This window comes from Pteronotus mesoamericanus, unplaced genomic scaffold, assembly GCF_021234165.1.
Source record: "Pteronotus mesoamericanus isolate MK-2021 breed Mesoamerican mustached bat unplaced genomic scaffold, CSHL_Meso_final scaffold_125, whole genome shotgun sequence".
In the NCBI taxonomy this organism is placed as follows: Eukaryota; Metazoa; Chordata; class Mammalia; order Chiroptera; family Mormoopidae; genus Pteronotus; species Pteronotus mesoamericanus.
The window spans coordinates 10839635-10983813 of record NW_026555304.1 but is presented as its reverse complement, the minus strand read 5'-3'; the positions used below and the strand labels follow the sequence as shown (position 1 = coordinate 10983813).

Sequence of the window (144179 nt, the reverse complement as noted above, 5' to 3'; positions counted from 1 at the left end):
AACCTAAAGTCCACGGTCATCACCTCTGCCTACAGGGCCAGTGGAGAATGCCTGCCCAATCACAGCCTTACTGCAGGTTCGTGGCGCATGCATGGCCCTGCCAGGAGGCACACTAAGTGTTTTGTAACATGAGATTGAGCCCTCCCACCTCACCCCAGCTTTTTAAACCAGGGTCCTGTGTGGCCTGACTTGAAAAGATGAACTCGATAAATCAGATTCTTGTCCTGGGGTTTGGAACTGATAACCGGAGACCCAGAAGTTAGCAAAGTGAACTCGGGGCAGGATGGGGTGGAGTTACACACAAAGTGGACATTCCTTATTTTTTCCTTCCCAGTAGTCATCCCCCTTCTTCCGGTGTCCTCACTTCTTCCCTTCCTTTATTTTAAGAACTACCTTCTCCATTACATAATCTTGGTGTCAGTCAAGATGTCAAGATACCCTGTCATTTCTGGCCCAAGATGTCATTGACCCACACTTGGAGTCCAGTTATCTTGACTCTTGAGTGGAGTGGCTCTGGGTCATAAAACAGTTAAGAGCATTGCTCTGAGGTGACAGACTACTCTTTCTTGCCACCTAGGTCGTCAATACAGTGTCTTTTCTGAGGTCTGGACAGAAACTTTTTCTGATTCCCTGTGCTGTCGTGCAGCAATGCATTTGCTGTCCTGCCAACCCCTCTGGCACCCAGTACTCCCTTACTCACTATTCCAGTTATCTGGTGTTGTGTAACAACCACCCCAAAACTTAACAGAGTAAAACTGCAATTTATTATTATCTGTCATGGGTCCCCTTTAGGGTTATCTGTCATGGGGCTACATACAGGTGTAGCCAGTTCAGGCCTGAAGCTAAATTCATATGAAGTCTTCTTTGCTTACCTGTATGACACCTGGTCTAGGATGGCTGGAAGAGCCTGGGGTTGGCCAGCATCTCTAGCTCTATCCCTGTGGCCTCTTCATGTGGCAAGCTTGGGCTTCCTCACAGTATGGTAGCCTTAGAGTAGTTGGACTTCTTCCTTGGCTGCTGTTTTCCCCCAGAGTGTTCCAAGAGACTCAGGCACAAGCTGCCAGGCCTTACTTCCCTGTATTATTTTTCTCAAAAGTCACCAGCCCACCCAGATTCAAGGGAGCAGAGGAATACACCTTATATGTCAATGGAAGAATAGCATTTGTCAGCAGGGAAGGAAGGAGACAAACTACCACGTAGCCACTGGCTTTTTACTCCAAGCCCATGTAACTCTGCCTGAGGCCATTCTCTGACTGGATGTGTACTTTGCCTGCCAGTAGCAGTCACAATTCCAGAGAGTTAACACTCCCAGAAGTAGTTCTTAACTACAGATAAATGGAAGTCTAAATGCCCCAGCTTCCTCACACCTGTGTGCGTTAAATCAGAGGTGGAATACAGTTTCCCGGAGGTTCTCAAGAGTGTTTGGGCCCAATCGACTGTGCCTTACTCTTCCCTGATTCACATCTCCACTCCTGTACCCGGTCGCCTGAGAGTTCCTCTCAAAAAACAAAAACAACAACAAAAAACTTGCACCTATATCCTTTACTCAAAGTCTGCTTCTATGGCAAAGAATGGGACACATACCCCATATTCTCTCAAAATATTTCTTCCATTTGTAGGCTAACCGTATTTGGTTTCTTTTGCTTTGCTTACAGCCAAAGAACAGTAAGTGATAGAATGTAGGAAGGGGCTAGAGAGAAAGAAGGCATGGGAGCCATGGTGTCCAAGTGCCAGCCACCATTGTGGAGGAACATGACATTGAAGCCATGGAGGAGGCTGCTCTATGGAAAAGAATGGCACAAACCCACACAAGGAGAAGCGCCTCATCAGAGAAACCTTACTGCAGCTCTGTCCCAGTCCCCGCTTGTGATTCCCACTCTGAAATTTCTTGTCCTTGTGATGAGAACATGACTAAAACCCCTTCCATGTAAGCAAGCAATTCACAGATGTGAGGGGTCAAATAGAGCCATGGAGACAACTCCTCTCAGCAGTCAGAGGTTTCCACAGAAATCTCCCCCACCACTTTCTTTGTGTCCCATTCATTTCCCACAGAGATTGTCCTTACCTGTGAGCTCTGCAATGCAAATAGCATAGGAGTTGGCCTCTTGCTTCAAACATCTCCATTAACAAGGCTTAAGAGGATTAACAGAAATGAGGGCCTTAGGCTGCTTTTCTAAGGTGCATCTGAGAACAATAAAATTGAGAAAATTTGAACTTTGATGGGATATAGTGAGAGATTTAGTGAGGGCTGAGGCAAGACACTATGGGAACTCAGGAGACAATGTGGAAGGCATTGTCTTTGTGGGGACAATAAGAGACAATACCTATGGGGAGAGGAGGGACAGAGAAAGGGAAGTGCAAACATGCCCAAGACCCAGCATCCTTACTTGGGAATTTGGTGAGAGTCTTTCACCACCTTTCTCTGACATAGCTGGTAAAGCCATTTTAAACTTTGGAGGAAGTATAATTTGTAGGATTTCTAGTCAGAACTGAGTGGTAAAGATTTGCATGGGTATCAAACCAATGCTTTGATTCTGCAGTAGATATTCATATCCAGGGACCTGAAAATTCTGTAAATACCCAAGTGTTCAAACATTGATTTGAAAAGCATAGGAAGCATCTGATATGGAAAGTTCAATGACTTATCCAAATAAAACCAACACAAACTGATCATTTTAGACTGGGTTTGTAGTAGAGCAGTCAGATAATTTATCTTCTAGACTGGAACATTTTAGTGAAATGGGGCACTATTTTAATAAAGCCAAGATAACAGGCATAAACCAGGAAGTCTCAAGCAGACCGTGGTAAGAGTTCAGGACCCAGGATATGTTCTGCTTCCCCTATTGGAAGGCATGTGTGGCTGACAAGTGAAAGTCTGTGATCTGTACCTAAATAAAATTTGTAATTCCCATATTCTTCTTTTGTAATATGGACTAATGGGAAATGCCCGGTTTTAGAACTGAAAGACATGATTTAAGTCCAACTTTGTCCTTTCCTAACTGAGAGAACTCAAACAGATCTCTTAACCTCAATCAGCCTAGTCTGCTGTAAAATGGGGATGATTTCACTCCATTCCCAAAGTTGTCGTGAAGGTTAAAGATAGATATATGAAAAAGCACTTTGTAGACTCTTGTTCAGAAAATGTATGGTGATGTTATTTATCCATTCAGCAGTAAATCTGGGCAATCTCAACACATAAGAAAGCCTGATACATGATTTTTTGAAAAGCTATGAAAAGAACTGCCTCCATGTTTCCATTCTGGCTTCAGTATGAACCAATTCTGTTTATTTCATATTGTAGCATGTCCTATTTCAGCCCACCAGGCACCTCATGTCATTCAACTTGAAGGCAGCTTTTGACCCTTGAACTTTCAACACCTTTCTCATTGGGGAGAAAGAACAGCTCCACATTTAACTGAAAACGCATGTATGTTCCTTGACTTTTTGCCTGACACCATTCAGTTTCACCAAGACCAGGCAACAGGGATAGCTTGTGATCAGCACTTAGACGTCTCTGTGGCCAGTGCGAGGGTTAACATGGGAAAACTTGTAGGGGCATGAGAAGAATAATATGAGGGGTTTTGACTGTAATAGAGGACCACACACATGGGCCCGTGAGGACTATGCCCTGGACCATCTTCAAAAACATGGGAGCTGAGCTCTCTGCAGCCATGCACAGGCCTGGTTTAATTAAATGTAGGCCACAAATGGACTGGAAGCCACGACACCAAAATGCTGTCGATTTCTGTGGTAGAAATTTCCCACAGCTCTGTGTTCCCTGATAAGATAATGCATGTGGAGAGTATAACCTGAATGCTTGGCAGATGGTTCCATCTGTTTTTCTATCATTTTGAATTTAGCAGGAAAACTCCAAGATGTGTTTTGACACACACATGCTTTTTTCCTTCCCTGCATTTTGAAATGGCTAATTAAGTCCATATGCTTCTGATTCATTTACACTTAACTCATCAAAATGTTGTTTTGTAATAGCCATTTGAAGTCCAAGGCGCCTCTCTTGAGCCTTTTTTCTAAAAACCAGGAAGTTATGGTTTGCCAGCCAACAGCAGGGGTCTTATACCAAAAGGTTCAAATTTGGTTCAAGACAAGATCCCACACTTGGGAGATTCTAGTGGTTAGAAATTGTCCCAAAGTATCACTGTCAAGTGTGGGGTGTGACTTTGAATCTTGTGTTACTCTCCAAAGATACTCACTGTTCCGAATTGTAGAAAACAGTTTATGAGAGAGAAAAATTTATGCTAGAATCACTGAGCCCAATAGAAAAATTTAGTTTAAATGGAAGTTGGGTGGCTTTCCATTTTTAAAGGAAAGTTTTCATTGGGCATAACTAGGATTTATGACCAAAAGCTTCATGCCAATCCCAACCCAGAATGCAGTAGCCATTATGCCATAAATTTTTGCTACCAGATCTTACTTACACTATTAAAAATTTCATCCATAACTTGGATATTAAGCAAAAGGAAAACTCCCCTCTGTATCATGTCAGAGCATTGTCTAAGAAGCACATCTAAGAGTTACCTGATTTCTAGAGTTTATAGTCGTAAGTTATTTCTATCCAGAAGAATATATAACTCCAAACGTTTTAGTTTTATTGTCTTATAGGACATTAATCACTTCCTATCTAACTTAGCAAAATTAATTCAGCATTTTTATTTTGACTGACTATGTACACCAATTTTTCTATGCTCTCTCAAATCTGCTTTACCATTTACTTGGTTCTCTCATCAACACATTAACTAAACCTTTGATGCACAATCCCTAAATATGTGTTTGAAAAGGCACTTAACTTTTTTAAAATTACACTTTAAAATTGCATTATCTCAAGCCTGGCTTTTCTGATCTGTCTTCCTTCCTATTGCTCCTCATTTAAGTCTCATAACTATGAAGACTTATTAACTATGAAAAGCAAATGGGCATTCAGAAAGTTAAAAATTGAGTAGATGCAGCACTAGGAAAAAAATAAGCGAAGAATGGAGAAAAGGAAAGGCTTTCGAACACTGAATGAATTTACTTACATGTTCTTTTATTTATCATAACAACTGTGGCAAGGAGGCATCACTCCACTTTACAGGTAAGAAAAGTGAGGTGGAAAGTGGTTGAGAAACTGGCCCAGTCATACAGTTCTCAGACTTGAACTGTCAATTTAAAGCCACACATTCTTCTCACTCACTCCCACCTACCCTTCCCCTCCCGACCCCCATTCCCCACCCACAGTACTGTTAAAGGCTTGAAGGAGTGGAGCTGTAGAAAATCACAGAAGTGGGGAGAAGAAGCAGACATAGCAGGGCCAGGATGGAAAGCAAAGCAAGCAGACTTGTTTCACAGAGAAGTCAATCAACTCGTGTTCACACTGACATGAAGTAGGCCCAAAGCCCTATTCTGTGCCTCTAAGAAACAGTATCATCCACCTTGAGAATGCATGTTGATGTCCAATAGAAATATAATGCAAGCCACATATATAATTTTAAATATTCTAGTAGCCACATCAAAAAAGTAAACAGGCAAAATTAATTTTTATAGTTTTATTTCACTCAACATATCCTAAATGTTGCAGCATATAATGAATACAAGAAGTTATTGAGACATTGTATATGTGTATTTTTCTTACTAGGACTTCAAAATCCAGTGTGTGTTTTATGCTTAAAGCACAACTCAATTTCAGCTTGCCACATTTCAAATTATCAACAACCACATGCAGCCACTGTCTACAATGTTAATGCATGCCTCTCAGTGATCCCGAATGTAAATCATTTTAGCTTACCTAAAAGTCAGGCTTGTTCTCAGAAAGCTTGCAAACTGCAGAGAATATGTCTGTGGACCTCCGGAGATCTATAGGTTCCCGGTGGAAAAGCACTGAGTTAGGAATTTCCCACGTAATCAGGTTGCTTAGTCTGATGGGAGTTTACTGTAGGGATACACAAGGAAGTGAAGAAGAACTCACTTCATCAAACCTAATTAAGAAGTGGACTCTTGCTCCTTGCCAGTGAACATTCACAGCAGTTCTAATTGATACAGGGCCTCTCAAATCTTGTCACCCTAGCCCCTGAGTCACTGCTTCTACTTTCTACTCTGGTCTCTGTATCTGCATCTCATGGCTTCTGCTGCATTGTAGCTTGTCATTCTTGTTTTTTGTCCAGGTTTGTGTCCGTTTCTGCAACTCTCCACTAGCTGCTTTTTCTCCATGAGCTCCAATCGCAGGCCCAGAGTGGGTGGGATCTGATCAGGTGGTTGTCTCTCCAGTGATAGCACCTCTCTGAGGTGGAGCATTGATGAAGGTCCCTTCATCAGAACCCACTCTGGACAGGGAAGAGCTTGCCCGCTCTATACCCTCTTTCCTCAAGCACCATTCCAACCCTCCCTGGCTGTCCAGACCTGAAGGCTTCTCCAGAGCCTTAACTCACCAGCCACACTATTAGGAAAGAGAAGAAAACAGCAAAGAAACAGCCATTTCAATCTTTCTAAAGTTGTACCTCAAAACTCCACCACTTCCAAAGTGGTCCTGTTTTTTACAGTCTCAAGGATCCACTTTGTCTTTGACCTGTTTTTGGAGTGCCTCATCATTGAACATCGAGTTGGGTGGAAGGAGGGAAGGGAGACTTGAACTTGCCCTGGAAATAAGAAAATTTCCAACCATCTGGTTTTGGATTGCATTACAAAGCCCTTTTGGTGGCACCCCTCCCTCCTTGCACATACACATACACACCCACCACTCTTTGTGTCTGGAACATTAAAAGCCATTTGCATTCCTGGAGGACAGTGTCATTCAGCCACAAGTGATTCTGCTCCCCCTTTTATCTGCAATGTCTGCAGGCATTTTTGGTTGTCATAGCTGGGCTAAGCATGCTACTGGCATCAAGAGTGTGGAGGCCAGGCACACTGCTAAATATCCTACAAACCACAGGACAGAGAATTATCTGACCCAAAATGGTAATAGTGCCAAAGCTGAGAAACCATAAGCTTTAGGGAAAATATTCCTTTTCACTAGTGGCCTGAGGGCAGGAGAGATAGAAGTGAAAGAAGTGAAAGGGCAACCTAGAAGCATGTTGGACAATTGGGAGAAAGTAGTCTCTGATTGCAAATATAATCTCTACAATTTTATTAACCAATGTCACCCAAACAAATTCAATAAAAATTTAAAAGAATAAAAAGTAGCGATAACTTGATTTATGCATTTTAAAAAAGAAGAAATAGTAATCACTATTTGAGTGTTGGAGAGATCTTCAGATTGTGTTGTGGCAACAGGGTGAAGATATGGATGACTTCTGAATGTCTAGATACCAAGCCCAGACCAGAATCCACAACTTGTTGAAAGATGAGAGCTTGTCTCCAACCTCTGAGGTGCCATAGAAGAAATGTAAAAACTGGGGTGAAGGGGTAGTCATAGCACAAAAGAATACAGTAACTTTTGTTAAACTTCTGAGCCAGCCAGCCATGGACACAATGGGCCCTCCTCATCCCAGCATGGTTTGCACAAAACATGTGTGCAGAGCCTCGTGGAGCCAGAATTCACTGATTCCTGCTAGTTTTCCCATGTGTCCTATTAAGAGCCAAGTATTCTAAGATCTTTTTCAGTACATGATGGGGACAGTGTACTGTCATCCTCGTTTTCCAGGTAGGAAACCTAAGGCATAGAGAGGTTCAGTAAGTGTCCCACAACCTTATGGCTGTTAAGGTGCAGAGGCAGGATCAAACCAAGTCTGACTTGACCTGACCTGACTTCACACTTGACCACCAAGTAGGCCAGGATGCTGCTCAGCATGGAGGCCTCGGTTAATGGAGGCTGGCACCTTTGGTTTATTAAAGGGAACACATGCAGAAGTTTCAATCGGCCACATCTCCCCTAAACCATAGTGCTGAGCCTTCATTTGGCCCAGAGGGAGCATCTAAAGAGACCAGACTCTCACAGGCACTCTTTTTCATTCCTCCGTTTTCCTTCTCTTCACCCTGCCTCTTAATTGGAGAGCCCCATGCAGCACCACACTATATCTGTACGATAGGAAACAAATGTAAAGGCACAAGGAGGCAAATTTGTCTCAAAGACTCTCTCGGTAATTTTAAGGAGAAACTGAAACTCGCAGTTGACCCCAATCCTGCGGAGTTGGCACCAGGAGGAACACAGCATTTTATAAACGTTCTTCCAAGAGGGGAGGTGAGCTCACTTCCTGAGGGAATTACTGCAGGGGGTGTCTGCAGGGGCCAGCCAGGCCTGGCTTTCAAACATCTGAAACAGCCCTGGTGTAATCGGGCATGAATATTGATTCAAATAAATTATGCATGTTTATACACTTGTTTATTATTTTATTCACACGGTCACTCTAATGTAGTTAGCCTGGGCAACTGCCATGGGGCTAGTCAGCTCTTGGATGCTGTAAAAATCAGTTTCTTTGCAATATTTGGTGGCCAAAGGGAAATCCAAGTCGTTAGTGAAAATTATAACCAAAATGACAGCAAATCTCTGTCATCTGGAAGGGCTTGGCGAGTCCAAGTTATCGTGGTCAGACACTGCCCCACACCTGGGGCTTTCATAAGACTATAGAAGAGCAAATATGGAAGGCTCCAGAGCATTCTAGCAATTATCATTTTAACAAATAGGGCTTTTTTCTAATATTCACATTCCTTTCGCATGGCCTCATGAAAATACAAACATTCACTCCATCTTCAAAAAATGCAGGCGCTCGGGGAGGAAAGAGCGACCACTCAGTCCCATAGCCAGGCTGGAGGAAGTCGAGACTGACCTCAGGTACTGGGTTATAAAGTTGATGGCTTTTTAACTCAACTGATAAACTAGATCACAACTCTGGGCTCTTTGTCATACCCTGCTCCTGGTGTCATTCAGGACAAGGGACATCTCTTCCACAAGAGACCCTTGGACGCACCCATCCAGAAGACCTGGCCTACATGATCGGTGACAACAGTAGACAGTCAGCAGACTGGCCTGTCTGCCCCTAGGTGGGAAGAAGTTCACTAGGATGAGCCAAGACCTTGACAGCTCCCTGTGTCTAGATGTGATAGACTGGGAACTGGCAAGAACCCTCCAGGCAGGAAGCTAAGCCACAGTGGTCAAGGTCAACTTTGACCTTGGTTGGAGCTTCCTCCCCAAGAGCCACAATTTAGGGAGGAAAGAGATATTCCTGAAGTCCCATGTTTTGAGGATTAATACTGTCATCTTCATCCACTTTTTGATGTCAATGGTCACTAGTCACCAACCCAAAAGGAAGATAGAATAAAGAATTCATATTCCCTAAATACATTATAAAAGGAACCTTATGTACTTCTTTACTGAAAGGTCACTAAAATTAACCTCAGTACACTCCTTTTTCTCTTGATAATTGCTTAAAAAGATACTCACACCCTGGAAACTGGCATTACCTCTTATGAATGTTTAAATTAATACATGAATTTAGCTCTGTGCAGACTATTTTCAAATTTCATTGTCTAAGAGAAATAAAAGCAGGTGGAGACCCAAGACAACAATCTCAGGTATGAAAGAGATACACGGATTTTCACTTTCTAAGTGACATGTTTCTACAACTTAAGAAAATGAGGTGAATTACTTATGTAATATGAAAAAGTCATTTTTAAAGAAAGGGGAAAACAGCAATATGTAAAATTTAAATACTCAAATTCTCATGGGGGGGAAAAAGAACAGAATTCCAAAGTTAGGAGGGAAGAAAGGAAGGAAAGTTCAAAAATCGTGTGAATGTAGTCCCAAAGTTCAATTCTCAATAGTTTTTCCCTGGACTTCAAGATGGCAGAGGAGTGAGTGGAAGTCATGCTGACCTCCTCCCAGGACCAAACCCGAACTCCAACTAAACTGTGGAGAAATCACCTGGAAAACAACAAAACAGTAGCGAGAGAGGAGCCTTAAAACCTTGGACAGACAGAGGAATTGGCTTTAGCATAATCTATCTGGTAAGGAGTGTGGTAGAGGTTGGAGAGGGTAGACTGGGTGTCCATGGGTGGCAGCGCCAGAGGGATATTGAAATGGCCTGTTGGATCCCTCAGAGAAGAACGGGGTCTAAACCATAGGCAGGAATCTCCAGACTACAGCACCAGAGCCCAAAGAGCACACAGGAAACAGCCAGCTGCAAAAAGAAGCAGGGTTGCTCTCTGCAAGATAGGCAGCTGGAGACGTAAAGACACATTAAAAGGGGCAACGCAAAACTTTTTACTGACAGCCACTTACTCTGGGTTCCAGCAAAGGCGAGGGCACAGTGGGCTAGAGCACCTAAGGAGAGGCTGGGGAGAGAGGCTGTGGGGAAAGAACTGAGAAAGGGGCTGGCCAGGTCCCTGTGAGACTCACACCTCATTCCGCAGTTGCCATCTTGCTCAGGCAGACTACTCCCCTGAGCAGCAGCAGCATGAAAGGACACAATAGCCTGTGCCCCAGGAGTCTCTGCCCCAGCCCAGTATTGCACAGGCCTGGGTGCTCACTACAGCATGGCAGTCACAGGTAGTAGATTCCTGGCTAAAGGGGATGCAGAGTGGGTTGGAGTTGCCTGAGGAGAGTCTGGGAAAGGAGGCTTTGGGCAGAGAACTGAAGGAGTAGCCAGGGGGAACCGAGGCTGACTCCTCCCTGATACGGCAGCATTCATCTTCCTCAGGCAGACCACTCCCCTGAGCAGCAGCAGCATGAAAGGACACAATAGCCCCACCCACAGGAGGGACTCTGCCCTGCCCTACGGTGCCTAAGCCTGGCAGCTGAGGACACAGTGACTAGGTTAACAACTGGAGATAGCCACACGGAGTAGATTCCTGGAAGTCTCTTAAAGACTGCATAAGGTCAGATGGGGTCAACAGCTAACACCATCAGAGGCAGATCCAGAAAGAAAAAACAAAAGACAGTCTCCTACCATAGAAGTTCACACCACAAAGTCAGGAGATCAAGACAGATCAATTTAAGAAACAGAAGCAAAAAAGAAGAGTCTCACAAATAATGGGAAGAAAAAGAAACACCCACTAATCGAAGGGAAAGGAGGAATCCCCAGAAAGAGAACTAAATGAAATAGAGGCAAGTAAACTATCAGATATTGAGTTCAAAACTGTGGTTCTAAGGAAGCACAGTGAGCTCAAAGAGAATTACAAAAAACTGCAGGGAAACTATGAGGAACTTATTGCAAACAATATCAGCAAGAAAAAGGACATAGTAACTATCAATAGGAGGCAAGATGAAAAGAAGAATACAATTTGTGAATTGAAGAACACCATAGAAGGAATCAAAAGCAGGTAGATGAAGGAGAGGATCGAATCGCCTGTTTTGCAGGTGATTTCTCCCCAATTTAGTTGCAGTTCGGGTTTGGTCCTGGGAGGAGGTCAGCATGACTTCCACTCACTCCTCTGCCATCTTGAAGTCCAGGGAAAAACTATTGAGAATTGAACTTTGGGACTACATTCACACGATTTTTGAACTTTCCTTCCTTTCTTCCCTCCTAACTTTGGAATTCTGTTCTTTTTCCCCCCATGAGAATTTGAGTATTTAAATTTTACATATTGCTGTTTTCCCCTTTCTTTAAAAATGACTTTTTCATATTACATAAGTAATTCACCTCATTTTCTTAAGTTGTAGAAACATGTCACTTAGAAAGTGAAAATCCGTGTATCTCTTTCATACCTGAGATTGTTGTCTTGGGTCTCCACCTACTACTATTTCTCAGTGAACTGGAGGACAAGGTAGAAAAAAGCTATGGGAAAGAGCAAGTAAATTAAAAAAGACTCAGAAAAAATGAAGAGGCATTAAAAGAAATACAGGACAATCTGAAGTATACAAACATCTGTATAATGAAGATACCAAAAGGACAATAAGAGAAAGAAGGGATAGAGAACCTGTTTGAAAAGTAACGATGGAAAACTTCCCTAATTTGAGGAGAGAAAAAGACACACAAGTCCAGAAAGCACAGAGGGTCCCATTCCAGAGGAATCCAAACAGCCCCACTCCACACACATCATAATTAAAATGGCAAATATCAAAGACAGGGAATCCTAAAGGCAGCAAGGGAGAAAAAGGTAGTAACTAACCTCTTTATGTTTACAAGGGAGTATGTTTACAAGGGAGCCCCAACACGACTAGCAGCTGACTTCTCAACAGAAACACTACAAGCCAGAAGGGAATGGCAAGAAATATTCTAAGTCATGAAAAGCAAAGGCCTGCAACCAAGACTGCTCTACCCAGCAAGGCTCTCAATTAAAATGGAAGGGGAAGTAAGGAGTTTCCCAGACAAAAGAAGGCTAAAAGAATACACCTCCACCAAACAAGCACTGCAAGATATGCTAAAGGGACTGGTTTAAGAAGATGAAGAAAAAGAGTGAGAAAGAGAGGAGCACAGGTACAAAGAAAAAAAATGAATAAGTACCTAACAATAATAATTTTAAATGTAAATGGATTCGATGCCCCAATCAAAAGACATAGGATAGTAAAAAGGATAAGAAAACATGACCCACACTTATGCTGCCTATAGGAGACCTACCTCAGAACAAAGGACCTACACAGATTGAAACTAAATGGATGGAAAAAAATATTCCAAGCAAATGGTCAGGGAAAAAAAGCCAAGATAGCAGTACTTATATCAGACAAATAGACATCAAAACAAGGGCCATAAAAAAAGACCCAGAAGGATACTTTATAATACTTAAAGGAAGATTCCATCAAGAAGACATAAACATTGTAAACCAATATGAACCCAACATAGGAGCACCCAAATATATAAGGAAAATCTTTGAGGACTTCAAGAAATATGTAGACAGTAACACACTGATAGTAGGGGATTATAACACCACACTGTCAGAAATGGGTAGATCTTCCAAACAAAACATCAACAAGGATATTGTGGAACTAAATGACGCATTAGATCAAATAGATTTAACTGACATATAGAGAACTTTTCATCCCAAAGAAGCAAAATACGCATTCTTTTCAAATGCACATGGAACATTTTCAAAGACAGACCACATTACAGGACACAAAACAAGCCTCAACAAATTCAAGAAAGTTGAAATTATAACAAGCATTTTCTTGAACCACAAGGGCTTAAAATTAGAAACCAACCTCAAGGAAAAAACTTGAAAGCATTCAAACTCATGAAGACTGAATAGCATGCTATTAAACAACAAATTGGTTGATAATGAGATCAAAAAAGAAATCAAAAAGCTTCCAGAAACAAATGAAAATGAACACACAATAGTCCAAAACCTATGGGACACAGAGAAGGCAGTCCTGACAAGGAAGTTCATAGCAATACAGGCCTACCTAAAAAAGATAGAAACATTTCAAATAAATGACCTAACCCTACAGCTTCAAGAACTGGAGAAACAGCAACAAAGAAACCCAGGGTGAGTACAATGAAGGAAATAATAAAGATCAGAGCAGAACTGAATGACATAGAGATGAAAAGAACAATTCAAAGGATCAACCAAATCCAGTAACTGGTTATTTGAAAAGATAAACAAAATTGACAAGGCTTTAAGCAGACTCATCAAGAAAAAAAGGGAGAGGACCCAAAGAAATAATATCAGAAATGAAAGAGGAGAAATTACAACTGATACCACAGAAATCAGGATTGTAAGAAATTACAATGAACAATTACATGCCAAGAAATTTGAAAACCTGAGTGAAATGGACAAATTCCTAGAAAAACATAACCTTCCTCCACTGAATGAAGAAGAAGCAGAAAGCCTGGACAGACTGATAACAGCTTGAGAAATTGAAGCAATAATCAAAAAACTCCCAGCACACAAAAGCCCTGGACTGGACAGTTTCACGGGAGAATTTTACAAAACATTTAAGAAAGAGATAAGCCCTGTTCTTCTCAGACTATTCAAAAAAACCCAAGAAGAGGGAAGACTCACAAACTCTTTTTATGAGGCCAGCATCATCCTAATCCCAATATCAGATAAAGACACAACAAAGAAAGAAAACTACAGGCCAATATCGTTGATGAATATAGATGCTAAAATCCTCTACAAAATATTGGCAAACCTCATTCAGCAATACATTTAAAAGATCACCCACCATGATCAAGTGAGATTCATCCCAGGGATGCAAGGATGGTTCAATGTTCACAAATGAATAAATGTAATACAACACATAAACAAAAGTAAAGACAAAAACAACATGATCATATCAAGAGATGCGGGGAAATCATTTGATAAGGTACAGCATCCCTTTATGATAAAAAACAGTCAGCAAAGTGGGAATGAAAAAGGCACAGCTCAACATAATAAAGGCCATATATGAAAAACCTACAGCCAACCTCATATTCAATGGGAATAAACTAAAATCTTTCCCAGTGAGGTCGGGAACAAGACCAGGTTATCCACTTTCACTGCTTCTATTCAACATAGTATTGGAAGTCCTTCCACAGCAATCAGACAAGAAGAAGAAATAAAAGGTATCCAAACTGGAAAGGACAAAGTAAAACTGTCATTGTTTGCGGATGACAAGATAGTATACAAAGAAAACCTCATAGATTCCACCAAAAAACTACTTGACCTAATAAGAGAATTTGGCAAAATAGCAGGATACAAAGTCAATATACAGAAATCAAAGGCGTTTTTGTACACCAACCATTAAATTTCAGAATCAGAAATCTGGATAAAAATCCCATTTTCTAGAGCAACAAGAAACATAAAATACCTAGGAAAAAAGTTAACGAAGGAGGTAAAAGACCTGTATGCAGAAAACTATACAACACAGAAGAAAGAAGTTAAGGAAAACACAAATAAATGGAAGCATATACCATGTTCATGGACTGGAAGAATTACCATGATCAAAATGTCCATACTACCCAAAGCAATTGTTAGTTTCAACGCAATCCCTATTAAAATACCAATGACATATTTCACAGATATAGAGCAAACATTTCAAAAATTTATATGGAACCATCAACAACCCTGAATAGCTGCAGCAATTTTGAGAAAGAAGAACAGAGTAGGAGGGATCACAATACCGGACATCAAACTATATTACAAGGCCACTGTAATCAAAACAGTCTGGTACTGACATAAGAACAGACACATAGCTCAATGGAACAGAATAGAGAGCCCAGAAACAAACCCATGTCTCTATGGTCAATTAATATTTGACAAAGGAGGAAGGAGCATAAAATGGAGTAAAAATAGCCTCTTCAACAAATGGTGTTGGGAGAGCTGAACAGCTACATGCAAAAAAATGGAATTTGACCACCAACTTACACCATACACAAAGATAAACTCAAGATGGATAAAAGACTTAAATAAAAGTCACAACAACATAAAAGTCCAAGAGGATAACATAGGCAGGTAACTCTCAGATAGATATCCCATGCAGCAATATTTTCACTGTTATGTCCTCTAGAGCAAGGGACATAAAGGAAAGAATAAACAAGTGGGACTTCATCAAAATAAGAAGCTTCTGCACGGCTAAAGAAAACATCAGCAAATTGAAAAGGGAACCAAGCAAATGGGAAAATATATTTGCCAATGATACCTCAGACAGGGGTTTGATCTCCAAAATACCTAAAGAATGATTCACATGATCTCCAAAATACCTAAAGAATGATTCACATGATTCCACTCCAGGAAGACAAACAATCCAATTTAAAAATGGGTCAAGGACCTGAACAGACTCTTTTCCAAGGAGGACATAAACAGGGCCCAGAGACATGTGAAAGGATGCTCATCACCACTAGCCATCAGAGAAATGCAAATTAAAACCACAGTGAGATACCATTTCACACTGGTCAGAACAGCCCTCATAAACAGATCAACAAACAACGGGATCGGCAAGGTTACAAAGAAAAGAGAACCCTAGTCCACTGCTGGTGGGAATGCAGACTGGTGCCGCCACTGTGAAAAACAGTTTGGAATTTCCTCAAAAAGCTGAAAATGGAACTGCCTTTTGATCCAGTGATTCCCCTGCTGGGACTATACCCTAAGAATCCCAAAACGCCAATACAAAAGAACCTATGCACCCCAATGTTCATAGCAGCACAATTTACGATAGCCAAGTTCTGGAAGCAACCTATGTGCCCATCAATAAATGAGTAGATCAAGTAACTACGGTACACAATGGAATGCTACGCAGCAGAAAGAAAGAGCTACTACTCTTCACCACAGCATGGATGGAAGTGGAGAGCATTATGCTAAGTGAAAGACAAATACCATACAATCTCCCCTATAAGTGGAACCTAATCAACAAAACAAACAAGCAAGGAAAATATGACCAGCAACATTGAAAGAAAAAAGAAACGAACAGAAACGACAGGGAAGGAGGGAGGAGGTTAGCGGGGAAAGGAAGGGGAAGCATCAAATCAAGGAACGTATATGAAAGACTCATGGACAAAGCCAAAGTGGAGAAGGGTTGCGGGGGAGGGCAGCGACAGTGGAAAGTGGTGGTGGGTAAATGGAGACAAATGTATTTTAACAATAAAAAATTTTTAAAGCTAAAAAAAATAGTTCTTCCCTGAAAATTGATCATTCTGGTATCATGAGAGACCAGGTTTCAGAGTTAGTATCCAAAGACCTAACTTAAGTCCTCGCTCTGCAGCCCCCCAAAGGCTCGGCTCTAGCCTCCACACACTATTAATGTAACAAGAAACTGGACCTCCATGTGATAAGGGCAAGATGACTTAAGAGGAGCAGCCTAGCCAGAGACCCCTCCCAGGTTAACTGTTAATCATTGCTTATCTGTTCCTGTAGCCCGTTTTCACATCCCTTCCCCCACCTGGGTAGCACATCAATCTCATCAATCTCCCACCTGAATGCTAATCCCTTCCCCCACCTGGGAAGCCCATCTGTTTCCCACCGGAATGCTAGGGCTTATAAACCCCTATCTAACCCCGATTCGGGGCTCAGAATTTGGAGACTGCCTTCTCTGAGCCCGCGCGTGTGAATAAAGGCTTACTCCGTTCCCTGAATCGTGTCTTGAGTCTGGCTTTCCGTAACACATGGACCCTAGTGGAAAGGAAATTTTCTAGTGGAAAACACAAGGCGGTAGTGGGAGAGAAAGCTATAACTCCGTACCAAATTTTTTTTTAAAATATCAACATCGGGCTGGTGACATCAATAGAGGAGATCCCTCTGATGGCAGAAAACAGTGTGGCCAACAGGACTTTGAAGCCAAATATCTCAGCAATTAATTCACATAAAATTAATCACCAAAACTTATTTGCAAACTACATGTTAAGTAGTGTTTCCTCCAATGATACCTCCTAGCAAGATATTTTCCCCAAGCTTTCCTCACAGGGAGATTCTATATTTGCAGATTTGTCTGGAGGTATTCATTTTTCTTGTAGTAGGCTCTACACAGAAGAGGAAATACTTGTTCTTTAAGTTCTGTGTACATTCTAGACTTGGAAATAATTGTTACAAGAGTGATGAAATGGAGTGAGTCAGTGAGCAATGTCTCTCTACTGCTTCACTCCTATGTAAAACGCCTTCCCCCCCAGAACTCCTACAACCATGTGAGTGGGCCAGTGCAGAAGAGCAGGCCAGCATCTCCACCTGCACATACCATATCACATATATACCACATGTACACACACACACACCACACTCATGACACACACAACACATACCACAACACCATATAAACATACCACACATACAATACACATAGCACACATACCATACATACACAATACATGCAACACACACAGGCACAATACATATCCACACTACACACACCATATATATATATACACAACACATACAATACACATACACACATCATACATACACCACATATATACATACCACACATACATACCTCACACCACACGTACATACACCACACCACACACACACACACACACACCTGTGAGCCCTGATTGCACAGGTAGCAATCCCATTGTGCCAATTTATGGTCAGCATCTGAAGAGTGAACAAGGGCTTAACTAGTGCTGGGCCTAATTTCAGAGACCATTATGCAACTGGGAAGCCAAGTGTAACAACATCCTGTGCTCCTTCCAAGAGCACAATAGACTGGGCCCCTCTCAGCTGGGAAGGGAGGTGGAGGGGGAGAGACATTGTGAGTCACTAATTTTACCAAAACAAAGAGGACTGCATTCCACATTCTAGAAAGTGTGAGTAGCACTGATTGTGAGAGTGTGTGAAAAGGAGCAGCAAACCTCAACACAAATGAGCACTCTTCTTGAGCATTTTTAAAAATAAAATAAACCTTTTTCAAAAGGAAAAGCTAGCTGGGATTTGCAATTTTTCTGAAAACTCCCCACATTTCTATTAGGAAGGGAAATGTTAAAGGACAGTAAACACTATAAAGCTCTTATACTGAGATTGATCTTCAAGATACAGTGTATAAAAGGAAAATATCAAGTGATGAAAACACAAACAGAGTATGAAACCACATATGTGGAAAGAGAACTTCATTCTATGGCCACATATGTGTGGGTGAGTGCATAGAAAAAGGACTTGAAGGATCCACTCCAAACTGTTACCAATTGTTATGTCTGAGGAAGAAAATGGAATTGCCTAGTGAGAGGACAAGCGGTAAAGAGGCCTTTCATAGGTTACTCTCTGCATTCCTGATTCATTTGGATCTCCGAGAAAGAAAGATGCACTTTGGTATTAACTTGCATAACAAAAAAGGCAACAAAATTAAAGAAGAGGGGAAAAAGAAATTGGATTTACACATATAAATAAGAATTACACATTTTTTAAAATGCCATGCCTTTCTTGGCAGGACATCCTGGTTTTTTGGTTTTTTTGGTTTTTGTTTTTTTTTCAGTTGAAGACATTTCAAGATTACTAGTGGAAAGCAAAGAGGTTTGTAAGACACAAAGAGCTGTATTTGAAGTCTCTTGTGGGTCTCTAAGGCTAAGCGGAGCACAAGAGCTCCAGGGACTGATGGCAGCAGGTATCACTTAAGGCACAGAGTTTTGGGACCAGACTGTCCAGGTTCCAACTCTGCCTCAGCCACTTACCTGCTGGGTGGTCTCCTGCGATCCTCAACCGTTTTGGCACCAGGGACCGGTTTTGTGGAAGACAGTTTTTCCACAGACTGGTAGGGGGATGGGGAAGATTTCAGGATGATTCAGGTGCATTACATTCAAACTCACCTCTTGCTGTGCAGCCCAGTTCTTAACAGACCTGGACCAGTACCAGTACGCAGACTGGAGGTTGGCAACCCCAGGAGACCACTTCAGCTCCCTAAGCCTTGGTTTCCTAGCCTATGGAACAGAATTTAAGACAGTATCTGTATCACTAGTTGGAAAGAATGACAGATAAAAACCTGTGATGCACTTAGCACTTAATGGGGCACTGATACCTAATAGTTAAGAAATACTGGCTCATTGTTATTAATGAAGCACCATGAGGGAGTCTCACCAGAATTCATAACATCACCCCAAATCCAGAACAGATGAGAGGATTCTGCTAGCTAAAGTCAAGTTTCAAGTTCAAACATTCAACAAGTAGTTACTGAGCACTTTCCACTTGCCAAACACTGCAGGGACCGCACTCCTGAGTCCTCCCTTGAGGAAATTAGCAGAAATTACAACAAAGAGGAAAAGCATTGGGTACCCTGCCAGCACATGATGTGGGTGGCAGAGAAGACAGCCTGTCCTGGAGAAAGGGGAATCAGGTCAGGCTTCTCAGAGAAGTACCACCAAAAACTAGAAAAGGCAGGCAGAATAAGAATGCATCTCAGACAGAAGCCAGGAGCAGAAGCTTAGCAGTGAGAAGCACCATGCAGGGGCCAGCAGCGCAAGCATTAAATAGCTCAGATGGACTGGAGATGGGGAGAAGTTGGTGAGGGAAGCCGAAATAAAAGGCCATTTAAGCCTGGTAAATTTTCCTCCTTGTCATGTCACATGCTGCATGGTAGGTTCTCCCAGATAGACAGAACATAGTGGACTGGCTAACTGTGCCCTCAATGGAAAAATGGTGTGTCAGGTGGGTGGCCAGGGAATGGGGAGAGCCTTTTAGCAACAAAAGGGCAGGCCAGGGTTGGGAGAAACAGGAATAACAGTAACATGCACAGATGAGTGAGTATGCAATTGAGTGTTGATGACCCTCATCGCACAAGCCCCAGACTAGTGAAGGTAACTAAAACCTAAATGATATAAAACTGCCGCCACACTCTCCCTTTGCAGGCAGTTGCATGTCAAGATTTCCCAAGCCTGGCTCTCAGAGGGTTGTTAATGCAATGTCCTCAGCTGAGTAGGAAAGTATCAAGGTGACAAGCAGCAGGGGAAGATTTACGCTCACTTAAATGTGGATTCGTCGAGCTCCTCAGTGTGGAGGAAACAAACTTGGAGCTTGGCCAGTTGCACATGGAGGAAAGAGAATTCCGGGCACTACAATGAAACCTGGTAAAGTGAAGAGGCAGATAAACATGTAGGTCTTATCCCAAATTCTTTAATAATAGAGAATAAGGCAATCAATATTCAGAACTTACAATTTGTTTCCTTTTTGATTAGATCAGAAAACTATTGCTCACTATCTGGATTGCATTTCTGTCACAAACGATGATCCAGAGATTGTTATGGATTCAGCGCAAAAGAAATAATAGATGGAGGAATGCTAGTCCCCATTGTTCCCATAGACCCCACTGCCTTCGAAGACATAAGCAGCATGTGTCTTGACAAAGGACCCTGCCCCCAATCCAAGGGATTAAACCTCAGTGTAGCCACTCCATGGACTAGCCAAGTGGAAGAGCTTGGCCAGTGGGATTCACACTCCTGGGGGTTTGACTTGAGAAGAGAGAATCAGGCTGTGGGAACCCATGCTGCCGGAAAGTGGAGACAGGAGGCATGAAGTAAAGTGGAAACCACAAGAAGCCATAAGCAAGTGGATATTATAAGAAAGACACCTCTTAAAGTAAAGGATGACATCAGCAAGATAGAGAGGAGACGGATAATAAAGAAAAGAGAAACAGAAGACACAGAAAGAGAGGCCAAGCCAAGGTGAAGGTGGGCCCCTGGAAAGAAGATGTGGTGTTCTGAGAAGTGGTGCTGCACCAGGAGAGCAGCCCCAGTGTCCCTGCTTCCTATCTGCCACCCCAGAGTGACAGGTTCTTTTACTGACATGGTAGGCTCAACACACCTCACCTACTTGAGCCAGCCTGACGGCACCTCTGTTCCTGCCATTCAGGGAACCTCACAAACACAGATAAAAGACTATGAGTCACCTGGAAGGACAATATACACCCTGGGGACTGGAAGAACTTGGGTGCTTGTCACCAAGTCTCTGCTGCTGATTTCTGAATGACTCTGAATCATAGGAATGGCGTGGATATATGGATGTGGGAAAATCTTGTCAGTTTTATAAAAATGGGTAGATCATGGCTTCTATTACCTGGGATCTTTGACTCTATATTGTGCAGGATTGTAGGACAGAAACATCAGGCCAAAGGAGGTGGTCATAAGAGCCAGAAATGGCTTATGAAGAATCATTTGTGTCAGATTAAGCACATTTTCTAAAAGTGGCATGGAAATTCAGGTTCTGGTAGAATATATTTTTATGAGAGTTGATTTTCTTCACCTTTGCTTCAATGTGAAAGTCATTCTTCCATACACAGACTTCAAAATCAAACACATCCTTATAGATGTTGAAATAGGGACTATGAAATAAATCTTCTCAGTCCTTGAGCATTTCCTCCTTCGAGCTTGACTTTCTCCAATGTTAATATGTAATTTGTCTCCCTTTTTACAGTTATTTCTGCCAAATAACAACTACTTTTTGTTAGAAAGAAAATAAACCAAATATTTCTCCCAAATAGCCACAATTGTATTAGCCATTTGCTAAGGTTATTTTCTGCTTTCTCTGCTTCCTTCTACTCCTCTTTCTTCTTTCTCAACAGAAAGCAGCTTTTTTCAATAATTTCTTTCCAGAAGGCAAAAAAGGCTATATATCAACTTTCAACTGCCTTCTATCCTCAGAATTCTCCAGTCTCATGAGCAGGGAGAGGCTATATGTTGTCTTATTGTTTTCAAGAGGCCCAGTTCTGTCTCTGTCCTCCACGGACAACCCAAATGATGACACCCAGCAGCAATTCTGGTTTTTGCATCAATGCCTCCTGAAGCCCTGTAGTGAACGTGGTTTAGGGTGGGACCAGGTGTGTCAGAGCTCAGGCCTTATTAGAAGCTGAAGGGTGAGGAAGACACGGGAAAACAAGGACCGAGACTACCAAAGGTCTCTCTTCTCCTTCTCAGTAGCTTGGATCTTACCTGGTTTCATTGGTCTTTACTCTTCTAAATTAAATGTGGGACTTCACTGCCAGCCATGGCTCCACAACTGTGAGATGAACCAATAAACTTGAGCAGCTTCCTGGCTCAAAAGTTGAAGTGATTAGACATTTTCTATCATCCCATCTGTCCCAGGGACTGCAATTTCTGGTGTAGTATTGAGATATATGGTAAGATTGTCAAACTAGATGTCAAATTCATCCTTGAGGTCATGGAAGTATAGTTTTCAACCATCAGAGCCTTTCCTGGTTGGACTCCAATCAAAACCAGTCGCTGTCCATGTCACATTGTGTTCTCCATGTCAGATGACAGAACGGTGGTTCTCAAAGCCCTCTATCCACAGTTGCAGTGCTGGGATCTCTGAAACAATGGATGGTGCCCTCACCATCTTGAATCTAAGAATCTCTTTTTCATCTGTTATAATACTTTTGATTTCTAGAATCTCTTTTTGGTTCTTAAGATTTTCATCTCTTTCCTTACATTGCTCAACTGCTCTTGCATGTTGTCTACTTTATCCATTAGAGCCTTTAGCGGATTAATCATAGGTGTTTTAAATTTCTGGTCTGATAATTCCACCATCTCTGTTATCTCTTTCTCATTCTTCCCCAGTCTCTTCAAATTGTGGTTTTTGCCTTTTGGTATGCCTTGTAATTTTTTCCTGATAGCTGGACATAACATGCTGGGTGAAAGGAACTGTGTAAACAGGCCTTTAATAATGTGGTATGGGAAATGGGAAACATTCTATAGTTCTGTGATTAGTCTTTAGTTAGATTGTGCTCCTGGACTGTGACTGTCACATGAGTTTCTCAGGGGTTTTTTTCTTTCCCTGAGGTGGGACAGGATGCCTAGAGCTGGCTGGAGTTGGGCATTTCCCTTTTCCCTGGTCAGTTAGGCTCTGATAAGACCCCAGCAGGTTAGGCTGTAGTTAAATAGGTTTCCCTAAGGGCAGGCCTTGTTAAGAGTAGAGTGGTCCAGGCCTGGCCATGTAGCTTAGTTGGTCAGAACCTCATCCTGATAAGCCAAAGTCTCAGGTTCAATCCCCAGTCAAGGCACATACGAAAAGCCAATGAATGCATAAGTAAGTGGAACAACAAACTGATTTCTCTTTTTCTCTGCCCCCCCAATCAATCAATAAATTTTTTTTTAAAAAAGAGCAGAGTGCTCTGGTATATTTCAAAGTGATACTTTTTTCCCTCGTCCTGCCAGAAGCACCAGGGGATTTTTCTCCTTATTAACTTTGAGAACCTGATCAAGCCTCTGGAGGTAAATCTTACAATTGTGGGTCCCCCACCAGTGGCTGGGTCCCTCTGGAATGTTCCACTCTCAGAGTTGTCTGCACAGAGCCTCCAGAAATTCCATTGCAGTTTCAGTTTTCCTGCCCCACACTGGTTCCCACAGCAGTCTCTGCTCTGCTCTGCTCTGGTAAGCCGGGACTCCCCATAATCACCTGTCTCTCTAGTCTAGGGGGCAACCTTGCCCTGTGCCCTCACTTCTCTTACAGATCAAAGGAGAGTTGATTTTTTTCAGTCTGTTCAGCTTTTTATTGCTCTTAGAGTGGCAATTTCCAAGTTCTCTACATGCGGAACCAGAAACAGAAGGTCCTAAGAACTTTTTTTAAAACCACCTTTGTCCCTACCCCCATCCCATGAAACAAGACAATGGATGACATCACCATTATTGACATTTTATTTTATTTTATAGGATACTCTAAAAATAAGAAATACCCTCTGATCCATGATCTGTCCTAAATTGAAAAGAGGCCTCAAGAAATCAGGGAAAGCAAGGCCACTGACCTACAAGTGACTGCTTAACTGTTCAGCATCCAAGGGCCTTCCATGGGAAAGTAACAGTCCTCCAAGGCTACCGGCTTTAGACGGATGCTTACTTATGTGCTCTGTGCATAACGACATTGAATGTGTTCTGAAAGAGCAAGAACCTGAAAGGGCAATGTTTGAGAAATGTAGGCAAGATCCAGGTAAATGTTTTTTCTGAGTGGAATTAGCATTGGGAGGAAACAAGTGATTGGGGAAGATTTATTTATTTATTTATTTATTTTTTTTTTTTGGTGATTCTTGTTAATTGTTTGTGACAGGTACTGCAAATTATTTAAAAAATCATGTCCAATATTGTCTAGCATGTGTTCCTTATCTCGAAGGCTAAAAGGGAAAAACCACCCTGCCCAGGCTCCTCTAAGAAGCACTTGTTGGACTCCAGTTGGAACCAATCATAGTCTGCATTCTTATGGGAATAGGCAAGTGTTCTAGATTATACCAGACAGATGCATGCCTGAGAGACTTGGAAGACAGCAGTGAGCAATGGAAAGTGATACAAATGAGGGGAAGTGGGATCTTCTAATACATGTGGAGATGGAGGCATTTGCTCTGCGGCAGCTGTGGCCAAGGCTCTCCTCTCTGGTCCCAGCAGCATATGATCTGGGTACTTGGTAATGAGGGCAGTGAGGTTTCTGCTAGAAAAATCTCACTGTTTGGCTGGTGTTTCGCCTGGTTCCTAATTCCTGAGTGTGCAATATCAAGCTTAGTTCTTTGGTCATCCTGGAAATTCTGTACTAACTCTGCTTAAGTGAGCAGGGTGGATTCTGTTGACTACAGTTGAGAAACCTGGCCTCTTCATGGTTTCCAAGTGATGAAGTGGCAGGTGGACAGCCAAAGAGTTGGTTCACATTTTTCTTCCTGCTATGGTGCTCCCAAATGACCAGAAGAGACTCCAGGAAACTAAAAGATGATTCTGGTGAACCAGCTAAGAGGCTTGAATCTTATTTTTTAAATACACTAATTGGATCAACCTGAAAAGTTAGGAATTTCCTCAGAAACTCTGTCCTCAAAACACTTCTGATATTTTTATGTTCCAATGAGCATATGTTGAAGAAATTGATTAGGATCTCTATTTTATACAGGAAACTCACTTCAAATGACTTCACAATAGTTAAAATTTGAATTGAATATATTCTGTAATTAATTGATTAGTGAAAAGAATTTGAAGGAAGTTATTTTTTTCTGTCACTTCTTTTACATTTCTGACTTTAGAACTTTTTATTGGGTGTTAACATAATGTTTCAGAACTGTTTTCCTCAAAAGATCATTTTTAAGCAATTTCATTTGTTCTGAGAATCATCCCTATTTCTGTTATCTTCCATATCAGGGCAGCCTACTCTTATCTAGAATCTGGAGGTTGACCTGGCTCCATAGGTAAATGTAATAAGAAGAACTCATTCATTAATTCACACTTTAAAACCGTGACCAGAAGTTTTGGACACAAGGAGCATACAAATAGTCATTCAACAAATAAGTAATAATGGTGGAAGAGAGTAATAATGGTAAAAAGTTTATTAACAAAGACTAGATTTATTTTGAGGTCGAATGTTGAAAGATATCAAGACTACAGGAGGGTGAAAATGGAGTAGGTTTTAAGTGCTACAAAAGGAATTTGATGTCTAGAGAAAAGATTTCCCCATCTTGATAAATGACAACTCCTCTCATCCAGTTACACAAGCCAGAAACCTGGGACTCATTCTTCACACTCATCCCTCCCTCAGTCCTCATAGCTGATCCATCACCAGACTTCTCGGTTCCAGCTCCAGCATATTTCTTGAATTCATCCACATCTTTCCAAGTCTCCTGGCAGCATCCTAGTCCAGCTGAACATCATCTCTGGCCTGGATAACTGCAGTAGCCAGCTAACTGGCCTCTCTGCTTCCTTGCCTAGCCTCCTACCACCCAGGTCGTTACAGTAGCCAGAGCCATCCTTTAAAAAGGAGCAGCAGACCACACCTATGCCCGAGTCCTGCCTGGGTCCTGCCTGGCTGACCAACCTCACTATCCACCATGCTCTGCCTCCTTTCAGTTTGTCAATGCACCCAGCTCCAGTTTCCCTCAAAGCCCACACAAGAGAACCTTATCTACTTGGCATATCCTTTGCTGACTGTTCGCAAGATTCCCTTAGGTCTGAGCTGTCACTTTTCAAGCCAGGCTCTCTCCCACTCCTTCCTCTTAACTTCGTATCTGGAGGGTACCCCCCCTCCCACAGCCACTCTCTCCCAGTACCCTGTTCTTCTCTTGCAGAATGTCTCACAATTTGTAATTATGTATTTACTTGGGTCTTCCCTTACATATGTCTCTCCTCTACTAGATTTTAAGATTCGTGAAGGCCAAACTCTTCCCTCTGTTGTTCACTATTGTGTTCCTAGGACCTAGCACTGTGCCTGACACATAGCAGGTTGTTATACATGTGCATTTTAATTTCTGGACACATTAAGAAGTTGCCTAGAATATCAGTGCAGGAGATTTAGCAGTAACCAACAAAGTGGAAATTAAATTTAAAATTTCAGTTGAAAACAAATCTAGCCAGTATATCCTGAAGTTGTGAGGAGGGAATGACAAGTAATTACATATAAAGTTAACTCTGTGGCTATTCTACCTGCCAGTTTGCAAAAAACATAAATAAAGATTCTTAAAATTGGACTTGCAGTAACCAGTGTGTAAAACAGTTTCCATTATGTACTCAAGATCAAGATAAGAATACCAGCAACCCCATTCTTACGGTGTCACAACAGAAATGTGTTTAAGGATGTTTGGGGCATATAACTGTTATTCATAACTGTCCCAAACTGGAAACAACTTAGTGTCCACCAACAGTAGACTCGATGAACAAATTGTTGTTTAGTTATGCAATATAACAGAACTACAACTGCAGACAGCAACATGGGTAAATTTTACAAACAAAATGGTGAGGATCCCCCCCCAAAAAAATCAGATGCCAAAGCTACAAACTGTATGATTCCTTATATATAGAACCCAAAAATCAGGCAAAACTAATGTATTGCTAGAGTAAATGCATCCATCCTAAGGAAGAACAAGAAAGCAATTGCCATAAAATCAGGATAATAATTACCTTTGGAGAGAGGAGGGAGTGTGAAGGGGTCTCTGCATTGTGAGTAAAGTTCTAATTCTTGACCAAGGTGACAACTACATAAGCATTCATTCAGGTAAATGTTAAACTGTTTTTCAAAAAACTGTATATGCTTAAGAATTGAAAATACCAATTCTTGGGTTCATATCCCAAATAATCTGATCCAGTGGTGCCTCTCAGGCCCTCAGAGCTAAACTTTTAACAAAGAATTTGAGAGATTCTAATGTAGGCGGTCCTCAGGCTAGGCTTGGGGAGCTAAAAACTGACAACCTACCTCATCACTGGAAAGAGTTTTAAGGGAAAGTCAGAAAGATTACCCCGATTCCCAGTTTAATGCCCTGACATGATCAGCTCAAGAACTTCAGGTTGATTCATTCCTTCAAGCCCTCCTTTGATCCAGGCATGGAGCCCATTAGTTGGGGACAGAGATACAAAGACAGCTCAAAACTCAGAAACACTTTAAGTAAACCTAAACTTAAGCTGTGTGTCTGTCTCATGAGAAAATTGACCATCGTAAATTTCTTAAGTACATTTAATTACTTTTCTTAGTCTTTAAAAGAGATGCTGTAGAGTCATCATTGGGATCATTGCTGGTTATTTGTCACGTGCCAAGGCCCATTGTTCTGCAATGAGTGATTTGGAAAATCAGGCCCAGTCCTGACACAAACATTCCATTGTATCAATAAGCCCTCAAGTCCAGTACATCTGTGCCTGCTATAAAGGCTCCTGTTTTCTAGGAAGACACATCTGCAAAATGCAAAAGGATGGATAAGCAGCCCCAATATTTTCTTGCCTACCATAAACTTTGCGTAGTTTTCTGGGCAGCAGCTTCTGGGCCCCAAACACCTTCCAGGTGCCCTCCCCAGCCCCACTACCCCCAGGGCTCCATGCTTGGCTGTCTGGTGAAAAAGCTGCTGTGACACCAGGGGGCTGCAGCTCGCTTCGCAGCACTCTAGGCTGAAGTCGCCATTGAAAACCACTCAGCCGAAACTAGCCAAATATACCCATTCATCAGGATGACTTTCCTCTTCGAGTCAGGTCCTAATCCCCGATGCTACTTTCACCAAAGAAGCCTGTGTTTTGTTGTCTGTGTTCAAACCCCCTGAAGACTGCAGTGCCTGCATGCAATAGGGTCTTTTCTTTCTCTCTTTTCAGCCTGCTTTCCCCCTATGGGATTCTATGAATTTTTGAGAAACTACACTAAGGATTCCACCAATGGTTATCTGAAACCAGACATGTTTGGGGCACATCTGGAATCCCAATCTTATTGTTTTCCTGGACCCTGCAGGCAGCTTTCCTTGAAAACCTTTTACCCTGATGATCCCACCTGCCACCTGGATTTCACCCATGGCCACTCCCCAGCCCCAAGCAGCCCAAGCCCTCTAGTTTCCACCACTGTTTCTGCTATTGTTTTGACAAGCATCTCCTGTGTTATAACCTTCACCCTCCCATCTATAACCCCTTAAGCAACAGGGAAGCTTCTGGAACAAGCGTGTTGCTACACTTGAGCATTAAAATCAAGGTGGGCTTTGGGGAAAATGATCAGGGAGCGCTGTTCTTCCATTACTTTATTGAACTTGAAAAGTCTATGGAGGAAAAGGAATCATATATATGCAGACATAATCTCTTAACACATTTTCCAAAGATCTCAAATGAAACAGCTTTAGTACATAAAATAGGAAGAACCGTAACTTTGTGGGTGGTATTGTGGAAAAAGCTTTGGACCAGGAAGAAAGAAAAAAGGATTCTCACCTTGTTCTGCCAATATATAGTTTGTGGCCTTAAGCAAATTGCTTGGTGTTCAGTTTCTTCATTTTTACAAGGAAGTATTTGGATTTACCAACAATTTCTTCCCTCTCAAAAATGCTATAAACTTATCAATATCTTTTATTCATTTTATATTATGTGTAAGGACTATGTGAACAAAAACTTGACCTCAGGACTCAACTGTGTTACTTGTCTCAACCTATCCTTTTCCTATCTTTTCCAGGCAATATTAAATATTGGAAAAGCCCCACCCACTCATCCCAGTAGTGCTATCAGCCCAGGAGTCTCCCCTTCATCACATGTGTATATTTATTTGTGCCCTCAATAATTAGCTTACTTCTCTCCCTCCTCATCCCTGGGTAACAAAAAAGAACAAACTATACAATATACCATGACTAAAGCAAGCAATCAGGGTCAGGAACTACAAATGCATCTGGAAAATCCCAACCACAGCAAAAGATGTTCACATCCCACAAAGTCATTATAGTTCGCTCTCAAACTTTCTGGAAGCCTAAGAGAAAAAGAGAGCCATGCAGATACACAATTTACACCTTGGAACAGAAAGCTCACAAAGGTACAAACCAGTGAAGGATGCACAGCCTCCATAGGCCCAGTTTCCAAGAGACATGTACAATGGCGCTCTTCACATGGGAACAAAAACCACGGAGCAGAGCCCGCTCTCAGCAGCCATCTCACCGTGAAGTCAGTGAGAGAAAGCATCTGGCTTATCTTTGGACCATTTCTTGCAAAAACTTGCAATAGTCTAACTGTCTGTGGTCACAAATGCAGGTAATAATCAGTGTTATAGAGGAAAAGGAAGCCCTGTGAGGGGGACAGCCAGCGGTGGGATTGGCTGGGTATTGTTCGTGTAGACTAGATAAGGAAGTCCTGTCTGCGTAGGTGCCATCTGAGCTGAGATCTGGAGGAAGGAAGGGAGCAAGCATGCTGGATTCCTGGCAAAAGAGCATGGCAGGCAGATAAAACAACAGGTACAAGGGCCCTGAGATAAGCAAGGCTTGGTATGTTTACAGAGAAGGAAGGAGGCCAGTGTGACAGGAGTTGAGTAAGTGCAGGGAATTGAGAAGGGGAAATGGGATCAGATAGGAACAGCCTCTGGGGCAGGGTAGAAGGCTGGTGGCATGTGGCCTGCCAAGACTTTGGCTCTCACTGCAGGTAAAATGGGAAAGCAACAGAGGCTTCCGTGCAAAACTTAGCCAATACATGTAGCTGAGAATAACCTCTATGGTTTCTTCCTCCTCTAAAACACCCAGAAACCACAAAAAGAGAGAGCCAGGACCCCTCCTCTTCCATTATTGAGATGGTTACCACTAACCTGAAGGTTTCTTAATGCATGCATAGCTCCGAAAGTGAGCAGTGTTTAAATTTTTGCCACCCTTGCCTCCCCTTAGTCCTGGCCTTGGGAACCTTCTGGAAGGGCTCAGAGAGAGTGGGTTCCAATTTGCCTTTGTTCCTCACATCTTGTAGTTTCTTCAGAGAGATCCTAGGAAAAACAGTTGGTGAGCTCTCAGTATCCCACCCTGCTTGCTTCCAATGTAGGTCTGTTTCCACACGTGCCGTAGTTTATATTTCCTGAGTCCGTTAAGGGAGCTGTCTGGACAAAAGGATGGCAGGGCTCTTCGCCACACTCCTCTTTGCTATCAGGTGACCGTAGGTTAAAAAAAGTGGGATGGAGGAAGCCAACCCATGAGGGCAGAGCTTAGTCTTCCAAATTGTCTCAATTGTGTACAGTCACCAGGCACACAGTTTGTTCATTTTAAAAGGGTGATATGAAAAACTAAAACATGTACAATTATTGGGAGTTGCTGGGGTGTGACCATTCTCAGGTGGTTTTCGGTGGGTCCTATTTAGTCTGGATAGAAAGAAGAAGGCTGGAAGAGAGAAAAGAAAGGTTATTGTGCACCCCCAAACTTTCTAGATGTATTAATAAGAAAAGGCAAACCTTGGTGAGTTTATTAAGTGAGTCCAGAGGAAGCGTGTTGAACTGAATGGTTGTCTGCCATGGACAAAACCAAACAAAATCCAGGGTTTTTGAGACGGCATACCTGTTAGTTTCCGCAGGCCACCATAACAAATTGCTTCAAACTTAGTAGATTAAAGCAAACTTGGTGGATGTATTCTCTCACAGTCCTGGAGGCTAGAGGTCCGAAACCCAGGTATCTGTAGGGCCATGCTCCCTCCAAAGGCTTGAAGGGGAAATTCTTCCTTGCCTCGTCCAGCTTTTGGTAGCTCTGGGCATTCCTCGGTGTGTGGTTCCAGTGTCTGCGTCCATCTTGGCTCACCTTCTCCTCCTCCCTCTTGTGTCTCTCCTGTGTGTCTCTTCTAAGGATAATGTTGTTAAATTTAAGAATCACTCTAAATCTAGGATGATCTCCTCTGAAGAATCTTCATGAATTATTAGATCCACAAAGACTCTCTTTACAAATAATGTCATGTTCTGGGACATGACATTTTTGCAGGGGAAGCCATCATTCAACCCACCCAAGTGACACTTCTAGAAACAATGTGCCTCCACCACTGGAGAGAAGCAGGGAGGCAGCCATTCAGAAATAGGAAGGGGCACCAAGCCACAAAAGCAAGTAGCCAGGCTGGGGCTCATGAAGCCATGGAAGCAGACATGACATGACCAGCAGGTCAAGAACAAAGCAGACAGAGGAGAGGTGACAGTGCAGTACAGCAGAGAAGTTTGCAAACCTGACTGAGCATTAGAATCACTTGGGAGCTTTAAAAAAATATATTAACACTCAGGCTCTTCCCTCAGAGATTCTGATTTAATGGGACTGGGTCAATGCCAGGCCATTAGTATTTTTTTAAAGGTCCCTGAGGGATTCTAATATGCAGGTAAGGTGGAGAAACACCGGTAGCTGGAAGAGCACTGAGGGGAGGAGTCAGAGAGCTGGGTTCTCCTCCAGGCTCTAAAGCTTACATTGGACAAGTAAATTCCCATCTCTTGTAGAGATATGGGTGTGGGCTCAGAGACGAGAGCCAAGGTTTCCTTTCATTGAGCTAGTTAAGCACCTCCTTCACATGATCCTCTGGGCTTTGCTCCTGCTGCCAGCTGGTTGTGAGGCCTTCCACGAATGTACTGTTCTGATTTTTACTTTCCATCTCCTTCTGCACCACGTGAAGAATCAGAGGATCCTCAGCACTCAGGCATGACTAGTTGTTCAAATTATTACAAGGATAATAATTCAAGCAAATTGTGTTGGGTCTTCAGCAGAGCCATGGAGTCATTTGACGTACATATAAAAAGCAAAACATATTATTTCAGAGCATTCTCCAAATGCCCGCTGCAGTTTTTGAAGGACCACCATGGCTGGCGCTATGGTTTTCAACTTGATCCCTCTGCTCTGAGCACTCTCTCCCCTGTGGCCTGAACACTGCTGGAGTGAGAGAAGCTCTTTCATTCTCTCCTAGTTTTTTGAAAGGAGGAAGACACAAATGCAATCACACCTTTTGTCTTGCAGTAGTTACTCACCCCTAGGCCTTGGAGTTTTATTACCTACTTATAAGTGTTATGGATGGCTATATATAATATACTGAGATACTAAATTAAGTATATGCTTTTATCCTCTCACCCCCCTCAAGTTCATCATCACAGTCTTACCCTGGCTCCTCAGAGGGCAGCTCAAATAGAACACAGTCTCGAGCTTATCCTCCATTCCCCACAGGAAGCAAGCACAATGAGAGATGCCCATCACCTTCAGCTTCACGGTGACCCACTGAGTACAGCCAAGGGGGTCTTCTATTGTGAAGTGTCCCTACCTTCTTGTTTGGACATTTGAAATACCAAACTTGCACTGAAACACTGAGCTACTTTGAGACAAATAATCTGTCAGGGGTGGAGAATTGACTGAAGACTAAAACAAAGAACAAATGAACACTTCTTGGGATAGAGAAGTAGTAGAGGTAAGAGTTTCCTAGGATTGGTATTAGCAAAAGATTTGGGTGACATTTCATTTTTTTAAATGTCTTGACTCTCCACAGTGAAATCTTCAGGTTTAAAGATAATGATAAACCCTCCTGAGAAGGCTAGTAGCAGAGACCAAAAACAAACAAATCTCATAAGTTACTGTAATGTGGTACAAAAGCATTGAACCAGGAATTGAGCTAGCTGGCTTTCAGTGCTGACATTTTCACTAACTGGTTATGTGACCTTGAATAAGATACATACCATTTCCAGGGTTCAAGTTTTCTCACTTATAAATGAGGAAGTTATATTATATGGTTATTAAAATGGCTTTCCATATAAACCATAATACAAATATATGGAAGTGAGCTTAATATGAGAAGGAAACTAATATTTATTTTCATATACTAAGGGCCAGGCACTGAGCTGGGTATTGAATGAGATATATTATCTCAACAAAATTTTACCTCTTTTACAGCTGAGAAAACTGAAATTTCTTGGCTTAAATGATTTTGCCCAAAATTACACAACTAGCAGGGAATGAAGCTGAAATTGCCCATGTGCACTTATTTGACTCCACAATTCAATGAAAAGAATTCCTCTATATCTGCTATTATATGTTTCAGTTTTCATCTTTAGTTGAAAGCTATCATAATCCACAAAAAACAGTGGGTGCTCTATGCATGATTTTCAGATGAGCGAATTTTGAATCTAAACTTCATTATCAAACTAGTTCATCACAATCCTCAACACCCAGAATAGTACCTGGCACATTATAGGTACTCCACAAATATTTGTTATAGTATACTACTCCCTAAACATATTAGTCCAATATGCTGTTACAGCTCTGAGGACCAACTAGTTCACATGTTTGATCTAGAAGGATACAGAGCAAAAATACCATATTCCTAATATACCAACAGGCTATGAGTTATTCACCGCGCTATGTGGCTATCCCTGCAGGCTTTATCTACCTCTGTTCCATTTACCTACAAAGAGAGGTGAAGGAGCTGGAGAAAGTTCCAAGTTGAAAGTGCTTTTGTAAGTGAACAACCTTAAAACTAAGGACTCCTCAACCTCCGGTGCTCTCTTCTCATTCTTCATCTTCCCAGCCACTCAACTGAGTTGCCTCAATCCAAGTCTCCCAGGCAGAAACCTACCAGATGATCTCAAAGGCAATGTCTGTGTTCAAACATTATAAAAATCTAAGGTGGAAAAAGTAATTGTACTTGACATAACACTTAAATTGCTTCAAAGATACACAATGCAATTTTAGAACATTTTCAATGTTCCCCAAAGAAACCCTATACACATTAGCAGTCTTCATGGTTCCTGCTTATCCTCCCCTGTTCTGAGCATGTAGGGTGGATGGATGGATGGATGGATATTAGATATATCTCCATTCTATGGGTTCTGTTTCTCTGAAGCACTCTAATACACCAATCTTTCTTCTAAACTGATTCATTGTTGAACTCTTTAAGTCTTAGGTTGCAATCCCTAGGAAAGGATTTCTGGGACTCTGAAATATGGGCAAGAGGTTTATGGAGGAATACCCATAGGAGAAACACCCTAGTGAGTGAAACAGAAAGAGAAGCTGAACTGTGGAAGTTCTGGAGCTAAAATTGCCCTTCAGAGTTGGTCCAGATTCAGACTAGTAGGTCAGCTCCACCCCCTGCAATAGAACCTTGTGTTCGGCAGCTTTCTTGGACTGAGGTTGGTTCCCAAAGAGGGGCTTAGCTATAAATTCTCAGCCAACATTCCTGTCAGCTTGGAGAATGAGTGCTCCTGTCTTAAAGGAGAATCGGGGCAGCACTCTACACATCTGCTACACCTTGGATGTTTCAATTTTCTCCAAATCAATTTGAAATTAGGAAATTTTTTTTATTGAATCAATCAGGAGGCAAAATCATCCTTATTAGTCTGTGGGGAGATCTTCTTCAGCTGTTTAAGAGCTTTAGCAAACAAAGCTGAGTAAGAAACAAAAAAGAAAATTTGCCCTTGCAAAGTGATGAAAGACTTCTACAGCAACTGGCAAGAACACTGAGAAGCTAGTGTTGGGATATTAAAACAAAATCTCTAAGGTACTTAACACAAAACACTGGCGTTCATAATGGAGAGTCTCATACACATAGACAGGCAGGCTGACAGACTGACAAAAAGGCCAATAGTTCTCAAGGCAAACATCTTAAGTTACAGCAGCTCTTGGCTTATTTATTTTCCCCATTAGGTACTGCATTCAAAGGACCTACATGTGGTGCATTGAAGATCAAAGTACATTTTTTCAAAGGAGAAAAAAAAAACAGAAAGAACTAACTATTCCAAATATACATATGTTCTCAGTTGTGAATATTTTCCATCCTTTGTTGCAGGGAAATAAGTTGAAGACAGGAAAGAACTAGGTGATAGAATCAATTGTGTACATATCATTGTCAAGAGAGAATGCCAAATTCAACACAATGGAAGCCTGTCTGTAAGCCAAAGCTTTTAGAATTTAAACTAATCAATGTGGTTACTACATTTGAGATATTGTAAAAGAACAGTCTTCTTTTAAAGAAAAATTATAGTGGATTGAGATTTATAGATACCAAAGCATTTTCATGGTGAGTGTCACATTGTTTTCCTGACAACAAGAGAGCTCTTTTCTGCAGAAAGTCCTGTTTCCCACTCTATTTCAAGTACAGTTTAGATTAAACTGCTACGTCATCCTAGTGCCTGTAAAAAAAAAAATCACACTATGTTCTTGAAGTTTCACCAATAGAAAAATATTTTAAATAGTACATATTCAGCAACACCATCAACACGTATTGATTGTCTGTTGTCAGCTATTGTGGCAGGCCCTGAGGCTACACACATAGCCAAGGAAGCAATTCCTACTTTCAAAGTGTGAGGAAGAGAGGCAATTCCAGTGTTAGGCAGGAAATTTTAAGACAGCATGTAAAGGAGTGATCCCAGATACCTGGGAAACCACCTGCCTAGTTGTGGGGAGGGATTTAGAGGAATGAGGGAAGGTTTCATGGGAGAAATGGCTCATGAGCCTAGTCTTATAGGATGAGCAGGAGTTAGATGGGTAAAGAGTCCTGGGAAAGACCTTCCAGTCTTGGGGAATGGTAACAACAGGCCACTCTGTTTTGCAAATGAAAGAAAGGCAGGGCAGGAAGAGGTGACCTGGGGAGGTGGACAGAAGACAGTCAAGGAGTTGGGTGGCTTTAAAGAGCTTAGTTATTAAGGAGGAACATGGCCAGATTTGCTGTTAGACCAGTTGTTCTGGTAGCATCATGGAAAGGTGGTTTAAAGGAAACAAGATGAGCTAGATGAGGAAAGAAGTGTGAGAACTATTTTAAAAGCAATAGGACTGGATTACTGATAGGATTGAAGAGTGAGGGAGAGTGAGAAATTAAGTGTGGTTCCCAGGTCTCTGGATTGGATGATTGACTAAGATGGATGCACAGACTGTTATACAGACAGAGAATTCAGGAGAGCAAGTATAGAACAAAAGACTGAGTTTGAGTTTAGATATTTTGAGCTAGAGAGGCCCAAGGAATAGTTCAATGTAGATGTGTGGGTCTAAATCTCTGAAGAGAGGTCTGAGTTAAACATGGACTTAGGAGTCATTAGCACATTCAGGCATTATGAAGGTATGGATTTTTGTTTGTTTTTATGTATTTTATTCACTACTGTATATCCGGAACCTAGGACAGTACATATCATAAACATCTGTTATGTGAACAGTAGTTAAACTCATGGGAGTAAAGGAATTGTCCAGGTAGAAATGTTGAATAAAAAGTGTTCAGAGGACACACAATAGCATAGAAACAGATAACTTGTTGGACTTCTCCACTACCCTCAGTGCCAACACCAAATACCGAATCTGTATGTTTCAAGTTTAACAGAAATTACAAAAGAATTCAGTACTTACCTTCATGCTATTATCTCCAAAGTAATAGTAGATAAAAAGAGATTTTCTTAATCTCCTAGAGTGGGGATAAAAGTCTATTTTATGTATTTTCAACTGATTTTTATGAGATGATATGACTATTTTAAATGGTTGATAAATACACTCATGGAGTTGCAAACACAAACCCAGCATATTTTGTCTAATTTTTTAAAACTTGGAAAGAACAAATTATGTGATAATAAAAGAGAATATTCTGGTCTCCAGATGCATATACTAGTACTGACTCAACATCTCCATTTAAATGACCCAAAGGCACTTCAAAATTATGTTGAAGAGCAAACTTATGTTCTTCCCCCAATTCTTGGTTAATGGCAGAGAAAATGAGGAGTCACGTCTGACACCTCCCTCTCCCTTGTTTCCATAGCTACTCCAGTCCCAAATCCTGTCAATTTCACATCCTACTTATCTCTAGAACCTGGTCCTGTTCTCTCCCCATGACCCCACTTTACTCCAAGGAATTGCCATCAGTCCACTAGACGTCTGCTACGGCCTCCTAATTACCCATCCCTTCTGTTATCCTCTCTGGACCTCCCCCCAGGGTATTTATTTAATTCTAACTTGAGTGCTTTTGCTTTCTTAAAACGCAAACCTGATCACATTTCCCTCCTATGTGAAGCCCTTCATTGGCTTCCTGTCACTCATAGGATGAAGACAGACCTCTTTAAGTGACCTAAAAAGCCATCATGACATGGCCTAAACCTCTCTCTAGTCTCATCTGGCCCACTGTCCCCTGCTCTCTGTCTGCTCGCACCTTCCTCCAGATCCTCATATAAGCTGTCTCTTCCTCCCACCCCAGCACTTGCTAGTCCTTCCACCTGGATAAATATGCACTTATCATCAGCCCCTGACTCTCCAACCCAACCCATTTAGCTAAAGTAACCCCATTCATTCTTCCAGCTTAGATCAGACTCTACTATTGGCTGATTTCATGGTCCTCCACTGCTACCCCTCAGAGCATGTATCTCACTTTATAATTACACACATTCTTCACTGTATACTTATACATTCCTTTGTGTAATTAAGTAAATAATATCTGTTGGCTGAGCCATAAGTCCCATATCTATTTTTGATCACTATTATATCCCCAGAACCTAGATCTGTGGCCTGTCACATAGTAGGTACTCAATAAATATCTGCTGAAATAATTAATGCATTAATGAGTTTCTGTGTGTGTTTTTCTCTACTTAGGATATTTGGGAGACTTTGGAATTAACCAAAAAATATCACCCAAAACATTAGCTCCTATCTCTCAGTTATTATACAAGATTAAATAATATATGCCCACACATACTCCTTGACAAAATGTTTATTGCTGATTCACCTGACTTAACTTTTCAAATTGAACTGAAAAACTAGAACTATTATCATGTAAAAATTCAGAGTCCCTTCCCTTAGACATAATTCCACTAAAAGAAAAGAATCAACAAGAAATGGCAAATCAAAAGCTCTTTCAGTCTCTCCTTTACCATAACATGTAACACGGACACTTTTTGAAATGAAAATAAAACAACAATATTTTTTAAACTTTGAACAACCTGATAGTTTTATGGAAAGTTAATCAGGATTTTGCTGATTAAATAATATTATAGACTTTCAAAAGTGTTAGACAAGATTTGTAAATATATTTTAAATAACCCATACCTATATTTTAGTTAGTGTTTCTCAATCATGGCAGGAGCAGGACTTGACTGATTTTTTAATGCAGGACTAAGGCCTACAAACTTACCAACCTCCAGCAATAAATGCTCCTGAAATAAATAGCTGCCAGCTTCAACACTTTCATTAAACGTTTCCTCTTTTTTTTTCCCCTCCCCCAAAAACAACTAGAAGGCATCCAGTTCAATACTGTCCAGAGAGTGAGTCTCCAGTGTTTATGTTTGTGGGTATTATTGTTCCTTTTGCCTCAAAAAAAGATACTTATGTTCAGCCAGAAAGCAAATTTTGATATGTTTCCCAACCTTTTAAGATTGAATCTGCATGACAACAGATACCTCTGTTGAAAGGCGAAAAGAATGGCAAATCAAACATCAGGAATTACTGCCGCAAAAGAAATAAATCTGTGTGAAAGATGTCTTTCTACAGTGGCAGCTCCCGGAGAGTTGCCCTGTGGATAAATTGTGCTGATTAAGAGAAAAAAAAACGTTTATGACTCAATTGGTTAAAAACACCTCATATCTTGCAGAAAGATTCCTTGCAGAAATTTCAGGACCTGGACCCATATAAATAGGCATGATTGGGTCCAATATTCATAATGAAGATTGTCTTACTATATGTGTCCCAGAAGCAATCTTGAAGAAGGATTTGAGTCCAAGTAGTTTATTTGGGAGTGGCACAGTAGGAAAGGGAAGAAGGGAGGAAGGGAAGGCAGCCAGTAGAAGGTCCATTAACATGAAAGTCACCCCCGTGGATAACTGGAGCTCAATCCTACTGTGAAACTCTAGAGCCTGAGCGGTGTAAAGCACATGATCCAAAGTTATTCTGATCAAGAGGTGGGAGAACTGGGGTATTTTGTACAAGTTAGTACTTGCTTGAAGGCTGCTCCCAGAATTCTTTCCTCACCTCCTCAACCCTACTGTCTGAGGCCAGCAGAGGAGGTTTGGTGGCCAGAAAGTCCTGGGGCAAAGCAGTACAGCCACTAACAGTTGAAAGCTGGGCTGGCATGTGTTAGGGACAATAGCCAGGACACCAATAGCATCTGCCACAGTGATGAACTGTACAGAAATCATTTCCATTTATTGAGTGCTTGCTCTGTGCAGAGCCCTTTACACTGATGATTTCACTTTCCAACTCATAACAGGCCTGGGAGGTAGGCATTATTATTATATTTATACAACTAAAGAGAGACGGTAGTTAGCTTCTCCAAGGTCATGCTCTAATGCATAGCACAATGTATCTGGCTCCAAAGTCAAACCACTCACTACCCTATACTGTAAGGACTATCCGTCCACCTCCATAAATACCTACACACCACCCATTCCGTACACAATAGAGTTCACACCTGGCCAGAGTTCCTTCCTATCAAGCATCGCACTCTTTGCCTTTACTGGTTCTTTCACATTGGCATCAAGAGCTGTGCCAATTATTCAACAGTCAGTTAACCAAATACAGGACAACTTTGTGCAGGATAGCGGAGCTCTAAGGGCCTTTGAGTGAAACTTCCAAATGAACATTCCATGTGGCCAAGTTGTCAGTAAGAAAGAAGGTCTAATGAATCTCCATAGTGTATGTCTAAAAACAGAGCCTGAACCACCCAAGCTTGAATACAATTATAAGGGGGTTGTCCCAGTGCTCTGGGGTACAAAGTAACTGTTATCTGGAGTTGCAAAGGAATTTCCTGAAATAGCTGGTAATTGTACAATGAAGTACATCATAAAAGCTGGCTATCCCTCAGTGCCTGATCACAAGGACAAAATTGAACCTGCTAGGCATTGATCTACACCATCAAATTATTTTAAGAGAACTTCCCTCTGACAGAACAAAATCCACCTACCCAAAATAACCTCCCTTTAATAGACTGTTACCATAATAAAGGGGTTTATTTGATGGAACTTGCTGTATATACTCAAAGTGAATTTGAACCAACTTAATTCCCATCCTTCTCTCTAGTAATGACCTCCTGTGTATGCAAGCATTAAAATCACAGCATTTCTTCTTGAAAACCTTCCCTAAAGTTTACATTTCTAACTTCTCAGGGTCCTCATTTTTTCTTGTATAATCGTTCAAAGAATCTAAGTTCTTTGATTTTATGGAAACTCCACTGCTAAGAAAAGTAATTGTCCCATAACCTATTTTAAAACTATTAAAAGATATTCAAGAGACAAGTGTACCAAATAGAAGGTCAAATATTTAGGAGGAGAAGCAGAAGCTAATCTTGACACAAATCTTACAGGTTCTGCCAGTTAACTACCTCTATCATGCAAAGTTACCTTCCATGGTTTGCATTCTCTGGAGGCAAAAAAAAAAAAAAAAAAAAAAATGTGACCAGCCTCCACTGTCTGCAACGATTATTTTAAAGGAGAGTTGCTGCAGAAAGTCATCTGGAACAACTTGACAATCAAATGAGAGCATGAAACATTAGGGTATTTTCTATTCCAGCCAATAAGGAGTTCCTTGATATCACGTCTTCTAGAGAGAATTTGGTTTCTTGTTCCCATAACATAGACATTGTAAAAAGCCCAGTTTATATAGTAGAATGAAAGAAACTTGAAGGTACCCCTGAGAGGAAGTCACCAAAACGTGGCCCCGGGAATGCTGGTTTTGTAAACCCCGTTACAGGAACTCCTGAGGTTTCCACAGTGTCCTCCCCATTTAAACAACTGCCAACACCTTTTCTCCAGATCACAGTGGACTTCCCTTAGAGGCTTAACATTATGTAAAATAATCTTAAGAGATAAACAAAATTCCATAATGATGGTTGCCTCTGGAGAATTTGATGGAGGACCTGAAGTCAAGGGTAGAACAAGGACACTTACTCTTCATTCTATACTCTTTGAAATGCTAGGCTTTCTATCATGTACATGTATTTCTTCTTTTTAAATATCGAATATTTGGAAATATATAGTTTGTTTAGAAAGCAGGAGCAGAGAAACAGAAGATTCAAATGTGTAGTCATGGGTGGTGAGGAGTGACATTAATAGGAGAGTGAAGCTTAACTCTTCAGGAAAACTGTGGACACAAAGCACAAGGCTCAGAACAGTCCCAAGCAGGCCGAGGGAGCTGGGGTATCCATGCTCGAGCCTCTGAGAGTCCACAACATTTAGACTCTGCTGTGAGCTGCTGCCGCTGTTGGGGTAGGAAGCGGTGTTGATGTCTGGGCACTGCAGGGAATTGTGGATTTGGCCCTGAAGGGAGAAAAATCCTCCAGCAGTGTCATGGTCTCTTTCTACCCACAATACTTCTGACACCAGATGTGTGGGTTTCTACACCAAGCAATTCAATTCTGACACTAACTACCCAGAGTTAGCACAAACTTCACAGGTTAAGGGCTGAGACCCACAAGATTGTGCTGCCCCACTTCAGAGGTAAACCACTAGTTGTGATTCCACAGGTTATCTACACCTCTGTGCAACTAATTACAAACTGAGGGTCACCACAATCCCTCCTCAGGTGTAATAATTTGTTATAATGGCCCACAAGACTCAGGAAACTGTTTTACTTACTTGTTCCCATTTATTGTAAAGGATACAGGTGAACAGCCAGAAGAAACTGTACATAAGGAGAGGTCCGGGAGGGTCCCGAGTGCAAAACCTTAAAACCCATGGAGGTGGGGTACACCACACTCCTGGCACATGGATGTATTCAGCAGCACAGAAGCTCCCTAAACCCTGGCATTTAGGGATTTTATGAAGGTCCCATTATGCAGACATATTTGATTAAATTTTTGGCAATTGGTGATTGAACCCCATCCCCAGCCCTTCTTCCCTCCCTGGAAATGGTGGAAAGGGGTAAGAAACTTCCAGCTCTCTAATCACATGGTTAGTTCCTCTGGCACCAGCCCCCACCCTAAATCTTTCTAGCGGTCCACCAAGAGTCACCTCATTAGCATAAATTCAGGTATGATTGAAAGGGGCTAATTTTAAAATATTCTTCTTACCCCATCATTCAGGAAATTCCAAGGGTTTTAGAAGCTCTTATGTGAGGAACCAAGGACAAAGACCAAATATGTACTTCTTATTATATCACAGTATCACACACAGGGATACAGAGTCAAGCAGCTAGACATCCGAAGAGCACACTGATAAGTCTGCAACATGAGGTGGGGTGCTGACCGTACCCACCGTAAGCCCCATCTTTTGAGATCAAAGTAGTGACCTACCAACCATAACTGAGTGACTCCAGATAACATCCTTGGTACAGGTGCTGGGGCTTGAATCTGACCAGGTGGAGCTCTGGTTCTGTTTTTATTATATTATATTGATTATGCTATTATAGTTATCCCAATTTTCCCCACTTTGTCCACCTTCACCCAGCACCCCCAACTCCCTCAGGCAATTCCCACACCATTTTTCATGTCCATGGGTCATGTGTATAGGTTCCTTGGCTACTCCATTTCCTATACTGTACTTTACATTTCCTTGGCTATTCTGTAAGTACCTATTTATACTTCTTAATCCCCTCACTTCTTCACCCATTCCCCCATACCCCGCTTCCATCTGGCAACCCTCAAAACACTCTCCATATCCGTGATTCTATCTCTGTTCTTTACTTAGTTTGTAATTCAGCTTCAGTTGTTGACAGATATGTATTTATTGCCATTTTATTGTTCACAGTTTCGACCTTTTTCTTTTTATTAAATAAGTCCTTGCAACATTTTATATAATGATGATTTGGTAATGATAAACTCCTTTAGTGTTTTCTTGTCTTGGAAGATCTTTATCTATCCTTTGATTCTAAATGATATATTTGCCAGGTAGAACAATCTTGGCTCTAGGTCCCCCCTTTTCATAACTTTGAATATTTCTTTTTTTTCTCTCTTTGAGTATTCTGTTTTTTGTTGTTTTTTTAATTGTTCAAATACATTTGTCTCCATTTACCCGCCACCACTTTCTCTTGCCCCACCCACCCCCAAATATTTCTTGCCAATCCCTTCTAGCCTGCAAAGTTTCTTTTGAGAAATCAGCTGACAAGCTTATCAGAACTCCCCTATAGATAACTAACGGCTTTTTCTCTTGCTGCTTTTAAGATTCTCTCTTTACCTTTAACCTTTGGCATTTAAATTATGATGTGACTTGGTGTTGTCCTCTTTGCATCCATCTTGCTTGGGACTCTCTGTGCTTCCTGGACTTGCATGTCTATTTCCTTTACCAAATTAGGGAAGTTTTGTTTCATCATCTTTTCACATTGATTTCCAATTTCTTGCTCTTTCTCTTCTACTTCTGGCACCCCTAGGATGTGAGTGTTGGAACACTTGAAGTTATCCCAGAGGCTGCTTACACTATCCTCATTTTGCGGCGGGGCGGGGTGGGGGGTTCTCTTTTTCTTCTTGTTGTTCAGCTTGGTTGTTTTTTTCTTCCTTATGTCCCAAATCATTGATTTGATGTTTAGCTTCATCCACTCTACTGCTGTTTCCCTGTAAATCATTCTTCATTTTCATTCTGTATCCTTCATTTCTAACTTGATCTTTTTTATGATGCCGAGGTCCTTACTAAGTTCCTTAAGCATCCTATAACCAGCATTTTGAACTCTGCATCTGGTAGATCACTTATCTCCATTTTATTTAGCTCTTTTTCTGGAGTTTTGATCTGTTCTTTCATTTGGGCCACATTTCTTTATCTCCTCATTTTGGCAGTCCCCGTGTTTGTTTCTATGTATTAGGTAGGACTGTTATGACTCCCTGTCTTGGTAGTGTGGCCTAATGTAGTAGGTGTCCTATAGGATCTAGTAGCACAGCCTCTCCTGCCATCCAAGCTGAGTACCCTAGGTGTGCCCTTTGTGTGGGCTGAGTACACCCTCCCCTTGAGGTTGAGCCTTGATCGCTGTTGGCAGGTCAGTGGGTGGGATTTACCCAGGCCAGTCAGATGCAAGGACTGGCTGTGATCCCTGAGCACCAACCTCTGCCATCTCTGGAGGATCAGCTGTGCAGGGACAGAGTGGTGGTGCTCCAGTGTGGTCTTTAGCTGTCCACTGGGTGCACAGGCTCTGGGGTTTCCTGTGTGGTGCAGGTCAAAGTCTGTCCCACCTGTGTTCCACCCGGGGCCACCCTGCCTGAGCTATAAAGCAGTCTGAGATGGCTGCTACTTGTGCTGGGCTTGGAGAGTTCCCAGGTGAAGCCAAGCTATGAATCTAGGCCAGCTGCTCCCAATGCTGGGCCTGGGGCTACTTACAAAATGTACAGGGGCTACAGACTCCTTCGTTGTTGCTTGTTTGAGAGGATTTAGGAAGTTGTGAAGCATGAGCCAGAATGAGCCATTCATATGGAAAAGCCACTGGTAAAAGCTTGGGTGGGCTGGTAAGCTGGGTGGAACAGAGTCCCAGGGGATCTCCAGGATGGGTCAAACAGTGTTAACCAGGTTGATGGAGTCTCAAATATGGTACCTACTTGCCAGCTCTGTCACTCTGTTGGGAGAGGGTTCAGAAAAGGGACAACGGCCTCTGCCTGCCTTTATGTCTGGGAGAAAGCTGCTTCCCAGCTCTTGCCTTGTGCCAGACACCTCATTCCCTCCCTATATGCCACTGATGTTTTTCAAGCTGCTACCCCAGTGCTGGAGCTCAGAGGGAGTGAGTTTTAGTAAGCCATAGTGCGGGTTTTTTAAGAGGAACTGCTTGGGACTCTGGAAGTTTCTTTCATTAACTCAATCCTGGCTGGTTTTTGCAGCCAGAAGTTATGAGGACTTATCTTGCTGGCACAGGAACTTTGGGCTGGGGGCCTGTTGTGGGGCTGGGATATCCTCACTCCCAAGATAACCCTCCCAAAATTTTATCCCCCACATGTGGATGTGGGACCAGCCCATTCCTCATCTCTGCATCTCTGCCCCTCCTACCAGTCTGGAAGGGTGTGGTTTCTTTAATTCCATAGTCTCACACTTCCATTCAGCTAGATTTCTGACAGTTCTTAGTGATGGTTGTTCTATACTTTAGTTGTAATTTTGATATAGCTATATGAGGAGGTAAGCCATGTTTACCTATGCCATCATCCTGACCGGAAGTGGTTCTAATTTTACAAGTTGCTGCAGGGAACTCCATGGAAAGCAATGAAGGAAAAGGAGGGATTGAAAAAGAGGGGGAAGAATGAGGACAGAACAGAAATGGCAATCCAAGTTCCCTGTGCTGTCATCCTACCCACAGCAGACACTCCTAATCAGTCATGTCACTCCCTTCTTTGACCTGAACTGGCAAAATCCTCTTCAACATCAGATGACCGGCAGCCACTCTCAGGCTAACACAAGAACCTCTCGAAATGTCAACTATTTGTCGTGTTTTTACTCAGAATGATCAGAAATTACTTCTGCCAGGCCCTGTATTTATTAAGCATACTTCTGAGCAAAATATTTTTAAATCAGTTATATACAGATAAACAAGATGATCCATATCTTCAAGGAACTTATAAGCTAATAACACATTATTCAAGACTTTTAAGATTGAAAATATCAGAAATCCTACTAAGTGATTTAACAAAAATGGGAATGTACAGGGCTATGTAAAATCAAAGTTAGTGCCTAACACTAATCAGAAGAGAAACTGATTTCTCTTCATTTCTACTCTCTGTCACCTGTGATATTGGCCTTACTTTATCCTCACACTGCAGCTGGTATTTCAAGAAGCTCCAGATTTAGTCACTTTTACAGTTAGGGAACCTCAATAGGAAAAAAAGATTATCTCTTTCTCAGTCATCCCAGAGAATGCCTCTCTGTGTTCCATTACCTCTGATTGGCTCACATGCCCTTTACTGAACCAACCATTGTGCCAAGAGGAGTGAGGTGCTCCAGTTAGCCAGGCCAGTCTTAGAACCTGTGCAGGAGTGTGGGGTAAAGTCAGTTTATGCTGAAAGACTTCATTTGGGAGCAGGGATCCACCAGGAGGAAACTGAGGTGATGCAAGCAGAAGAGCAAAGGGAGACTCTATCAAAAATAGCAGCTGTCCACTATGGCCTGTGTAGAAGAGAATAGAGAGTTAGTAGGAAAGGTGAGTATTGTGAGAGGTAAGAGATAAAAAATTAAAAATTTTTAAAAACCTTATTTCAAACGGAGATCCAGGGATGTCATCTTGGGGCAAATGACACATGAACTGAGTGGCAGGGTGTAGAGGTGGGGCAACAGGATGTTCCACATAAAGGAACAGCATAGAGGAAAGGTGAGAAAGTAGGTCACTTGAGGAGACAGAGGGCACCTCAGCTTGGTACTTCACAATGAATGAAGAGGAGTCAAAAATAAAGGAGGCTGAGGACATTGATGGGAGAGTGCTGGTTGTCCAGCTGGGCATTCACCCTTCATTCAATAAATGATGAAGCAGCATCGAAATTTTCTGGGCCAGGAGTTTGTTGAAAAAAGTTGTACCTTAATAATGGGACTTTGTCATAAGTAGGGGATGGATTGGGATGGGTGAGGTAGAAAGCAGGAAACCAATTTGAAGACCCTTATAATAGCCAAAGTACTTGGGGCCTGGGCATGTGTGAGAATAAGAGGAGTGAATGAACATGGGAGAAATAACTGTGGAAGAAGAAGTGGAATGGAGACAGGTTGGTAACTTTTTGAATGGGGGTAGGGATAGAGCTGAGCATGAGAAAAGAATAAAAAGTATGCATATACATAAAGTATCATATTTGGGTGGATATTGATGTCAGAGAGAGAGTGTGTGTGTGTGTGAGAGAGAGAGAGAAATGATATTGTGGTAAAACAATGATAATTCCTATCTGACATTTTGAGTTTGGAATATCAGTAGACAGATCTGATAGAAATATAAAATTTCTGAGTTATGAGAAAATTTAAGGACCAGACATCTGGCCATACTGTACCCACAACCCTGCATAGCAACAATTCATCTGCTGGAGCTAAGTCATTGCTGTCCCCCTGGAGAGGACTCTGCAGTTTATCACACTGTCCACTGCTCCCAGTTTTCCAATAAGTGCTTAATAAGCTTGTATTTGTCTAGTAACATAATTTATTATATTTTTAATCATTCAAAAATGTTTAATTTTTTTTGGTTAAAATATATCTTTCCTTTCTCTTGTATACTATGAATTTCCTACCTCTGTTAAAAAAGGTTTCCCCAGTCCCTAGGTCATGTTTTATGTCTCCTAAATTACATGATTTTTATTGTTTTACTTTTTTCATGAAAATACTCCATTTAGAACTTATTTTTGCAAATGTTTGGGATAGGGGTCCAGCTATATTTTCTTCCAGGAGATATTCACTTGGGTCTGTGCCATCCCATTTCCCATTGGATTAAATTAACTCCTTTGTCCGATATGAAATTCCTATATTTACTGGGATCTATTCTTGTGTTCTCTGTTCCATTTTACTAAACAATTTGACTTTCCTTGTAATTAGGAGAAGCGAGGTAAAACTCTAAAAGCAGCCTCTTTTTAGAGAATCTGTCTTTCGATCCTTTTCAAGAAGATAAGTAGGATAAAGAAGGACCTAACAAATGTGAACAGTTTGGAGACAGGACAATACAGGCAGTTTTGGTGACACTGAGTTTTGTATCCTTGGGTAACAGTCATATGATGCTGGCCATTTGCCATTGGATGAGAGGTCACGAAAAGCAATGTATCAAATATTAGGCCAATAATTTGAAACAAGGAAAGCCCTGCCACTGAAATTTAAAAAACAAAAAAAAAGGCTGAGCCATAAACACCACCTCCCTGGTACTGAGACCAATTTCTGTCCCATTCAGAAAGTATTTTACAATCATTATGCTGGGTGAGAACCCAATCTCATTATATATATGAATCAGTTAGATGAATGACTCTACCTGGGAGAGAGACAGGAGGTGCAGGTCTTGGCCAGGGGAAGCCCCATTGGCTATCTACAGAGGCCAAACTCACAATGCAATTCCATCATTCTTTTCCCTTGAGGCCAGATCTAGACTCATGGCTCTCAAAATTGAGCAGGCACCAGCATCACCTGGAAGCCTTGTTAAAACACGGATTGCTGGGCCCCATTCCCACAGCTTCTGATTCAGAATGTGAGGTGGTCAGGGGAGAGGGCTAAGAATTGGCATTTCTAACAAATTCCCACCTCATGCTGATTCAGGGACCCCGCTTTGAGAACCACTTCTCTAGATTTTAATACCAAAGCGACTAATAATTATACAAATGACTAATAACATCAAAATGGCTAAAAATATTTGAGAGATTTAAATTGTGTAAGAGAAAACCTTATCTGTGAAATTCTCTCTGACCCCTGATACAAAGCCAATGCCATCTGTATGGACCAATGAAGTGACATTTGAGTTGCATCTTGGAGGATGTATGTACAGGTAGAAGGTATAGAAAGTAAACAGAGGAAAGTGTGAATGCACAGGCATACAGGAGTAAGAAAATCAGAAAGCTACACATACTTGTTATCAGCTAAGAGCGGCAGGAGGTGGAGATAGAGGTGGAAAGGAAGGAAATGTACAAGTTCACTAGAGTCCTTGAAAGCCACACCAAAGAATGTGGACATGGTGCCTGATGAACTCCTTTGGGTAACAAAAAGGGAGCGATCATAGGTGATATTTAATTTCTGGCTGGCCAATTTGTGAATGGAAGAGTCATTGATTGAGTAAGAAGAGCAGGTGTGGGAATTATAGAGCACAAGGAACTCAGCTGGAGGAGGTAGGCAGAAACATGTTCACTTTGGGGCAACTATGAAGCATCCATGCCCATGAAGGCACAGTTTGAAGCTCAGGGTAAATGGCTGAGGAGGAGATTTAGATGCCCATACGGCTCATGGTCCAACCTACACCAATAAAAGAGTAAGCCAACAAGAGGAACTGAAGTCAGCAATGGGCCCTAGGGAACACCAAACTTTCAGGAGTAGGTGGAAAAGCAGGAACCAGCAAAGGAAGTTAGGCAGGAACAGTCAGAGAAGTAGAAGCAGGAGAACAGAGCTTTGCTACTGGGTGCTGCGATATGGTTATGTGAGTATGCCGCAAAGGAGCATCAGAAGCCCATCAACGTAGCAGTCTGTCAGTTCTGGGGCAGCCCTGCTGGTTAAGGAGGCTGGAGACCCAGGGTAGTCTCTCCAGCCACGAAGCAGGTGTAGCAGGAACTCGGGCACTCGGGCACTCGGGCAATGGAGTGGAGGGGGGTCAGACCACTGTGCTCCCACAGGTCTCCAGCACCTGCTGCTCCACGGCGACAGTGCAGCGCAGCCTCAGGGTGCCCTACAGCAGTGGCCAGCTGCAGTGCATGTGGTGAATAAGGCTCATGAGTCAGCTGGGGGAGGTCATGTTTCAGGGACTCAAAGTGTAACTGGTTGATGTTGAAGGCGGGAGGCAGAAAACAGACTCCAAGAATCTCAAATCTCTGTCTTCACAGATATCAGATACGGAATGTGTCTCTCCTTTTTGCAACTGGTGCACTACTTTAATGGTGCCTAAGTGGGCTCAGGGTGACTTCTCTAACCATGTGTGCATACTCTGCAAATTAGAGCTTCCTTGTTATTCGAAGTGCTTGCTTTTGAAAAATAAATTCCATGATGTTATGGGTTGAATTGTGTTCCCCTCAAAAGATGTGTTTAAGTCCTAACCCTCAGTGTATCGGAATGTGACATTTGGAAATAGGGTCGTTGCTGATGCAGTTAGTTAAAACGAGGTCATACTGGAATAGTGTGGGTCCCTAGTCCCATATGGTGTCCTTATAAGAAGAGAGGAGACAGAGGCAGACAAAATGGGAGAGCCATGTGAAGATTGAGGCAGAGGTGGGAGTGATGCATCTACAAGCCAAGGGACACCAACGATTGCCAGCCACCACCTGAAGCTGGGAGAGAGGCCTGGAGCAGACTCTCCCTCAAAAGTCTCAGAAGGAACCAGCCCTACCACTACCCTGATTTTCGATTTCTAGCCTCTAGCACTGTGAGAGAATGCATTTTGGTTATTTTAAGCTACCTTCTGTGTGTACTTTGTTATAACAGCCTTAGAAAACAAATATACATGGAGAGCTAGAAATGCATGTGTATTATCATAAGACATTTCAATATGATATTTGTCAAATCAAGAAAGGGAAATTTATTTAACAAAGAATATATTAGATTCATTTAATATAATTTCAACAGGTGTAAATTTTGGTGTTTTTCAACTTCACTGAGGTATTACTGACAAAATTGTAAGATATTTAAAGTGTACAACATAATGATTTGATATACATATACATTGTAAATGTAACCCTTTTAATTACTGCTTCTCTCACTTCACATGTTTACTTTTTTCCCCCCTTTGGTGAGAACATTTAAATTCCACTCTCTTAGAAAATTTAAGTTATATAATACAGTGTTATCAACTATATTCACTATGTTAAACATCATATCCATAAACGTTATTCACTATGTTAAACATTACATCATTCATCTTATGTATACCTGAAACTTTTTACTCTTTTATCAATGTCTCCCTATTTTCCCCACCCCTCAGACCCTGGCAACCACTTTCCTACTCTCTTTTTCTAAGAGTTTGACTTTTTTTTTCTTAAATGTCACATGTAAATGATACTATGCAGTATCTGTCTTTCTCTGTCTGGTTTATTTCATTTAGCATAAAGCACTCGAGGTCCATCCATGTTGTCCCAAATGGTGGGATTTCCTTCTTTTTAAAGGCCAAATAATATTTCAATGTGTGTATATACACCACGTTTTTGTCATCCATTCATCCATTGGCAGACACCTGGGTTGTTTCCATATTTTGGCCATTGTGAATAATGCTGTAATAAACATGGCCTTGCAGGTGTCTCTTCAAGATAATGGTTTCATTTCCTTTCAATATATACCCCAAAATTGAATTGCTGGGTCATATCAGAGTTCTGTTTTTAATGTCCCGAGGAACCTATATCATCCTAACAGATGCAAAGTAATCTCTCATTATGGGTTTGATTTGCATTTCAACGGTGTAAGTTTTGAATGATTGGAAAATGGCTTTAAATGTTTATCACCCGCTCATGCAAAGTTTTAAATCATAGTAACCAGACAGAATTTTAAGAGAGAATCATTTAAACATTTTGAAGAGATCAGTATTGAAGTCTTACTCAGAGACTTTTTAATCAAAGTCACCTTAGGCGTAAGAGCTGACATAAAAAAAGTGATAATCATTGAAGGAAGTTCAGTCCTCCCAATCAAAAACTTGAAAGGGTTTTATTTGGAAGTTGCATACAAATTTTATACTTAATATTTTTCCTAATTTTTAAAAGTTTATTTTTCTTATAATTTTATACTAAAAAGATATAAAATTTCTATGAATTCCTCCACAGATAGATGCTTTTGAATTTCCTCCCATTTATTCCATTGTTTCATACAAATATTATCATTCTTTCTAGGTATACCATGACATAAAAAGTTGGAAAGAACTAGAAACACTAGAAGAGAGGGTATCAAAAAGAAGTTATTCGTGGAGCCAAGTAAAATTGTGCACCTACAGAGGGAGAGGGAATGGAAATAAGTGGACCATTCAGAAGGTGGGCTAATAGCTGCTTCAAATCCAGGGGTTAGAAAGAAGAGTTCACCTGTATGAGCAAATAATGGGCCACCATTTGTAAGCTGCCTTCTCCTTCAGTTCCATCAGGCCAATGCTTGTTTGTAACTATTTCTTAAGCGGTATGTCTGTTACTTTACCCATAGCTAAGTGACTTCAAAATAAAACATCCTAGCAACATGAAATTCACAGGGAAAGAGAGATAAGGTCACTATTTTCTGGGGTTTTACTATTACTCACATTTACAACTCCCAATAGTGTTTTTAGTAAATAAATAACGTCACCTTATACATCGGGAAGCACTGAAATGTCCTTATAAGATGACCCCACATATGGGTCGACTTACATAATACAGATTTTTTTAAAAACCCAGGTTTGGGCCAATAAAGTAACATTGCATTTACACATTTCCTGACTTTGTTTGCATAGCCTCATTCCTTTGGAAAAGACAATGCAGATTTCTAGTCTGTACCTAGGTTGTTGTGTTGATACAGAGAAAATATGAATGCAGTAGTAGCTCAGAGCTTGGACAGGCTGGGGTCGAGAAGTAGAAGCCTGGATTCTAAGAGCAGGATTTCCTCGTGCGTTCCTCTGGCTCTCTACTTCCCCCTCCCCCAGGAATGCCCTTCTCTCTCTCTCTTTGACTTGCTCTACAGTCCCTCTCCCTTTCCTCAGCATCCCTGATCCTGTACCCTCTCGGGAGACAAGGCTCAGGCACATACTCCCTGTGCTCCATGGCTCCTCCATCTGTCATATAAGCTGCAGTTATTTGTTCTTCACACCCCACTAAGCTACAAGAGTGTCTAGGACTAGGATGATGTCTTTTTAAAAAATATTTTTTACCATGAAGTAGATTATACATTCAAAAGTGTATTTATCACCTGTGTGAAAAATGATATAAACAGAGCCACTTTAAAATGGAGTCAGAGCTGCCATCTCAGAGGAATACCTTGCACCTCTTCCTCCTCAAAACTTTGGAATGCTGAAACTGGGCCAAACAACCTCTGGACTGGTCCTAAAGCAATACCGTATGAAGAATAACTGTTTGTTATTACTCCTGGATGGGAAATTAAATTGGCATTGCTACATGAGCTTATCTGCACCAATAGAAATGCCTTCTTCCTTTTATTGATGTCATTGTTCCCCTTTTCTTTCTCATAAATACCCTTTGTCTTCGCCTCCTAAGAGGAACAATATTTTGATTTCTGCCTGAATCAGTATTTCAAAAATAGCTATACTTTTGGATCTCAAATAAATACTTGTTGCCTCTCACTTTGGCCTATTATTTTTAGGTTAACACCTGTATGGACATAAAAAGAAAAAAAAACCTATAGTAAAATGAGTTATTTTTGAAGCTCCCCAATCCTTTTGCTTTCTGCACCCCTAGAGGTAACTGCTTACCTGAATGGGTTATTCATGCTCTTGCTTTTCTTTATAAGTACTACCTTTATATAAAGGTTTTGACCTTTATATGAGTGGAAGTTACATGTGCATTCTTATGAGTTCCTTCTGTTGTAGGTATTTCATCCAAGATAACCTTTGTAAGATTCATCCATGTTGCTGTAAGGTAGCTATGGCTCATTTATTTTCACCTCTTGGTAGAATTTTATAAAGTAAATTTTCCACTCTTTGATGACCTTTTCTTTGATTATCTTTTCTGCTTTGACAGACACTCTGGTCAGGTCCTGTTTTAGGCTATCACGAGCAATGCTGCTGTGAACGTCCTTGAACGCACCTCTTGGGCCTCATGTTTCTCTTAAAGATATATCTAGGCATAGCATTCAAACTTTTTAGGTAAAGTTGAATAATTTAGATAAATGCCAAGTTATTTTCCAGAAGTGATTAACATGACCTACACTCCAACCAGCAGTGCCCCAAAGTCCCCATTGTCTCATAGTCTTCCTCACACTCGCTAGGGTCAAACTTTTAAAGTTTGCCAATCTGATAGATATGAAATGTTATTTCACAGCATTTTTAAAGAAGATGGCTTTTTCATTCCTCAATACCCAGCATCTAACAGAGGACTATATGCATGTTGTAAAGCTCACAGATCTTTTATTTTATGAATGAAGAGCAATGATGCAATGTAACAAGTACCATTACAGAGGGGAATGTTAAGAACAGATTTGGAAATTAACCACATATTCCTTAGGTCTTCAAATCTAGTTGGACATCAGAATCACCAGGGTATCCTTTTTCTCATTTTATATAAAAAATTGAACACGAAAGTTGGAAGAATTTTACAGTGAATACCCTCACCCAGATCCTACCATTAGCATTTTACTGTACCTGTTTTGGGGGATTCTCTTGAAAAATCTCAATCCCCAGGCCTGAGATTCTGATTCTGTAGCTCTAGGATGTGAGCAGAAAATCTATTTTTGTTTCCTCCGTTTTTGTTTCTAAACTCCCCCAGGTGATTCTGATGAGCAGTCAGCCTTGGAAACCATTCCCTGAAGGAACGTGCTGCAATAAATAAAGAAGGCAGAATTATAATTAGCCTAGCTGTGCTCACTCGATGTAGGCAAAAAAAAGTTCTGCTCAGTGCCTACAACCACTTTCTTAGACCACCAGCATTCCTAGGAAATGTGTCACCCAGTGCCAGTTTTGTAGCAGTTTGGCAGGCAGGTTTCTGGGCATAGCAGGTCCTCTCAGCCTGAAAATCCAAGAAGAATCAGCTCCAGTCTGTCCTGACTTCTCCCTCTGAACATCACAGGCATAAAAAGGAACTTGCCCTTCCAACCCAACCCAGGTCCTTTGCACATTTGTGCGTCGTTATGGGATGAACTATATTCCCCCAAATTCAGACGTTGAAGCCCTAACCCTGAGTACCTCAGAATGTGACAACATTTGAAGATAAGGTCCTTAAAGAGGTATTAAGTAAAAATGAGGTCATATGGTGGGCTCTAATCCAATATGACTAGTGTCCTGACAAAAAAGGAAATTTGGCCCTGGGCAGGTAACTCAGTTGATTGGAGCATTGGCCCGTGCAACAAACGGTTGTAAGCTCAATCCCCAGCCAGGGTATAAACCTAGGTTGCAGGATCAATGCCCAGAGACAATGGGCAACCGATCAATGTCTGTCTGTCTGTCTCTCTCCCCCTCCCACCCTCCAACCCCCCGCCAAAGGGGGCTGCTGCTAGGAAACAAAAGCACACATCCTTTCCTGGCCCAATCTCTTCAGAGTTGTGTACCTCACGAACAGGAGTGGCACTGGATGCATACAGGTCTTCAGAGCCACCAACAGACATTGTCTGCTACTGTGTTCTGGTGGCACGGAACACAGGCTGCCTCAGTTTCCCTCTCACACCTCAAACCTTCCTCGCAAAATCTCACCCACACAGAGCCTTTGTTTCACAGCCTCTTTCACTGAGAGTGGACATGAAATTTGACTCCCTCCTCCAAATTTGTAATCACACAACTAAAGTAAGTGAAGTTCAGTTCTACACCTTTTCCACTGATCTTAACAAAGACAAATGATGCATTCTGAGCCAATGCCAATTGTGTACAACAGCACTTTGTGTCAGACAAGCTGCTTTTTTCTATTTACTACACTTAATAGTCTTTTCAGCCCTCTTAGGTACATTTAGGACTTTGTGATGATTTTTCTGACCTGCTTCATAGCAATAAGGTGTTTCTCCTGGTTGTGACCCCACCACATCACCATTACCACCAACCAGCCCGGCCACACCTGCATCCCACCTTTTTGGTCTCCTTCAGCATTTTATTACCATGTGCTTCATTGACAAGGCTGCCCTGCAGGTCTCCTACGTAAAGGGATCATCTCCTCTGAGGGGGTCCTATGGGAACACCAGCTACAAGAGCAAGCAACTGGGGTAAGTTTCACTTTTTTGAGATAGGGAGTTCCACAGGTCCTGCCCTCTCCCTGTTATCTTCTTGCTCTAAGATTAGCCTCCTGTCTTTGAATATTATAATGCATTTGTGGGCCTTCCTGCTTGGTATTGCGGTTCCCTGGAGCCTTTGGTTTATGACCTTCCAGGTTTTACCCTTTTGTTTTCCAAGCTTTTTGTTCACATTTTTCTGTTATGCAATCTTGTTTTGCTTCTTCTTTCTTAAACAATTCTCCTTTTATGGTTTCAGTGCATCTTACCATTGTAATTCACTTATTCACTCAGTCTCCTAATTCCAACCTACCACTTTTAAATATTTCTTACCCCTCTGGTCCTCCAAGCCCTTATTCTACAAGTTGCTTTGGCCTGTGGTTATTTTCCTGACAGGAAGGAGGCAGAGGGTGAGGGTGGGTTGTCATTTTAGAATTGGAGTACCTACATTGAGCAACATTGCTTTTTATGAAATCTTGATCTGTCTGATCTAGTATCAAAGAACCTTGTGCAAGAGTGGAGTTCATCTGGAGATGGAAAGCTTCTCAAATATGGACAAATGTTTCTTTTGAACCCTCAGTTATTCATTTGAAACATTCCTGTTGTTGGAGGAAAATGCTTAAGCACCTACCTTTAATGGAAGCCAGGGAAGAGGGAACCCTAGAATGAGGAATGGGTATGTAATGGGTTACAAATGTATTTCAAGTAACAACAGATACTCAGAAAGATGGAGCCAGGGGTGACCTTGCTGATCAACAGATTTGACCACGCTCAGGTGGTCTGTTTTCAGAGCTGTTTCAAAAGGTCCCTCTGTTGTCCCCTCTTCTAATGCCCCAAATGTTTCCATTTGGTCCTCCTTAGTGCCCTGAAATCTCCAGCTTTGGAATTATTCCTTTGAGGGTGGCTCTAAAAGTCTAAGTAAACTTGCAAATGTATGGTCAGGTAGTCTCCTCAGCCATTAACACCTTGATACCAATTGGCTTATTAGACTGGGCAGGCTAGAGCTGAGCTGTTGCCTGGAAGCCTTGTCAGTCACTGACAACTTCATGCCAAATGGGTTATCAGACTGGACAGAACTGGAGCTGGTTTTGTAATGGTACAGAGCCGGGGCTGTGTGGCGGAGGGCGGGGGGCAGGAGGGTCCCCCTGAAAATAGCGGAGTACATCCCCCACAACCCTTGATTATGGAAGAAGGGGGAGTGGATGGTACTGCTTTTAGGGTACTTTACATAACAATGGCAAGTTAATAGCCGTGTCTTTCCTGAAGGGAAGAGGATTGCTGCCCAGGGTGAAAGGTTTAAGAGCCTATTGTGACTCATGACATAGCCATGGGAGGCGGATGTCCTTGTGTCACTGGGAACTTTTACCCTGACCAAAAATGGCCACTAAAAGAAGGTAAAAATACCTGGGAACTGGCAAAACTGGTGGACACTAACATACTGTAGGAGGGGACAGATATGAAGTCACTTAGGACGTTCTGGGCCGAGCTTTTAAAGGAGGGTGGGCTGAAAGAGGAGGGAGTCTGCCATGAGGTCTGGTGTGTAAGGGGGAAGCCGCGTGGTTTGGAGTAAGAGCATGTCACAAGGTCTGGAGAAAGAAAGAGGAGGCCCGCTGGGAAGCCAGATGACAGAAGACCGTGCCAGAGCTGATGGAGCTGGCAGGGACCTGCCTAACCAAGCACGGTTTCATGGGATATGCTTGGAGCAGAACTGTGCCTGGGAAAGCTGAGTTGCATACTTCAGCTTCTCTGAAGGATATCCAGAGAAGCCACTCTCTTGGGATGTGTGCCTCCCAGGACTCTACCATGATCCAGTGTAACACGGCATGTTTTCTGGAACCACCGCATGGAGACTGAGGACAATGTACCCCAGATCCTAAAGTAGGGAGCTGTTATGAGAGGATGGCAACTCTAAAACTCACAAGGGCGTGTTCCAGAGAAGATGGAGATCTGCTTGCGCAGCCGACTTAGAAAGAAATAAGGATATGGGGGATTCCTGGGCATGGTTTTGGCTTGTAGCCTTTGGGGAGCAAGGGAAGTTCTGGTTCTCATGGGAAAGGAGGGCTCTGAGCAGGAGTGCTCTCAGCCGCCCCATCCCCACCCCCGAGATTAGAACCCCATTAATAAAAACCCTTTTCCTTCAACACTAACCGTTGGGTCATGTGTCAAGGTGTCACCAGGGCTGAGCCCCGGTTTGCTCAGTTATAGTTTTGCCAGAAGGGATGAGGCACACACACTTCTAGAAGGGTAGAGGCAGCTGTCTGATGAGAAAGAGCCCATCCTCGTGGGGAGTCTCATAAATACCAGAAGGTAACAACATATGGCACTCTGGAGAACATCTCCCACTTGACATTTCAACATTTCTAGCATCTAAGAGTGGAGGGAGAGAGGCACAGCACTATCATTTTCTAAGACTAATTTCAGAGGAAAGTAAAGAAGGATAGGTAGCTCTTGGAGAGACAATTTCCATCTTTGCTCCCAACTGTAAGGCATTTGACTGAAATATGATATAATGTGAACCCACTCAGTCTTAACCAATGGATGCAATACCTCAAATCTAAGTAGCCCTGTAATCTTCTTGTTCTGCACTATAGAGAGGCTGATGGAACAGGAGGCCTGTACAGCTTCAGGGCCCCTCACTGCACACTCCCTTCCAAGGCCCTATAATTTATTCTGTTTGTAATTTTGAGTTCCTAAAGAAGGCTCCCCCTCCTAAACTGCACTAAGCCACTGGTCCCACAAAACCTGGCCCACTGCTGACGATCAGCCTGGGCCACACTTCAGGAGCATGGAACCAAGTGTGCTTGCATGGGGACTTCGTTTTAATTAGGAAAAGCAAACACCCACAAAACTAGTGAAGGGGGATTTCCCACCACAAAATATGGTATTCGGAATAAGGATTATTTTAGGCTGTTAATTTCAAGAAACAGCATACCTGGGAGAAGCTCTGAAAACCAAGTAGAAGTTGTCCTTCGTAAAGGATGTTTACTTTTCTAAGGGAAATCTCTGTAAGGGCATCTCCCTCACTCTGCCTGGCCTGCTTTCACTCTCACTGGAGAAGGCCTAACTTAAATCTGCATAACACTCTTATCCTTGTTTGCTGGGCTTTTCCTGGTAACCTCCCTTAATTGACTCTCCATCCCCAATATCTTTTGTCTTTAGTTGAAGGAGTATTTAAGGCAATGGCTTCCACCATTTTGACAAGTTACTCAGTGTTCCTGGGTCTCTCCCATGTATACATGATAAACAAGTATTAAACTTCAATTTGTTTTCCTCCTACTAATTTTCCTCCTACTAATTAATTATTAATCCAGCCAGAAGAACCTTGAAGAGTAATAGATAATTTTCCCTTTCAGACACTAGCCACTTTATATTGTGGGCCATTTAAATGTTCTTTGCTAAGCTGTTTCTCTTTTTTCTTATCCCCCTTTCTCTTTCATATTCTAGACTACTCTATTCAGAGATGTATTTATACCTTCTTCCTCACTCCACCCAAGTTCATAGCAGAGTATGAATTGAGTCTTTAATATGACACCAAATGTAGTACTTCCGAGGGAAATATTGCTGGTTTTGTTTTTCCAATTATTATAACTCTTAGGATCCATGCTCAGCTAATATCCATTTGTGACTATTTTTTACTAAGGTAAATTGGTATGAAATGACTTTCTGGACCAGCCTAATTTACAGGGCTGCCCAGAATTCCAATGTTTAATTACTTAATTTGTCTCAACACAAACACTCTGGAAACTCAAATGACCCTATTAAAGGATGGCATATCATCTTCGGGGGAGGAAGATAAATTGTGATACCTAGGGTGGTTGTTGTTTTTAATAAAACGTGTACACATATATGCACAAATAATACGCGCGCGCGCGCACACACACACACACACACACACACACACCCCTAATCACACTGTAAGCCCTGAATTAGGTGAGACAAGGCTGGTTTCACTTGAAGACCAGCTAGTTAACTCTTGATAGTTTTAGTAAATTATCTTACCTCTCACTCGTGGAGGTAATTCATCTTTATTCATAATACGGTCCATATAAAACAGCACCTATCAGTGTGAAACAGTTTGTCCTTCAGGTTTGAGCAGATACAGTGCTAAACAGGGTCCTTTCCATTGAAGGCAAGAGGCTGAGTGATGGTGTGCACGAACCCACAGCGATTCCAACTAACCCAGGCACCCAGTTTTGCTTCGTCTGGGAAGGCAACGTGGGTGGGAGCATTTGGGTGGCATACCCCCCAAAGCCACAGTAATTGGAAGGGGGGAAAAAAGAGCAAATATCAATTAGTGACTCCTCGGCCAGCTACCAATCTTGGTTTCCAAGGGACTCCACCTTGGTCTTTTCAGAAGTAGCAGCTTCCTAGGAACCTCCTGCAGAAATGACACGAATCCACATACTTCCTGGTGCTTTGAACATTTCCAGGGGGAGGCTCTTGTTATCTGCCCGGCTTCCCTGGCTCTCTGCCTCCCCGTCATTCTGTGGGCCTGTCAACCAGAATGCTCCCAGCTTCTCAGGGCTTCCGTGGGAACGCGAGAAGGAAAGGACTTGAGAATTGACAGGAACGGTGGTATCCCCCTGCAGGGCTCTGAGCACCCCGCGTTTCCCAGAGAGCGGGGGACGCTGAAATGAGCCTCCCTGGTCCCCAACACCCCCACCCCCGGGGGTTGTGCAAACGGCTAAATGCTACCCAAGAAGGTGTGTGGGGTGGGGGACCACAAGAAGGGAAGGCGAGGTGGCAGGCGGAGACCCCAGGCCCAGAGGGCCCACCACAGACGCGGCCGCTGGGGGCGGGGAGGGGGCGTCGGGGCTCGCCAGAGCTCGCGGGGCTGGGCGCCTCCCAGGAAGGCGGGGAGGGGAGCGCCTGTTTACCCAGGAGGGCTGTGCTGATAGCACGTTCCTCGAGTTTACTTTGCTTTCCTTGAGTTTATTGTAAAGGGGTAAAGTTTTCGGATCTGTCACGTGACCCTGACAGGTCCTGCCTATGGCGCGGCAGACCACCCACGCCGAGGGCCATGGAACTGCTTAATAGAAACAGGCTTGTAATTGTGAGTCCGCGCCGCACTCCGCCGAAAGCCTCTGGCGGCCCAGCGCGCCGGGGTTTTTACCCTTTCCGTTCTTTTTGTAAAGACGGAGCAGGAGGAGAAGACGAAGACCAAGACGAAGAAAAGCACGACAAGGAAGACAAAGAGACCCACAGGGTCCAGGCTAGGGGGAGACGAAGGAAGACGGGGAGCAGACGGAGGAGCGGAAGACCAGCAAAGGGGGCACCAGGCAAAAAGGAATTGATGTGAAATCCAAGCCCCGAGTCCGCGCCATCGGCACCCGCGCTCCGGGCAGGGCTTGACGGCCGGCTATGGTGAGTGCAGCCGCCGCCGCCGCCACTACCTCGCCCTCGCGCGGCGCGCGCCCCGGGGACGCGGCGCTGCGGGACCCGGCGCCCCGCGACCCGGCGCCCCGCGTGGCGGAAGGAGGGCCGGGCGGGCGGCGCGCGGGGCCGCCGGGCTGGGTGGGCTACGCCGCCGGGGAGCGATAGTCGGCCCCGCGTCTTCACGCTCGCTCGCTGGCTCGCACGCTCCGGGCCCCCGCCCCCCGACGCGGCCCTGTAGGGCGGGGAGGGGGCTGCCGGCGGCGGGCCGGGGAACGGCTTCAGGGGGAATTCTCACGGAGGGGGTCGCCTGGGATCCCATTTGCACGCTTGAAAGGGTCGCCACCTTGGCTTCCGCTTCTTAGCCTGGTGGTGGCTACTGAGTCGCCAGTGAAGGCAGAGCTGGGATGGAAGGGCTGGTGCGGAGAGAGTGACAGCGCCCGGGGGAGGGTGCGGGCAGAGCGCGCGCGCGCACCCGAGCGAGTGCTCTGGTCTCAGGGGAGCTGGTGGAGACCGGCTAAAGACCTGCTAGAGATGGGCGCACGCTCTTGGCTCCTGGGCCTGGACCCCAGAGGTAGGAGAGAGAGGCGCCTTACCAAAACTGGATCTCAAGCATCTCTCTCCCCGACATCCTTCTCCCGGCCGCCATTGGTGGGAAAAAGGACAAGAGGAGCTTTTCAGAGTTCACGCAGGGGCCACGGGTAGGACATGGGTATGTGTTGACTTTTTCACCCATGTAATTGGGCGTTCTGGTGCCTGCCACCCATTAAAGAGAAGGACCGCTAAGTCCTGTGTTACGAGGGCTGAGGGAAGCCCTGAGGTGGCTGGACTGACCCAAACTCCTTTAGACCTTGTGCTACACTGGGTCCACAAGACCTTCAGAGACTATACCTATGGGGTGACATGTCCAGGTATTTAAGTTTATCTCTAAAATGACTCCTAGTGCGTGGGTGATCACACACAATGTTTTCAGAACTCAATTTCTGTCACCTAAGAAAAACCATATGGATTGTTGTCTATGCAAGACACCCAGAGACCTCTACTTTCCTAGACTTGGGAGAGAAAAGCATCTTTTTCCCTTTTTATCCTTCCTTCCTCCCTGGGGAGAGGGAATATATAAAAAATAAAGACCCACATGGGTGGTTCCGAATATTTAATAATTGGATAACTGAGGTCTTGAACTACTTACTACAATAGTCCCTTTTTTAGCATTCTGTGTGTTCTATTTCTTCTTCTTCTCCTCCTCCTTCTCCCCTCTCCTCTTCCTCTTCTTCATTTTTTTAGGGGCGGGGGGGCAGGGGTGGCTCCAGTAGTTCAACATGCAATTAATTGTCTCCACAAAGACAAGGTTTTTTGGTGTCATCCTTTGTTACTGAAACTATTTCTGGGTGGCACTTCAGGATAAATTGTTGCCTCAGGTGCATTGTGCACCCATGTTGTAAAACATGGGGCTTTCTGTTGTGAATTTGTGTGTTCTAGTTGTCATCCAGCTTCCTTCCACAAGGCTGTAAAACACCTTTAAGTCCACGATCTTTTTATATTAAAATGTTGATTCAAGGTGGACATCAATAGACCCATTCTCAATTTGAGTATTACATTTATTTCAAACTCACCTAAGAAGTGTATCTAATTTCTGGTTACTGCAGTCATAATGTAACAAGCTATTTGAATAGGAGTTAGCACCATTTGAAGCAACTTTGTGTGGGGGTGGGGGGAAGCTTTTTTTTTTTTTTAACCAATTGTCTTCAACTTTCTACAGATAGAAAAACTGACAATCCAAATCAATGTGGATTAAAATGTCTTCCCTTTTTATCCTTATTTCTCTCTCTTCTCTCTCCCCCACCCCACCCCCCACACACACCTTTTATTTTCTTCTGCCTCTGCCACAGTGTATAAAGCCCTATTGAGACATGTAGGCGTGATGTGTAAACCGGATTAGCAGTATGAATGAAAGACACACAATAAGCTGGAATTGTTTTACTTCCCTTTTATTTCTCATGCCTATATCTCTAATAAATTTGTTGCTCCAGCAGTGGGTCAAAGGGATCATGTTGCTCAGCTTCTTATTCATGCAAGACGCAATGGCAGAGATTACTGAAGTGAATGGTGTGCCTTCTGCCAAATGTAAAGCTTGATATAGATATATTATATCAGGAGATAGAGATGAGGCAGGAGAGAGATGGAGAAAGAAATGTTCAAAGCATGGGTCTTTCCAGAATACATCTCTATCCATTAGAGTAAAGTATGTGGCTAAGAAGACATTTAGACAAGAGAGGGTATCAATATAAGTGTCCATGCTATGTTTTCTTTCAAGTTTATTGTAAGCGCTGAACATTTTCTCTGCACTTGGTGACATTCCCAACAAGAGAATACCAATAGCTTTGGCATTGCATAAAGTCTAAATTCCCCTTTTCAAGTTAGTATTTGAACCTGGAGTAATAAATGTGGAAATTTCTGGGAGCTTCTCTGAACATTTCCCCTCTACCAGCACCCCTCCACCCCTAGCTCACTATAAGCTCAAAAAATGCCAGTGCTCCTGGGTTTATGCTGTAGACCCCTCATTTACTCCTTTGTGGAATTGGGAGCAGCTTCCCATTAAAGGAGATCAGGGGTAATTAGCAGCATTATTTTGACAAGTTGGCTAGAGCTATTCCCTTTCCTCCAGTTCTGGGGAGGAGGGTATAGGGGAGGGTATAGGGGAGGAAACAGAAGGTGAATGGGAAAAGGGGAGGGGAGTCATGCTTAGTGGTTTTAAATTTTGTGGCTGTTGAATCCCCCCTTTACCACAAACCTTTTAGACTCATTTTCTACCATCACCTTTTAAGTAAATACAAAAGCGGCCAATGAGAAAATAGTAAGACATTCTTAGGGAGCCACAAAATGTGGTGGATGGTGGCATACTGTCTTGAATTGGGTCAAGACTCAACTCTTACAAAGGTACCTGCTTTGAACTGTTCAGGCTCTGGCCCATCCTAGAGTCTCCATCCATAAATAGACTATTACATCAACCCAACCCCCAGTTCCATTCCCTCTCTCACTCTCTCAACATGAACACTGTGGGACTTAATGTAATGTTTGCAATTCTTTGCATTGTGGACAACAGTATTAAAATTGGGAGACAAAGTTATAACATCGCCCAATGGTCAAATTACTGGAATATAGTTACCCTTTTATCCATTCCTTTTATCCATTTGTACTTAGCAAAAATGAGTTAATTTACATTAGACTTTAAAGACCCATTTGGTTAGAAATGAGCAGCCAGTGAAAAGATAAATCTCACTGTGGTTTCTCATTACTCTACCAAGTCCAGCTCCCAAAATTGCTTATCATTGGAATGTCCAAACACAAAGGGCAGATGTTTTATTTCAGTGTCATCATTTGAATAATCGGATGTCATTTTTGAGATGTGTGTGGGGCAGCCATGGATATTTGAAGGATTGGAGCAGAAAAAGAAGATATGAGTGAATCATGTTTTAAGAGTTTAAGGAATCTGTTTTGAAAATGACAGGCTCCAATGAAGTCTTGGATGGTGACTGGGGAGACCAACATCACAATTGATGCTTTGGGAGGAACTTTACTTGGAAAGGGGAGCTAGAACACTCAACTGTTGCTCCAAAGAGAGCCAGCAGCTCCAGCGGGTTGAAAAGGCCCAGAGCTCTCACTTGTTTGGTAACTAACGAGAGGAGCCAGCAGACACCTTTGCAGGCCTGGCTCCTCCAGCTAGCCTTATTTCCGATCTGAAGAATCTTCGTGGTTAGTTGAAGTTAACAAACCCGGTGTGGCGCAGCAGTCCCCTGCACAGGGCATGCATATTAAAGGCGACAATGCTTACAAATGTAAATAAGGGCAGATTGGTTAGGAACAACATTATCGCTGGGAATGTCGCACTCGCATGCATCAGCAATGAGGCAAATTGGGGGCAGCCTCAATCCTGACCACCCAAGTCGACCAGGCTTTTACACTGGCTCCTCTTCCCTTTCTTAAAACGTTACAGAAACAAGGCCAATTAGATCCTCAAAGTAATTCATCTCTGTGTATGAAAAAAGCAGACCACAGGGGAAGCGGCGGGTGGGGGGTGGGGAGATTAAGATAGCGCTTGTTAGAGCCCGGGCTGGGGATTGCGTCCTGGAACTGATGGGTAGAATTTACAGGCCGGGACCATTGTTTGAGATGCTGAAAAGTTAACCTATCAAACAGCGGGTGAGGGGGCTCAGGGCGCTGAAAACCCCGGAGAACAGTGTTCAAAACGTTTAGGAATTAAGTCAAACTGAGGAAAATGAGACCGAATGCAAGAGGCTTTGCCACTGAAATGGTACACTGGTAGCCGCAGCGGGAAGGAGAGGATATGCAAGATGCGTGCCAAGAGTATTGGGAACCGTGATGTGTACATAGCCTAGAATTTCATTTTAGAATTCCACAATGCAAGTAGCTATACTGAAATTGCTGTAAATAAAAGATTGGTAGAAAAAAACAATATTTGGGTCTAAAACGTTGCAAAGAAATTTGAAAGTGAAGACATAGCAACCTGTCTGGCTACATGGTTCCCTTCCTACACAGCACACCTCAAATATAAAAACTGACATGGGAAACTAGGGGTACCACCCCCAAGTCTTTAAAGAAATAATTTTCAGCGATAAGCACGAAATGGTTTGACTTGAGACGTGGCAGAACCATTCAGTGAAAAAAAAGCTAGATTAAATCACCATTCCAGCTTTTTGCTATTTATCAAATATAATCAAGGTAAGAATTTTGCTCAAAGATTAAACTTCCTATGATCAAGCCCAATTCTCCTGCGATATTATTTATCAATGTGCATAGTATCATTTTCACTGGACAGTGCTCGTCTTCCCTTTTGGATTTTAGCAGCACACAAAATCACGTGCTCTCTCGGAGTTCTGAGATTTGAATTTCCGCGCTGGCCGGGTACTCCATTCCTCCTCCTGATCTCGTGAATACCCCCAGACACTTCCCTTTTTGTGTCTTTATTCTACAAGACACCTTACCCCGCCCAGGGTACCGCACACATTTTGCTGGTTCCAGATTCAAGAGGCAGGGTCTCCCAGTGAAATCAGGAAGCAGAAACAGCTAGAGGGAATGTGGCAAGGCTGGGCAGGGAGGAGAGAGATCAGGAGAGGAGAGAGGGGTGAAAAAGGAAGGAGAAAGGAAAGGGAGAGGGAAAGACGGGAGGGGAAACCGCTGAAGAGGAAGGAAGAGGGCGGGGAGGGCTGGCCGACAGGCCCCCCACGGGAGCCGCGTGGGCCGACCCAGTGGCCGGCCGGCAGCTCTGCAGTCCCCCTCCGGCCGCGGCCGCGGCCGCGGGGCGGGTGAATGGGAAGAGACCCGTAGACTCAGCCATTGGCCGGCCGCGGGGAGGCCGCGCAGGCATTGGGCAACGTAAGGGGGCCGGACCGCCTTCAGGAATGTACTACGGCGCGTCCGGCACGTCCGTCCGCGCCGGCGGGGCGCGCGCCGCGCCGAGGTTCTTGGGAGCCAGCTCTGAAGATGTGGAGCCCGCTGGGCGCGAGCAGAGCGCACCGACTTCCCTACCTGCTAGACCCGGGCCGCGCCGGCGCGGGGAGTCCCGGAGCTCGAGCGCGCGCGTACCCGGACACGCGCGCACCCAATAGGCCTCCCAGCCGCCGAGCGCGCGCCGGCCCGGCCCTGGGTCACGTGGACGCGTGGGCTCCACCCCCCCGCTCCTCCTCCTTTCTCTCCATCTGGGTTTCTTTCTTTTCTTTCTTCTTCTTCTGCTGCTGCTTCTTTTTTTTCAATGAACACACACCGTGTGCATCTTAAAGCCACACGACCCTATTTCAAGGCTTCAGTCTGCTCTTTACTGCCATGGGTCCCTCTGCAGTTCAACGTTTTTTAAAAAAGAAAAAGCAAATACTAAAATGAGGCAGAATCGAGGGTTTGTGGGTCTGGACCCTATCACAGGCAGGAACTTAAGTTATAAACGTTAGAAAAATAAATTCCACTTTTCAAAAAATTATCTTTAAATAAAAGGGGGAGGTATGTGTACAGTTCAATTTGACTCGGGCCCCATGATCCCCCCTCAAAGAGTTGCGTGTTTTCTTCTTCAATGGGAAGCAAAGCCCCGGGATGTCTCGGTGACACTGGCCGCAGCGTCCGGACAAGTCCTCGCAATCAGCCCGCAATTTGTTTCGAATGAATCCAACATCAAAGCCTTTATTCTCCCCTACGTCACGCTATTATTAAGTATAACAGGATGTGTACCAGTTTTGGGGAAGTTTATAACAGACTTTAAATAAATAAGGACGTGATTAATTTTTTAAAAAGTCCAAATCCAAAATAGTTAAGGAAAACTTCTTTCTCAAGAAAACAATTTCTTTTCTCCGAGTTGTTAAAAGGTTTCTGTTGTTCCTCTGTTATATGTGTCACATGAAAGATTCAAATAAAAACGCCTCTGCCTCCATGAGAATGCTTCGGTGTCTGGATTCCACGTTTATAATACACGGCCTCCTTCAAACCAGGACTCTGTTGCCGTGGGGTTTTTTTGGCGGGGGGTGGGGGAGGAAGGGGAGGGGGAGAGGGAGAGGGAGGAATGGATTTTAAGAGAGGGTTTCTTTTTCCAACGTCCTTACTTTCCTCTTTAACTTTCCATTTTGTTTATCTTAATGCTAGGCGTTGTTCGCTGCGAGAGCCTAAGTCTTCTCTTTAGTTATAAAAGAAAAGAGGAGGGAAAAAAAAATCTGGCACATACTGGCGCACTATCCACCACCCTGTCATTATTGGTGCAGGCCTGGGAATTCAAGCCGGACCTCCCAGTATTCGCTGTAGCTTGAGGCCAAGGTGCCTCTGAAAGGGTTTTCTTTGAGGAATTTCAGAAATTGTTTAAGCGCTTAAAAAAAATATTACATTTTCCCCCGTGTCTATCGCGAGGCAAATGTTCGTGGGTGTTTGTGTGTGTGCGCGCGCTCAAAAGGCGTCTACAAAAAGAAGATACTGTTGAAAAGAAAAGGAATAAAAAAGAAAGGGAGGGGGAACATTCCTTAATGGAAGTATTGCATGCGAGAAGGTTGGCGCTCTCGGAGGCTCCCCCCGAAGCCGGGGATGCACACACTGGGGTTGCCTACCTGGGTGGTCTCTCTACTTTGGTGAGCTGTTGCTAAGCAGCTAATAATAGTCATGTTTGCTGAGTAATTTCTGCCCTCCGTGAGCCAATCGCGTCGCAGAAACCCAAGCCATCTGACAGCCCCAGGGGCGGGAGCTCCAGCCTTTTTCTCTTTCGCTCGCTCTCTCCCCCTCTACCCCCTCCCCTCCTCCTCCTCTTTCTCCAAATGGAGAGAGTTCTTTTTTTTCTTCTTCCATCTCATCTATTGAATCAAGGAGCTGCTGCGGCCGCTGCCCGCTGCACACACACAGAGCGGAGTCCCCAGGTCCCGGGAGCAAGAGAGGCGCGCTGCACGGGGACAGAATGGTCCAGCGGGTCGGCGAGGAGCACAAGAAAGCAGAGTCCGGGATCGAGCAGCCACCGCGAACCCAGCAGCCAGAGCCCGAGCAGCAGCTTCAGGAGCCGCCACCGCCAGCAGCAGCCGCTGCGGGAGCATCGGCGGCGGTGGCTGCCCCGGCCCGGCAGCGCTGAGACCCGCCGGGCACCCACGGACCCTGCGGCGGCGACTCTGGGCTTGCCCTCCGCGGCCGCTCGGGCGACCCGGGAGGCGCCGAGGGAGCCAGAGAGGCCAGCGAGAGCGGCGGGGATTTGCTGGCGTTTTCTGCAGTGAAGGGGTCGCGGCGCGGGGCGGGGGGCAGGTAGGGGGAGTTGGGGACCGCGAGAAGCGCCGCGCGAGCGCCCGAAGGACAGGCTGGCTCCGCGCGCCGGCTCTCGCCCGCCCGAGAACTGGATGTGGGCAGCGGCGGCCGCAGAGACCTCGGGACTCCCGCGCAATGTGGCAATGGAAGGCGCAGGGTCTGACTCCCCGGCAGCGGCCGTGGCCGCAGCGGCAGCAGCGCCCGCCGTGTGAGCAGCACAAGCGGCAGCAGCAGCACCAGGTCTGTCAACCGGAGCCCCAACCCGAACAGCCGGCGGCGAGCAGCGTCCTCGCGAGCTCAGCGCCGGGGCGCGCCGGGAGCCTGCAGCAGCAGCGGCGGCGGCGGCGGCGGCAGCGCGCCGGGCGGCCCGGGAAGCCTCGGTTCCCGCGGCGGCGGCGGCAACATGGCTTCGGCTGGTAACGCCGCGGAGCCCCAAGATCGCGGCGGCGGCGGCAGCTGCGGCGGAGCTCCGGGCCGTCCAGCCGGAGGCGGGAGGCGCAGACGGACCGGGGGTCTGCGCCGCCACGCCGCGCCGGACCGGGACTATCTGCACCGGCCCAGCTACTGCGATGCCGCCTTTGCTCTGGAGCAGATTTCCAAGGTGCATTTCAGACTCTCCTCCCCTCCTACTCTCTCTTCCCTCCTCTTCCTCTTTGGGATCGCCCGGCCACACACACACACACACACACACACACACACACCCCACACGCGCGCGCGCGCGCACACACACACACACACACACACACCCCTCCAGGAAAAGAAGCAGACAAGCGGGGATTGAAAAATTCAAACCCTCCCTCCGGTCCTGGGAGGAAAGGGCTGTCTGAGGTCCGCAGGGGGTGGAGGGTGTGTGTGTGTGTGTGTGTGTGTGTGTGTGTGTGTGTGTGCGCGCGCGCGGGTGCGCGTGCGCGCGCGCACACGCGCCCTCCCGGCTTGCCTTTTCCGGAGGATTGGAAAGCGGTCCACAGTGGACCACCTTGAGGGCAAGCCTCTTCGCGGCACTGCTGGGCGCCCCCTGCCTTGGAGCCCCTTCCTCCCGTGCTCCTGCCCCTATTTCCAGCCCAAACCCCTGTAATGCTGCCACATTTCTTCACCTCTTTGAGGGGGGAGGCGGAGTACAGAGAGGCGGAGAGAAGGGGGGGAGGGAGGCGAAATAAAGGTGGTTTCCTTTTTTGGCAGCCGGTTTTGCTTTTGTTGAGCATGAAATCTCTGCTCCCTTAAAAATTATCCTCGGAAGAGGGCATCTCCCCTCTTCTCTTCCAGTTTTTGATACACCTCTTCTCAGAACCTGGGGGGAAAGGAAAAGTTGTAAACAAATTGCCACCTTAAATCCGCGGTCCGGGTCTGCGGAGCGGCCGGATTCATTGTGTTTACGAGGCTCGCTGAAATGTGTGGAATCCGGGGAAGGCGAGCACCCAGACAGGGCCTATCGGGGATGCGGCCAGTGCCGGGAACACACCGCCGCCGGGAGCAACCAGCGCCTAGTCGGGACACCCGCCCGCGCCGGCCTGGGCCCTTCCTCTGTGCACTCCGCAGCTTTTTACGTTTAACCAGAAGGGAAGGGAGAGGAGGGGAAAAATCCATGTGGCTGCCCTCTTCCGATCACAAATATTGTCGTAAGTTGCAGATGGCTGCCCCACTTCCTAATTCAGCTCACACAGCATCTCCCAACGCTTGGAAATGCGTCCCGAGTAAGCTTCGGCGGCCGCGCTCACCACGTGGATTCCCTTACTACCACGCCGGGCGGGGATCAGAATGGGGAATCTTGCACTACACTGTTACCCAACCGCGCTAGCCCCCCAGCCCGCGTCCCCGTGTGGGTACCCCAAGAAAGGTGAAGTGTGGGGCAGGATTCGCGCAGAAAGGAACCGAGCTTTGCTGGTTCTTCAATGTTGGGCTTTTTCGCAGAGATTACGCAGCCCCTTCCCTATCAGGTCCGGCGTGACTGTTGCCTGTGTTGAGTGATTCTCCCCTCTCTGCCTCAGCTTCCTTTCCTCTTGTAGTCCCCTCGCCCCCCGCACGCCCCGCCAGCGCCTCGAGTTGAACTCGGGGATGCTATGCAGGCCACGCGTGGGGGCGCGCCTGCTGTAGTGAGGTTCAACTTACTTGCGGCAGCCCGACTTTGATTTATACCCAGCCCCCCCCCCCCCCCCCCCCGCCGCTCGCGTTCTCCCGTGCAGGCTGGGGTTCCAGCCTCTAGGGCATCCCCCACGGCTTTCGCGGGATCCGCTGGCGGGTGCGCGCAAGCGGGCGTGGGCGCGCGTGCCGCGACTCCCCGGCGCTCACCACTCCTTCTTTCTGCTTCGTCCTCAGGGGAAAGCTACTGGCCGGAAAGCGCCGCTGTGGCTGAGAGCGAAGTTTCAGAGACTCTTATTTAAACTGGGTTGTTACATTCAAAAAAACTGCGGCAAATTCTTGGTTGTGGGCCTCCTCATATTTGGGGCCTTCGCTGTGGGATTAAAGGCAGCTAATCTGGAGACCAACGTGGAGGAGCTGTGGGTGGAAGGTAAGAGACCCAGCGCCCGGCCTGCGCCCTCCCGACCCCCCGCCCCAGGCCACTTCTTTTCCTTCCAATTGATAAAGATATTTGCCAGCATACACCTAGAGCGTTTCGGTGGCGAGCGAAAGAAACCCTTTGCCCGCACCAGGGGGAATTGTTTATTGTTTGGGCGTCTGGCCGAGAGCCAGGCCCTCCCGACAAAGGCCGCGCTGTAATCTACTCCGGGCGCTGCGCAGTGCTAGGTGTTGTGGGAGAGAGCGGCGGGGGCGGACCGGCGGGGGCGCGGGGGGCCCCTCCGCGGGATGGACCACTGCGCTGCCGGGGGCCGCGGGGCCTGCAGCCGCCGCTGCTGCCCACCTCCGCCGCGCCCCAAGAGGCGGCTAGAGGCAGGCCTCTCCGCTCCTGGCTCTGGTCCTCGGCTTCCGTCCTCCCCCACCCCACCCACCAAGTCCAAAGAGAAAAGGAGGGGGGCGCCGAGAAAGGCCACCCCTCCGGCTCGAGGGAGTGTGCGCGCCCCCGGCGGCCGCAGCCGCAGCCGCCGTGCTGGGGAGGGTGGGGGCGGGAGCAGCGCGGGCCTGCGGAGGCGGCGGCGTGTGTGGTCCTGTTTTTGGACAGCTTTCAGCTCTGGGGGAAAAAAACATTTGTCTCAAGGTACCAAAAAAAAAAAAAAAAAAAGGGCGAGGAGGTTGGGGGAAGGAGTTGGGGGGGGGGAGAAAAACCTGTAAAGCACGGAGTGGAACGCATGTTCACAAAGTAGATTAATGTTTCCTCGGGGGTGGGGGCTTTTAAAATGGAATTATTCTAAGGGGAAGGCTGCGTTTTACAGGCTGAAAGAAGAAATGTGTTTTAAGAACGCGTGTTTGGAGCGAGGGGCTACAGGAGCTCTCCAAGGGGTTCTGCCAGTCTTTTAACTGCATTCCTCAATGGTGGGGGGCGGGCGGGGGGGCCCCTGAAGCCTTTTTAAGCAAGTTGTAAACTTAAAATAGATTCCCCCGTTCCCACACCGAAACATTTTACATTCTTTTGGTGATACAGATTTTTGGTTTTTTGTTTGTTTCTGTTTTTTAAAATTCTTTTTGGAAAGTGAGTCTTGATATTTGGAAACATTTTAACCCCTAACACTGCCTTGGCTGGCTTCTTACACTGGGATGGGAGGGAGGGATTGAGGTAATGATGTAGCTATTTCAAACGAGAATATGTGGAGCATTCCTAGCGATTGCTACCTAAGGCAAAATTTAGAAGCCTCAGTTACATGCGTAATTGCTCCCTTTCAGAATGCTGTTGGAAAACTAACCTTTGGAGAATATTTTGTTTGAAAAGATTGAGCCTTCAGTGTTTTGGAAGCATATGGTGAAATCTTTAGTTGAGAGAAGTGACAACTAAAGTAATAGTCCAAATAATTAAGACCAGAAAACATTCTTGCCTTAAGTAGCTTGGTAATTAATACAGAAGTGTTATTTGGATTGAATCCATGGGGTAATTTATCTCAGTGCAACACTTCAATGTCATTGGTAGATAAAAGAAGGGATTTATTGACCATACATGATGTTTTAGCAACAAGTTTACGGAGTACCTGTAACATCCCTAGCTCTGTGCTAGGCATTGTAAGGGACACTGAAGCATGTGAAGCACTCCTGAGCACAAATTCATGCCTTTTAAAACTACTGAAGTGGGCGGTGAAAGTAAAATGAAAAAGAAACAAAACAAAACACAACTTTCATGGAGGTAGTGAGGCAAATTAGGGCGAGTTGGAGAAAGGGGAAAGAAGGAGGGAATTCTAAGCAGCAGCTCAGAAAAGGTTCAGGCAAAGACCCAAACTGAGTGGACAGTTGGCAGTGGCGACCCCTCCAGGATGAGGGGAATAGGGTGCAATAGCTCAGGTGGGCCCTGGACATCAGGGCTGTAGTTCGAACATGTGATTGGCTAGACTGTGGGACCTATCACATGTTCTAGGACAGAGCAAGGGATGTAATGAGCAGAGGGGCCCCCAGCTCTGTCCACATGTTCACTTTCCAACATGTGAGCCAAAAAATTTGTTGGTTGTTGGTGACGGAAGATCACTTTTTGTTGTTTTGGGGAAGACTTTTAGGTAGACCTTTAATGGGTTTACAGAGAAATAATGTAATTTTATTTTAACATTGTATATTTCTAGAAGCAACTGTGTTTCTGCATTACTGCATTTTAGTTCCTGGAAGGAGGAGCAAGGTGCTTAGTAGGGTTTCCCCAGGCTCCACCTTAGTGAGAGAGTGTTAGGGACTAACACACCTGAGATGAGTCTCATTTTACCTACTTTTGGCCTCTGAGCCGTTTTCTCTTCCCTTTCTGTTTTGGCAATTTCGTGTGACCCACTGACATTTCAGCCAAATATTATCTACTCAGTACTTATTGAGCAACTACTATTACCATTTATCATTATCAGATGCCTTCCAACTCAGTAAAGTAGCTACCGTTATTATCTTTATTTTTGTTACATGATAGCTTTTATAATGTTTTATATATAAAATAACTGGATTATTGTCCTTTTTTATATGAGAGACTATGGAATCTCCATGTCAATATGACCACTCTACCTACTGACTTCAGTCTGTGATTTTCAACCCTTTTCATCTAGAGGCTCACATATACTAAAATTCTGCAGAACACCAAAAATATATCTTTTGCCAGTCTGACAAAAAAAAATAGGTATAATTTTGATTGATTTACAAAAAAATAATAATGGTAATTACTCTTTTTGCTCCAAAGTGACATTTTAAAAAATCAGGTGTCTATACTTGTACAGTATATAAGGATTTCTGGCACCAAGGATTAACTAATCAGATGCAATCTTATTATGTGATGTGACCAATAAGATGCAACATATCACCTATATATTTACAGTTCAAGACAGGCCATTCACACCAACAGCTATGCTGTGTTGGTTGTTGTCCTTTTTTTTTTTTGAATTTGACAGTCTAAGGGAAAAGAAGTCGGTGCCCCTTACTAAATAGTCAGAAATTGCATGTTTTAAAAATTCTTGCAGCACACTGGTTGAAAATCATTGACTTAAGTCATCTTGGTCTCCTGTTGCCTTGACCTCCGTTTGACATTCATTCACTCATTCACTCTATACTAGACTTTTCCCCTGTAGAAAAAGCAGCAGCTTGATAAATGCAAGGAAACTCAACCAAGGAGGCCACCATACCATTTTATAATTTTAATTTAAATTCAAAGTACAGGTCTTGTGTATGATACAGTGAGTTTACTGTTCATGTCAGCAGTAAATAGTGTGAGAATTTGATTTCAGGAATAAGAATTTTCTTCTGTTTTATACTGTAGTACAGGCAAATGAGTAACAAACTCAGAAATTAGGTTAATTTTGAACTTTAATCTCTTAAACTCCTCAGCACTATCAGCAAAGTAGTCTTGTTAGATAGTGATTTCTTAAGAGGGGCTGTAAAAGTTCTGGGTACAAACAGGGTACCTGCTACTACACTAAATACAGCAAACGATAGGGGTTGCATATTTCCCTGGTTAAAAAGCAACAGAAGAAAAGAAAGCGTAAGAGATTTTATGGGAAGAGGAATGCTGAGGGACAGTTCGGTAAGTGCTATTTTTCCTGACTTTAAAAAAATGTCATGTATGCATACACAGATGTATACATACCCACAGGCAACTGGAGGTATGTACATGTATGCACACAAATACATACATATACAGGGGTCGGCAAAAGTAGGTTTACAGTTGTCCATATGGAAAAAGACATGCAAGTTATGATTATTACAATAGCTTTATTAATTCAAAAGAGTGGCACAGTGCACTTATATACAAATCTCGTAAGTGCTCAAATTGCTGACCTTCATTATTTACACTTTCTGGTAGTCTTTGAAAATCAGTATACCTGAATTTCAGGGACCTGCTTGAGTTAGCCTCCTGAGGTAGTTGAATTCAAACTTACTTTTGCCCAACCCTGTGGACAGTTAGATAGATAGGTGATTGATTGATAGATCGATCGATCAATCTCCACTTGCCTTTGTGTTTGTGTATGTACATAGACTAACTACATGCATCCTCATATCTGCCAAAATAATGTTATCTTTTTAATGTAACCAGCAAATTAAAGGTATCCTTTGATTTAAATTTCATGCCTTTTTTAACATGCTACAATGTGCTGACCAGTATGAGCTAGATAAGGAAGATTGTCTCATTATTTATGGAATTGGTGATAAGAATTTTTTTATTCTGTTGTTAAAATGTTCAATGATTGACTTTTAAGAAACTGTAAATATACTTTAGATGTTACCTTGAGTCTTAGGTCAAGTTAAAAACGTCAAATCTAGCTCACTTGTAAATGGAGTTTGGTAAAAGAATGACGTAGTGGACATCTGCCGTTACTGGAACATGTGCCAGTGCCAGCAAGGTCCAGGGAGAGACTAATTGTTATTTCAAAATAGAAATATTCATTGAGCACATATTCTCAGTGCCTGCTCTGTTCTAGGCACTGCTCAAACGGCCAGAGAGACAGTGAAAGGCCACAGTCCCTGGCCTCAGGGTGCCTCCACCCAGCAGGCATACAGACCAGTGGCAGGACAGCCCCAAGGGAAGGGAGGCCTGAGCCAAGCACAGGGGCTGGAGAGTTAGGGGTCCTGGGGCATTGCAGGCTGAAGGACCAGGAGGAACAAAGGCTTAGGGGACAGGGGCGTATTCTCCAAGAGAACTCTCAGTGCTTGCCTTTGGTTAGAACATCAAGTGTGAAGTGAGAGCCTTAAGTCTTGAAGGTCCAGCCACACAGCAGGAAGGTCTTCAATGTGTGTAGGGCTTTGGTGGGGGGGCTGCCAGCTCTTTTTTTTTTTTTTTTTTTTAAGCCAATCTTGACTTGTCTCATGGTTTGCCACTAATTTTGTCCTCTGGTGCCCTCCCTGGTACCAGAGTACTTTGCCTGGATCTTATCCTTCTGGCACAGAAAGGAAGTGCTTTCTTTTTAGTCTTGCCCATTTCTCTGTTGGCTTTTGTTTTTGCTTAGCAATTTTTATCCTCTTGTCTCCCTTAATGTCTACTACCCCCCCCCCACCGCCCCCCACACTCCCACCTCGCTCAGATGCAAGTTTGTTGTAGCAATCCCAGAGGCAGAATGGTTATTTACATCTTTGAGCTTTTTGGTTTTTCCTCAAAGCTTGGCCAGCCCCTGAACCTTCTTTACTGCAAAAGGAAACAGTCTTGAAATGAGTCCATATTGTCTTGTGTTTGCTTATTAGCATCTCTGGAGGTCAGCATTAAGAGAGGAGGGTGTCAAGGAAGGAGCAACTAACTTTTTTTAAAAAAGTGAACTAGAACTTTTTAAAAATGCCTGCTTGAGTTTTATAAGTGCTCTCGTTTACACTACCTAGCTAGCATTATGCCTTCAGTGCTCTTGGCGGTGATAGGAGATAATTGAGCTGCACCATCCTTTCTGCTTAGAGCAAATTTTCTCACTATTGACATTTTGGGCTGCGTAATTCTCTTTTATGGGGTTGTCCTGTGCATTGTAGGATGTTTAGCAGCATCCCTGACCTCCACCCACTAGATGCCAGTAGCACCCTCTTAGTTGTGATAACCAAAATTGCTTCTAGCCATTGCCAAATGTGGGTGTCTGTGGAGGGGTGATGATGCACAAATTGTTCCAATTTAGAACCACTGGTTTAGATAATAGATTATGATCGGAAGACCCATGCAGTGCAGATGGAAGGCTTTTATTATGGTAGAGTTGTGATTGCTAATGCACTACCTGGAATGCAAAAGTTTTATTCTTTGCCTTGAATGCAGAAGTTTTATTCTTTAAGGTAATTCTTCCAATCCCATATTCACTGACCCAGGTAACTCATTTTTTATACTAATAATTTAAATTTTTGGTTTTTCTTAAAATTATATTAAAAATCAAATAAAAACCATGACAAGTTGGGAGGGGGTAGGCCATGGAAGAAAGAAAAAACTTTATATTCAATTACTTTTTCCTCGGGTGACTTAATTTTGCCAGATAGACTTTGTTGCATTTCAGCTACAGTAGGCTGAAGGTTTTAGCACGGAGATGACTTTGTAAAAAGCAGTAAAAGACACCACTGAATTTTGTTCATATTGAAATAACAGCTCCTTTTTAAGTCCACATAGCCTGTTATTAGCTTTATAGTGGTCTAGCTCTCCAGATGTTCCTGTCACAAACCACTTTTCCTCAGGTGTCTTTGCACAGCACAGCTGGAGGGACTGAGGCATGTCAGTCAGGAAGAGGTGGGATGGGTTCTGCTTTGACTGCCCCTTCCGAGGTTAATACTCAGTTTCTGCTCTCCCAGGCTGTCAGTTTGGGTGAATTTCACAAGGAACAAAAAGGCAGAATGCCATGCAGCTCCTTTCTGCTCCTTGGTTCCTTGTGTACTTTTAAAAATTAAGAATGTATTTGTTAGATCAGTATTGATTAAATTCCAACAGTGGGCACACATGTATAGGTGGAAGCAGTTGTGGTATTTCTTTTGTTTCTGGAGAAAGACAATTAAAACTGTAACTGCTTTAAAAATATCAAAAATTTTTTTGACCCTGTGAGTCTTCCCTATCTCTCCACTGCCTGCCACTCGTAACCTCCAACAAGTTTAGAAGCCACTTTGGGTGATGGGGTGTTTCAGATGCACGCAGCACCACTGGGAGGCCCCAGAAGATGACAGCTTCCAGATGTACGAACTGCCGGATCCCGTTTGTTTGGATTATGCGCCACAGCTGATGGCGAGATTAACGCTGGCTGGACAAGCTATGGGAGATTTGTCTGTTTTCCACAATGCCATGTTTATATTTCATTGGGATTTCTCCTTCAAAGCTGACCTCCTCATGACCCCGGAGCTCTGTCCACTCAGGCTGAGCTGTAACTTGTCTGCCCTTCTTCTTGTGTTGCGGGGGTTCACAGTTCTCCAGCAGAAGGGGCTGCTTCTGTGCTGCCCCCCACTTTGTTGCTGCCAGCTGTCTGCCCAGATTTAGCCACTGGAAGAGTAGTCTGTTCTGCTGGGGCTGGGTAAGTGCACGGATTTGTGTGTGCATTTGATTTTAAAAGGTTTTTGGCTTTTAAAACAGGTATGGAAATATCTTTAAATTATTTTAAAGGGGACCAGATTTTTAATAGAGGCCACTTTGCAGAAATAAAGTATTTTAACTCAGAATTCTTTTGACAATACTTTGAAAAAAAAAGTTGAGAGACTTACAGCTATATGAGAATAATCATCATACCCATATGACTTTATTACTATAACATCATCTCCTTTGCCCCTCACTGGCTCCCAGAACCCTTCTGCTTCCTACATTCTCCCTTATTCCACGCCTTCTATTCCTTTGTTTATCTTCGCCTCTCTCCTCCCTATTCTTTCTCTCCCTCCTGCCCTTCCTTCTACCCACCTATTCCTAAACTGCCCAACTCATTTCCTCCCAGTAGATATCTGGAATGACTAGTGTAAAATCTGAAATAGTAGAAAAGCTGGTTGATCACAAACTAACAGGGAATAATGTATTATTTTGAATGCTAGATGCAGAGCTACCATCTGCATCATGTGGGGTTCCTGTCTTGCTGAACGCTGGTTCCAAGACCATACTCTTTGATGGGGTCCTGTCAGCAGACATGCTCCCCCTGTTGAAGAATCATGACATTTTTATGAAATTTTGCAGTAAATTTAGAACCCACTGACAAGTGGAGTGTGAAATAAGACTCGGTCCCCTGTGCTTTATGTGTCCTATGGTATATGGAGGAATTGGGACGCCTGGAGCAGTTCTGAGGTGGTAACAGAAACATAAACATGATATTCCAACCCAGGCTCACTACTTCAGGCCTTGTTGGATGGAACTACCACCAAAGCCCTGGGGACTGGAGCTTGGATAGAGATACAGAAGGACAGATTTCTGTATCCAAATTTTGGCCAACTCCACAGCATTAGGTGGTCCATCCACATGAGGTCCTAGAGAGCAGAGGGTTTTGCTCATGAATGTACTTCTGGCAAGTACTTCAGAAGGAGGAAGCTCCTTGGTGTTTTGTTTTTTATTTTCCTCAGTGGAAACCTTCCTTGACTGTACACAGATATTATCAGGGTTATGAAAATAGAAATAATTTTATTACTTGTTCTTTGCTTCCAAACTCTGAAATTGGGTGCTTTATGGTAATACTAGATTTTTTTCCTCTTAAATTGGATTTAGGGTTTGTTTTTTTTTTTCTTTACACTGAAGTCTTTTTTCCTACAAGTTCCTTAAAGTTTCACAGAGATCATTAGCCTTCCAAAACAGTAGACTGCCGCCATTAGGAAATTGCTCAACTGTTGTGGAGATGCATCCGGTCCTCAATCACTTAAAGACTAAGACTATTTTGTTATATTTGGACTTAGAGCATGGTTGGAAAAAACAGTCGTCATGTGTTAGGGAAACTGCATCATTGGTGGGCAGTCAGGTACCTGCTAATGAATGACAAGTTTGTTGTTGGAGAGATTTATAATGTGGAGCCTGGACCTTATTTCTAATCCAGAAGCCCAGGTGTGAGTTGGTCTAAATAGTCCACACTGCATATGGGTCCCAAAACACCAACTGGCTATGATGGCGAAGCTAGTGCGAGGCAGGTCTCCATGCCACAACACAAGCTTCATTGGCTATTGTTAGTAAGGATAAATTAACAAGCATGGGAGTTTTCAGTTACTGATGAAATGTGTTACAGAAGTAAGCAAAAGGAACTGGAAGTGGGCTTTGTTAAGTCAATGTGCATGATTTTTTCCCCTTAAATCATTGCTTAAGGGCTTCTGGCCCCTAGCTCAGGAATCCTGCCCAAAAATGCCAGATGTATTACACAGTCAAGTACTGCAATGTAAACACTGCTCTGTGCCATGAGGCAGGGTGGTCCATCTCCTATTTAAGAAGAGGGAGCAATTGGGAGGGAATGAGGGGGTAAGCCCTGTGCTCTGCAGTGGGTACAGTAGTGGTCCTGTTGTTTGTTTTTGGCTGCACTGTCAAGATTTGGAACTACAGATGAATTAATGCTTTGGACTGGCAAAGAAAAGCGACTTGAATAGGGATGCCAGAGAGAGCAAGATGTGGCTTGGATAACATTGCTTCTTTGGGTCAGATAAGTGTATCAGATGTTGAACAGAATTTGGAGGGGGGGGGGTTCCGAGAGTAAAAAAGCTACTGACTTCGTAGAAGGATCAGTGAACATCACCCTTTTCATCTACTGTGAGTGAAATTGAAAGTTGAGCAAAGCAAGTAGAGGAGAGGCCAGCTTCCTTCAGGACCCCCTCCTGTGTCTAAGAAAGCCTTTTGGATTGGTGCACCTTCTGTATATAAACCCTAAATGTATCACATAGCTGCTCTGCTGTTTTGTAGCACTGGGGGGTTGCCCAAAATATGTTGCTAAATAATGGCCTTTCAGTTTCTAAATTTAAATAAAGAATCTACTAGTAATGACCACATGGCGGTGAGAAAGTAATGGCACTTAGGGCCACCCCTCCGGTAGAATGAATTCAAGGAAATTGTGGTACTTAGACATTATCTGTACATCTAAATCATCTAATACTAGGTAGCTCTTAGATAGACTGAATTCAGGGTTTTTAAAAATTAATATAAAGGTACATTGTGAGTTAGGAGGAAATGGAGTTTCAGTTTGAATTTGGATAATTGTTAAAATAATCTTCAAGAACAGTATCCTGATTTAAGAAATCAATTCTGTAGTATGATCCAAGAAAATTGCTTTAAAAAACAGTGATGATAAAAATAGGAATTTTGAAATTAAGGAAATTGTCTCTTCCCCCAGCCATCACTTTGTTTTCCTACTTGAATTCTCCCATCGTCCCCACCCCTTTTCCCTGATTTCCTTTGCTCCTTTAGTGCAGAAAACTGCAAAATGGATGTAGATATCAAACAGTGTATTTTTAAATAGGGGATTTCTAAGAGAGAATAACAAAAGAATTTTCCCAACTGCCAAAGAAATTCTCTCTTACCTGATTTTCCCCCATGATGTATACACATTATTGTAATAAGTTTTAAAAACAACAAATATGAACCATCATTTCAGTCTACACATGATCCAGGACAAAAAAATTGCACATGTTTAATACCTTGCTTAATTGCAAACAAGGCTTAGAATTTGAGAGAATTTGGATTAGGACTAAATATCTATTAACTGTTCTTTCTAGAGATTTGGGGAATAGGATGACCCTCCCCCCCCCTTTTTTTTTAAATAGGCTACAGTTTCACATGGCTCCCAAAAGAAATCTCTCTCCCTTTTTGTTTCCCACACCAATTGATTTATCATTTTGCTTGCAAGCAGATCCAGAATGTTAGGGCAAGAACACACTCACTTTTTTCTCGTAACTTTTTTGTTGTGGACCGAAACCAGTTGACTTGAATAAATTTTTCTGAGGACTGAATGTAGCCAGCAACGTGGAAAAATCTTGCCATTCAGGGCCGTCTGAATGTACATTTCAGCCACACAGTAAGCTGCATTGGTAGGCACTGGACTGCTAAATACAACCATTTTTCGCAGCAGCGAGTTAGACAGGTGATTAGCATAATTAGCACCGAGCAGCTATACATATGGTAATGCTGAGTGTGTAAATGCCAGCTGCGGTGTAAAATTTATGTCAGGGGTCGGCAGGGCTGTGCGAAAGTATTGTGTTCCAGCTGCAGGTCAGGGCCGCCAAAGCTTACCTCCTTTTCTCTTGTTGGTGAATACGCCAAACAGAAGAGAAAGACAGAAATATAACAGATACGGCTTTGATGGAACAGCCCAGTTCTGTGCAAGAGGGCCTGTTCTATAAAACACACGCACATATGCACACACTGGCACGCACTTGCAGAAATCCCATTACTTTAACCAAAAATTGTGTTTACTTCATGCAGGGCCCACATGATCAGTGACGGGATGGGGACTTTGGGTAGGTGAATGGGTCAAATGGTTTCCTGGGAGCATGACTTGCAGAGCTGTGCTTCTGTTTTTCTCCCCATCCTCCCACCCCCTCCCCCATTCCCTTCACTGCTCCTGCCCACACTGTTTTCCTTCAGATTGAAGGGGAAGGGGATCCCCACTGGATGGGATAGTATTTGTCCTTTAGAAGAATGGGAACTGTTGGAGGAGGCATTGGTTCACCTTGAACATAATTTAAGGTTGCAACAGTGAGACTCTTCCCAAACTGCTTAACTCGTCTTGCCGAAGGGCTGAAAGTTTCTCTGTGCTTTGTGGCAGCCATGCTCACCATTTTACCTATCATCATTGGACTCATTAGATGAGAAAAGAGTCACATAGATTTCTGGTTTGAAAGGAGAACGGTCTAGAATGGCTCACACTCTTGGAAACGCACAATGGAGGAATTTATTACTATGACAAGTTCATGCATTTTTGCACTTGAATCATTTTTTCGTTCCATATCCCCATCAATACCCCTCACCCCCTTTGCTGGGTGTCCGTAAGGATTGGTGGTGACAGAATATAGTTCACACCACCATTGACCTGGTGATGAAACTTCCTCACGGCAGCAGGGGGTCCTTATGCATCAGTCTCTAATCCAGTTAATCCTGATGGCAACAAAATCTTGAAAGTGGCCCCCAGTGACTTCTCCCCACACTAATGCAGAGGCCAAGGACCAGTTGTGGGAGACAAGTTGGGCAATCCTGGTGTTTCACAGGCGCAGGAGCCTGTGCCCTGCATTTGAAGGTGGGGGAGATGGGGACTTGCGCTGTCTTCTCCCCCCCGTGCGTGCCTAAGTAGGATGCCACTGAAAAGAGCCCCAGCGGGACAAAGGCAAGAAGACTGTTGAGAACAGAGAGGAGAGGTGATGTCAGCCCCACAGAAGCTAGGAGGAGGGAACTGGGGTTAATGTTATGCAACAGCCTGAATGCTCTATAGAGACCTCATTGCCCTGCAAGCATTTGAGTTTTGTTGTTATTGGCTTGTTTTCTGTTTATTTTTTTAATAAAGACATTAGTAGGCCTTAACTAAAAACTTAGACCTTGATAACAGCAAGCTGTCTTTAGTCCCTGGGTGTTGCTTCCTGGTTCAACATTCCCTCTGAGTGAGCCTGCTGTGTTGGACCCTCCTGTGCCTGTTCACCTCCTGCAGAAAGACAAGCTTGGGTGTGCATCTGCTTGTTTGTAGCACTAGAGCATTCAAGTGAAAATCATAGTAGGACTTGGGGACAGTTCACAACTGGGCAGGTAGGCAGTTACGGATAGGGCAGAGCTCTGCTTTCCTGTGTCCTGCCAGCAGCCAGGAATGTCGTTAGGTCTGCAGGCTGTGAATTCACCAGGCCTGCTTTAGGTCGCATCGACTGCAGTCCTCACTTGCACAGCAAGTCACCAATGAAGAATGAGCCTCCTGACAGATGCAGTGTCATCTTGGGAGCTGGTGGCCCTGTAAGAAATACTGAGAGGTGAGGAGGACTGTTGCAGGAAGCAGGTCGAGTGCAGGCAGAATGCTAGGGTGACCTGATCGTGTCCGACAGGGCGAGCGATTGGCTTCAGGGAAGGCCATTCAGAGGAAACAGCCTGGGCTGTAACAGATGGCACCACAAACAGCTGTTGTGGGGGCTTGCAGCAGACGCATACTCCAAACAATCCTCCAGGAACTTCCCCTGCACCCCCCCCCCCCCGCCCTGCCACCCCATCCCCATGGAGAGGGGTAGGGATGTGTCCTGTGCTCTTGTCTTGTTTTTGTGGTTTTCATCTCACTGGGCTTCCTTCATGAAGGCAAATTCTCTTTGGGCTATCTGATTCTAGCATTTTCCCATGGCAACACCCAAGGGCACAATCCCACAAGGAGAAAAACAGCCTAGAAGCTTAAGCAGCAGTTGGCTAGTCATGAATAAAAGAGATGGGTGGAAGAGTGACTAAAACTCACAGGCTAGGAGTTTTCAGCCAATTGCCCAAATTACTGAATCTTCATTTTTTTCAAGTTAGAAAATGAGCCGGTGTTCATAATTTTGCAGTTACACCCTTTTAGAGATTTGTACTTTTTTCACCTTCACAATAACTAATCACAACATTGAAAGAGGGACCCGAAGTAACTAAAGGGGGAAAAAAATCTCTAGCCGTCTTGTTAGATAATTCATGGGAATTAATCAAATGCAAATGCTACGCTTGCATATACACAGACCCCATTTTCCTAATTGGACTCTGAGTGGGTACTTTTCAGGCTGAAAGGGTCATTTGTTTTGACTGATTGACTTTTTGAGGCTTTGGGGAGAATTAATATCTTATTCAGATGACTGCCTGTTCCCAAGACTCGGTATTGAGGCTGTTCATTCATTTATTCACCCGACACACTAAGTATGCCCCCCCCACCCCCCACCCCGTGAGCCTGGTGCACTGAGGTGAGTGGGCAGCAGACAGTGCCTCCCTGAAAGGACTTGGAATTTATTGGGAAAAATACTTTGGTTGGTCACCCAGATTATCTTTTTGTGGATCACAATAAGCTTTTGCAAAAAGCTTTTTTTGCATGAATGCCACAGGCATGTATTAAGCTCTCTGCAGAAGGCTGTGTGTGCTAAGGAAGGATATAGCAGAGAACATCATGAAGGGGGCGTCTCTGGTCTACCATGGGTTGGAATAACATGGGCCCACCTGTGGACCCCAGCATGGAATGGCGGTTCACCTGTGCTAGCTAGCCCTCTTCAACTGGGAAAACCATACTTGGGTTTGGTTTGGGGAGGAAAGGATCAGCAGAGCTTGATCAAGAACAGCTTTGCGACAGCATGGATGGAACTGGAGAGCATCATGCTAAGCGAAATAAGCCAGGGGGCGAAAGACAAATACCATATGATCTCACCTATAAGCGGAACCTAACCAACAATGCAAAGATGCAAGGAAAATATGACCAGCAACACTGAAAGGAAAAGAAATCAACAGAGACAAGAGGGAGGGGGGGGAGCAGAGAAAGGGAAGGGAAGGGGAAAGTCAAGGAACATATAGCAAGGACTCATGGACAAAACCAAAGGGGAAGAGCTGAGGGAGGGAAGGTGGGAGGGGGCAAGGGAAAGAGGTGGGGGGGAGGCAGAGACAAATGTATTTAAAAAGTAAATAAATTAAAAAAAAAAAAAACAGCTTTGCAGAAGTGATGCTCTTTAACCTACTTCTTTCAAAGAATTCGTTCAAGCCTCAGATTTCTGGAGAACAAGACGGTTGGCATTTGCAGATAAAGAGGCTTAGGGCTACTTGTTCCCTGTGTGTCCTCATCTCTCTGCCCATCTGGGACCAGAAAGAAAATGGGGCCTATCCGCTGCCACCCATGGGGCTCTACTTGCAAAACTATCCCCTCAGCGATGGTGAAAAATCTGGATGCAACTTTGCCCTGTGTAATACTTTCATGTATTCTAAGAGATCTTGCTATGAGCCTCCTATAGTCTGGTGTGCGGGATTTGGTGCTCTTAGACTTGTATCCTCTGCTGGTGCTCAGAAGCCACAAGACTCGAAGGGCAGGTGGACTCAGGGTTACAGGGTTGATTCTGCCTCCTGTAACCGGGGTAGCCAACTCTGTAGTCACCCAAACGCTGCAGCTATACCTTCTCCTCTGTGATATGCAGATCCATACATACCCTGCAATAAATGAATAAATGAATGGACACCTCAGCTACTGGTTAAGGGTTTGGGAAATTTCACATTATTGTTGAGGTTTAACTGTATCATGGACTCACCTCAAATCTCAGTACCAGAGGTGGAAGGGCTGGCACTCCGAACCCCCTGGTCTTCTGCTCCCCATTCTCATCACCTGTCCAGTCCAGTTTTTCCCAATTTGATGGGGGAGTGGCACTGAGCAAAATATTTATAAATAAGTACATAATGAATTCAAAAGGGCTTTGCAGGTGGAAAGCACCACACATGTATTAAGGTTATTTTATGTCCCAGGATCCTGAGATGACTTTTTTCTGAGCCTTGTTCTAAGAGGATGGTTCTTATTTTATTGGAGAATGAAAGGAATGTGAGGACTCAGAATATGATAGAGATGCATGTTATTTTTGCATTGAGCTTATTTTTAATTGATATTCCCACCAAGTAGCCATCAAATGTTTTCATGTGTTTTTCTCTTGTCACGTAGAAATCTTTAATTATACATGTTTACTCCAGAAAAATTAAAAAATAGAGATAAACCCAAAAATGGGAAGATGACTAGTACACATAAAACCACTACACAGCAATCATGGCTGTTTACATATCTATCAGTATTCCTACATCTGCATCATAAATACCAGATCTTATGGTTCATTCTGCTCAGTAGTCAAAAATGACTATGCAGTATTTTATGAACATTCAATTATTTTAAAAATAATAGAGGGAGTCTTTGATCTTGAAAGAGATGAAAATCATTTTCCCCAGATCACACCCGTAATTTCAGTCCCTTGAAATGGATTCTGTGGGGCTTTCCGAAAGCCAAGCTTCACACTGGTGCGTGATAAAGAAGCCATCAATGTAAGGAACAGCTTTGGTTGTCACTCAGCTACGATTTAGGACAGGAGCATGTGCTGAGGTAGCAAGTCAGGTGACTCCATAAAATTGAGCTGTCCAGAGGATTTCCCCTTTCTGGTAGCTTGTTCCAGAGCACCCTGGGTGAGTAGTGATGTAAGATCACAGAAACGCCGTGTAGTTTATGGCACAGGTACACCTGAGAAGGAGCTAAGCGTACCTACCATTGCAACCAAGTGAATGACATTGTCATGGTGTCGCCAAGTTCCAGCCACACTCGCCTCCTTTCTCTCCCTGCAGAAGCCAAACCTGAGGGCTTTGCAGTTGCCAGCTCCTCTGCCCAGAACACTCTTCTCCCAGCTCTTCAAAGTTACTTCCTTTGAACTCTTCCTTGTCCACTTCATTGGAGCTGGTCTGCTCTTACCCTACCACCCAGTAACTCAAAAGGCATCACTATCTTCCTTTCCTCCATGACACTTGTCATGCCATGAGATTATTTTATTGCTTTGCTTGTCTGTGGCGTGTTTGCTTCACTGACCAGGGAGCCTCTGGAGCGAAGAGCACTCTGGTGCAATCCACCACAGCACCCATGGCATAGCACACAGCGCACACCCCTAAACGCCCAGCAGGTGAACAAATGGTGTTAGGACCATTTGTCGAGTAAAGTCGATGTCAACTAAACTTTTTTAAAAAAAATTGCTGAATAGTTTTGCAAAAATAATTCCTGTTTAGTTAAATATAAGGTGAAATGTTAAGCAGAATATGGCCACGTAATATGTAAAAATAAATGGAATTTAATAATAGTCAAAGGTAGGAAGCAGCATAAGTGGTTGAGGAAGCTTTAGAATTCAGGGTCTTTCAACTACAGTTGCTCAGTCCACCTAGATAATAGTCTTACCTTGGGTGAAACTGGTTGTCTCATTAGCAAAATGAGCAAAGAGATGGAAGAAAAAAAAGGTTTCAATTCCAGAGACCTGAAAATGTACACCTTTATTAAAATGCGTGCGTTTATTTAAATATACATCTTGAAACATCTAAAAAGGTGACATTATGAGCCCCTGAGGTACATTTTATTTTATATCTTGTAGGAAATAGCATCATTTCTGAAATCACCTGTAATAAAGTAATTGATCTATTATGAGATTTGGCCTGGAAGAGTGTAGTCCAAGTTGTCAGTTGCAGGAATTTTGCATCTGATTTTTCCTGTGTGTGCTCCTCCCTGGGGTCGTCATCTTCTTGGTTATAACTTCAGGCCGCTGCTCTGCTAATAAGGTTGGGAAGAGAGGCCTGTGGGCCTGTTCTGTTTGTTTTTACCTTAAGGTCTTAAGTCACCTAAAGTTTTCAGCTTCAGTAAAGGTAAAAGGAAGGACAACTTTTGTTAGCAGAATAAGAAATCCTGTGCTAGCCAATGTTTGAGGAGGCTGGTGCAAATATAAATGATTTATAGGTGTGGGGCAGTGGTGTCACAGAGCCAGAGAAAAAGGGAAGAGGCTGAGCTTTTTTCCAGAAAGGCTATTTGGAGCTCCTTGGTGTGCTGTAGCTTTTCAGAAGTGACCTCTGGGCTAATAAATGACTTTTTAGCCTCAAACTACTTTTCTGTCTCTTGAGAAGGTGGGATTGAGTGTAATTCAGCTCACTAGTTAATTGGTTATAGTAAAGCATTGTGATTTCTGCCAGAGGAGCCAAAGCATCCTGAAAAGGGCCTGTAGCATTATGTAAATTGGTCCTGAATTGCAAGTTGTTTCCTACGTTTTCCTGTGGTCTTTCTTGAACTTCATATTGATGGCACACTCCTCCGTAATACCCTAGGGCATTTGTCAAACTTCTGCTGGAGAAGTCTTAATTCTTTAGGTAGGTCAATAATTTCCCTTCCCGCCTATCTCCCCTTCCCCACCCCCTCCCTCTCTCTGACTGACACACACAATCTTTTGGACCTCACCTCACGGAGTTCCGAGGTGGCCTGGGCCATCTGCAGGAACCTGCCCAGATGACCTTGCTGGTTTGTAAATCTGTTCTCATTTTCCTATTGAGGGCATTATTTGCTGTTTAGCCTGCCCTCTTGTTTATAAAATATGCCAAAAGAACTAAACAACCCTCAGTTCCCAGTACTCATTTGCTTGCCCGAACAAAATGTTTATGTCCTTGAATACTAAACCTCAAGAAAAAGGATTCTTCCTCGTGGGAAATCTGCAGTGATCACTGAAGGCTCTTTCTGAACAATACAGCTGAAGGCCTGCCCCTAGGCGAACACTCACTATCAGTGCCTGTAGGCACTCTCAGACTCACTCTGGGCCCTGGAGAATGTGTAGGGAGGAGGCTCTAGAATTCTCTGTTTGCTGCTGCTCCCAGCCCCTTCTCTCACAGCCCCCTTCACTGCATGGGATCAAAGCATCCTCCAGAGTTTTACCTCATAACTCGGCTCCCCACACGCCTGCCCCATTGAGAAATGAAACACAGCCATACTTCCTAGCCAGGTGCAGCATTCTGAGCCTGGCTTGTTTTAAGACCGTAACTGAAATACAACCTAGAACCTGAGGAAGACAAAAGTAGTTTGCAGCAACGTCACTGTGCCCAGTGGCACTGGCCTCCAGCACGCCAGGCTTTTGCTGCCTTCTGGGGTGTAGGGGTGGTGCTGGGGCAGAGGTTCTGGCTTCGTCCGTAGGTTCAGAATTACCCAGGGAGCTCCCAGAACACAGATGGCTCAGCCTGGCACCTATTTTTTCTGGATGCTCACCAGGTGAGGCTGATAGAACCAGGTTCCAGGGCCTGCCCAAGACACCTACTACGGCTGATATATTTGGTTCCTCTCCAGCAGGGTTTCTCTGAGTGCATCTGACTCGGGTCCCCATATTCATTTTCTCCTGGCAAGTATTTTGCTGAATACACATTTGTCACCTTTCCTTGTTTCTTTTCCTACAAGGAGAAGCATTAACTTGTTACCTTTGCCAGATTATTTAGGAGAAGGGTGTAAATTGAAGCCATTTATCTTGAAATGTGCTGTAGGGATTCATTGTTTATACAAATGAAAGAAATTGTAACAGCGGTATCTGGTCTGGTCTGGTCTGCAAGGAAAAGATGCCTCAAGTTTTCTGGGCTCCTACCCCCTTTCTACATACAGTACTTTAGTTAGAAGGTGCACAAAGCACTCATGGGTTAGGTTTCCACGACACATGCATTAGATTAGGTTTGTGTATGACAGGGTAGTCCTTAATGGTTTTAGTGAGTATTTTTTCTGTTTATTATTGGTAAAGTTAAACATTGCTCATAACAATAGCATGACTTACTCCTCAAACATCAGCCACACATTTTTATAACCACAGTTTATCATGTGTCCTCTGCTTCTCAATGAAGTAGCAGATAAAACATGAATTTGGAGATTTTGCTGTTCTAATTGAAACTTGTGTGTTTGTCAGTTGGTGGACGAGTAAGTCGTGAATTAAATTATACTCGCCAGAAGATTGGAGAAGAGGCTATGTTTAATCCTCAACTCATGATTCAGACTCCGAAAGAAGAAGGTGCTAATGTCCTGACCGCAGAAGCACTCCGCCAACACCTGGACTCGGCACTCCAGGCCAGCCGGGTCCACGTATACATGTACAACAGGTAAGGGGTGGGGTGAGGCTGCTGGCCTTAGGGCCCTTTATTTTAGTAAATAAGACTGTCCTGGAAATACACGTGGGGTGTTAGTTCAAATAGCATTTTAACGAAATGATTTTTTTTTTTTTTTTAGTCTTGATTCATTTCTAGAGTTTGGTAACCAGTCAGATTCATGATTTTGCAATGTATTTTCAGTAGGGATTTTGGCACTCTACCCAAATGCATATGATCCTTAAAGCAGCCCTTGGGTGGCTATACTCCTATTCTGAAGATGTTTCATTACCTAAAATGTTTTTAGAACAGTTAGATTTTGAATTGCCTTTGGCCAACTAGCAAGGAATAAGAATAGACCTGACAGTTGTTGCTTTGTGTCAGAAAGCGAAGAGGAGGTTGAGCATCTATAGCGAATTCCTGCTGACAGGTAGGTGGAATAATGTAAACTCATACACAGCTTTACAAAATATCACCCTTAGCTTCATAGCTAATTTAACAATGTTTTGTGTTAATAAAGCACAGAAAGAGTTCTGGAAAAAACTAACAGCACTTTTTCTTATCTCTCTAAACTGTGAGAGATCAAGGCAGGGCCCACATCTTGTCCATTCTTGTACAGCATTTAGGTCAGGGCAGGCACTCGGAATTTGTTGACTGACCAACCGCATGAATTGAATTTAACTGGATTTTCTCCCTGAACCGTTGAGATAACTATCACTAAACCCCATTTCCAGGGGACCACTGAGTTGACATTTATATAACTCCATCCTGTCCCCGTAGGCTTTCAACACCTCTTAACTGAGTGGTTGGCAAGTGTGATTTATTTTTCACAGAGGAGGTGAGGAAGTGGCAACATAGACATATTCAGTGGCTGGGGAGAATGAGGGAGAATAAAATGAAAATCTGTACTTGTCTCTGCTGTAACCTCAACTCTGCATGGACTTGATTGGATTGGCTCTAAGACCCATCTGGCTGCAGACAGGATTCTAGGACCCAACATGATGTGGGACAAGTCATACATCTTTAGTACATTCTTGGTTCCTCATCTGTAAACTAAGTTATGATCACGTTTGCTCTATTATTCTCAGGAGGTTCCCAGAACAAGATCAGGTACATGTATACATGAAAGAGTTTTGAAAAATGTAAGGAGATGTATTTTAGCGCTTTTGTCAGGCAAACTTGGATGGAGAGCACATCCCAGCTCTTACCAGCGCAGCCCTCCCAGTCTGTCAGGAGCTTTGTAGGGAAAGCAACTAACCAGTGCAATTTGTAACATATACAAGTGGAAACGGGTGTCCTCAGGCCACTGTGAGCATGCCAGCTGCATTTGTATCTGGAACCTACTTTGGAGGGGTGGAGGGGCTTGTCATTTACTTTTGGAGAAGGTGAAAGCCGCTGTACAATGAAATAACACTCTTAAGCTGAGATGAAACCAGAGAACTTTTATGTATGAACTTTTTAAAGAATACCTAGTTCAACCTATCTCATTTTGGGGTGAGAAAATTGGGAATTAGATTGATTAGAGCATCTGTCCAAGTTCATACAGTTGTTAAATAGTATAGCCAGGTTTCATGCCCTTCCTTATGTCTCCAGGCGCAGTGTTTTTTCTAAACACAGCCAGGCTCTTCTCAAGCAAGTGTAAAGAAGAGTTAATTGATCAAGTGATATTAAGTGAGGACTTAACTTGTACTAGTCTGTGTTGATGCTATATGGAATTAAATATAAACATTTACATAGATGGGTGGGTGTGGATGGATAGATGGACGAATGGATTGATAACTTGGGTCCTGCTCTCAGCAGCCGACAGTTTAATTAGGGAGAAGAAAGACATCAATATGGATAAGCATGTACACAGCCAGACAGAGGCAGTGCCCACAGCAGGTGCTCCAGGTGTCAAGCAGGAGACCTGACCACCCACTGCTCAAGAGAAGGGGGTCATTCTTAATAGCACTGGTCAAAGAAAGCTTAGCAGGAAGGTGGCGTTTTAGTGGGGTTCTGAGCAATGTATGGGCAGATTCCATGGGGGAGGAAGGCAAATCCAGAATGTTCCTTTGCGTGACCAATAAAATAGAGCAGTTTAGAAGGAGTTTTTTTATTTCTGTTTTTTTTTTGTCTTGGATTTCCCTCCCCTACCATTTCTAAATTTTCTTTTTTCCAGTTAGACTTATCTCCCTAAAGACATGGACCTATATAGCACTCTTCAAGGGATGCCAGAACTCTGTAATAATACTTATATGATAGCTAAAAGGTAACTGTAGGTCAGTATATTTAATATCATTTCTATAGGACAAGAAGGGAAGACTATAAAGTGGGAAATGGACCTACCGGGCATTGTTTACAACACCGATACACGGTTAAGAGTAGGAAAGTTCATTCTGAACACTGTTAATAAGGCCATTATCTGCCAGTAAAAAAAAAAAAAAGGCAGTACTATTTTCTCACCTGAATATATGTTAATATGTTATAAGCCTGACTGATTTAGTCCCCAATTATATTGAATTTGTGATAATTCAACTCCAAATTATTTGCCCTGAAGCTGTTTAATGTATGTGGAAAAGCAGATTAATAGTGTAAACAAGATTATTGGGAGAATACTAAAAAAATCAGGACTTCTCAAGTACTTTGATGGCATTCATTTACATAAACACCCACATGTTAATTACAGTTGAGTATTATCTACTCATTAAAGCAAGCTTGTTGGGTCTCTGTTTGGCAAAAGCTCTGCTCGGTTTGACATACTTAAAAGTGATCGAAATTGTGGTTCTTTCTATATGTTCTATAGTTCTAATTCTGCATGGATTTCCTTACTTTATTACAATGAGGAATTTTTGTCTCTGCCCTTTCCCAGGCAGTGGAAATTGGAACATTTGTGTTACAAATCCGGAGAACTTATCACAGAAACAGGTTACATGGATCAGGTATATTTTCTTTTGGTTTACAAAGAAAATTCTAAAAAATGCTCCAGTGGTATGCATTAGCCTAATGCATGGCCTATCCTTTTTAACTTTGACAGATAATAGAATATCTTTACCCTTGTTTAATTATTACACCTTTGGACTGCTTCTGGGAAGGCGCCAAGTTACAATCTGGGACAGCATACCTGCTGTAAGTGTTATGATCTTGTTTCCTGATGTCTGTGATTTCTAAGCTCTAGAATGTTTCTGATGGTATTTTATCATTGGTTATTCTGTTTCAGTTTTGAACAAGAAATAAAAACATTGAAATTCCGTGTGCATTTTTTGAGTGAATAGTTGGGGGAAGGGGGTTTCAGCAGAATATTTTTCCTCTTTTCAAAAAAAAAGTTCTGTAGGCATCATTAAATTTCATTCACTTTTACCAGTCTATTTATATGCAAATAAAAATGCAAATGGTTTCAGAGTATGTGTGATTTTTAACTCTTTAAAATGTTTGCAGTTTTGCAGACCGCACTCAAGCTTATCTGTAAGGAGGGAATTTATTAGTTGGTACATGTCAGAGCTAAATATTTTGAGTTGAAGTTCAAGATCTTCCCATGGAGTAAAATGCTAACCTTTTTTGGATCACATTAATGACATATAAGGAGGAAATCTGCTATCTTTCAAGGCCCTGGTAGTGAATGCTTCGGTTTAGCAGTTGGATATTTTATATACCGCATCATTTAAAGAATAATTGTTAATCAGTGTTGACATTTTCAGTTAATTATGTAAGAGTTAGTGCTTGGGTTATTGTTTCTGTCCTAGCTTGCACATATCTGCAAAAGCAATTTGCAGTGGCCATACCCTGACCTTCAGTGTACAGTTTTAGATGGGAAATAAGGGGTTTTGTGTTTTCTGGTTGGGAGATTCTGAATAATGACTTCAGCCTGGTTAAGCAGCTACAGTGTGGTTTGAACCACATAACAGGCAGCCAAAAGCCTTTCTGGTCTGTCAACAGCACAAATTCAAAAGTGAGTGTGGGGGGAAGTGGCCTTGATGGCGGCGATGGCAGAGGCAGCAGGGGCTTATGGGGTTGACTGCCAGGCTGTCAGAGGGAGCTCATAAGCATGGGATTATTATAGGTAATGGAGATCAAATATTCTGATCGATGACATTTACAAAGCAGTTATTAGGCCAGCAAGTGCTAATTTGATATTGTGATTCCCTCTTTTTTTTCCCCCTCTTAATTTTGAATCTCAGTCTTCTGTTTAGAAGCCTCACTGGCTAATTTTGTTTTTAGGTATTAAAATACAAGGTATCAGCAAGGAAAGATTCTTTGTGCCTTCATTCATTTATTAGCTCTTTGCTTGCCACCTTCGTCGATTGAAATAATTCATAGGAATTATTTTCCTGACTTAAGTTTGCATACAGATAGACCCAAAAGGTGCATTTGTTCTTTATGGCGGGATCCCAGAATGGCAGCGTTATTTCAGTACCAAGAAAGCCTCTTGTAATTGCATGTAGTACGTGCACTATATGCCGCCTTATTATTTTACTAAGCATTTGGAAGCCTCTTTTCATTGTCTTGCCTCCTAATTTCTTTCACAGAGGTAAACCTCCTTTGCAGTGGACAAACTTTGACCCTTTGGAATTCCTAGAAGAGTTAAAGAAAATAAACTATCAAGTGGACAGCTGGGAGGAAATGCTGAATAAGGCTGAAGTTGGTCATGGTTACATGGACCGGCCCTGCCTCAATCCTGCTGATCCAGACTGCCCTGCCACAGCCCCCAACAAAAATGCAACCAAAGTGAGTACCTCAGTGATTCTTCTCAGGATGGGCAAGGAGAAAATGTTGATGTTTTCCCCCCCATTTCCATTTTTCATTTTATTATTTTCATTTTTAAGATTTTATTCTCAATAACTTTATTTGTGTATGGAACTTTGTTTATAAAGCAAAATTTTGCTGTAAGATTTACTATACGCCTCTTACTAGCCTTGTTTTTAATGTTCTCTCTGAAACAAACAAGCCCTGAATGCACTAGATTTTAACAAGGCATGTGACCTGCCTGCTAATTCCCCCAATTATGTGGCTGTCTTTCTGTTTTAGCCTCTTGATATGGCCCTTGTTTTGAATGGTGGATGTCATGGGTTATCCAGGAAGTATATGCACTGGCAGGAGGAGCTGATTGTTGGTGGCACAGTCAAGAACAGCACTGGGAAGCTTGTCAGGTAATCCAGTACACAGGGAAATTCAAGCCATCTCATTTTCATCCTGTCCTAAGAAACCACTTTCCTTCTGACATCTGCAAGTGTATTCATATTAATACTTAACTGTTACCCTAGCTAGGAAATAATAGCAGATCAGACCAGCCTGAAAAGGTACCTGGAGGGGAATTTTTCGAGAACATTTTTGTCATTTTCATCAAGACTATAATTGGTGACTATAGGATTTTAGATCAGCCCATTATATAGAATATTAGGGCAGGTGTAAAGCAGGCAAGAGACACTGATCATAGCATATAGAGTTCCGTGGTAGGAGTTAAACTCCATTGTAGCCTGTTAAAGAGAAAGACCAGCAAATAACGGCTAACCAAGAGTTATCCTCTGTGCACTCCGTTCCTTCACGCGTCAGGCGCTCCGCCTGAGGTCCTCCCTCGGGAAAGCCGTCGTCTGGGATTTCTGCACAAATGAGTGTGCAGGCGTGAGCCCAGCATATCTGGTCAAGCTATCTACTCCTCTACCCTTCCTGTTTCATTGAGTAGAGACTGAGAAAGGAAATTGCCTATTAATTTAATTTTGGGGTCTATCTGTAAAAGGTTTGTAAGGTTACACCTTTAATATGGTACATCAATCTATTAAATAAAATAACCATTCAGGTCCAGTTTTAATGGAAACATGTGCTCGTGCAGAAGGATAGAATGACTGTGAGTGAGTTAGGGGCACTCATTTGGGAGTTTACACAGTGAGAGCTGCTTCCTGGGGGTGCTGATCTGTGCCCTCTCCCCTACTACCACTTCGTCGCAGTGCCCACGCCTTGCAGACCATGTTTCAGTTAATGACTCCCAAGCAGATGTACGAACACTTCAAGGGGTACGAGTATGTCTCACACATCAACTGGAATGAGGACAAAGCAGCAGCCATCCTGGAGGCTTGGCAGAGGACCTATGTGGAGGTAAATTGCCAGTGTTCCTACACCCACCGTAGAATCCGGGTACAAGCCCTTTAGTTCCTAAATACTTCATTTGAATGACATTTTAAAACTTTTTTCTTTCATTAGGATTTATTTTCAAAACACACTGTAATTCTGGGAACTTGTGTGATGAAAACTTTTTCCCTTTTTCTTGATACTGAAAATCTTAGTGTCTGGGTGACACTAATGCTAATTGGGGTGCCCTGAAACATTTTGAGTAAGCAGTTGTGAACTCTGGAGTTGAGACCTAACGGTGTTTGAAAAGGCACTTGGTTAGCAAGAAAAGGTGTCTGGAAAACATTAGCAAGGCATAGAATCTGTTCACAGCTGCAGTTCCCTTGGTTAGGTCATGTGACAGGAGCTGGCCTTTGTTTCCCAAGCAGTGACCTCTACTGAGCTGCATGTGACCTTTTAAAGGTGGCCAGCAAATGAAGGGGAGGGGGTGTGCCCATAAGAATGAGTTGTTTTGCATTAGGGGGAACTGATGGGACTGAAAATCAGTTGTAGAGTTACAGAGAGGGGAGGAACAGTCCTCCATGTAGAGTAAACAAAGCTCTGGGAGGGAACTCCAATGACACTGGCTCGCCACAACCTCACATTCTCACTTGATTAGCGGTCACTTTCACTCTCCCAGGCCCAGGGTCATTTAGTGTTAGTCCAAGTTCAAACCTGCATTACGTAGAACTCTATAATAAATCAGGAAAATAGTAAGGGGTCGGGGATGTGTCCCCTGACATCTGTGCTCTTGAAGCTTGTTGAGGCTTTCATTTCAGCTGGGACTTATCCTTATGTTGTGACCACAGGTGGTTCACCAAAGCGTCGCCCAGAACTCCACTCAGAAGGTGCTTTCCTTTACCACAACGACCCTGGACGACATCCTCAAGTCTTTCTCCGATGTCAGCGTCATCCGAGTGGCCAGTGGCTACTTACTGATGGTAACGATCAATTCAGTTCCCTAAAACCCATGGGTATTTGGGTTTCTTTTGGTTTTTGGTTTTTACCTTTCCACGACAGCTCCTGCTTTTTTAACTGCTCTTAACACACATGTGCATTTAAGAAAGAGAGAGCTCAGGCTTAATAACAGTTTGAGAAGTGATCGTGTAAAGCGGTTTGCCCATCTATGATTTGTATCATTTCATGTGATGTCTGTAATGTAAATTTTTGTTGTATTTCATAAGTTTTACCTTTTCATTTGGGGATATGGGTGGGAGAAAACATTAGAATCTTTACACATTCTAATGTTTGGCTTTTGTTTTGTGTCTCCTCTCCTCCTTCTCCCTTTTCTTCCCCCCTCCCCACCACTGGTCTGCTTGCAGCTTGCCTATGCCTGTTTAACCATGCTGCGCTGGGACTGCTCCAAGTCCCAGGGTGCCGTGGGGCTGGCTGGCGTCCTGTTGGTTGCACTGTCAGTGGCTGCAGGATTGGGCCTGTGCTCATTGATCGGGATTTCCTTTAACGCAGCAACAACTCAGGTACTAAAGGAGCCATCCATCGCTTTGTTGACCAACACCCCTCCCCAGGCTCCAGCCTCCTATGTGTCCATGTCACCTGAAAGGTCTTCTAGCTTTTTCTGCCAAGAGCCACATTTCTCAGGGGAGTGCTGTCTCTAAATTGACTGCTCCCACTTTTCAGTGGGCAGAAGATGTGAATGGGCTTGATGATAAGTAAACATGCTTCACGCATCAGTGGCATTTGGATCAACTACTAGAGCAGTGGTTCTCCAACTCATTGTGCATTTGAGTCACCAACAGGGCTTGTGACAACTCGGATGGCTGGGCCCCACCCCAGAGTGTCTTGTTCAGTTTTTGGGGGGATGGGAGTGGAGAAGTTGCATTTCTGACCAGTTCCTATTGATGCTGGTCCAGGGATCATGCTCTGAGAACCACTGCTTCAGATGACTGACATTCCTTCTCCTGTATTAAAAAAAATCATTGTATGTGGCGCTCAGAAATAGAACCATGTAAGATGTACTGTGAGCTAAAACTGCTAGACTTTGGGGATTTAACTATCGGATAAAACTAAATTCTACATGAGTAATGTCAGCTGTCCTTTGGGTAGCTATTGGGGGTGCTAGTGGCAATGTTCTAAATAGCTCTAGAATGATCAGAATTGAAGCTCACATGTCTAATTCACTGTCCTCTGTTTTCACTGTAGGTTTTGCCATTTCTTGCTCTTGGTGTTGGTGTGGATGATGTTTTCCTCCTGGCACATGCATTTAGTGAAACAGGACAGAATAAAAGAATCCCTTTTGAGGTAATAGAAAAACAAAAGAATGAAGCTCTGAGGACAGCCAGAGCCCCCTTTGTTCCTGAGTGTTTGTCCTTTCATTTTTCACAATCTGCCCCAATAAATAAATGAGTCCCAAGTCAGATGATATGTTACTGGCTCTAAATAAGTAAAGTAAGTTAGAAGAATCTTAAGAAATGTATTTCAAAGTGCACACTTGTTTCTCTGAGGGGTTTCTTTGAGGGGGGGGGGTCACGTTGTCCTCACCATCTTTTAAATCATGCTATCTTGCAGCTTTGTGTTTTGGAACAACACAGGACTATGTAGATGGTACCAAAAACACTTTCAGTGCCCATATTAGGGGGAAAGGCGGGAATATCCCTTTCTTATTCCTTGATGCCAGCATTACAAGCTCCCACCTGTCTTATTTTGTTGTGTATTGGGCTTATTCACACAGTCTGTGCTCTAAGGAAACCCTGCCCTGAGCAACTCTCAGCACTGTGGTTTCTCATCCTCAGGACAGGACCGGGGAGTGCCTCAAGCGCACAGGAGCCAGCGTGGCCCTCACATCCATCAGCAACGTCACAGCCTTCTTTATGGCTGCATTGATCCCCATTCCTGCTCTGCGAGCCTTCTCCCTCCAGGTGAGTTTCCAGCAATTAAATCTGTGAGGGCTCCACTGACCCTGAGTGTCGCCACAGCTGTGCTGATGGTACCGTTGTCATGAATAAAGTAGCATCCTGGCATTTGGGGCTCTTTTCTCTGGGCAGACACTTCTTTAAGCAATGACTTTGACAGCCCCCATAAAAAGAGTTTTAGAGTTCCTTCCTTTCTTTTAAGTCTATAAGCCCAGATGCCTGCAGCCTGGGTATCTTCAAAGCCTGGTGCCTTAGGGAGTTGCCCTTTCTTGTATAGTTAAATTAAAATGGTACCAGAGCCACTCCATGTGGAAATGCCAGTAAGCCCCTACTCCAGACAGGCAGGAGTCCTCTGCATTCGTCCCTGGTACAGCCTACTTCTTGGCCATCCCTGCTTCTAAACTTCCCTCTAAGTTTCCACACTTACTTCTCAAGCATGCCACCCTCTCTTCTGGTTTCCCTAAAGCAGCCCAACACGAGGCAGCTGACAATAAAGAGGAGGTAGCCCAGGCTAGGTGATAACTTAAAATTGAGTTATTAAATGCCACTGTATGAGAATGTATTGCCATTGTCTGCCTGCAGGAGGATTCACTGATGGGCCCTTGCTACCTCCTTTCCTTAGCTTCCACAAACTGTCCTATCCCCTTTTTCTCTTCTTTTGGTCCCCAGCCCCTTTCTTAGGCTTCCCAAGAAAACTCAAAATTTCTCCCCTTTCTTTATGCAGGGCAGTTTGGCTCCCACGTTGTTCTGCTCTGTCCTTCCAAAGCAGCCCTTTCACACTTAGAGGCCATCGAGATACTGTTTTAAACAAAGAGCCATCTTATGTGATTTGTGAGTGTGGAGAGTTCTGCAGACAGGGCTGCAGCTGTAAGTCAGCTCCAAGTACTGGCATTTCTCTCCATCTGCGGGAACTCCCAGGAGTCCTGATGTGTGTGGTACAGCAGATAAAGACGGCTACTTGACCAACCACTTAGGTCTTCCTAAGCCTGAAATGGTTCATGGTTTTGCTATCTCAAGGATATTATTGAAGTTTGTGAATTGCATTTAAATTTTTTTTAAGATTTTATTTATTTTTAGAGAGAGCTCAAGGGAGAAAGAGAGAGAGAGAAGCATCAATGTGAGAGAGAAGCATCGATCAGTTGCCTCTTGCATGCACCCTGACCTGGGACTGAACCCACAGCCTGGGCATATGCCCTGTCCAGGAATCGAACCCGCGACCTTTCCCTTTGTGGAATGACACCCAACCAACTGAACCACATTGATTAGGGCTACATTTAAATTTTAAACCTTCAACTATTTTCCAAAAAAGATGAAAGGAGCAACAGCTTTCCTTTTCTTTCTTTATATCTTTTTCCCTTACAATGTGATGTGTACTTCACAAGATGGTCAGGTGTTGAAAGGAAACTGCTTCTGATATCACTCATTAAGCTGTTATTACCCCCAGCTTATTCGTGCTCCTTTCTTCTCTTTAATCACCAAAAGGTTCTAAGGATTGTGACCAAGAAGAGAAATTGACAAATCATAAATTAGGTTTCCGTTTCTATTTTTTGTCAACATGATTAGCTCTTTTTTAGTCCTTATGTTTTAATTTTATTTCACTAATTACTGATAAAGCAACTAAAGATCCTGCTGTGTTTAGAACACTAGGCTTGTCTAATATTTAGTGTTTGGTTGTACCAGTCACTATAACCACCAGCACCCAAAAGGAAAGAGAGTTAAAACAATAGAAAAAGGTTTATTTTTGTTATAAATATATATAAAAATAGAAATAGTAGGTGAATAAATGGATAGAGTTAAATCTGAAACTCGGACAAAAGCTCAGGGAAAAGAAAATACATCTAACTGCTTAGGAATTAAGGAAGATAAGTAAAGATGACTAAACAATGTCTCCTGAATTATTGGTGCAGCTAAAGCTTTAGCATGTCTTTTGGCACAGGTGTGCATCTGTGCAGCTTCCGTTTATGTCCCATTCCTGTTTCAAATGCAGCAGATTCTGGAAATAAGAAATTGTTCTAGAGTCATTAGTAGTGGGACCCTCTCTCCCACCTCTCCTTCCTGCTTGCCTTCTCCCTCACTGTTCTTTATCTGCTCTGCCTCATGCTCCTGCTTGTCGTCTTGTCCTCTCTCTCATTTTCTCTTCTCCTCTCTCAGTATATACTGGTGATTCATCAAGGCATACTCTCCTTTAATGGTATCCTATGGTGTGGTGGTCTGAAACGCTACACGAGTTTCCCTAACATCTTTTAGAAAACCCAGTACGCTAAATTCTTCCAAGGTAAGCCCCTGACTGAAACGAAATGAGTACTGTGGGTTTTGCATTTCTGTCCCAAGGCACTTGGAGTATATCACTTTAGAAAATTGCATCTGCAGCTTCTAGGAGTCCTCACTTAGGAAAGAATGGCTTCCTATGACATCAGCTCATTCTCTGTCAAACAAAAATTTAAAAAAGAAGAAAATGTCAGAGAAAAAGGAAAAGAGAGACAGCACCATGAGTTTTGCAGTAATCTTCAGAAACTTTAATGGTGGTTCCCTTTTCAATGTATTGACATTTGAAATTAGCTGTCACGTAGCTTTTCTTTCCTTTAGCGACTGGTGTTAAGTTGTGACTGTGGGTATTCATTTGTGTTTATCATTTTAGAATGCTACAGATTAAGCGTCAAAAAGGGGAGAAACCCAAAGTGCTTCTGTCGAATAATAAACCTACGTTAACATAGGAATTTTCCCCATGGAACTTTTCTAATTTTGTAGCCTTACCAAAATACATAGAATTTTTTTTCCCCAAAGAAATTGTCTCACACCTTATTGTCAGTCTTCCTCCATTTGTCCAAATGCCATGCCTGTACCAGAAAGCAGTGGCACCAGCTGTACCTCTTTGGGAATCAGTGCCCTGCACTGGGGCTCTGCTGGTAACTAAATGGGATGTGTTCTTCAGTGAAACTCCCAGAAAAGAAGGCTTTATTGTTCCAAATGGTCAGAGGGTTTAGATGAGAGCCCCTCTAGGTAGTGCCAGTTTGTCTCTGTGCTCTGCAAGTGTCTTAGCAGGGCCACCATAGATGTTTGCAGGGACATTGCTTTTTAAGCACAATTAGAATTGATTGACAGTACAGAATCCTCCCCATCATCTTTTTAGAATTACTTAAAATTTCTTAAACTTCCCTTTGCTCCAGGAGTGATACTTCTTTTTTCTTTACTGAGAAATCCTTGCTGTTTGTTTTTACTGTTTTGGTATACTTTAGGGGATGTTGAAGTTGTTACTTCTCATCAGAAAAAACAATGAGAAAATAACATTTGATGGTGAGTTTAGATGGGATGCTGCTTTGGGTTTCTTCTCTCATTGCTTCATGTCCACCAAGAGACAGCAAGATGCTCATCACATTTCTTCTGTGGATGAGGCTGGTATCATATACATTCCCTGGCCCTTATGGAGCGCATTGGTGTCCTGTCTGCGCTGCACACCTGGGCCCTGTGTGCGCGCGCGCCTGCATGGCTTACCTTCACAGTCTCTGCCCTTGTTCTTAGGAATTTTGTTCAAACTGAGATACCCAGCATTTCTTGTCTGCGCTGTACTCCTGAATTCCAAAATTGACTGTAAAAAAGAAAAGCTGAAAGGATTCCGCCTCCATTCTTCCCAACATCCTATTGTCTGATTGGTGAGGACTCCACCCCCAACCCATGTTCCCCCTACCATAGGTGACCAGATCTAACAAGAACTCCCAGTTCTCAGTTGGGCTGAGTGCATAGGCACCAAGCCTGCATTTGAACCCGATTTACTGGGTAACCTCAGGCAGGTGACCTTCCTCTGCACTACCAGGTCTTTATTAGATAATAGCATCAGATGCAACGTGAATGTCTGCCTCCTGGTTGCTGCAGGAATCCAGTGAATCATGGATAACCACCTAATCTGCCATGGCTTCTCCTTTCCCCTTTCTCTTCCCCTAAGAGTTTTAAACCCACCAGTGCTGATTGGCTTGTGCCAGGTGTGTCCCTCTCAGACTTCACCTTTCAGGTTCCCTCCACATGGCACATCCCTCCTTCTGGGTCTTGCCAGAGTCCTTTTTTGGCTTCTACATCTCCCTGTAGAATTTTCCTTGACCACCCATTCCACCCTACATGTACCCCCACCTGGTGCACTCCCTCCCTTTTCTGAGCTGCAATGGAACCCTGTACATGCTTTTATTACGTTAATCAGCCTAAATTGTAATTTGTTTATAAGTCTGGCTATGTCCGTCCCTGAGAGCAGGATTTTGTCTTATTTATCTTTGCGTCTCCAGTACCTAGCATAGTACCCTGACCTGTAAGGTAACTCTTTTAGTCAAAGTAGCGATTTGCTTATTAATACAAGCCTATCCTACAGGTCTTTAAAGTACCTTATATATGTTAGAGTGCTAAGTTAACATGTTCATATATTTTGTATTGATGAGGAATCTTTACAGCAGACTAAGAAGAGAGGGGTCAGGTAATTTTTAAATGGAGCCTCCTGGTTATTTTTTGATTTTGTACACTTGACAGGGAATAAATTATTGAAAGGCATATCTAGAACTCAGGTTTGCAATTTCACCTTGAGCAAAAATTCAGTTGTCACCCAAAGCCCTTTGCAAAGTTCTCAAGATTTTTGATAGGTGTCAGTTTTCTTCTCTTATCCCGAGATGTGTACCCAGTCTGAGAAGGTTTTAGAATTAAGCAGTTCTTTGAAAAAGCTCCCAAGAGGTTATAATTGTCACACACACACACACACACACACACACACACACACAATTCTGATGATTTCTTGGTTGCTTAGCATTGCAGTTGCATTTCTTTATTGTGCTGCTTCTCACCATGCCTTTTTGAACTGGAGAGCCTTTCAACTGTCTTCTGTTGACTTTCTTCTATTAACAGCCCAATTGTGTAATTTTTACTAGGTCAGCAGGAGATTTGCCAAAGCACTACAGAATCTACCCCATGTTTATTCTAGGTTATGGAGTGACTTTTGAATCTGTACTTATTTATTCTGCATACTATAATCACACACAGGAATTTCTTTCTGCTTAACTCTCCTTGACCTTTTATGTTACTGCACTCACACACCCCACAGGCTGCTCCAGGGGCTATTTGGAATGTGCCTATTAAAAACCTCAGGGGACGTGTTTGAAATTTTATTTCATGTTTTAAAGGTGACATTTTGATATACTCAATCCATCTTATATATAAATTTTCTAAGTGTAAAATCAGGGCTGCATGAAGTCTTAGAAATATTGCAAAAGGGAAATGTTCCCTTTCGTTTTAAATGAAAGCACATCAAGTATCTTCTCTGTTCTGCCTTTGTAGATTTGGTCTAGTTTGGTTGCTGGCAAGATGCTAGTTTTGTTTCTATATTTGTACCTTACAGGTTCATGGAATTATTAGCAGTGGAAAGGACCAGGATAATGGGGCATAGTCCACTCAAGTGGTCTTTTAATGGTGAAGGAGAAGCAAAATGATGAGAAACTTCTAACATCTATTTCAGGTTTAAACACTTAAATAAGAAAGTGAAAGAAAGATGTTTAAAACACCTTTATTTTCCAAGCAGCCCTCTGACTGGGAGGAGACGTATTGGTGACCTCTACATTTTTTTTCTGCTCCCAGGCGGCTGTAGTGGTGGTCTTCAATTTTGCTATGGTTCTCCTCATTTTCCCTGCAATTCTCAGCATGGATTTGTATCGACGCGAGGACAGGAGATTGGATATTTTCTGCTGTTTTACAAGGTACATTTTCTGGCTACAGTGACTTTATTTCTTGGGGATAGAATGATAGTGTTTAGGAATGCTTTAGTCTGTGTACTCGGAAGGAAACACACCTCACAGAGCTCGTACCAGCGTGATGGAGGCAGTGGAGATAATGGGCAGAGGGCCCTTCCTGGGGGGGTAGCAGAATCCCTGGGCTTCTCCACCACTCGGACCGAACATCCTCACAGCCCTGAGGTTGTGCTACTCATGATTATTTATTTCTGTCATGAACCAGTATTGCTCATTGTTAGGAGTGTGTCTTACCTCTATGGAGCAGGGCAGAATAAAGGTTGAAAACCACCCATTCAGAAAAAAATAGAGCCGTTTAGATGTTTTTAAAGGAATTACGCTTTGAAGCGTCCATCAGCATGTAACTTGATTTTGTGAGCCAAATTCGGGACCAGCCATCCATTTGGCGTCCTTTGATTTGCTTGTGTCTGTGTCCAGATAGAGAAATCAGGTGATGTTTGTGGAGTTCCGCAGTATGTTGTTTTTCTCCTTAATCAGAGCTGTGTGAATTAGATATTTTCAGTCACTGGCAGAAATGCAAGCACCATTTCCCTGTTTCCGTGACCTTTGCAACATATTTTTCCCTATTTCAGCCCCTGTGTCAGCAGAGTGATTCAGGTTGAACCTCAGGCCTACACAGAGGCTCACGAAGGCACCCGCTGCAGCCCCCCGCCCCCCTACAGCAGCCACAGCTTTGCCCACGAGACACAGATCACCATGCAGTCCACAGTGCAGCTCCGCACAGAGTATGACCCCCATACACATGTGTACTACACAACTGCCGAGCCGCTCTCCGAGATCTCCGTGCAGCCCGTTGCCGTGACGCAGGACACCCTCAGCTGCCAGAGCCCCGAGAGCACCAGCTCCACAAGGGACCTGCTCTCCCAGTTCTCTGACTCTGGCTTCCACTGCCTGGAACCCCCTTGTACCAAGTGGACACTGTCGTCTTTTGCTGAGAAACACTACGCTCCTTTCCTCTTGAAACCAAAAGCCAAGGTAATCTACCAAACAGAACACTCCTCCTGTCTTCAAGCAGTAGCAGACAGGTTCCTTGGGAATTCATTGGGTGTGAGGTAGTTCAGTCCCCCCAAGGGGCCAGTCCAGGGACAACATGGGACCATTTCAATGAGCTCATCTTCTACAGGAGTGAATCTCTAGGTAGCAAGTGTTTCTGTGAATATAAGTCAACTCCTTGCATTTCAAACATTTTATTCTTCATGAGGCTGTTTAAAAATGTGATGATTATGATGTTATGTTTTTTCCTCTGGGAGAATGACACTTTGATGCTATGTCAGGGCCAGCATGGTGGCAGACATGAGGCATAAACCAAACAGCTTCTTTGCTGATGAACAGTCAGTGGCATCCCTTGGGGTCTGACCTCGTGGCTCTGTACTCTGTTGCAGGTTGTGGTGATCTTTCTTTTCCTGGGCTTGCTTGGGGTCAGCCTCTATGGGACCACCCGAGTGCGCGACGGACTGGACCTTACAGACATTGTGCCTCGGGAAACCAGAGAATATGACTTTATTGCTGCACAGTTCAAATACTTTTCTTTCTACAACATGTATATAGTCACCCAGAAAGCAGACTACCCGAATATCCAGCACTTACTTTATGACCTTCACAAGAGTTTCAGTAATGTGAAGTATGTTATGTTGGAAGAAAATAAACAGCTTCCCAAAATGTGGCTGCACTACTTCCGAGACTGGCTCCAAGGTAAGGTGCTGCTGGAGGGCATTGTCCTTTCTAAATACCTGGTCTGTGGTGTGTTCACCTCCCACAAGTTCCTTTTGTTTGCTTCATTAAAGTGTTAGATTATAATGTAACACTGACATGTTTCATTGACTTCTAAGTGTTGCTTCAAATTCTTATATAGACTGTTTCTGGGGCAGCCTCCCAAAACTGGCTTTTACCTATAAAACAATGCAAATGGTTCTCTGGTTGACTCGGGAGCTTCTGTAAGAATTTATGAGTGCACATTAGGAGATGGGAAAGTACATTATAAACTATGGAGCTGGGTACTTCTTGTGTTCTTTTTGGGGGGTTGGTCTCTAGTGTGGGTGACCAAGTGAAAACAAAGTGTTGATGGAATTTCTAGGCTGAGTCGCTGCCAAATTATAGCTGCTACTGCACCAGTAGGTTTTGCATCACTGGTGCATATAATTTAACATTCCATATTTTGACCATCTTTTGATTTGGCATAAGATGCTATGAAGTAAACTTACAAATGCTTAATCACATCTCACAGTATTTCATAAAAATAGGGTAGGTGGAGGTGGGCAAAGTGGAGGAGAAGAATGGGGACTGAAAGAGACTTTGCTTGGGGCAGTGGGTACACTGTGCAGTGTGTGGATGATGTTTTACTGAGTTGTACACTTAAAACCTGCATGGTTTTGCGAACCAATGTCACCTCAATAAATTCAATTAAAAATTAAAGAAAATGCCTTTTATAGCTTCTTACCTTACTCTTAGAAGCATCTCCAAGAAATAGTTGTCAACTGGAGAAAAAAAAAAAAAGATCTAAATTTGCTCCTAACTGCTGACTGAATGTGAATGTATTCAGTGATTCCAAGAACATCTGTTAATTTATTCTATGTCAACAATGGAAAGTGAAGTAGAGAATCAAGATGAATATCCACACAATTAAAGCAAAAATATTATTACTGAAATACCCAAATAATTATGGCCCCCAACATTTTTTGGCTTAAGTTACCCAAATGATTGTCTTAATTTCCCACTTAATTAGACTTGTTTAAACACAGATTTAAGTGTCTTTTCTTTGGTCTTAAGTCAATATACTTGCATGTAAAGGTTAAGCAGCCAGTTTCCCTGCATGGAATGGTAAACAACTTGAGTTTGATTGAAAATTGTCCAGTACAGTTTCTGGCTTTGACTTGGGCTCCTAGAATTTTGCTCATTACATATATACCAGATTGACCCCTTTTTTCGAGGAAGGCAAAGAAAACTACATGATACTAATATTTTTTTACATGCTTAAGAAATTAATTTGAATTTGTTTCTAGTCTTATTTTTCACAGTAGTTTGCGAAGCAGTGTTTTTGGGATAATGAGTCAAAAGAGGATCAGACAGTTGAGAGATTCCCTGCTTTTCATTTTTTTCCCCTCCATTGGCCAAAGACATGCAAATGGCTTGCCACAAATGACAAAGACGTCTGTAGTGCACTGCCAGGCTCTGAGCAAAGAAAGGTTGTTGCAGAATTGATTTCCATGTCTCCAGCCATTCCTTTGGATGCTCAGTATATGGCATGTTAGGCAGAGTTTGGGAAGAGGGCCGGGAGGTATTGACTGTCGCCAGGCGGTGCAGAGGGCTAGCCTTTTTATAGAGTGTTGTGAATTATTTCTATGCTTTCATACCTTTGAAGACCGAAAGCAGCCGGACTTGAGAATCCTTTTTAAAAGCACATTTGAATCATGTTTTCATTGCTAAGTGAACTGTACCCACCTAGACCAAGTGAGATCCCAGCCCCAAGTCAGGGTCCCAGCCAGCCTTAGAACTAACTACGTCCGACTGGCAGGACGCCCAGCAGAGCACTAAATACAGAACGGCCTGGTACTAGGACCCTTGGCCACCCAGAGGTACGTCAGGCCTCTCGAGTGGTTGGTTTGGTCTTTGAACATTTCCTGCAAGGAAGCAGCTGTCCTTGAATCATCTTTCCTTCAAAACACTTTGCATGGTGGTGAAGCAACGGAAACCCTGTGGATTGTTAGTGGAATTATCATTGAAAACCATGTCATCCCCCTGGTCTTTATCAATATTTCAATAGTCGAGGGGTTGAATTAATAAAAATGTAAAATGGCAATACAGAAATTACCCCACATGTCATCTGTAAACACACATGCTAGTAAGGTGAAGTGGGAGACAAAAACCACATTGTGCATCATACACAAATGGTGTTTGTTTATATTTCACACTGAATTATGCAAATGAAATTTAAGTTAATGTTTTCTTTTTAAAGTCCCATATCACAGAAAAATTGGCAGTTGTGATAGTTAGCTCAGAACTTTTCATCAGGAAATAATTAGCATAAAATATTAAAAGTGAGAGAAGTTTTAGCTAAAACTTTTCATGTTTTGCTGTAAAATAAGTAAAATGTCACAGTTTTTTTCTACCGTGTGCATATGTTGTCATATAAAATGCTGACCAAGGGGCAATGGAAGCAAATCCTTGTCCCTTGTTTCGTGCCCAGAATCATGGGTTGCATGTGCACTTAGGCCAAACCATTGTTACTTGAGCTTTTGTTAATTAGTCAGAAAATAATATACTAATTATAAGGGCTTAACTTTTCCATTAAGTCAGTGACTGTTTTCTCATTCCAAGTAGAGTGAATGCCACGTGGGGGCCACCAGCATGGATGATGAGTTGAACTGTATTGCCAGCAGGGAGGACCTCCCCAAACTGGATCTTTCTTCCTTTGTTTCACTCTATGGTGTGCCAAAATTCTTAGTGCATAAGTATCTTTAAACTCAGAGTTTTGATACCCCCTGTTTGCCACCAGGCGTTGTTGGTGCCCACACTAACTACACTAATCTTACTCGCATTTTCAGCAAATCCTTCCTGGGCACCATAGTGTGTTCAGAGTAACTTAGAGCATCAGTGACTCAAGCCAGCTATGGAGTCAGGCTGCCTGGGTGCAGAGCTTAGCTCCGACATGTGCCTGCTGGTAGCCTTCTTCAAGCAGTTTTACCTTTGCAAGGCTCAGTTTCCTCACCTGTAAAGTGGTACTAATACAGCCATCTCATGAGGCTGTTGTAGGAATTAAACTAGAGGTAATCTGCATGAAATGCTTAGACAGCCCAGGTCTCACTAAGCACAAGCTGCTGCTTAGGATTAATGGGTCAAGAGGGAAAGGGTTAAGGTACCATTCAAGCCCCGGAGTGATGAAAATTCTATTATGGTGAGGAAAACAGATTAGGCCTCTCTTTTTAGGGGGCAGGGTTGATTTTCCTCTCCTGTTTATTTTTTTCAAAAACAGAAAAAAAAAAGGCTTTAGGTAATAAAATGACATCTGTTTAATACAGCTTGTTGTGTGCATGCCTTGCTATGAAAACCAGCCTGTGTGAGCGTTGGAAGCCTGCCGACCCGGTGGTCTCATTGTCGCTGCTCCCCCACGCTCCCTCACGCTCCCCCCAACAAGGCCTTCTTTCACCACTGAATCCACAGTCCTCATCTCCAAATTGTTCGTATAAAAACAATGCCCACAGCAATGTCGGAAGGAAGGTTTAGTTTAAAGAGAAAGACACAAAGGCAGGGTCCTGTGCTCCCCCCTCCCTCCACTTCAAATCCCAGGATCTTAACCATTTTGAGCACTAATGGAACCCACTTTTTGGGGGGATGTCTTTGAAGTCACTCAAGGCATGTCATGAAATGAAATAAACCCGTCTCCTTCTTACTGGCCACGTCTAACCCATGCATGTACAGCTTTTTCAAAAGATGTGGTTTCCTAAGCTGCTGGGGCACAGAACTCTACTTGGGAGGTGATTTTGGGGGAGCAGGGAGGTGGAAAGGGGGTGGAGGTGTCAGAGGAGAGAGTGCGCACACTGGGATGGCTCAGACCCCACGGCCAGGTCACCAGGGCCCTGTTTTCTCTTCCAACACGCTTATCTCTTTACAGCTGTAGCCAAAGCGTCAGGTCTGTAATGATGGTTTTGATTACAGAGGCCAAGCGCAGCTGTGTGTGGTGGGCCGGTGGGCTAGCCCATCCCCCAAACCCAGTATGCTCTTTCCTTCCCCTCCCTGGGCTTGCGGTTTGTCATCTGTTCTCACAGAGCCCCCTTGTATTGGCCTGTGGCTTCCTGTTCTCAATCTGATCCAAATTTACCCTGTGAGGTATTTCCCGGCACATACATGCGCGCACAAGCTCCCTGCCTACTCTCTCCTCCACAACACCCCCTCTTCTAAGGAAGGGTGGCAAAGAGGAAGAGAACAGTCGAGAGTGAATAGGTGTTGGCTGTGATCTTTACACAACCTGGCAGCGGATCCCACAGCTTGTATTAGCTCCACAAGTTGAACAGATGGAACAAATTGACAGAATCGTGTTCACTCACCCTGAGCTAGAAGCAGCTGAGTTGCTGTTTGAAGTTGGGAGTTTGAATGTGTTTTTCCCCCTCCCAGTGGAATTTCTGGTTGTATTGAAGAACCCATGGCTCAGCACCAGACAGTGGCATGAAACGGTTAATGAGCCTGGTGTGTCTTCCTCGTTCTCTCTCTCCCCCCACTTTCTCTCCCCCTCCCCTCTCACTTTCTTTTGGAGTAGTCATGGCAGAAAAGGAGGTTTTTGGGTGTTTTTTTTTTTAAGGTAAAACATATATTTATTTCTTAGAAATAAATATTTTCCCCTTCCATCTTTAAAGCAATGATTATTAGCATCCTGAAGTTCACTCATGAAAAATATAGTATCATTTGAACTTGCAGGCGAATGTAAGTATAACACAGAATGTGCTGGTGATGTCCCACAGCACCCTTTCCTGCTCTCAGTTCCCAGCCACCCCGTTAGGGCCAGGGTCGTTCCGCTGAAGGGTTCTAACATATTTCACACACTTGCCTTTTCCAGGACTTCAGGATGCATTTGACAGTGATTGGGAAACTGGGAAAATCATGCCAAACAATTACAAAAATGGATCAGATGATGGGGTCCTTGCCTATAAACTCCTGGTGCAGACCGGCAGCCGCGATAAACCCATCGATGTCAGTCAGGTACTCTCACTGCCTGACACCGGGGTGGAGGTCAGGGGTCGGGGGTTGGAGGGCGCAGGTGAGACAGCTGTGGTTCACAGCCTGGGATCCCAGCCTGTGATTTCCGGGGACTTGAGGTATCAGGGGCTGGAAGAACATTGCGTTGGCTCTAATTCACTTGATCCTACTTGAACCAGCTAGTTGTGTGGCCACAGGCAGGCCAGAGAGACTCACTTGGCTAATCCATCCAGTGAGGACAAGTGTGTTTATCTACCTCCAGAGCAATTGTCAGAGCAAAGTACAGTCGAGGCAGTGCAGGCACTTTTCCATGTTAGAAATGCCATGTTGCATTGTTTGCTTCGAATTCTAATGTTTGTAATCTCATTGGTCTTGATTGCATTCAAATTTGAAAAGAAGAGGTGGATAGTGGTCACCTGAATGGGCTAGAATTTAGGAGGGAGGGATGGAGGGGTTAGGAGATCAGAAAGATTATTAGAAGGGTAGGAGGATTTGTTGCATTTGATTCTCTTGGTCGCCCTAGCCCTAGACGTAGAGAAGGAGGACAGACAGGTTGCTCTGTCATGAGTGAGACATACGGAAATGCAAATCCTTGGAAAATTGGATTCAGGCCTCTTAGTAACAAGAGCTGTTGCTGTTTGGTAATCATGCTCCAACTGCGTTTGTACCTTCACTGTGACACTTTGATTCTCGTGTATCCCTTCTGATTCCTCAGGCGTGTTGGGGAGTGTGTTCAGGACCTTCAGATTTCAAATGACTCCCAACACTACTACTGGCTTTCCCAGATCCTGTTTCCTCTGCTCTTTGTAGCTTACTTGCTTCACCTTCAGGCAGAAAACCGTCATGCTAATGATCTTCCCAGCAGCTCTGTTTATTGTCTCCCCTTTTTTGCTGGCATTAAAGGTGACAGATTTACAAAGTACATTGTTCAGAGTTATTATGGAGTGTGAACTCGGTTCTTTACAGCTGCATGCGGCGCGCTGTCAGGGTCGACAAGGGTGTGGGCATAGGAGCCTCTCTGAGAGATGGAGGGAATACGCGGTGGCTGGGTTAGGCTTCAGGGACTAGGGACACCGTGGGGACAAAAGCAATTGGGCCAGCCGTCCTCCCCTCCCACCACCCTAACACACACACACATCATTTCCTCTGCCTGGGAGGGAGAAAAGGGTGCTGCGTGCACGGAGGCCATGAGCTGTACTATGTAATTCCAGAGACGGCTTGAAGACATACAGTTGTTACATATCCTGTGGATTAATTGAATCCAGATCTCTGAAATTTAGTTCTCTCATTCTCCTCCACTCTCTTTCTTCCTTCACTCTTTGTCTGTTAACTGTTGTCACTGGTGTTTTCATTTTGCTAAAAGACCAAAAGCATTGGAACCAGGCCTGAATCTAAAGTAAATAGGAAAAAATATATGTGTACATGTGTATGTATCTCTCTTGCTGTTTTTCCCCCAAGCGAAGCCTACAAGACCTACCTTAGAGGGAGCCAGCATAGGATGTGGCATCCTGCTTGTGACCACCTCTCAGAAATAAGATTACCCAGAGAGACCATGGCTGTGTGCCAGTTCCCTCCACTTTCTGGCGATGGGCATTTTTTGAATACACAGGTCATAGGAGGCTAGTGTTAGCAAAATTTATACAGATGTTGTTTTATTTTTATAGCTCTCCTCCATTTACTGGGTGGCATTTCCTTCAGTGTTAACAGCAGAGGTTAACTGCACACAGACGTGTATAGGGATTCTTGCCAGGTTTCCCCCCCTTCCCCTCCTATAAATATGTTTCTCCAGATTGTTCATTCTCCGTCTTGGCTGCAGACAGTCTTTTAGCATTCAGATTTAATTGGTTCAGTTGATTCCTGGGCCATCTGCAGAACTGTGTGTGTGTTATAAACACTCTAATTTTTGCATTCTCTGTTCAGTGAATTTTGAAAGAAACCCAAGGTGTTCAGATGGGATTTTTTTTTTTTTTTTTTTTTTTACACTTGCAAACATTGGGCGTTCTAGCCTTTGCTACAAATTCTGGGGCAGGGCTCTGCTTCTTCTTGCCCTAGGCAGGAGTGTGTTTACCCCAAACCCCCTTCTGAAAGGCCTCTGCTCTTCCCATTTTGCAGTTGACTAAACGTCGCCTGGTGGATGCAGACGGCATCATTAATCCCAGTGCTTTCTACATCTACCTGACCGCTTGGGTCAGCAACGACCCAGTGGCTTACGCCGCCTCCCAGGCCAACATCCGACCTCACCGTCCTGAGTGGGTCCATGACAAAGCAGACTACATGCCAGAAACCAGGCTGAGAAGTAAGTACCTTGTATCCAGGGCCTGGGAGCTTGGAGCCATCTTACCCTGTTCTTCCAAGTTCAGTCATAGCCTTCGTCCTCTGATGCTGCCCAGGGTTCAAAAGTGTAAACAGGACAATCTATTTCTTTTAGTTTAAAACTCTAGGAGACAGATGAGGACGTGTAATAGAATACAACCCGTGCTCTTTCACATTGAGAAATAAGTCTCTAATCTCCATTTGTAGCTTTAACTCGAAGACATCTACCAGGCAGAGCTCTTTAATGCCAGCTGTTCCCTGTGAAAGCTGGGGATGCTCCCAGGTTGAGTGTTATTTTACTATTGCAAAGTTTTATCACTAGGGATTATGTGTTTATCTTAACTTTGTCAACTCTGGTGTTGAAGGGATTTTTGGCAAGTTGGGTCATTCCTATAAGCCACCAAGCACCTGTACTCTGTCAAAGCTGTTTAAACCGGAGCAGGAAAGTCTGTATACAGCAGCGTCCTCTTCCTTCCCCCTCTCTGCTCTGACTTTGAAAGGTGGTTCTGTATGGATTTAATTTGCATTTGTTTTAGAGATATTAGTAGCGTATACCTTGGATGTGAAGCCGAGGGAGGACGTGAGAAAGAAGACAGGTTCCTTTGCAAATATGGCTGGAGAGTGAGCGGGTTGTGCGTCCTGCATCTAAACCCCAGAGCCCTGTGGCAAGCAGCCAAGGCTTGTCTTAATGAAAATTTATAGTTGAGATTATAATAGGGCAAATCATGTTTAGCAAGTCAACTGAATGACCCCAAAGGGTCTGGAACACACAACGGCAGTAACTAAATGCTTGTTGTGTAAGGATTTCTTCCCCTGCTGCTGAAGACTTAGCATTGCATTAGAAAAGAAGCATGGAAGGTTTAAGTGTGTTAGATCACTAAAAGGATAAGAAAGTTAAGCATTTTTCTCTGTAAAGCATGACTTCTGAGTTATTTTGTTCTCCTAAGTGATTGAGAGAAACAGTTTGAACTTAGTATTTTCACTTGTGTCAGTTGAACAAAAAAAAAAATTCCTACAATTGAATTCTTAAGTTGTTTAGACCCATTACAAAAGTGACGGCTTCTAGAACATTGAAATCAAAGGTTAAATAAATATATATACAGATCTCAGGCTCCCTCCAAAAAACAGTCAAAGGTTGGTTATTGCTTTTAAAATGTTAAGCTGAACACTAAAATTCTGTAGAGCTGAAGGCTGTCATTGGTATTGTTTGCCCTTGATGTTGAAAGAGGTGCAGTCAGTGGACTTTTCTTTGTTCATTGTAGTTATGGAGAATTTGGGGACACAGAGTTGGTATGGTCAACAATAAGAATTTGTCACATCTCTTCCATGCCTGGGTCACATCAGTTTGCCTTTCACAGTATTGCAAGGAGTCCCTTACCCATGGCTCTCTCTTTTGCCTTCTCTGTCTAGTCCCAGCAGCAGAACCCATCGAATATGCTCAGTTTCCTTTCTACCTCAATGGCTTGCATGACACCTCAGATTTCGTGGAAGCGATCGAAAAAGTCAGAACCATCTGCAACAACTACACAAGCCTGGGGCTCTCCAGTTACCCCAATGGCTACCCCTTCCTCTTCTGGGAGCAGTACATTGGCCTCCGCCACTGGCTCCTGCTGTCCATCAGCGTGGTGCTGGCCTGCACGTTTCTTGTGTGTGCTGTCTTCCTCCTGAACCCCTGGACGGCCGGGATCATTGTGAGTTTATTCTAAGGGTCTTTGTGGAAGTCAAATTCCTTTCAGCATAGCTCTTTCTGCAGCCGGGCAGTTTTGTTTATGTCTGGGCCTCTGGAGGAGGGTATAGATTGCATCATCCACACTATATTTATTCTGCCGGAGGTGGTGAGGTTCATGGTTAGGTAGAGTCTTTAATGGCCTTAATGCTGTGCCCCCTTTCCCTACAGCTTTAAACTTTTTTGTTTAAGCACACTTTCCATAACGACTCCAGCATTTATGAAATACAAATGCTCAAAGCTTGACTAATTTTTTAAATGCTTGTTATTTTGGGATAATCCCAGACCTAATAAAGAGGAGGTTCTGCTAAATAGAGGGATAATTAGAGAAGTTAGAACAAAATGGTTGTATGTGTTGTGTGTATTTTAATTCTTGGGAGAAAATGGTAAACTAGTATTGCTCATCTATTTTTTGGCATCCTTTCTCCACATATAGTACTTTCAGATTTGAAACAAGTTTTATTTAGAACTTAATAAAATCATGGCAGTGTTTAAATTCCATGAACTGTGGTATAGACTTCAAAATGCCAAAATTATAAAAACAGAGACCAGGTCTCGTTTCTGCACCATAAGTCTGTGCGGCAGGTATGTTAAAAGGTAAATGTTTAGTCTGTAGGACTTTTCATGGTACTTAAGCTATTGATGTTGTCCATCTTTCATTAGCTTATTGAAAGAAAGCAAAGGAGACTTTCACTATACTTGTCCTTTCCCTGTCACCACTGCCCCCTGCCCCACCCCCAAGAAGGGAAGATCTTTCTTTCATCTTCTATCCATTGTAAAGTTTATTTTATTTGTATTTTCTCCCCTTTGGCCCAAGAAACTCCAAGGCCTACTTTACAGATTTTCTTTCCATCTCCTCGCAAATTTTTACAAGGCAGATGAAATGCAAATGAAAGCTTTTCCTTGAATATAACAGTTTGCTTTGTCCACCCCAGTTGCCTTACATTTCTTCAAAGTGAAAGGGGTTGTAACGTGATCCACATCAGTGGACAAGTCTCTTTTCTATGGCTTAACTTGCTCCCAAGTCATCCTCTCTTAGTCCATGGTCTCCAAACAAAAGCAAAGCTACTTTTAGGTGAAAGAACTTTTATTCACCCCATCCTATCAGCATTCTTTAGGATGCTGGGTGAGGCAACCAAAAACTCTAAAGTATTAGCTCAGTTACAAAGTTGAAGGGTGGTCTCTAATGGTTAAAATCAAAGCAGAAAGAAATACCTTGCTTTATATTTGTAGCTAGTGATAAGTTCTTGTTTGTATAAATCTTCCTAGATTCTCTAGTGGAGTTTTGAAAATTTTATGCTTTCTAGAGCAGGTACATTGGAAAAACAGTTGGCAGTGGCATACTAAACTTTGTCTTTATGTAGTCCTGCCGCCCCAAAATTGTCTCAAAGTCTCCCTTCCCAGCAAGAAGATGTTGAATTGGAAAGTAAAGACAGTTGTTAGAAGCTACAGCAAGTCCGTGCTCTTGATCTGAAGTGAGGCCACATCAGAACTTTAACGCCTCCATTGTTTCCCATACCTAGAGTGTGTTTGTGTCTAGCCACTCACCCCTGTGCCTTCTTGCAGGTGACAGTCCTGGCTTTGATGACAGTAGAGCTCTTTGGCATGATGGGCCTCATTGGAATCAAGCTGAGTGCTGTGCCTGTGGTTATCCTGATCGCGTCTGTCGGCATAGGCGTGGAATTCACCGTTCACGTTGCTCTGGTACGGGAGACATTGCCAACTTACAACTCTAGGAAAAAGCAATATATTTCCTTTAGCTCTCATAGTCTCCCAGTTGGGAACCTTTTCATTTTCTCCAACATTGAGGAACACACCCAATACACACACTTTGAAAAGGCTTCAGGCTGGCACATGTGTTCCCTAGGAGTAGCTGGAATGTGGCTGGATTCCATTCCCTCTTAGGTAATCTAAGGAGAAGGTCATCGAAGGTGAACTGTAGGTCAGAGGTGTGCTGGGCTGTAGGCAGTGTCGGTGGTGTGTTTGAGCAGGCCAGGAAGGATACTATTTGTTTAGTGTTGTCATTAGTGTCACCACAGATCCTAAGGTTCCCAGGACAGGTGGTGTTATATGTGTGCACAACTACACACAGTGTTAAAAGCCACAGTAGTAAAGCAGGAGTAAAATGAGACCATACTCAGAGGCTCATTGGGGATGACATAACTGAAGGTGAGGTGAGTTGGCAGCCGTGGAGAAACCCTGGGGCCAGCGAGTGAAGGTGTGGGTGCTCAGCGTGGAGGGCCTACCCTCCAACTCAGCCTGTTCACTCACACACTCCATGTTCAAGAACAAAGTTTGCTCTCCACAGGAAAGTTTTTCCCCTCTTCCCGTGCATTGTCCTGTGAATGCTGTGTTGGAATAAATTAAAGTTAAGAAGGAGTCTTAAATCCAAGAGACATGCCCACAATCTGTATTTATCAGAGAATTCTTCAAAAGCCTCATAGTAGTATGTAAGTTGTAGGTTACTGGTAGGCAGTGAATTTTTATTAACTGTATAAATACTGATGTTTGAAATGCCCAAGCTAGGAAATCGAGCATTGGAATTTAACGATGTTGGTAGTCTCTAGCATTGATTTTCTTTGGGCTCAACACATGGCACATATGTGGCTATGCATGTGCTTCTGCCTTGTACCCTCCACAGGCCTTCCACACGAGTCTCTTGGGGCTGCTTTTATGCAACTTAGAGTTTGTGCACTTTTGTGTTTCAGAGGGAATATTTTGTTGAAGTTGGCCCATTTTTATTTCAATGTATAATAACAAAAAACCCAATAATACAGAAACACTATTCTATAAATTTTGAGCCTTCCCAAATTGCTTTCCTCAACTGAACTGGGAGGAGGGAGAGAAGAAAGGCCCAACAGCCTAGAACTTAGAAACACATAATTCTAATGTAATTTCTTCAAAAAGGAGGAAACACTGTGTGTGAATTAAGAATTCGCAAGTCCTTTTGTTGTGGTGCGAACGAAATTTTGTTAGCTTACAGCGCAAACACTGACAGATCTGTCCTGGAACAGATTCTAACATTGGGAGTACACAGCATAGTCTTTAAGCTGCAGTGAGTGGCAGCCAGGGCTCTGCCCGTGGGTGGTATGAACATGAGTACCCACACCAGGGTGGAATAAACAATTGAGGAATGTCTCTACTGCTCCTGCAAGATTTAATTCCGAGAATTTAAGGAATATCAAGAGGCAGCTTGGCTTAGTGAGCAGCAATCACTGTTCAGTGCTTCAAGCCCAAATCTTCATCAGAGACTTATCTGCACGCAGGACACAGTATTCTTACCCTAGCCAATGTGTGAACATCTATTTAAAGTGGGCAGTTACGGCTGTTGGTAAAGTGCATCCTTCCATGAATGTCTTCAAGCAATCAGGGTTCCTGGCAGTTTGCTGTTTCGGTAACTCAGGTTGAATGTGAGAGGATAAACCAACTTGACCCTTTGGCCTCATGGTCCAAGTATAGCACAAAGTAACATGGTTCCAAATGACTTGGTACTTTCCTTCCAAAAAAAAAGGCATCTGGATTGACCTTGAAGTCTCCTAATTAAGCATATATAGAACCCACTTAAGAGAAGAGATTGAGACTCATAGCACAACTTGGTATTCTTTCGTTTCTTGGTCCGCTAAGGAAAAGAACCTTCTTGTCCCTCAACAGAGTGCATAAGCAATGGGAATGCACTCTGCAGTGTGTTGTGGCCCTGGGTATTTAAGGAGCTGCTCCTTACAGAAGCTCCTAACCTTCTCTTCTCAGCATATCTTCGAACAGCCTGAACTTTCAGGCAGAGAGAACCTGTGCCAGGCCCAGACCCCCCCGCTGGGTTCCTGCTCTAGGACCAGGCAAGGTATAACAGTAGCTGACTCACATTAAATCAGTCCTGGATCACACTTCTCAAGCCAACAACAGTGTGAAACTTGACAGCCTGATACACGGGGACTTTGTAAAGTTACTATATAGTAAAGTAGCATTCTTGGCCTAGAAGAGCTTTAGAGAACGCAAAGGAGACAGGATATGTCCACATGTAGTCAGAGCAGTATTAATTTGAATTTATAATTCTGCATTTTTCTTGTAATACCTCTGGGTACTTAGATGTACTACAAGCACAGTAGTTTGGACACAGTGACAGAAATCCTAACTAAGCATAATCATGAGGAAGTAAGTATTTAGCACCTAGTCTTATGTGACACCGTGTTAATTAAGCCCATTCAGAAGTAAGAGCTTGACTGTCCAAAAATAAGGCAAAATGCTGTTGCTCTCACAGCTAGAGGTCTCCCATGTGAATGGAGTGAGAGAATTTGAGTAGAGGGGAGAACTCAAGGGTGAGTAGCAGTGAAAGGGAACATTTTGCTCATTTTTGTATAGTTTTTGGTTTGGTTTTTAGTTTCAGGTAGGTATGCTTTCCATCTTGTTTTGTTGTTGCTATTCAAGATTTACATCAACACCAAAAGTGACCCAATGTCATGAATAGGTCATTTTAATGTAAACCCAGATTTAGCTAGTTGAGTAATCCTGATTAAACAGGAAGATCTGAGAGGTTCAATGGAGGCAGATTAAAGCAGCTTTCAGAATTGAAGACAAAGCTGAACACTAGCAAGTCAAGTCCAGGACTCTGATCATCTCAACTCTTCTCACTGCACAGGCCTTTCTCACAGCCATTGGTGACAAGAACCACAGGGCTGTGCTTGCCCTGGAGCACATGTTTGCACCTGTTCTTGATGGGGCTGTTTCTACTCTGCTGGGTGTGCTGATGCTTGCAGGATCGGAGTTTGATTTCATTGTCAGGTAAGCGGCAGTAGGACAAATTACCATTATTTGCTTGTGTGGTCTCTGTTGCTTATTTCCTTGTGTATTTGGTAGATACAAGCATTTCTTCTTCATTATGGCTCAACTTTCCCCTATCGTCATTGAGGTATAATTTATAATTGACAAATAAAAATGTATATTTAAGGTATACAACATGTTTTGATTACCAGAATCTGTGACACCACTTTCTTTTGAGTTTATTAACTCAGATATATGCTGAGATGTATAAAGACAAGCTCGCCACTAGGGCCATCTTGGGGAGAAAACATGGAGGGTTTGGGGCCAGCAGCAGAGACAACTTCACAGCTCCAGGCTGAAGGATCACCCAGCACTCCATTTATTGGCATTCCAGGTTAGAAATGGAAGAGATGACTATGGTTCCCATTAATTGACTTAATTTGACCTTTGCTTCTTCAAAACTGTTATCAAGGAAAACATACAGATACCTAAAATTGTTACCTAGGTTTTATCCTTTTAAGAAGTAAAGATAATATGCCCAGATTTCAGATTCAAGTTCCTGCTAAGATTTAGAATGCATTTAATATTTGGCTTTGGTGTCAAATTTTGAAAATCCAAGCCTAGTTTGGATACTTCTCTTTGGATCTCAAGGCAAGGAGTTTCTGGTGGATTCAGTGTAGAATAGGACTTTGTTAAGTATGAAAAGAGAGCAAATTTTCCTTTTGAAAAGAATTTGAGATCTGAAGAGCCCCTGTTTTTTTTTGTGAAGCAGCTACTCTTGGAGGGAGCATTGTAGCCCATGGAGCAGATGGCCAGGAACATCACTGAGGAAACGATAGTCCAGGGTTAGAACCCAGTGTGAGCCATAGCTGGATTGTTTATGCTGCTTCAGTAACTGGAGGGAAGAGTCCAAATAGGCTTTCCGGGGGGGGGCGGGGTTGGGGGTGTGTGTGTGTGTGTGTGTTTGATAGGCTTTTCATTTTCAAGTACAAAGAAGAGGGTTTTCAGTTTTAGCTAGTTTATTATGGAAAACACATCAGTCTGCTGGCATACCCCATTGGACGGTTCAGCATCTTGGAGCTTTAGCATTCCCAGAACGAGAGCCAGAGTTTGCTCACTGTCATTTTGGTAGTGTGAGTGAAGAAGTAAAATACCTATTCCAGTATAGGCCACACTTCTCAAACTGTAATGTGCTTACGAATCATCCACGACTCTCTGGAAATGCGGATTGGTTCTCTTTGGGGGTGGGAGGGTTGAGAGAAGACTGCATTTCTAGCCAGATCCCAGGTGATGCCCATACCACTGGTGTCAACAGAGATTGTTGATCAGTTAACAAGCCAATTAGTATATTTTTGTTTGCCAATACCAAATAGATATATGCCTTAACTAGAATAACGTTTTGGTTTGAGCTTTAAGCTCATAATTTGACTTTCTTTTGGCTTTATAATTTGCCAAAATTATAATTTTGGCAAAATTAAAATTAAATTATAAAGCATAATTTGGCTTTATTTCTTTTGCACACATTTATTTACTCGTGCATTAGTAGTTGTTTCTCTATGGTATAAAAAGCCCTATGTCAAAAGAGTTTCTTTTGTGTAGTTTCTCATTCAACACAATATGAAAAGCACCTCGTAAGTGCATTTCACACAACAGCAAGTAATATGGGCCCCCTTCCCCTCCATGTAACTTAGAAGGGAGGAGTTCATAGGCCATTCAAAACCATGGGAAATGCAGGGTATGACGGGATCTCAGAGCCAAGAGAGCCATGCAGAGGAGACTTAGCCTGAACCTGAGCAACCAGCTGGCACCTGGATGCAGGGCAGAATCCCAGCTCTCTCATTTAACCCCTTGCTTCTTGTTCAGTCCCAGAGATATCAGAGTTCTTATTTCAAGCACTTAAAAGGGCTTCCCATTTTCTAGAACTGGATGGATTAACCTGATAAAGCCCTCACTGGGGTCGACTAGATGAGCAGACGTTGTATACACTAAGCGTCAGAAATCTAATTGGTCTGTTTATTCTACAGTTAGATGGATGGGATGCAAATGTCTTAATGCCTGCTGCTGATATATGCCTCCGCCTAAAGTTCCCGCAGTTTACATTAGAGCAAGACGTTGGCCGCTTGGCTTTTACTAATGCAGCTCAGAAGTTTCTAGTGTTTATAATAGCCGCGAGGTATTTGTATTTTTATAGGGATTCTCTCTGCTTTCATCTAATGTCGAAACATATATAGAAATGGCAAAGTTTGGAGCCTGTTCTGTTTTATGATCAAGAGGACCATTAACAGATAGATATCTCGCCCTCCTTCTTCCCAGAACATCCCAAGCTCTCCCCCACCCCAGCCCACTTCCAGCAAAATTGCCCTAGAAATCATCAGTTATAGAAACACATGCTTGCGTGGAATCTGTCCCATCCCCTTCCCCGTGTGTGGATTGTCCGCCAGTGGCTGTCCCTAGCTGACAGGTTTACCTTGGTATTCATGAACGATCCCAGGCCTTAGCCTTCAGCGGTGGGAAAGTAGGGCCACTTGTACACTCTCCTCTTCTTCATGGTGCTGCGGCCTTTATGTTTGAATTGGCTGACGCAGAACAAGAGTATTCAGAGATGCTAAATTGTTCAACAAAAGATTGGCCACAGAGCAGCCCCATCACTGTGGACCGCCCTCCTCCCTCCCCCCGCAAACGCCCCAGCAACCACAGAATGGGCAGTGTTTTCTTTGCAGAAAGCTGGTTCCCCTATTCTAAAAAGGTTGCAATTGGAGCTGTTTGGTTAAACTGGAACTCACAGAACTCTAGACAGAAAGTCATGATTAATGAAAGCGCAGGGAAAGCCTTACCTGATACACTGGAGACTTAGAGATTCTGCTCTCAGATGCAGAAGCATTTCACAGTGGATTAGCTGCTGCACAAGTGGGCTGCTTTTCCTCCTGTGCTAAATTGTTTAAATTCTACACCCTTCACTTCATTTGTTTTCTTCTGCTGGGTTTTCATGGACAGGGCCCCTCTGCATTGTATTTGTGCTTTCAGTCTGCTTAGCCATTCAGTTTGCGTTCCATATTTTTGTGTTTGTTTAACACATTCATAAATAACATTATATGCCATGAGATATCAGCAAATTAACAAACTAATTTATTTTTCTGCCTCCCAACTTTGGGTTGTGGAATGCAGCCCTCAAAATCTTAAGGTAAAAACAAAAACACAAAAAAAGTATTGCTGAATTTGAACTGTAGTTTTGTAACAACCTTTTTACCTATGTGGGTCTTGCTAATATTTGGTTTCTGATATGCCATAGTATTTGGGCACTTGAATGGTAGCTTAATTTATCTTTGCCATAGCGAATATTTGTTTCCCTTTTATCTTCAAGGTATTTCTTTGCTGTCCTGGCAATCCTAACAATCCTGGGTGTTCTCAATGGGCTGGTTTTGCTTCCAGTCCTATTGTCCTTCTTCGGACCATATCCTGAGGTCAGTCACTATGCCGGGTGTAGTGGGCAGTCCACAGGCTGCCTGAATGCTCTTTTTCCTGGTGTCACTGTTCATGTAGATATTTAGGTATATGCGCATTGCTGATGATTTACTTTTTCAGTAAACACCTCAATAACTATCACTTTTTTCTCTTCAATGTAATAGTTTTGGGTTTGCAGTACTGGTTTTTATTGTTTTGTTTTCTTAAAACCAAATGTGTGGCAGCCTATGTCCTATAGGTCTATATCAATGAAGCATTTTCCACTCAAGTTGACTGTCTGGGCTTGAACTAGAGTAAAAAGGGTCCTGGCTGCCTTTCCAGTGTGTGAAAACAGAGGGTGCTTCTTTTGCTCCAGCTGTCCAACCTTCGGGTTTTCCTCAAGGTGGCGTGGGGTTGCAGGGGCGGGCAATACAGCTTAGTTGTGGGGAGAGGGCAGAAGCCCCTGAACAATACTGTTCTTTGAACTTTGAGGGTAACCAACAGGTAAATGGATGGTAGCACTTTTAATATGGAATCCTCTTAAATAGGTATCTCCAGCCAACGGTCTGAATCGGCTACCCACCCCTTCCCCTGAGCCGCCTCCCAGTGTGGTCCGGTTTGCTGTGCCCCCAAGTCATGCGAACAATGGGTCTGACTCCTCTGACTCAGAGTACAGTTCTCAGACGACGGTTTCAGGCATCAGTGAGGAGCTTCGGCAGTACGAGACCCAGCAGGGTACCGGGGGCCCTGCCCACCAGGTGATCGTGGAAGCCACAGAAAACCCTGTCTTTGCCCGTTCCACTGTAAGTCACCCTCTGAGGGCTCCCCTTCCTGCTCTGAGCAGCAAATCTGACAGACAGGATGCAAAGACAAATATAGAGGATAGGTAGAATCATTTGAAATTGCCAGTATTTGACTATTCTTAAACTATAAAAGTGTCTATTGCATGTAGTTGGATCTCATATGGATCAAAAAGGGCAAAGGCCAGTAACGGTAAGTACACAAAACAGCGACATGTACTTTGGTTGGGCTAAGTACAATTTGAGCTGAAGAGCCAGTGGTAAAGCAGGCCTTGCCTTTTTTTTTTTTTTTTTTTTTCTTAAAGCTGCATATTGTTTTAGCACAATCTTTAAAAAAGTGGAATGGGATTTTTATTGCTAGCAGAAGCAATATATTTTTTTCTCCCACTTCTCTTACCTTTAATTGCTCTTAGTACAAAATTATTTCCATTAGTATTGTGTAGGATTTTACCAGAAGCTTTTGTGGTTCCAAGTACGCATTCTGGGTGACTGAGAAGATTAGGCTTTGGTAATTCAGGAAAGCTCCAAGCCCAGGAGCCCCAGACATGTCCTCTGTTTTGTGCTCCCCACATTGTCCTCAGGCCGCAGGCCTAGAGCACAGCCCACAAAACCCAAGGAAGGTTCTAAGGTTCATATTCCCCCAACCAAGAGCCTCCTGCTGTCCCTCCAGGAAATGGGTATTCCAGGCCCAGGCCAGAGTGGGCTTTCCTTGAAAGAGAGAAGGGCCAACTAAATAACTTAAACTTTCCTCCTCTTACCTCCTGGGGTGAAGCCTGCTGAGCTGCAGTGTGAATCTGGTTTTGTTCAGCGGGAGCCTAAAAATAGGTACAAGCTGAACGACTTTGAAGTTGGTCACGGTCCTTTTGATTGATGTGGCCACTGTGTTGCTCCATGCTCTGTATAAAGACCCAGAAACCAGATTCCTAACAACCAGACAGAGCAGTGCTGCCCCATAGAACTTTTCTGTGATGAAGTAAATGCTGTCTGTAGCCACATGTGGCTGTTGAGCCCTTGAAATGGGGCTAATGAGACTGAGAAGCTGAATTTTGAGTTTTAGTTAATTTAAATGTAAATAGGTATATGTCCCTAATGGCTACTGTATTCGATAGCGTAGGTACAGACAGTTCTGCCAGCATCTGGCATTGGGGCGAGCCAGGGCCAGGTGCTTCACAATTTTAAGAGAGGAGTTTGGATCTGACCCTTCTGAGCAGGGCAGGGTGGTGGACTGTGGGAGGGAGGCTGCTTGGATATTCTCTGGCGACAGCCCTGCATTTATGGGTAGCAGCCGTATGTGTCCAGCCGGCTGTGTTGGTGAAAGCCTGGGCATGGGGTCCAGGCAAGGTGCTTCTCTGCCACGTCAGGGAGGTTCTAAGAGAATGGGTTTTTCGTTTGTGAGTGGAAGGCCCCTGTTGGCTCCCCTGGGCCTCTCCCAGCCATCATGGGGTTGACTGAGTTCTTGGTTAAGAAGAGCTGCAAGTGGGTGGCCAGGTAGGAACTGGAGCCAATAAGGGAAGGCTGGGAGTAGCAGGGTGATGCCCACCCTGGAGTTAGCTCCCAGCCTGCTTTAACCTGCCTTCCTCCTCTGCAGGTGGTCCATCCCGAAGTGAGACATCACCCTCCCTCAAACTCTCGACAGCAGCCCCACCTGGACTCAGGGTCCCTGCCACATGGACGGCTGGGCCAGCAACCCCAGAGGGAAGCTCCCAGAGAAAGCTCACGGCCGCCCCCCTACAGACCGCGCAGAGACGCTTTTGAAATGTCTACTGAAGGGCACTCTGGCCCTAGCAATAGGGACCGCATGGGCCCCCGGGGAGCCCGCTCTCACAACCCTCGGCACCCAGTGTTCACTGCCATGGGCAGCTCCGTGCCCAGCTACTGCCAGCCCATCACCACCGTGACAGCCTCAGCATCCGTGACTGTTGCTGTGCACCCCCCACCCGCCCCTGGGCCTGGGAGGAACCCCCGAGGGGGGCTGTGCCCAGGCTATGAGGACTACCCCCAGATGGACCCCCGGCTGTTCGAGGACCCCCATGTGCCTTTTAACGTCCGGTGCGAGAGGAGGGATTCCAAAGTGGAGGTCATAGAACTGCAGGACGTGGAATGCGAGGAGAGGCCCCGGGGCAGCAGCTCCAACTGAGGTGTGTGAGGCCAGAGGGGCAGAGAGCAAAGCTCCTTGGGGTTTCTGGGACCTGGAGCCCCCTGGCATTGGCATGTCCCGAATTGAATGCTAATGACCTCTGATCTCCAAGGCAATGCTGCTGTATATAAGCTCTGTCATCTTTGGGGAACCAATCTTGTCCCAAGTTGAGTCTCTGCCCACACTGGTTAATCTGTTGAGAGTTAGTGCAACTTAATAAAGATGCTAACAGCTGTACCTTTCACCTATTTTTTAATCTTTATGGAAGTGCCCTACAGGTATGTATGGTAAACACAGCTCAGCGAATGGTTTAAAGTGAACACGTCCATGTCACCAGCCCTCAGATCAAGGAAAGGATAATGAGCAGCTCCTGAAAACCCCACCTGCCCTCACTAAGCCCCCACCATCCTGAGTTCTTATACATAAATTCGTTTTGCCTATTAGTGTGCTTCATAAATATAGACTCATAATACCTGTCATTTAGTTTGTCTTCTTTTTTTCTCTTCTTTTCAAGGGTGAGTAAAATCTGAAGCAAAGAGGCCAAAGATTGGAATCCCCCCCTACCCCCCAAAACTGCTTGAAGAGAACTGCTTGGAGTTAGAAAGATGTACTGCGCCAGAACTGCAGTCCATTATTACTGTAACTGATTGTATTATTTTGTGAAATATTTCTATAAATATTTAAGAAGTGTACACTTATGTAAATATGAAGAAATGGATGTAAAGTAGTGTGATCTGGGGCTTCTCCACTGCTGCCCAGAATATGCGGTGGGGCAGCTGCAGTGGGCCCCTCCCTATTTGTACATTGGTCTCCGTGCCACAACCAAGCTTAACTTAGTCTTAAATTTCAGCATATGTTGCTGCTGCTTAAATATTGTATAATTTACCTGTATAATTCTATGCAAATATTGCTTATATAATAGGATTATTTTGTAAAGGTTTCTGTTTAAAGTATTTTAAATTTGCATATCACAACCCTGTGGTAGTATGAAATGTTACTGTTAACTTTCAAACACGCTATGCGTGGTAATTTTGTTATTGTTTAATGAGCAGATATGAAGAAAGCACGTTAATCCTGGTGGCTTCTAGGTATAGTTGGATGCAATGCTCCTGTTTGGCTGTGTATGTGAACATGTGTGTGATTTCCCGATGTACTGTACTATGATTTTTTTTTCTTTTTTTGTTTTCTTTCACTGTCCATAACCTTTAGTGGGTTCTGCCCTGGTCAGGCTAGAAGAGTCGGGACGATTTTATGACCTAGTGCTGGTGGGGGATAGCCACCCCGAACAGCGCCTTATCCTTTGGCCAGGCTCATGTCAAGTCTAGGGCATCCCCTAAGATCATTGGCTGCCATCCAGACACCCCAGCTTGCATCTCAGAGGAGATAACTTCTTTCAGTGGATCTTTGTGGTAGATGTTGGAACCTCAGGGTATAGAGTTAACATCTGTTCATCCTCTTTATTGTTCAAGTATTAGAGAATAGGCCTAGGGGAGAGCCTCAGCTGGGCTGTGAGTGTTATTAGGCAGCCTTCATTATACCTCTCAACCCACATACACACACACACACCCCCCAAAAAATGTAAGCGTGGATTAAAAATGCTTTGGAGCTGATGACCCTGCTACAGGTTAAAAAAAAAAAAAAAAAAAAAAAAAAAAAAAACCTGTTCATTCTTGGCGCACAGTAAACCCAGAGGTGATGTTTTGAGTCCCTACCATTTAAATTCCCTATCTTCCTAAATTGCACAGGTGGTTGGGGCTTTCTGGATCTGTTTGCATTTTTAAAAATAAATTGCATGATAAATAGGTGATACGGGGTCAGAAGCAGTGTAGGATATGATCTTTAGAAGGATTCTTCTCTGTATTAACAGTATGGGTGCACACTTCCTAAATAAATCATTTCTTTCCTCTCACCATTATTAGTGTTCTTTCAATGTGACACTTACTGACAAGCAGGGAGATGCTAATTGCATGCAGTCCTCTGTAGAATGGACATGGAGGCAAATCTCTCAACCAGGCACCACTTTTAAAGGTTTGCTTCTGTATCAATTCTGTTGTCTTGTTCTGAGGCTTGGTCTTCCTCAGCTCTTAGCCAGAGACCAGTATGTCGGGAAGCACTTGGCACCCAGACAAAGCTACTATAGGAGTGCACAAATGGCAGCTCCCATGACGCCCTCCTATTTCACATGGAAAACCTTAATCGAAAGGCAGCGGCCCCCAGTAGTCCCTGCTGTGCAGTGACCTCAGACTCTAAACTCGTAACAAAACTGTAAGATACCAATTGGAAGCCACCTGTGGGTGCCAGGTGTGTGTGTGAATATGTCAGGGGCCCCGAGAGCTCCATGGCGACTGTTCGGTGCCTCTGTTCACCACACACTGTGTATCTACCTAGCAGCCAGCTCTACTCAGAAAAGTTACATGTCCTGCGCTCAGGAGGGTGATGCAAAATTCTGAGGTCTGCTTCCCTCGGGCTCGCGGCGTGCCCTTGCTCCTTTCCTGAGCCCGAGTGTGTGGTGCATGACAGCTCGCCTCGCCCCTGCTTTCTGCACAGTGTAGAACCGTCTCCCATTGTCACATTGGCAAAGGGAGAGCAGGGGGCTGGCTGGCAACTAGAATTTCTCTCTTTCTTAAATAGTTTTATTTTGTCTGTCTTATTTGTTCATTTGGATGTTTTAATTTTTTTAAAGAAATCTTTGCTGATATTTATAATTTTGTATCATAAGAATGTTTTCCTACAGTATTTGTCATGCCAGTTTATAACAAAAAAAAAAATGCAGGGATTTTTATTTCTATTGGAAACACTATTACAGCTATGTTTTACTTTTGAACAGAATTTTTATTTGTATAGAGTGCTTACTAATGTTAAATAGTTCAGAGTATATAACATTTTCCTTAAGGTCTCATGGTAGGTTCTAGTGTAAGAAGTTTAAAGGAAATATTCAAACTGGGTCTCATTGTCTGCCAATTTTGGTGGAAATGGGTTTGTGTCATTTCAATTACAAAGATAAAAGTATGCCATATAATTTATTTATATGAAAATTTATTTTTGTAGTGTACATAGTAGTCATCAAGTCTTTTGACAGAAGTATATTTTTAAAGAATTTATATGTGATGAATCCATAATGTCTGGAACTTTGCTGAGACATGAGTGGGGCACACTTTTCATTGTAAAGTACAGCAAGGGAAAGAAAATGTTTAACAGTGTTAAGAGAGTGAAATCGAGTAAATATCCAAGCAATTGTGAAATGTGTATTAGTTACCATTTGTGACCTAGTGTGGTTCTCATTTTAAACCCTGGAAGGCGAAAATGTACAAACTCTCTAAATATTAATGTTCAAACACTGATAGAAATTCTAACATGAATAAAAAATAATATAACTTGTTGGTATGTCTTTGTTTATAGAATGTTTTTTAAGTAAAATATGTTCTGAAGGCAGTTAGTGTGTCCGGCCATCATAAACTTTGTTGTTTTGTCTTACCAACCTTGTTAAATATGCATTTTTTGTCATACTTCATGGAGATATTATTGATATAAAAACAGTTCTATGTGTCTTATTTTCTGACACCAAGAAAGTTCCTGAATTACTATGCAAAACAGTCCCTTCTCTCATCTTAACATTCTTACTTTTTGTGTGATGCGAAATGGAATGTTTATAAAGACAAATTCAATGATTCTTAAACTAAATGAACTTAAAATATAGCTGATAACATGGGGCTGATGAGCCAGATACAAAACATTATTTTCTGAGTGTTTATAATATATCATACCTTATCTTCAGTATAGCCATGGAGAAAAATCAGGCCAGGAATATCTCCGCTTGACAGCTGGAAGCAAGGAGTGATGAGGAGGACCTAAATTACTATAAGTATGTGGTGAGAGATCAGCAAACTGTGGCCCGTGGGCCTCCTCCTGTTTTTGTAGAAATTTCTAAGACACATTCACACGCAGGTGCCCATGGCCACTTTTGAGCTACAAGGGCAGAGTTGAATAGTTTCAACAAGACTGTATGGCTTACGAAGACTAAAATATTTACCAACTGGCCCTTAAAAGAGTTTGCCAACTCATTTACAACAAGGTTATGATAGGCCAGTGATGCTCAGGTATTGTGAGGTCCATGGGCGTGCAGCATTGGCCTGCCTTGGGAACTTGCTAGAGAAACAGGGGCTTCGGGGCCATCCCAGACCAACTGAATCAGAATTTTAGGAATCAGCTTTATTTAATGAACTGTCCTTGTGGTTCTGATGCACCAGCAGAAGCGATCCCTGAATTCCTTCCAGTTGATTGTAGCTTTGATTCTATCATTTGACTCAGGCTGTATGGCCAAGCAGGCTAGATCTGGAAACAACATACAGATCCCGACTCCTCTCTAGTCTTTCCACAAAAACACATGCTCACCTGCAGGAAAGTGAGGAGACCCATGAATTCTGCACTTGTGTCTGGGAGTCCAGAAAGAATTCCCTTCTAAGTGCTCTGCCACCGCTGTGGGGCAGGACCTCAGCAGAGGGTGTGGGCTCCTGATCTAACGGGCAGGGTTGGGAGGCCCACACCAGGCCCGAGCCTCTTCTCCCTCCCCACTGAGGGTTCCTGTTGACCCACTCTGACTTGGGCAAGTCACTTGAAACCTTGGAACCCCTGGGTTCTCATCTGTGTATACATTAAAGATGGGTGTCCCTCACTGACTTCCGGAGGTTGGAAGCAATGATGGTTATGGTAAGGTCCGGACAAGAGGAGACATTAAGAGTCAAATGAGAATCAGAACAACCTCTGGGGTTCCCACACTGAGTTCTGGTTCAATCACCACCTCTCAGCCTCTTAGGAGTTCCCCACCTCTAAGGTAGCAAGGGCACTTGTACAGCACTGTGAGAGTTACTATGGGAAGGATTTATACTTCCTGAGCCCCTCGAGGCATTTGAAGTATACAGTAAACTCTGACCGAGGAGTAAGATGCTCAGGTAATACAACGTCCTCATCAAAGGATACTTTCCTGGAAAAAAAATAAAATATTAAGCATTTTTTCTCTTATAACCTCTTCCTGCCTTCTCTTGATATAATCAGCAATCTGTTCCTAAGCCCTTCAGTAGCGACTTTCATACATAATGCTCACTTGGTTCATTCAGAAGTCATGGAGGAGTATGTACTTCCTGAAATTGAACATGGAAAAAATTGCATTTAACTGGAATTCAAATTGAAAGACACTTTTTTATGTGCTTTATTCCACCAAAATGACCATTCATTGCCATCTAATCTTAAGTTCTTTATAAGTTACATATACCTAAGTAAGCTAACTTAGTTTTCATGTTGGCCTAGGGAGAAGTTTTTAATCAGATCTGTGTCCCAAAATCCACCATATTTATTCAGGACTTAGGTAAACATAAGGCCCCATTTTTTTTGGCACAACATGCATATTTAACAGCTTCGGGAATGCTGCATGCTGCTCAATTTCGGGCAGCAGCCACGTTGATGTAAAAGCAGGTGTTTCATTTTTGGTAACTGGCAACTGACCTCCTAAAAGGAAAAGTGGAGATGACCTATTAATCATCTAAAAAGAATATTTGCCAAGGTTTAAATACTTTTAATGAAGGCTGCACCTAATGAGAACCCACCTCAAACAGGAATCAGTTTTAATTGTTCACATTGTTGTAATGGAGGGCATGTTGGACACCATCTTTCCCTGTCAGGAAATTACAACAGCCAGCATAAGGACGTTGATGGCCAGGTTTGCATGCATCCTCCGTGAGGATTTCCTCTCTCAAAGCAAAGACAGTGAGGCCTTTCCACTGAGATGCAGTGAAGGGAACTGACCTTGTGGAGAGCGTTTGCCCTGACAATGAGATACCCCTGCCAGCAGTGCCACCCAAAAGAGGCAAACACAAAGTCAGGTGACCCCTTTACATTCCTTTTTTCCTGGACAGTTCTCTGCATTCATCTGCTTCCCATCCACAGGCCTGAAGGCTGAGGATACAGGAGTGTGAGATGTAAGCTACCAACAAGGCAAAAGATGATCAGATAAGAGTTCACACTAACACAAGCCCAGGAAATGCATGTCAACAGCACCATCTTTGTACATAATGACAACAGCTTATATTCCTGTGGAGAGGGGTGGGGGGAGGTGGAAAAAAAACCTGTTTTATTTTTATAAAGAAAATAATCATGTAGATGGAGGAGAAATAGATGAGCAAGTTCTGACTGGTGAGTTATTATATAATAATGAAGATTGCAGCACTAAGCCCAAGTCAAGGGCCAAAAGAAAAATCTTGGTAATTACTGAGTTCAAGCAGCAGCAGCAGTGGTAGGTTGAGAGCCTCTTGTAGAAAGAGAAGCAAGATGAGGCAAGAACAGAGCAAAGCAGGATGCTCTCTGCTGTGTATTGAGAGAACAGCTGTCTATCAGAGGAGACATGGTTAGGCATCCAGAAAGTGAGGCCCACACTGGAAAAGACCATTAAAATGATGAAGAAGTATGAAGAAAAATAAGAGTGGAATGGAGTGCCAAGAAACAAAGACCTTCTCCTTCAAAACATCCATGGCTGCCGGAGCAGTTGCTAGCCCATAATATTTGAGTATTGTGACTGCTGAAGTGTCAGTAAACACACCTGGGCCATCTATCAATGAATGCTTTTTTCTTTTCCTATACAGTTCCCACCTCACATGGAATCATGGAAGGTTACACAAATCATTGGACTTTGTTGTGAATCCTGGATGCTGTATGAAAACTTCACCATATTTTATCCAAGAAATCTGGAGAAGTGATATGACATGCCTAACATTAGCCAACACCTTCAATAGTGAAGTCAGTTTAGAACTTGGATCTAGTCCAGTCTGGTGTTCTTATTCTCTCTTACCTCCCTCATTCCCCCCACCTCATTTGCTTAACGTGTTAATTTCAAAAGTATGGGGGACTTCTGTCTACAGTCAACTACTACAGCACAAGAACATCTGGGCCTCTCACCCACCATTTGCACACAGACTGTATGTCTGCACTAAAGGCAAATAGCTGCAATGAGGGAGGCAATTAACAAATCTCTGAATTAGCCTTCTGATTACACTTAAATTCTAAAAGCTAATTGGCTAAAATGTCCCTCCTTAATTAGAAGCAATTAATATGTGAAACTGAGTTTGCATTTCACAAGACAGTTTGCATTTCATAATCAAAATCTCATAGTTCATTTACTAATGGTCTCTAATGGTCTGTAATCATAAAGCACACACAGTTAAGGTGGGAATTTCAAAGTATAAGTAAGGGAGGATGACTGAATTTATGAACTATCCTTACACTGCCAAGGACATAGCCTGCATCCACCTTGGACTGCAAAACACACATGCTTGCCCAGATGCACCCACATGCACGATAAGTCCTGACCTGACAACTTTGACCCCTTCTGAATTTCCTCCTCTCTACTGTCATTCTCCCAAGGCCTGTTCTCTCTGAGAGCAGTCTCTCAGCACCAAGGGCAAAGAAGTCTATCCAAAATACAGATTCTAATGGTGGAGCCCTACCTGGGTACCTGGGTAGCGACAGTATTGGAAAAACAAACAAACAAAAAAACCCCTACAGTTTGTTACAGAACATGTGTCAGGTCATACTTAGGTTATCTCACCCAACAAACCTAATAAACAATGTATCAGCAGATATTCAAAATGAGAGGAAAGCACTAAAATGCAGGAGGAAATAGAAAAGAGGAGAAAGAGGAAGAGGCAGGGCAGGAAGGAAAACAATGAAGCAGCAGAAACATTCAGAATTATGAAGGTGAATTAAGAAGGAGAGGGAAAAATCAAGATGGCAGAGGAGTGAATGGAAGTCACACTGACCACCTCCCTGAATCAATCTGGAATTACAACTAAACTGTGGAGAAATCACCTGGAACAAAGAGCTGAACAATAGCAAGAGGGGAGCCTTATAACCTGGAACAGACAGAAGAATCAGCTTTAGCACAACCTACCTGGTAAGGAGTGCGGCAGAAACTCGAGAAGGCGGGAGGGGCACCCTCGGGCGGCAGCACCAGAAGGATAATGAAACAGCCAGTTGGATTCTCCCTGAGAAGAGCAGGGTCTAAACAGTAAGCGAGGATCTCCAGCCTACAACACCAGAGCCCCAAAAGTACACAGATAACAGCCAGCTGCAAAAAGCGGCAGGGTTGCTCTCTGCCAGAGCCAGGCAGCTGGAGACTCAAAGAGCCTTTTAAAGGGCCAACGCATACATGTGTATTTGCAGCCACTTACCCTGGTCTCTGGCAAAGGCAGGGGCAGGGTGGGGTAGAGATGCCTGAGGAGAGACCGGGGAAGGAGGCTTTGGGGAGAGAACTGAGAGAGTACCCGGCAGGATCCCGGTACTGACTCATCCCCCATGCGGCAGCAACCATCTTACCCAGGCAGACCACTCCCCTGAGCTGCAGCAGCCTGAGAAGACACAATAGACCCATCCCCAGGAGGGACTCTGTCCTGACTGCTGAGTACAGAGTGGCAGCCACAGATAGTAGATCCTTGGCTAAAGAGGGCGCAGAGTGGCCTAGGGACACTTGCAGAGAGACTGGAGATGGAGGCTTTGGGGAGGGAACGGAGAGAGTAGCCGGCGGGATCCCGGTGCTGACTTCTCCTCCATATGGCAGCAGCCATCTGGCTCAAGCAGACACTCCCCGGAGCAGCAGCAACGTGAGAGGACCCGATAACCCCACCCTCAGGAGGGACTCTGCCCCGCCCTGTGGCGTCTAAGCCTGACTGCCAACTGCAGAGTGACTAGATTAACAACTGGAGATAGCCACAGGGAGTAGATTCCTGGAAGTCTCGAACAGACTGCCTAAGGTCTGGTGGGGTCAACATCTGACATCATCAGAGGCAGATCCAGAAAGAAAACTCGGCAGTCTCCTACCATAGAATTTCACACCACAAAGTCAGGAAATCAAGACAGATCAATTTAAGAAGCAGAAGCAAAAAAAGAAGAGTCTCACAAATAATGGGAAGACAGAGAAACACTCCCCAGTCGAAGGGAAGGGAGGAATCCCCACAAAGAGAACTAAACGAGATAGAGGCAAGTAAACTATCAGATACTGAGTTCAAAGCAATGGTCTAAGGAAGCTCAATGAGCTCAGTGAGCTCAGAGAGAATTACAAAAAAGCTACAGGGAGACTACAAGGAACTTACTGCAGACTATATCATCATGGAAGAGGACATAGAAACTATCAATAAGAAGCAAGAGGAAATGAAGAATGCAATTTCTGAGTTGGAGAACACAGTAGAAGGAATCCAAAGCAGGCTCGATGAAGCAGAGCATCGAATCAGCGAGCTGGAGGATAATGTAGAAAAAAGCTCCCAGAAAGAGCAAGAAAATGAAAACAGACTCAAAAAGAATGAAGAGGCATTGAGGGAAATGCGGGGCAACCTGAAACGTAATAATATCCGTATGATAGGGACTCCAGATGGAGAAGAAGAGAAGGAAGGGACAGAGAACCTGTTTGAAAAAGTAATGACGGAAAACTTTGCTATTTTGAGGAGAGAAAAAGTCACAAGTCCAGGAAGCACAGAGGGTCCTGTTCAAGGGGAACCCAGTGAGGCCCACTCCAAGACACATCATAATTAAAATGGCAAATATCAAAGACAAACAGAGAATCCCAAAGGCAGCAAGAGGGAAACAGGTAGTGACATATAAGGGAGCCCCGGTACGGCCAGCAGCTGACTGCTCAACAGAAACGCTACAAGCCAGAAGGGAATGGCAAGAAATAGTCCAAGTAATGAAAAGCAAAGGCCTGCAACCAAGACTGCCCTACCCAGCAAGGCTCTCAATTAAAATGGGAGGTGAAATAAGGAGTTTCCCAGACAAAAGTAGGCTAAAACAGTACACCTCCACCAAACCAGTACTGCAAGATATGCTAAAGGGACTGCTTTAAGAAGATGAAGACAAAGAGTCTATGAATACCCAGTTCCTTTCACAGTCACCAATACTTGGTACTACCGATATTTTTAATACTTTTTAATCTGATTGTGACAATGATGTGTTATTTTAACTGTAACTTTATCATTTGTTGAAACTAAACCTGTTTCTGTATATTTCTTGCCTATTTCTATTATTTTTAAGAAGCTTTAAATGACTTTTTGGTATTCTTTATCCCTTTTTTGATTAAATGTTTGTAGAATTTTTTCCCTAAAACAAAACAAAACACAACACAACACAACAAAACCCTATTAACCCTTTTTTTAGACGTGTTGCAAATACCTTCCTATTCTATTACTTGCCCTTTAACTTTTTTTATATGTATATTACTGTATAGTCTTAAGTGTTTAATATAGTCATATTGTCAATACTTTATAGCTTCTGGGTTTGAATATTTTACTTCAGGGTTAAGAAAAATATTATTTTGTGTTTTCTCTTAAAACTCCTCAGATTTGACATACTGATTTTTAACTCACCTGAATATTTCTTGTATAATGTGTGAAATAAGGCTCTGTATTTGTTTTATTTCAAGTAACAGTGGTCCATGCAGCTTATTTGTTGAATAAGCCTTTTTTCCCCATTGATTTGAAATGTCAACTTAATCATATATTACATTGTTAGGCAGATATATACCTTTGTTTCTAGAATGCTCATTTCATTTCATTGACCTGCTTTATTATTTCTGTGCTGGTGTCATATTGTTTTAATTGCTGTGACTTTATAATGGAATTAATTTTTTTAATATTTTATCATGGATTTTGACATTTAACAATGATTAAATAAATATATAAAATCTACATTTTAAGAAAAGGAAGAAAGAAGGAACTCCTACCTTTTGCGACAACATGGATGGAACTGGTGAATATTAGGCTACGTGAAATAAGCCAGTTGGTGAAAGACAAATACCATATGACCGCACCTATACGTGGAATCTATTCAACAAAATAAACCAATGAACAAAATAAACCACAGGCATGGAAACATGGAGCAGACCGAAAGTGACCAGAGGGGATGGGGAAGGAGGTCAATGGTTGAAAGAAGGGGAAGGGACTAGACAGAGAACATGTATGAATGACCCATGGGCATGGACAACAGAGTGTGAATTGACTGTGAGAGTGGGGGCGGGTGTGGGGTAGGTGGAGGAGGGCAAAGGGGGAAAAATTGAGAGAACTCTAATAGAATAAACATGATTTAAAAAAAAAAGGAAAAGGAAAAGAAAGAGAGAAGATGGGACCAGAAGTGTTGAGGCCATGACAGGAATTCCTCACCACACACCAAAGTAATGTTATGAGAATGGTGGTGTTCTAAAACCTAAGTGGGAAGATAAATTATAAAGAAACTGTGCCTTGCCAAGACTGACTGGGCCATCTTGGTGGCTGCTCTGGGTTGGGAACTGTCTCACACCTAAGGCAGGAAGATGGTGGCTGCAGAGAAAATTAAAAGTTACAGGAATCAGTCAACTCTGCACTACTACTTACTATGAAAAGGGGTAAAAGCAGGCAATGAATATGATCAGACAAGGCAAAGCAAAACTGGTTATCATTGCCAACAGCTGCCCAGCCTTGAGGAATATGAAACAGAGTGCTACACCATGTTTGCCAAGATGGGTGTCTATCACCACAGTGGCAGTGATATTGAATTGGGCCCAGTGTATGGAAAACACTACTGAGCATGTGCACTGACTACCACTGATGCAGATGATTTTGGTATCATTAGAGGTATGCCAAAACAGACTGGTGAAAAGTAAATCATGCAAAACTTTTCTTTAATAAAACTGGCCAGAGTTTGATTTAAATACACACAAACATGCACACTCACAGAAACAGTGCCTTTGTTTTATGTGTTATTTTTTTCCTCTATCTTTTTTTCATTTTCCAAAATATTAGAATGATAGATGTATTTAGAGCAGGGGCTGGCCAACTACATCCCACAAGCCAAATCCAATCACCACTTGTTTTTATAAATAAAGTGTTTTTAGAACACAACTACACTTATTCATTTATGTACTGTACCATCCATGGTTGTTTTCATGCTATAATGGCAGAGTTGAGTTGTATAATAGAGACAATATGGCCTACAAAGCCTAAAATATATACTACCCAGTCCCTAAAGAAAAAGTTTTCTGCCCCTTATTTAGACAATAATCCTGCCAGATTGAACCAAATATCCACTTAAGAAGGGTGGGGACAGGTCACTGTAGAGAGAAGTGATGCTATTTCTTGCTATTTTTCTAACACACTTATTCTTTCCTCTACCCAGACTGGACATTCGTTGTCCAGACAGACACGTGGCTCACTCCATCACTGAATTTGGGCGTTTGCTAAAATGTTACCTTCTCAGGGGGGTCCTGTCTGACCACCTAGTTTAAATAGCAAATACAACCCCCACCCCAGCACACCCTCTCTACCTCTTCTACCTAATTTTAATATCATCTAACATGGTCTATATTTTGCCTACTTACATGTTTATGATCTATCTTATCAAAGTAGAATGTTAGCTCTTTGAAGACAGGGATTTGGGGCTATGGTATTCACTACTATATTCCTAAAGTATAGAATGGTCCCTGGAACACAGAGCTCAGTTAACTATGATATTTGTGAAAACAATGAACCCTAAAAAATAACTATTATTACTTCTGTTTTACAGATGAAAACTAAGACCCAGTGAGATTGTAAAACTTGCTAGAGATTATAGTGGAAGTAAGGGGGAGAACTAGTCATGGATTCCTGAGCCTCCAGGCTTAAGCACTACCAATGGGAACTATTTCCATGGCTACTGTTTGCCTCTACTGTTTATTCATTCCTAGCTAGTTATTAAGCATAGCACCCTCTCTAGAGCCAAGCGCCTTTCCAGATTCTGTGTAGGACAGAAGGAGAAATATGACCATAGTCCTGACATGAAGAATCTTAAAATCTATTTCTTTCTCCCTCTCTCCAAATACATATAAACATAAAAACACATATGTGCATTTTTGGTTTGCATTGCTTTACTTTTTATTAAGGAAAATTTCAAACATGCAAACATAGCACAGAATAATGAACCCTAATAACATTTCCCCAATTCTATTTTGTCAGTTTTCCTTCAATTTTGATTGTTTGCTGGAGTATTTAAACACAAATTTCAGACATCATGCTGTTTCACCCTCGGATGCTTCAGTATGTATCTCTGAGAAAGATATTTTTAAATACCTAAACACCTTGCTATTATTACACCAAACAGAATTAACAATAATTCCTTCACACCTCATAGTACCTAATTCATATTCAAATCTCCCTGATTGTCCCAAAGATGACTTCGTGTGTGTTTTTGTTTTCCCCTATTTTTGATGCAAATATTTCTATACTAAACCTGTTTTGTTCCATTTTGAAACAAAGAGAACAGCAGCAATTTTTATGTTTTAAAAAGAAATATGTTAAGTAAATTAAGATACACACTAAATATTATAATGTGGAATACAGCCATCATTTTTTATAAAGGACTAAATTAAGCAAAACAGGGCTCGAAGGAATGGCTAGATCAGGAAAGATTTCCTGGAGGAGTCGGCATTTGAACTTGGCTTTGAAGGACAGGATTTCAGTAGATAGAGATTGTGGGAGAGGCATTATGTAAAATAAAGAGCCCGAGCTACATCCCAGAGGAGAAGAAAGTGGGATGTGTCTGAAAAATAAGGAGCCCATTTTATTGGAGTACATGCTGCCCATGAGCTGTGTTTTTCTGAGTGGAGGTCCTAGGAAACAGCTAGAAATGTAAACTCACAATTCTATTGAGTCCAGATTATTTGTCTTAAGCTCTCCAGGTGATTCTTAAACTCCTGAAAGTTTAAGTGATGATTGGACACAGTAGGAAACACTGGAAGAAAGTGACCTTGAAACGTAGCCTAAAGACAGTTTGCCAAAACAGGGAAGCCCTCTTGAAGACTGTTGAACAGATGCCTGATTGTGTCTGTGTTTTAGAGCTCTGAAGGGTGGATGAGAGAAAAAAATTGATGGAAAGAGAACCTTGAAGCCGGAAGATCAGAGGAAGCTTTACAGTGGCTGTGAAATAAAATTATAGAAGCAACTTCTTGTTTGTTTCCCAACATCAATTCACTCTTTGGGTTCCCACTAACCCAATGTTCTTCTGAAAGAATCATCCCTTTCCTCATTCGCAGTGTATTTGTTTCAATGAGAGTTGCCTTCATCTCAGGGTCCAGAGTTGATCATGTGGTTCAGACCATTCAAAAACAGAATCATATCCTGGTCACAGTGATTGGTTTGAGGATGGGAGCATGAACAAATTAGAATCTGTCAGATGTGAGGCTTTATCTAAAAATCCTAAGAGCATATGTAAGATGTCCTTTCCTATAAGGAATGTGCAGCCTCTTTGTGAGTGGAGGGGGAGAGAGCTTTTCTGAGAAAGGAGCCAACAAAGGAAGATGTCAAAACTGGTAAAACATTTGAGCCCTGGATCAAGCTATACCTAAATCTACTCCTTAAATATTTATACTGAAAGGCTTTTGGAATCAGGGTTTGTTGGTTTGGGTTTTTGTTGCTGTTGTTGTTATTCTGAATAATCCAATGTCAGTCTTGGCATTGGACTTGACCAGGGAAATATCGATTCATAGGACATTGACAGGTTTTGGACTGTCATTGAGAGAAGAGATTGGGGAAACCAAAGGTTAACTGACAGTATCACAGGTTGGATTTCATAAGATGTGGGCTCTGAGAAGATTTGTGTGCAGGAGATTTACTGGGCAATGCTCTCAAGGTCAACACCTCTGGGAGAGTGAAAGAAGGAGGACTGGGCAGAGAAAGACGAGGCTGAGGCCTTTCAGAATTGGCTCAAATCAGGGCTCAGAGGCCAGAGCTTTCACCCCTACTTTGACTAGTCATTGTATTCAACTGCTGCCAGGACAGGGGCATGACCTTGGGCCAGGTGTCTTCCTTCCATTGAGTGTAACTCCCAAAGAGAGACTAAGCCAAGCTGTCAGCCATCAACACTCGCACAGCTCAGGGAAGAGTGTTGAGTCTGGGTGCATGTGGAGCAGCACAACGTTCACAACAGCTAGGTGTTGTGCCCTAGGAGTGGCTGTGAACAACTGAAGTAAGGAAGTGAGGAGGAACAGATGGAGTCGAGAGGGAAGATTTAATTTTGAACTGGTGGCATTTAAGCACTTGAAAAGATGTTCCCCAGAGGTTCGGGAAGACATTGATCTGTAAACAATAGAAATAAAAACCATAGTTGTCAAACACCTGTTGAGAGAGAGTGTAGGTAGACAGAAATGAGAGAGAATGGAGCTTGAGGAGCTTCCCAGAGAGACAAGGGAGCAGAGAGAAGAAAAGGAACCCATGATGGGAGAAACAAGGAGCAGTTAAATGAGAAAGAGAATCAGACAATGTCACAAATTTTGAGATAGTAGTGAAAATATCAAATATGTAAATAGACTATTTACTCTATGTCAGGCTGTGATCATTTACTGTATTCTACATTGTTAATTTATATCAACTTATTTCTGGATAGGAACGTAAAGAAGGTAATAGTCAATGAGTTGGGTCTGAGTTAATCAGTTAAATAAAGGGAAGTCTGGAATCTGGACATGAAATAGGTGTACTTAAAGCATGTGTATTTGCTGAATTAGAAAAGGTAATTAAAAAAGAGGATGTGTGTTTGCTGAATAAATTTTATCCTTACTCCCTGAGTTCTTTTTCTTTTATTAACTTTATTAGGATATAATTCACATACAATACAATTCACTCATTTAAAGTGTACAATTCAATGGTTTTTAGTATATTCACAGTTATGCAACCATCATCACAGTCAATTTTAGAACATTTTTTTCACCCTTTAGCTGTTACTCACCTACCCCCCTCCTCCCTCCAGTCCTAAGAAAGCATTAACCTAATTTTTGCTCTGTTTTGGCTATTTTATATGAATGGAATCATGTAGTCTGTGGTCTTTTGTTATTGACTTCCTTCACTTAGCATAATGTTTTCAAGGTTCACCCATGTTGTGGAAAGTATGAGCACTTCATTCCTTTTTATGGTCAAATAAAAGTCCATTGAATGGTTAGAGCACATGTTGTTTATCCTTGGTCAGTTGATGAACATTTGGGTTGTTTCTGACTTTTGGTGATTATAAATAATGCTGATATAAAACATGCATGTATCAGTTTTTGTGTGGACATATTTTTCTTATTTGTTTTGGGCATGTATCTAGGAGTAGAATTGCTGGTCATCTGGTAACTCTAGGATTAATCAAATCATTTGAGGAGAGAATTATACAGGAAAAGTGGGAGTATTTCCTATCTGAAAATACATGGTATTAATAAACCCAAACAAACAGTCATCCTAATGTATGACCTAACCTGTGAGATTTCAATTCTTCAGGATGAAAGAGATGCGACATTTGGTTCTCAGAGTAGCCATGGATTTAACCATATCCTATTCTTTCCTATCACCCCCGTTCTTAAGTGTGGAATAAGGAAAGAAGGAATAACATGAGCACTTTGATTCCAATAACATATATTTTGCTTGCAAAGAGTATTATGCAGCTTATGATAAAGTCTGAGTTAGATTCAATTTAACCAGTATATGGCCAAATATTTTGGGATATCTTAGTAGCAACTAGGGAGGGAACAAGTAATATATAATGCTGTATATCAGATGATTCAAGGATACTAAAAGGCAGGTGGGAGTTAGACTTTGGGAAAAGATAAGCAAATTAGAAATTTAAGGCATGAAGGGTCATTGTGAGCTGGCAGATATTTCTGTGGAGGGAGAGACTGGTTTTTGAGATTATTTATCTGTAGACACTCTAAATAAATATCCAGGGCAGGATAGGAGCAAAGGTAATGTCCAAAGTAGAAATGACATCTCTGCCAGGTGCTATGATTTACATCCACTCTTTTTCATAACCCTTAGGAAGCCTGTGACAAAGACATTAAGTCCCATTTTGCACTTGAACATAGTGAGGCTCAGAGTATGTATCAGTTAGGGTTCCAACCAGAGAAGCAGAGTCAAAAAAAGAGGAGGCAGATAAATCGATTATTGATAGATAGGTAGATAGATTTATTACAAGAAATGGACTTATGGCCCTGGCCATGTGGCTCGGTTGGAGTGTTGTCATGTACACCAAAATGTTGCAGGTTTGGTCCCCAGTCAGGGTGCATATGGGAGGAAACTGATCAACATTTCTCTCTCTCTAAAAAAAAAGAAAACACACACACACACACACACACACAACAATAAAACCATATCTTTGGGTGAGGATTAAAAAAAAGGAAAAAGAAATTGACTTACACAGTTTTGTAGAGCAAGGCGAGTCCAAGGTACCCCTTAGAGTAGACA

General features: G+C 43.2%; 1 protein-coding gene across 6 annotated transcripts; it reads left to right on the top strand.

Annotated features, from left to right (window-relative positions):
• Positions 1 to 69176: 69176 nt before the first annotated feature.
• On the top strand, positions 69177 to 130228 carry PTCH1 (patched 1). Of its 6 annotated transcripts, none has more exons than XM_054588091.1 (24): positions 69177 to 69457; positions 71170 to 71362; positions 90178 to 90367; positions 93201 to 93270; positions 93366 to 93457; positions 94855 to 95053; positions 95354 to 95475; positions 96271 to 96418; positions 97240 to 97371; positions 97753 to 97908; positions 98591 to 98689; positions 99181 to 99306; positions 104905 to 105023; positions 105647 to 106049; positions 106457 to 106766; positions 111622 to 111764; positions 113874 to 114057; positions 115485 to 115765; positions 117367 to 117504; positions 120434 to 120576; positions 123917 to 124016; positions 124545 to 124799; positions 126385 to 126934; positions 127448 to 130228. In XM_054588091.1, exons 1-23 carry the CDS (start codon positions 69260 to 69262, stop codon positions 126931 to 126933), a joined length of 4350 nt encoding a protein of 1449 aa, XP_054444066.1. In that variant the 5' UTR covers positions 69177 to 69259; the 3' UTR covers position 126934; positions 127448 to 130228. The 6 variants fall into 6 exon arrangements, with proteins under 6 accessions (XP_054444066.1, XP_054444069.1, XP_054444067.1 ...); XM_054588095.1 differs by lacking the exon at positions 69177 to 69457 and adding an exon at positions 70428 to 70472; XM_054588094.1 differs by lacking the exon at positions 126385 to 126934.
• The last annotated feature ends 13951 nt before the right edge of the window (positions 130229 to 144179 follow it).

Coding starts and splice junctions, on each gene's coding strand:
- PTCH1 (XM_054588091.1), top strand. CDS start 69,260: ATGGCTTCGGCTGGTAACGCCGCGGAGCCCCAAGATCGCGGCGGCGGC. Junction 90,368..93,200: donor CACGTATACATGTACAACAG/GTAAGGGGTGGG, acceptor GCCCTTTCCCAG/GCAGTGGAAATTGGAACATT. Junction 124,017..124,544: donor TCTTCGGACCATATCCTGAG/GTCAGTCACTAT, acceptor CCTCTTAAATAG/GTATCTCCAGCCAACGGTCT.